The following is a 130,799-nucleotide window of genomic DNA, read 5'->3' on the forward strand; positions in this document are numbered from 1 at the left end:
TCAACGTAAGGCGACCTTAAGCGCGGTAAAAACTTAAATATTTACTCATGGTTCAACTTGATGCAAGGCTGGGAGCGTCAAAAGGTCGTGGTGGTTGCATGGTACTCAGGGGCTCGCGTAGGAGGGGGAGCCGCGTGCTCATTGAACGAGTCTGGAGACGGCAAAGATGCAAGTCTGCAATGTATCACGTAGCATGGAGGAGAAAACTGAGTGTCATTGAAGGGCACAGATAGAATTGGTATCAATATACTATCAAGGTCTGAAAGTCATAACAATCATGAAGTCCGGTGCCCCTCCCCATCCCATCCCATGTGTGCCTGGTCTATCGCCTTATTAATGATTCATCTTTTTGTGCGTTTTCCCGTCACAGAACCAGACCCAAGTAGCATGTTTGAAGGACAAGAAAATATCAAAAACACCGCCCATGTGAGTAGATGTACTCGTAGATAGCTAGATAGAAATGGTGATAGAAAAGAGGTATCAACAAAAAAAGTGGAAGACGCTTGCGAATCAAAACGCCTTGAAATGCCACGACAGACATCTCTAGTAGAAAGCAAGATTGGGTAGTAAAACTAGCAAAAAGGAACGTAGAAAGCTTCAGGCGAAGGGGGTTTACTCCTCATCCTCGCCCTCCGCGTCTTCATCGGAGCAGCCAGCAACGACAATCTCCTTGAGGGGGGAGGAAGACGACGACGGGGCAACGTAGCCAGTGCCACTGCCAGGCTTCCCGTTGCCTGAGGAGGGACCAACCTCGCCCTTGAGCGGGTTTATGAGCTCCCACCCCTCGGCGGTGTTTGTCCTGCGGACAACGTAGACTTGTGGGCTCGAAGCCCAGTTGGTAAGAGTGAAGTCGTCCTCGCCGCCAAAACGGACGACAGGCTCCTTGCCGTCGGCAGCGCGCTCGAGGTGGCGGGCGACGTGCTCCATGCGCTCGTCCCAGGCCTGGGGGCCGTTAAATTCGTGGTTGCAGCCGACGGCAGGGCAGCGCATGTGTCGTGGCAGGTCGCAGCGAGTCTGCTCGGCTTCGGCCTGGAGACCCTTGAGGTGCTCGTCCCATTCGGGGCAGGGCTTCTTCTGCTTCTGGGACTTGCGGACGTTTGGCGGAACATGCATGCGTCGAACGTGCTGGGTGTAGAGATCCTTGCGGTTGAAGATGGCGCCGTTGGGCAGGGCAGGGGGCGTCGGGGAGTCGGGGCAGCACGAAGAGGAAGAAGAAGAACGGCGAGTGTTTGGTGGGTTGGTGGTCTTGTCGCAGCCGTCTTGGGTGCAGAGCCAGTAGTTGAGGGCGAGGTGTTGGGAGCTCACGTGGCGCTTCCACTCGTTCTTGCTTGCAAAGGTGGATGGGCAGCCAGCGTAGTTGAAGACGCAGACGAAGGGACGCGTGTGGTGCTGCTTCATGTGCTTCTGGTAGGTACTCTCGTCCGAGAAAGGGGTCTTGCATTCAGTGCAGAGAATCTTGGACCCACGGGTGGAAGCAACCGCTGCGCTGACCCTGGATCCTTGGCTGTTGCTACTGGTCCTTGACCTCTTCCTCTCGGGCGAGCTGGAAAGAGCTTTGGCGCTGGGGTTGCGGTTGCGTTTCCTCGATGATGATTGCTTGGGCTTGAAGTCCAAGTCATTCTCATCGTCGTCGAAGGCGGGAATCTCGGCCTTGATTGTTGGCTCTGGGGACTCGTACTTGGTGGGCTCTGGGGACTCGTACTTGGTGGGCTCGGGGTCTGGATAGGAGGCAGGGAAGGGTTGTTCGACGTGCTGGATTTCCTTCTTAATAATGGGCTCAGGAGTGATCTGTCGCGAGGTGAAGGCGCTGTTCTGAGCAATGCTGAGTGAATCAGACTCAGTGTAGAAGCTGAATGTCCTGCTGGGCTTGAAGTCTGTTGGGACAACTTCCTCTTCGAACATGGCCTGGGTGCTGTTGACGTCGTGCGGGTTGACGTAGGCGTTTCCCTGGAATCCCATGCCGAGAAGTGCGTGAGCTTGGTATTGTTGCGTCTCCCATCCCACAGCAGCAAAGTGCTTGTGCTGGATGAAAGGAGAAGTTGCTGACTGGTCCGGAGGCGTTGCAGGGAGAACGTCGCTTTCCGTGGGAGGACTGTGGGAGTCGCTGCTGGACAGAGTCTGTTGGGAGCAAGGAGATCCGTGTCTCCTTTGCGACGCGGCAGGAAGAGGGTTCATGGTCTGGGTTGGGCGGTTGAGGTTCTGCATTGTTTGCATCTGGGAAGCCATGAAGAAAGATGTCCTGGGTCCTTCCATGTACTGCTGGATCTGGTGCGTTTGGCTGGGCCATGTCGACTGGAACTGTGGTTGAGAGTATTCGAGACTAGGGTCGACTGGTGGGCCAGAGTTTGGCGCCATTGATCCGTCCATATAAGTGAGAGGCAGCTGGGTGAAGCTCTGCTGGTCATAGTATACCTGCTCTTGGTGAGCATGTCCGTGATGGACATTCTGGTAGAGGTAGTCCATGGCGGAGGATTGTGCGGGGTCTGTAGTATAATCCAAGAAAACGGTTCTGAAAGTAGGCCAGTGGCGAGGCAACTGATGGTCTTATATGGCCTTGGGGTGGTGCAATGTTGAAAGATGTGTTTTGTCCAGAGGAGGCAGGAGGCGTGTTAGTGTCGGTGCAGTCCGAGGAGGTGTTCAGCCTGATGATGGAATGAACCCGTCCTTGACAAGGCTATAGGGCTGGTGGAGTGAGGATAGGGAGGACAAGTCCAACCTAAGACTTTGATGATGACGGGAGGGAACGATTATATGAACGAAAGTGCTTGACAGAATGCGAGACCACACAAGAAACCCGCTTCACACTTGGCACGAACAGCACAAGACTCGATGATGGCATCAAGGGGACCTACCTCCGGCGTCCAGTGGCGGAGCAGAGGGTATTATAAGTCGGCAAGGTGCACTTCACATACTGCATGGTGGATACACAATAGTCTGCCAGGGCACCCAGCCAGGCATTCCCTAGCCAGAGGCCGAAGAGAGAGATTGGGGAGACCAGAGAACCCCGAGACTGGCCGGGGAAGGAGGGATACGTACTCAAGCAGAGCCGCAAGTGTATGTACTCCTACTCCGTAGGAGTTGGGTGACGGAAGGGAAGAGCGAGTTAGAGAGAGGTGAGGGCCAGTGAAAGGACGGCAAGGATTTGCGGTTGAGCGGCCCATCATCATCAACACCATCTTCCCTGCCACCTACGCTACCCTACTTCTTGCCTGGGGCTCAGGGGTGTGCATATGCAACATCCGCCCTCCGCAGCGCGTGCTGGCAACCTAAGCACACCACAGGCTGCGGACGAGATAGCAAGCCCAAGCCTCTGTTGGCTTGCATGTGTATGTATGTACATAAAATTATACAGGATGGCATCGCGGCCGGTTGGTGCAGGGCACGGGGGTCCCCCCCTGGGGGGCGCGAACCATCATAGCAACGAATAATGGTGGTGATGGTTGTGGAGGGTGGGTAGAGAGACGCCAGGGCTGGCCGCTGCGCCTTGGGATGCCTGTCTCTGTCTCCACGAAGGAAGGGTAGGTACTGGAGGTGTTTCTGTTGAGTCGTCCTGAGTAGGTAAGGCATGCTGTATGAATGCCCTTGTCTCCAGATCCAGGCAGAAGGACGGCACGTCGGTTGCCTTTTTTCAGTTGCCTTACGGCTGGCGAATCAAGACGTCTGGCGTCATGGGCAGAAGGTCTCGTCTGCAGCAGAAGAATGCCAACTCAGCCCATCTCAACTCGATCAAGCCGATTCCACTCAAGCAAGGCGTCTTTTTCGTCATGATCCTGTCGGCCGTCGGAAGTGTCGGTCAGGTGCGGTGGTGAGGGTATTGGTAATTTGGGTTGATAAGTAGTATTGGCCACGGTGCGTTCCGCCCCAGATAGAGGTATTTGATCCATTTCAGCAGGGATTTCTTGTCGTTGGCTTTAAAATGCGTGAGCCTGCAGCGCGAGAAGCCGCGGACTGGGGCAGTCTAGAGAAGGTGTATCCGTACAGCATCCAGTTTCCAGACTCCATGGCTGGACCAAGACCCAGGTCCTGGGATGATGATGGGCCGTGGAGTGTCGATACGGGCCGGAGGGATGTCGTGTCTGCAGCCAATGACAGAAGGATCATCGTACTAGAGGGGAGAGATGGCGAGGAGCAAGGAACGGAGAAAGAAATAAAGAATACCAGGTCTCGGGAGAGATTGGCATGGGAGACTGGTCGAAGCGTCCACTTGTTCCGCGCCGCAACGTGTTTTGTAAGTAAGGGAACCCCTGGTATGATTTCAATACCGACGACGGGAGTCAAACTCTACTGCGTAAGGTAGTATACATTAGTAGGTGGTAACCCATTGCGGCGGCCGTCGAGGAAATGGAACAGCAGAAAGATGCAGGGTTCTAGTTAGGAGCTGAGCAAAAGCAAGCAAAGATCGCCGACGGGGGGGGGGGGGGCTCTGAGTGGGAAAAGGGAGAGTGACAAATGTGTCGGAGGGGCAGGCGGTCGAGACGACACAGAGAGAGCGAGAGAGCGAGAGAAAAAGAGAGTGCGAAAGAGAGCGCTGCATAACATGGCATGGCATGGCATGGCAGCGATGGTTGACATTGACAGGCGAGAAAAGGAGGGTGAGGGTAGAGATAGATTGGCTCCCCGCAAGGCGGACATGGCAAGGCAGCTACTTTAGCTCACTAGGTACGGACACCTAGCAAGCCCTAGCGCGCTGCGTCGTATCGGGGACCTCTCTCCTCCACTCGTCCAAGAGAGTGGAGGAGGTCGCTGGTTCTGGTTCGCATTCTGCTTCGCAGCGAAAGTGAATGGAAAGTGATGCCATGCCCATCGGCCCCCTAGTGTAGTGGTAGTGCCGTGGATGGGTGGTTACCGTTGTATTCGTGGAGTTGACGAAAAGACCGCGCATCGCAAGTCGCACCTCAATTTCGAATTTCAAATTTCACCTGCAAATGTACCCGGCATACATTTCACACGCCGTCAAAAGTGAAGAGGGAAAGATGAGTGTCAATCTATTGAACTCGTTAGACTCGGAGTGGAAGTAGAGATACCAACCCCTCGATCACTGTTCCGCGCAGTGTCTTCCATTGTCGTACTTACCTGCGGTAGGTGTGGTGTAGGTAGTAGTAGGTAGGTGGGTTGGTAGGTAAGGTCCAGGTAGGTAGGTAGAGTTCGGAGAATGTGCCCTAGGTACGAATAGGTAATGGGAGGTAGTACCTGCCTTACCTTACGTGCGGAACGGGTCCTCCCCCCGAAACAATCAACCCTCCACTCCCGTTCATCCCGTCTTCAATGGGCAGAATTCGCCTTCCTAGCCACGCCACTCGTCATTAACCTAAGTCACTGGGCAGTCAACTCAACCAAGCTAATAAGTCTTCAACTTCACTTCTCTTCCCTGCCGGTCGCCGCCCGCCCCCATCTTGCATATCGCTCGGGTACGGTACTCTGCTGTCCAGGCCATCCCATCCATCTGACGAATTATTTTCCAAAGTACATACGAGACAGCCATCACCGCCAACCCGCGCCATTGGACACCTTCACGATGCGCCGAGGCGTTGAGCTGTAGCCTGTCATTGTCAAAGGACATTCATTAAACCTCCTCCACCATCTGAGGTCCGTCCCGTCTGGCGCCCCGTGCAGTCCCGGTTCGGGCCCTGGCTACGACGCCCATTGAGGCAATCGATTCGGCCTCTTGGGCCATGTCCAACAGCCAGCCCCTGTCGCCCTTGTGCGACCTCAACCTCTTGTTCCCCTGCTAGGCCACGCGCCAACCGTCCAGCATCCATACCAGACGCTGTACTGTATTCGCTGCTCCCCGTTCTGGACGGACTGAAGATGAACGGAACCCACTGGTGCCCACGCGGACACGGACTCTGCGAGCGAGGAACAGGAGAAGCTGCGGTTCGAAACCCCGACAGCACCCCGACGAACCCTCAACAGTACCAAATGAGGTCTCAATCGCCCAAATGGTCTCCTTGAACGACGGATACCTCCGTAATGGAGATGACGGGCCTCTTTTCCATGCCTATCAATGCCTCAACGGGCGCGTCAACATGCAAAAGTCGTCGTGTCGAATCTCTCGACACGGTTAGGGCCTGGGTGGCATCAACGGCCTCGACCGCAACGGGGAGTCGGGGTCCCGTTCTGCGGCACCAAGCTCCCAAATTGTTACCTCCACCGCCGCTTCGTCACTTCTCTTGCAGCGCGCAGCGTCTTCACCCTTTCACTGCATTAATGGCGTGTGTCTCCATTTCCACTCCTGCAACCCGTGCCTTATTCAGAAGCTATAAACGCTTAGCACCACAATAAGCCCGTCAGTCCCGAAGAGCAAGATACGAAGTACGGATTCGTACGTACGAATATCACTACCTACAGACAGGCCAAGACAGGCCATTGATCCATCCGTTTTTACGACCTATCATGCCCTAAATCCTCCTCCCGACTTACTGGGTCCTCGTTGGCTGGGTACTGCTTCCGCCCCTGTTTAGTGGCTGAATCCTGTGCGAATAGAGGGGGCCGGCGACCATCAGAGGAACCGTCGACCCATGGGATCAGGCAGACAAGTCAGCAAATCAACCCTACCACTTGCAGCTCCGGGGATACGGTACCCTTGTCTTCTGTCGGACTTGCGAGAAGACCTGCGCATGCTTCGTCGTGGAGACTTGCAGAGCAGACGTTATCACCGATAATATCCTGTTGCACCGTTGACGTTGCACTTGGAGCCGAAGCCATTCTGAGCGCCCCAAGTCGACCGCCCGCACATTTGCGCGCGGAGCAAGAACCAGCGATTGATATTGATATGGACTCCATACTAATTGCCACGTGCAGACCTAGGCCTGCTCTCCCACCTGACTTATCATTTCCATCTGGCGAACCGATGCGACCGTGCTACCTACTTCCCCGGCAGGTACTTCTGAAGAACATTTTCGCTACTTTCCAAATCGCCGCCACATCTTTCCCGCGTCAAGCAGCCAAGGGGCTCGTCTGCGCTTCATCCACAATTGGGTGGGCAGACGGGACTAACACGAAGTAGGCTTGCCTGCCGGATTGCTGGTCACCCACGCGATCTAGGCGTCCAATGCTGGACTGTCTTACCTTTTTTTTTTCCTGGCAGCTTCATCTCTGCTGCGATAAAAGGCCCCTGGTTTTGGACCCCAACCTCTGGAGCTAGGCCAGTCAATCTCACTGCCATTGGCCGGTCGAGGCATAGCTGAACGCAAAGATCAAAAGAGGTGCGGCAGTCCTGGCAAGGCAGGCGGCTATTTTGACCTCTGCAGCACCCCCCTCACCCAAGCGTTGCCTCCGTCTGAGCCCTGGGCACTTGATCCATCCTGCGAACCAGGTCCATATTGCCAGGTTGTCAAAGGACCGCGCAGCGTAGGCGCAACCACGATGCGGGCGGAAGCCAGCCCATCCACTACCCATGGATCATCGGCTGCAAGGGCGATAGATGTCAGGATCTTGTGGAGTCTCGAAAGCCAAGCATGCTCGCTGGGCATGTTTGCAAATGTCTTCAACCGATCATCATGGGCATATGTCTCATATCAAGATCAAACGCGTCGTCGTCGCATGGTCTGGGGTGTGTGTGTCTTTACCCATGGTGCAAAGTGCGCGAACCTGGTCGAGACTGGTGCGCGCAAACTCGCGCGGAGTGCGCGGTAATTCCAACATTCAACGCACAAATGCGCGCTCACGACCCAACACCCCGACTTGGTTGTCGCCAATGGCGTCAAAGTCTCCTGTGTGGACTGTGTCGCTGGATACCTGCGTGTCTTGCTCTGAGACCAATCCTTCTGGCCCGTTAGCCCTGCCCTCAAAAGGTCGGCAGATCACTGGAAGACACAGATCTTGGATTTCCGGCCAGCTACCGCCCAGTAAGGCGGGGTGTGTTGTTGTCCGGGCCACCAAATGGCCTCGCTTCGTGGTTGAAACACAGGAGAGTTGCCAGGAAGAGAAAACACGCCCGTGTTGGATTCCAGCATCTCGGTAACGGCACTAGAACTCACCTTCCTCCAAAGGTGTCTTCTTTCCAACAATCCTTCTGGCCTGGAACATACGTGCCGCACGGAGTGGCCGATACATATGCAAGCCTTAGTTGGGCCTTCACGCTCTATCAACGGACCCAGCAGAAGCGCGTTGCATTCATCACACCAGGGCCCAACATACTGGCAGGGCTACTCCGCAACTACTCCGTACATAACCCATTACACGAAGCTGGTCTTTTGCGAACTAACGACAACAGATGACAAATGATGAGTACACACGGTGTAAGGATGTTTTCGCGCCTTAGAGATTAGGATTGAGATCCTAGCGCACCTTTGGCTTAACCACCCAACTCGTTCAATAACAGATCGATGGGATTCATGGCTTGGCTCTCACGCCCGCGATATGGCCGGGTTTGAAAAAGTGGTCTCTCCTGAGACCCGCCGACGAGATCAACAGGCTGACGCCAATTGATCCCTCTTCAAAGTGTCATCAAGGCACCTACATTTTGTCCCGGTGGTCGATTCTGGCCCTCAACTTGACACTCGCTTCCCCTTGCCGAGAGACCGAAACCCCAGGCTCTGTCCCAGCATTCAAGCTTACATGTCAGGTCCCGCCCGCATCGGCGGCCGCAGCATCGTTGTTGTCGAACCATGAATGGTTGACAACATCCTCTAGGCCCCGACGACCAACTCTCCGTACCAACACGGGAGTTGAACCGGAAATTGCGAGTCCACCTCCAACATGATACCATCACACCGGCTACCACCAATCTTCAACTGCCGTCAAACGTGATGAGGACATCCTCTTCAGCCGCACCACCAGGGCCTGCAGCAAATCCATTGATACCTGATAACCGCTCTCTGGCTCTCCCTCCTCCTCTTCCCCGGTCCCTGGCTCCCCCTCACCTCCCCGATGGACATCATCACCGACATCCGCAACACCCTGGCTGCTGCTGGGAAACCACCGCCGGGAGGGGTGGGGTGGCTGAGGAACAAAAACAAACTGCATAGCCTCATCGTTATCGAATGCGCCTTTTGATCTGAAGCATGTTTGCATGCGCACTGCTGACGGCTTGCCTGCCCTGCCCTGCCTACCAGTCGCATCTCTTCCCTGCCAGCCCTGCCAGCCCTGCCTCCTTACCACCCCTCTGTTTCTCCGGCCCCCAAATGTAGTAGTACGGCGTCGGCCACCTCATGCCATGCCACAAGAGAGAGGTGGTTCGACTTTCGGACATCCAGCCAATTAGTGACTGTGTCTTTCCGCCTGGCTTGACCTTGACCCGGCCCCCAAAATGACGACCCAGGGGCTGGGAAGGAATAATAGATGGTTGTGTTATAACCACTTTGTGTGTGAGTGGTTGGGTGTGTGTAAGTGGGTGTGGGTGCGAGAGAAAGAGAGAGAGAGCGTCTCCGCGACTCCAGCCTTTGGGCTCGCAAAACCATGGCTGGCACCCAGGGCCAAGGACGTTCTAGGCACCGGTCCGTGAACCAAGGAAACGCCCCCCTCCTAAGCCAAAAAAGAAACGAAATCCAGAACCCCAGGTCTCGGGACACTACCGTCAAAGACTTTTTGGGGATGGGATGGGATGGGATGGTGGCGCGGCTCGCGGTTGGTTGGGTCGTCGTGCTCCGGACCCTCCCTCGGTGCTTCTTTCCTGGAAATCGTACCCGCGCCTCCCGTCGACATATGTGCGATGGGATGTCAGGGCACCCAGGGGCTCTGCTTACGCTTCCTGATCTTCCTTCAATGTGGGAGACGAAGGGGCAAGGGCACGTGGGAAGTCGGATGGGGGGCGGCAGGGCCTGCGTGGTTGCGGTGACCGTAACCTGGCTCCGCGGCATCCTGCGGTCGGACGATTTTCTGACAGCTTGGTTGTCTCGCTTGCATATATTGTTTGTGACTACATCTTCTGAGGTAGGATCATGTTGTATTAATCATCTTCACAATACGAAATGCTGCAGAGGTTCATGTAACGTTGGCGGGCACTGCCAGCCAGAGTCTTGTCGGTGCTTTCTAAAGGCAACGAGGGATGCTCCTTGCGCAATGTGATTCTGTCCAAAAGGGGATATCATATCTGTATGTTTTGTTTGTTTGTGTCCTCGAGCTCCCGTCGATGCCGTTCTTGGCATTCCTTCCCTGCGTCTTCTTGACGTTCCCCGTAACTCCGTCCGAGGCGTAGCCTTATTATAGCAGAATCCTATAGTCGTTGATCATAAAGAGAAAGATGGAAAGAAAGAGGATATCGTAGAGTTGACAACTGCTCTGAGAAGAGACAATCCGTCCAACATGCCAGCATCCTACCGCACGAGAACTTGTTGTTCCTCACAGCGGGTGCACCGTTGGTGTGAGCATTCCATGCATGCAGGGGTCGTCTTAATGTCAAAATCGTGAGAGCAATTGCACTAGTCAATGGTCAGCATGGTTTGCGGCAGGTACATTGGGAGAGCACGTACGCAGTTCCACCTCTGTGTGATACGAGCGTCCTTCAAGCGTTTTGGCTCCCGTTCGTCGTTGTCGTCATCTGCACCTCTCTTCCTTGTCATGGTGCTTTTCATGACGAGTCCAGAGGGCTTATGTGAAGCAGTGGCTTCATCGCACGACTCGGCGTCACTCGAATCGTCCACTGAGCCCGCGAAGTCTATCTCGTGCAGCTCTGGGTCTACATTCTTCCACTCAGAGATGTCCTTCTTGGCCACGTTGTCGCGGCCGGCGTAGTGGTTATCAATGTGGTTGAAACGCTCAGTCCAAGCATTCGCACCCTTCTTGGTGATCTCGATAATCTTTACACAGAAGCCGCACCAGAAGCGAGACTCGCAGTTTCTACCGACGCGGCAATCTTCGAGGGCCTTGTCAACTTGTGAGGCATCGTCCATCTTGTGCTCCTTTTGCAAGTGGCTGCGGAAGGTCTCGCGACGGTGGCAAACCTTCCCGCAAGTAGTCTCTGTCTGCGTGTTGTCGTCGTCGGTGCGCTTCTCACTGCACTTCCAGACCTCAAGCTGGAAGTGTTGGCTGTTTTCGTGGCGCTTCCAATCGTTTTTGCTGCCAAATCTCTTCGAGCAGCCAGAAAAGGTGCATCCGTAAGGCTTATCGTGACGTTTCATGTGCTTCTTCAACTCACATCTGCGATTGAAGGCCTTGCTGCAGCCCAATTTAGTGCAACGATGGGCTTCGATGCTGGTTGTTGGCTCATGTGACGGCTTCTGATCGGACTGGCCCTTCAAGAACTTTGCAATAACCTCCTTGGGGAGCTTTTCCAGGATTCTGAGGGCGTCTTGTTCGTTGAGAACCTCGCCTGCAGATGACCAGGCCCCTGCAGCTGGTTTCTGTGAGCTGGCCCTTTCGTTTTCAGGCTCCGATTCAGGAGCTTTAGGGGCAAGATCGCAATCCATGGCATTGACGGAATCCATGGGGGACTCCTTCAGATCATCAGAGCAAGCGTCAAGGCTCTTGGGAAAATCCACAGTAATGTGGGCCTGACCATCACGCGTACGTCCGCCAGGAAGGAGGGGCTTGATTGTTGATGGTGGCCTAGAAATCTGCGTCGGCTGGACAAAAGCATGATGGTTCTGAACAAGCGGAATGTTGCTGGTCTCGTCAATGTTCGTCAAGGATGGGTCGACGAGAAGATCATCCATTTCCATCGGCTGCTCCGGAGAGGAAATTTCCCATCCCTGAGAATCACTGCCGAAGTTGAACAGCTCCGATCCTACGCCTTCAAGATCTTCTTGCACAGTGCGCGACGTTCCTTGGGGCTTTTGGGATGGGCTGCTAACGTGATCAGCCTACTTATCTCGACCACAGATTTCCGTGATTGTGAAGAAGACTCGTTGATTGGATGCGTACGGCAACGCACGTGAGTCAAGGGATGGAGGCATATGGGAACTTACTGCCAGAGATATTGATTGAGATCATCGTCTGCTGAGACAGGCTGATTGTGAACACGCTTCAGATGTTGTCGGAAATTGTCAGCTCTAGGCCATAACTTGTCTTTTGCTTGGCATTGAGCACTGATGTTGCAGCGCCAACGAGGACCCGAATCAAGCTCCGGGTGCACACTGCTCTTGTGTCTATCGAGATCGTTCGGAGTACCGAAACCTTCCTTACGAGTGCAGCCAGGAACCTCACACTTGAATGCCTTGCGATGTCGTTGGTTGTGTTTGCTGTCCCGAGTGTCAGTATATGAAAGGACAAACATCGACAACGACGGCGACGACCAGAACTGGATCGCAACTCACTTCAGCTCGGACTTTGTCTTACAAAGAGCTTGACAATCTGGGCATATCAACTTGTCCGTAGGGCCGGTCTGTACTGGTGCTGGCGGTGCTGGTGGCCACGCTTGGACGTGAGCGTCGCGAAACGTGGACGTTGAGAGTGGGAAAGGGTTGAATTCCATCATATGTCCGGCGAGGCTTTGGGTTTCCGTGTTTTCCTCGTAGACGGACCTGTCATCGACGATGCTGTGTTTCGCTCTACTTTCATAGCCAGAGTCGGAGGGCAGGTAGGCCTGGGGGATGGTGCCGCACTCTGATGGCTGTCCGTTGCTTCTCCAACTAGCAAACGCGGGGGCATTCCTACTAACATCCACGGGGTTCATGTGGTGACTAGGTTGAGCAGATGCGGACGCCGGCATATTGAATCCAACCCATGGCGAATCATCACCGGCATAGAAGTTCATCAAGCCATACGGCACGGGAGGAGTGTTCAGGCCACGGCTTGCAGCCATGGGGTCCGAAGACAGCCTGGGTTTGTTGAATTGATCCATTTCCATTGGCCTGGCCATGGCCTCGATGGGAGAGAGGTCGATAGAATCCGATGGAGATCGACTGGCGTTATCAGGGGTTGGCAGCGACTATTCCAAAAAGTCAGCATCGCGCCTGAGGATGGATGCATGTAAGAAGTAAGGCTTAGAGTTGCCTACCGAGCCTGCTTGTTGCCGGTGATACATGGCTATGTTTCTTCTAGTGATGAGACTTTGTGTTAGTCAATTGTTGATATGCTCCATGGTAGTGGGGCCATCGCAGCTCCGATGACCTGCTGGACCGCGGCATCGAGACTGTGGATACAAACTATGCGAGATCCACGGAAGAGACAGTTACCATTTCCTTCGATGAAAATTAGAGCCTATGGATGGGACACTGGTCCGAACCCTCTACAAGGCACATTTGCTAGGTGCCCGGGGGGAAAACAGAAAGGTAGACCAACTTGCAAATGTTGGCAGGGAGTACCCGATGCGTCGCTCTAGTTGACGGGTAGTTGACTCGGAATCGGACGTCGGTCGTCTCAACAGGCAGCAGTCCAAATAAATGCGGGAATCTTCAAGTCGGCGCAACCAGGATCGACAGAGTTTGCGAACGAGTAGGTCAGGCGAAACGAAGGCCGATGGACCGTGGTGAATAAGGGACCTTGATAGCGTTTGGACGCCGGTCGGTGGTGGGTCGTTCGGGGCCGGAAGAGCACGCGGCGAGTTAGGCTCTCCAGGTTGTAGACAAGGATTGCCAGACGAGAAAACAATGATGCAGTCGCGCGACGATAATCGCTGAAAGACAACGGGCGAAATGGAAGAAGAGCGATGAAATCAACGAGGCGACATGGACGAGGGAAGGAGAGAGATTCAAGTCATTCAGCAGGCGGGAAAAGGCAACGGGTGAGGAGGGATGAGGACGAGTAACCACGAGGCACGAGGGGCGCAGCATCCAAAGTAGGGCGGACGATTGTGAGAAGTCGACGGGACGTTAGGCAGACAGGCCCGGTTGCCTTGTTGGTTGCCTGCTTCTTGGCGGAAGGTCAGAAATATTCTCGGTGACGGTTGGGGAAAAACGGCGAAATTAAACCAAGCTAATCTATTTTCGGAAGCTGAGTCAGCGGTATAATGGCTAGACCGAGCGCAAGATGGGCACTTCCGACTCCACGTCTTCCCAATCCAGTTAGCTCAGATGGGAATTGTCGTGTCTGCCTTTCTTACCAAATAAACCAGCATGTGGTTCGCAATTCTCTATTCTTCTACTTGTTGGTCGGCACGTCACCAGTGTCTCAACACCATCAACTTCAAAGGACTGCCCAGTGGCTCTTGTCAACACCGCAACCCACTCCGATGCATTTGTGTCAATGTCGAATGAGGATCGGTAACAGAAAAGTTGGCGAAAGTCGCGATCATTCGACACTGCGACATTCTCAATCACAACGCCAGTAAATTGCCATCTTCGACCCTCGCCTCGGCCCACTGAGGCCTGTGGAAAACTCAGAGTCGGCCGTGAGAGAAGCGAAGAAGCCGAGACCTGAGAGGTGGCACTCGGCTTTGGACGCCATTCGCAGAAATGGAGCCATGAGTCTGGTGGTCTAGAACTTGTAAGAAGCCGTCCACTGTGTCAGCTGAAGTAGTGCTGAGGGCAATAGTTGCCTTCAATGCTCGCCGTGGTTTGTAGACTGGTTGAAGAATAAACTTGGGTCAGCCCTTCAAACTCTGGACATCGCCAGACCGTCTTACCGTTCTGATCTGTCACGACTGAGGAGAGCATGCTCTTTCTGCAACTTGGTTCCCAGTTCATCTGCATGGCGGCGCAATAACACGAGGTTGAGGCTATGTCGCTCCATCACTTTGCGCAAATGCGCACTTCCCAGCTCCACAAGTCCCGATTGCCTGCATGTGGACTCGACAGCGACACAGATCGAGGTGGACAAGACAAGACTCGCAAAAATGACTCCTTTCAGATTTCTTCCTTTGAGCGAAGTGAACAGCGCATCGTTCGATTTGCTTCTTCTCCTCCTTCTTCTTCATCACCCCTTTCCGCAGCATGGATTCTGTACAGTATCCTCATTCCTCATCTCTCAAGTGAGGAGACTCACCCGAGATTCAACGCACCTCAGGGCAAATCAGGGCCTAAACTGCAACTCACATTATGATATGTCACTTTTTTCCAGCGTTTGGAGACGTCGTTTCCCGACAGTGTTGCCCCCCACCTAACGGGAAAAACCCAACGGGTCCAGACCTCACTTCCGATGACTTGCCTCACCGTCAAATTTGCTTCACTAATGTACGCCGGTCTCCGGAGGATACCTGCAGCGTTTGAACGTCTTCGGGTCGTCCAGACGAGAGGGGGCATCACTTGTCCCCTGTTTCACTGGGTGACGAGTGCGACTTCCCTGCCATGATGCTTGCCCTACGATAAGTAGGCGCTCTAGTCCAGAGCAGTTGGGGCCATCGGCCCTCATCCTCCCCAATAGGATAGCATCCGCAACACCTCTCCCGCCCGCGCCGTTGGCAATGGAAAGCCGGGGACTCATCTGTCCGATTTTAGTGCGTGTTTGCTTCCTGCCAAGGGCCAGCTTTGCGGCTTTCTCGATAACCACCTATCGGGCCGCGCCGCAAGGATGCAAGTGGCTTGATTGAAAATGGTGGCCGTGAATGATTGGATCACGTATGTTACACGCTCCACAATCCGACAGGTTCTCGACGTCTCCTCGTGACACGCAGCCAATACGAAGAGAAATCTACAACCGGTGAGCCTACGGAGGTTTCCAAGACCTGGCCCGGACTATCCACGCTCAGACATCAGCCTCGGCCGCAAGCACCAAAAGCATTTTCCTCTTAAGGAACGACATGGGCAATCAAAAAGCAAAGACTCTAGGAAGAAAAGCCTTTTGGAAAGTCTGAAAAATTGCAGCAACCAATATCCGAGCAAGCATATGCGCGGGAAAACTTGTGGGCTTGACCTGCCTTCGTGGCGGGGGTCGTAGGGTTGGTACTCTGGAGAGAAAGTTCCCCGGACGAGACCTTCGAGGGTTGACCAGTGTGTAGGTATCGACTAACCAGTATTTCAAGTTTCAGTGCAAATTTACACACAATTTTGTGGTTCAAGTATAACGCTAATTAGAGCAGACCCGATGGACCAGCTCGAGACCCCGCGACTGAGCCCCAAGGTATTTGGTTCGACATGGTGCGGTAGCTCTTGCGTCCACCTCTCACACCTCCGGTCAAAAGGCAATGGCGCAACCTCCTTTACCCAGCTGCATGTTCAGCTATCCGAAAAACTAATCTACGTAGGGTAGCTGTTGGGTCTTGGACGTGAAATTGGTGATTAATTAGTGACATTGACCCCAACGTTGACCCAGCCTGCATGCGAGACTGACGACCGGACAGGTATTGCATGCCAGGTCACAAAGGATACTGTGTGCGTCTATTGGAGCTTCTTGACCTGCAGCTGGACGTAAACGGATTTCAACGCCCGTGATGATCGAGGTTGACGACGACGTCCGACGACTGGTGAAGGATATCAAGTATATAAGACCAGACATCTCTGATGTCAGGAATGAACAGTACAGAGGCATATCTCAACAACTCGATCATTCTCTACCTTGATATTTGTCGACTTGACTTCCGTCTAAATTCACGTATTGCGAGACATAGCTTTTGAGAGTCTTGAAAACCTCAAGTGCGCAAGCTTCCAAATCAACATTGACTGTGAGTCGTCCAAAGAGGGCTCAAGATCACAGCTAACATATCATAAAAGCCCGAGTACCTATCTAACCTTAACGTCATCTCTCCCGAGCCTTGTTCAAGATGTGCGACTTTGAGGAGTTCCTCTTCACCTGCAACCACTCCATCGTCCGTCTCAAGTCCTATTGCCACTTCGCCCGCAACGATCCCAACCACCAATGCTTTAGCGTCAAGGTCCTCCGCAATTCCTGGCAGCAAAGTACCCCTTGCGATGACTGCGTCTCGGCATGGCAGTCCCAGCAAGGGCACCAACATTTCGCCGCCGGTTTCGGCCGGGAAGAATGCGTGGGCGGCAAGCGCCATCGTCATTGAAGGGATCAGCAGCCACCGCCACCTCGGAACGGAGAGAAGATCAAGGAAAATCATTCTTTGAGTAGGATTGATTGATTGTAGATAGGGAACTTGTCCTACTAAATGGTTGGGTAATGAAGGATGACACGGCGACCAGAGGGCTAAGTGAGCCCTTCACATGTTCACATACAAGACGCACACCAAACTTTGGAGGAGGTTGATGACGTTCAAAAATGTTCGCGAGGGACTTTCGGGATTCATTTGCATCGAGACGGGATGGCTTGGTTTGATTCATGTCGTGTTCGCACTTGCATATATAGGCATCGGGTCTCAGCTACTTCTTCTCAAGGGTCGGGCTCGAGTGGCACCTCTTTATTCTTCGAGGGGGGGTGTGAAAATAGGTTGCGGGCTAGATAGCCAAGAATGTAGTGATACATGTATCTCGATTTCTGGTAGGAATCATCCAATTTACACGTATGCAATGCGCAGTGAATCTGACACGGAGTGAAGAGGGCCAGAACTGGCCTCAAGAGTCATCCAATCATGCGACGTGACAGTCTGAATATTTTGGTATTGTTCACTCTTCAAGTTCGAGATATGATCAGAGGCACAAATGTTACAAATGTTACTGGCTCTAAGACTTGATTTCTCAATCCTGGCATTTATCCATGGCCCGCTCCTTGTCCCACGTTAGGGCTCTTTCATAAGGCTCTCATAGTGTTTTCTTCAGCCCTTTCACTTTGTGCCAGCCACCCTTCCCAGAAGGCTTAAGCACAGCTTCCTCGATCAGAGATTGATTCAGATCATCGACGGGAGGCTTCCACGGGCTAATGAGTCGGCGCACATGTCTGGTTCCCTGACGAATACGAAGGACCTCCCATCATGACCGCCAATGCGTTCCACCCATAATTCTCACTTCGAAGATGCACATGGGCGTCTTGTTTTCAAAGTAGACCTGAAACTCAAGAAGTCCCTAGGCTTCAGAGGATGTGCGTGAGCTGTCTCCACTGAGACGCAAGGTTGCATTGGAACGGGCAGGCAGGCAGGCTTTCTCCTCCCGATCCTTCGAATCTGAGGCGTTCATGCAAAAGAGGAAGACAAGCTGTTGTCCTGAAGCTGGCGGGCGACCCGGGCCCATGCAGCTGCAAGTACACACTGTTGCACAACGAGTGGTTGGGTAGGCTCCACTGGAACGGTTTTTCTGGGGAGGGTAGAGCAAGCTGCAGGTGAGGAGAAGACGAAGAGAACAAAAAAGGGGATTTGAGAGCTGAGATGCAAGATGATGTTTCTAGGATATCCGGTGCATGAGCCTCGAGTCCGAGACACGTCACTTTTCACTTTATTCCAGACATGAGACTGTTCCGTCTCTTGACTCGCTGAGAGGTTTCTGTCCTCGTATTTACCTGCGTGGCAACGGACTAGACCCAACCGCTTGATGAGGAGCCAAAGTTAAGCGCAACGGAGGAGTAGATCAAAACAGTCGAGCCCCTGCTTGTCCCCCTCAGGTCTGAACGCGTGTATGAGTGGGGGGTTAGACAGCAACGGTGGCATCGCATCTGAACGACAGCTGCTGTGCGCGACCCGACGTGTTGAGGTATGACCTGCGCACAGGGGGTGTATCGTCGAATAAGCTTTGACATTGGGAGGTCTGCAGATGTACGACCACCCGTAAGAGGGGGTGACGTTCAACTGCATCGCTGTTAGGTGAGAGATTGGAATCGGTGCGCCATTCAACGTGGAGAAGGGGAAGAAACAAGTTGAAGAGGATGAAGAAGGAGTGGGAAAAGGGCATTGAAATCATACCAAGTTTAAACCGGTGTCATTGGAGCATGCTTGGGCTGAGAACTGACTAAAGTCTACACTTGCTCCCGATCATGCTCATACCATGATGAAGGATATCTCTGCCTTCCCCACCATGAACTCCTCATAGCTTTGACTCAATTCTCCTCTCTCCCCTCCCCAAGATTCATTCCGTGTTGGTAGCCCCAGCAACACGGCCGACGACATTGTAACGCTTGGAGAAGAAAGTGATCCAGTCGTTCAGAACGCCCTTCTCCTTGTCTGAAAGGTCTGACCAGTCGGCGCTAACATCCTCGGCCTTTGTTGAGGTCTTTCCCAGAGCACGAGAGGCGTCCTTTCCAGCGAACACTTTCAATGAGAGTCAGCATGCATCCATATACCGAGTGTGAGAATCCTTACCATTGTAGGATCCGCCGGCTTGGTATGCCTTGTTACCAGTGACGTCGTAGACAACACCCTAGAAACCGTGTGAGAAATGTGCGTCATTGCTGGAGAAATAGATGTCGGTTTACCTTAATCGCGACGTACGTCTTTCCGTTGGGGTCGGAACCTGGGAAACATGAGATTAGTACACTCCCGTACATGACGCAGAATACATGGGTTCCATATGCGAAGTCGTTGGTACGGAGTTTGCGAGGCTGTGGAGATATTAAAAAAACCAAACGAAGGCACATGTCCGCTGTAGGCAAACATCTGAGCTGTGCTGGGAAGAAGCGGTCTGCTGGCATTGGGTTACGGACTGCCCCTCAACGGGTGCGGTCAATGATCACTCAAGATGCGATGTTCTCTCTCGAAACATGGAGATACGAGATGTTCCTTGAAAACGAAAAACATAAGTCGGCCATTCTGCCACTTACCATCAGCCTTAGCCAGCTCCTCGAGAGTGATGGGATCGTCCTTGGGAGGGGCCAGTTCGACCGGGGTCTTGGGCTCAAACTTTCCAGACATTTTCTTGGTTGATTTTTGGATGAGAGAAACTGAATGTTTTCGCACTGATGGTAAGTAGCTGTATCGGTTTGATCGGAAGACGGCAACAACAAGCTGGTTTGACAGGTGAGGAAGATGGGCGGGGGATCAAGCTCGACATTTGCCCCTCTAATGCTGAAGGAGCTTCCCCACGATCCGGGTGGGGGGTTGCCTCGGAGTAAATGGTCGTCTCCCATTGGCTGCGCGTTTCTCTAACAGATCCACATGAGCAGGAGCACTGAGCTCTGGGTCCTTCTAATACGACGACCATTTGCCTCGTGAAGTTTTGATCCAATACGTCACATTCGGCACATTCTGCAACGTCAACTCCGCCAACCCAATCCCGCATCGACGCGCATGCTTTGGATTCAATCAACAACAATCGGTGAAGAAGCATATTTTCGAGATCCGCGACAATGGCGGCTGCCCGCATCACGGCGTTCCGCGCCATTGATCGCGTCTGCTTTGGTCAAGCCATTCGATTGTCTACGGTATCAACAGCCACAACTCGTGCCAGAGGTCCCTCGAGCACACTCTATGCTCTAAGGAACATTCAATCGAGACAAAACAGCACGGCGAAGACTCCACCAAGCAATGCGAACAAGAAGAACACGGATCCCAAATCCCCGCCTCCGCCCCCTCCAATACGATCCTTATGGCGATTAATGTCATTTCGCAATCTCATGAGCGCCTTGACACCGCGGGGAATGAAGAAACTGTTCAAGGAAAGCCCAGAAGAGCTGACACCAGCACTGGTAATGTAAGCTACGTCGTGTTCCCCGTGAGCAGTGACTTGAGGGATCATGGCTGACAACTTTCTAGCCTGGCAGGCTTGGCCGGTGTTGCCGTTTACATTGTCAAGTTGTACTTTGACTATTTCCAAGCCCGCCAGTTCACCAAATACCCTCCACCAATCGCAAAGGCCCTCAGACGAGCACTCTACTATACGAATATCAGCCCCGATGCAAACCTGGCGAAGAAATACTATAAGCAAGCCCTCGAGCTATGCAATGAGCTTCAGTTGGACCCGTTCTCTGATGATGTCCTGGGCATCAGGATCCAGACCGCTGCTTGGCTGGAGAAGATTGGCAACTACCAAGGAGCCATTCTTGTTCTCAACTCTGTTATGGATGATTGTACCAAGTGGGTGGAGTGGTTCGAGAAATCTGTTGCAGAGGGCACGGTAGATAAGTCCGGAAAACCGGCTGCGGTCAGGGTATTGTCCGAAGATCAACGCCCAACCGTTGTCGAGGACGAGGAAGAGATGGTCCCCGAGAACTTGTGGCACAAGCGCACAAGACTCCTCGCGAAAGCTGTGGGCACCAGCACCAAGCTCGGAGCTCTGTATTCCGACGAGCACGTCTTGGAGCCCGACAATGCGCAGACTCGTTTGACTTGGGCTGTAGAGACTGCACTGTCAGAAGCCCGACGACGCCATAAGGAGGGCGTCAAGAAGGAGGAGGGTGCCTGGATGAGTCCGGAGGAAATCGGTGGTGCCATGGAATGTGAGTCTCATCGCCCTCAACCTCATCTGGAATCATTGCTCGCAGACCACACTTTGCTAATTGCATTCCTAAGCCTTGGCCAATCACTACGAGACCAAATCCCAATTTCAACTCTCTGTGCCTCTCTTCTTCCACGCCCTGCGTCTGTGTGCCGACCCTTGTCATCGAGTTACGATAAGTGCGTCGTCCTTCGGATATGGCCCACCAGAATGCAATCGTGTTGCTGACTTTCCACTACAGTGAACAACCTGGCCGTGGCTTTTGCTCAACATCCCACGCAGGCATCTCTCGAAACTATTTCTGGAGCTCCTTCAACTTCTGATGTCCTTTTCAGTCCCGACATGCCAACAGATCGGGCAGGACTTTTGGAGGCGGCAAAGAATTGGGCCCGCAATGCTTACTCACACGCGAAAGACGTGAAGGGCGACGATCGTACAGAGGAGTGCGATGAAGCATGCGCAGTTGCCCTGACGAACATGGGTGACATTGCTGCAATGCTAGGCAACAAGATTGACGCTCGCAAACGCTTCCAACAGGCTATAGAGATGAGCAAGAAGATTGGCTTCGAACCTGGCGTAGCCCAAGCTGAGGCTGGACTACAGAAGCTCTGATGTGGTGTCGGGACGGTAGTCTTCCAATCCGACGATTCTGTTCGCGGCTTTTCGAGACCCCAAATTCTGAATCGGATGGGCTCAACCACAAAACCGCGCAACGGCGCAAAATCTCCCCGCTCACGCCCGCAAGGACCCTGCATAAGGCTACATTTAGAAGAACCCTGTGAGGGATCAGCTTTTACGCCATCACTCAACTCTACGGATTCATACTCAATACAAGGCACCTGCAATTGTGGGTCGAAAATAGTTGGTGGACTGTTCCTACCTTCCCACAGTTGGGAGCAAGCACATGGTTGGCGAGGATCTGTGACGACATGAGCGCTACTCAACTGAGACTCGCCGCGATCTAATCTCTGAAAAAGGTGTATGCAAGCTGGAAAAGAATTTGTTAGAGCCACCGCTCACCAGGTCATACCGTGGAGAGCACGCCGAGCCTGGGGACCAGTAGTGGAGTCAACTGGACGTAGATTCGTTTGCCTCAACGCAGAGTTACCACCTTTGCATGAATCTTGCAGAACAGGAGTTCTTACAACTGCAGTTCCTGACAATCAGGTGCCAATCTCGACATAGAGCGCGCAGAAGGCTGCTCCAAGTTGGCGGAACCCATGCCTGGTTCCCCTGCTCCACCTTCTCGACGACATTAGATCCAAGGAGTTGTGCCGTGTGTGAAGAGCAAAGGACCTATCCATGACTCTGTCAAAACCAAAGGCCGTTGCCGTCACGATTCATCGGATATTCATCGCTACGTGCCGTCATCACAACCCCACGCGGACTCCAAGTTGATTCTCGCCAATGACATGATGGGCCCTAGCGGCTCGGCATGCTAGCGGACGCAGAGACAGCATGGGTCCATTTCCCTGCATTATCATCCCAGCACCCCAGCAATGGCGCTCAGTAAAAATTACCCTTTTTAGAAAATAGTTGAGCTGTTGTGGGGATAAGTCTGGCCCGTCCAGAATGCAAGACAACCAGCCACCGCTAATATTGCTAGGCGTGTCGGCTGACGGGTGTCAATTGTGTCTGCCTGGAGGCGAATGGATCTTGACAAGCTGGGGCTTCTGAAAGTCGGAATCGCACGCAGCTGCTGGATCGGGACGGTAGTGCTTTCGGCCACCGTCATGTCTGACACGCCATCCGGAGATTACACGACTTGCATAGACTAAGGTTGTCTTGATAATCCCACAACTCAACTTGGTTCTTTGCAGGCACTGTTCCAGGCAGCAGTATTTTCTATCTTCGGAAAGAGCATCAAGATCAATTCCAGATTGCTCTACCTTGAAGCGGAAGGGTTTGGGAGTCGATGCAATCAAGCCCCCTCTCAAGTTTTCCGTGGAAAAGTCCCTTTGCTGGGGGCGCTTTCGAAACCACAGGGCTTGGGCAGCATTACAGACGGGCTCGATGTTGCCGACTATACAGTGCGACTCTGATCAGATTTTCGGATATGAGGGCCGGTCAAATTTAACATGACAACCAGAAGCGGGGTTTTTGGTTGATTGTGATGGGGAAGAGACTCACGCTGTTTCGTCACCACTGCTCAGCTTCGAGACGTTGCAAACACGACGGGCATTTCACGGCCTTTACGACTTGGCACAGCTGCAGTCGACGGGATGACGGGAGCTTTCCTACTGCGTCTGTCAAATACGAAAGCTGAGAAAATGAGACGTAGTATGTCTTGTCCAGTCAGTAATGGATATCCACGCAACATGCATGGCACGTCACTGTGGCTGACGACTGAGCAGAAGCTTAAATCCAACTGTCAACAGACCCACCGCAAGATGAACAACCTTGGACTCTATGGCGGTGTTCAATTTGTCCCCGCGCAACTCGTCGATTCAATGCAGAGCAAACAACGGCCTGAGCCTGACGGCAGGCTCGGCTCCGGCATTGCCAACGGAGTTCCACTCGACTGGCGGTGTCTAAGCTTGCCCGAGCACAATATCCCCTATACGGGTAGGACTTCAACAGAGATGCAGCTGCTTGCTGTTCAATATACGCTCCAATCATTGAATCTGCCGAAAGACAGTTGCTGCAGGTCGACTACACCTTGGCATAGCTAGGATTCGTTTCGATAGTTGGCAAGGCTCACGATGCCAGCCCGGCACCGAGAAGCGGATTCCATGATTGCGTCGCAGCCTAGTCCACTGCCCACTTCAAGGGGTAGAAGACATTAAAATAGAATCAAGCGGTTGGCTTCCAGCCTGAGTGTTCCCGCTCCGGTTGCATACCAGGTATTCGGACCAGGGCCTACCACCCATTACCAGAATGAAAGATCCGCGCTTGTTGAATGATTAGATCAGCGCCGGGCACGGGTACGGTCTACCTGATGATTTATCGACAGCGGTGTTGCATGCCGGGGGCTAGATCAACCCAGCTGTCTTCGTACAGCGGGGGCCAGCGCCCAGAATTTCGGCTGCAGGGGATATGGAGACGCTAGCAGCACTAGTATATGCAGCATGACAAAACCGACTCTACGATACCATTGGGACGTTCGTACGTTGTGCTCGAAGTAAGGTATGGTTTGGGTACGCTGATATCAGAATGTCCGGGAACGCTGCTCCGGACAACTCCGTTGACACGGGCTGTATGGCCCAAAGCAGGCAGAAGAGGCCGGATGGGTGAAGGGCAGACAGCATCTGGACGCCTTTCAAAGATCCGGCGCCTGATAAAGATGTTGCGGAGTCTGACGCTGGTTGTACACGCCGTTACTCCCGAAAGTCTAGAATGCGGCAAAAAAATAATACTTCGGGGCGGCTTCGGTGTGGAGTTCCATCATCGGAGCGCGGGCTCCAGCCAGGATCCGGATCCGAGACGGAGCGGAAACGATCATCGGCGTCCAACTGTCCGACGAGCTTAAGCATAGCAATTCAGGACCAGCTACCTAGGCACGGCGCGACCGCGGATCATTCAGTGATCGAGGACGTTAGTGCGCTGCTTAACGAACATAGACTCAGACTCGACTTTATCGCTTGGGGGCCAAATTGTCCCATATCACAGCAAGTCGGCACAGAGACAATGCCGCGAATGAGCACCTAGAGTTTCCGATTGGTGGGAAGCTCAACCCGCAGCCACCACCGCACGTTGCAACCCGACTTCTAGGGCCACTAGTGCGGCGGAATTCCACGGCATCGGGCCTGGGAACATTTGCCATTGCGCATGTAACCGCACTGCCCACAAGATCTAGGTCTTCACGTTTCCAACATATACGATTGCTGTTGGCAACACGGTCACTTAGTTGCTTGATAATACGATTGAATCGGTACCATATGCACATTTCTTCAGCGCACACCGACCCCGTGTCTCCTGTGCGTCCATCCTCAGATATGAGGGGTATTGATCCAGAGGGGCTTGGCCGAATTCGAGGCATATGACAATCCCATTTTTCCCCTCTCGTCAACCTCGACATAACTCCCGTGGGACCTGGCGAGCTGAAAAAGTGCTTCCGACGAGCACAGGCCCATTCAGCGTCGCAAGCAGCAAAAGACTTCCTGGACGAAAGACATTAGACTTTACCGTTTGGCGAATCACCATGTTTTGCCGGACCTAGACCTCTTGAAATTGAGTTGGGGCTCGCTTGCGGGATCCCACTCGAGCCCGCACCATCCCAGCTTCTCACCATAGCTCCGGCCTATAGCCGGACTGATGTATAGTCGGAAAACCTCCGACGACAGTTGACAGTGGCGGCGAAGCTTCGACAACAAGAGTCTTGACGTAAGGAACCGACTTTGCCTTCCTTCGAGCACTCGTGGAGGCTTCTATTGTTGGCAATGTGGAGTGCCTTAGGTCTGGTCTAGCCCAGGTCAGCCTGGCAAGGCAACGTTCCCCTGTAACGCCCGCAGTGGTGCAGAGCGCGCCGGTGCCCTGCATTCATCACGAGTGCAGTTCATAAGGCACTGCATACGAACCGGGCCTCAAGAGCCGAAGCTCTGCTGCCTCGTGTTAATAGCAAACATCGTGATTCAAGGCGTCAGAAAGCCTTGATGTCGCGAAGTCCACCAGATGCAATGGTCAGTGTCGTCATAGCTGGCCCATGTGGTTTCCCCAAGAATATTGATGTCAACCCACTGGATGGCTACTCGGCTTAACATGCCTACGCTCGGGGTGCGCGATGGACTGGGGGCAACAGGCGCGGGGAAAGTGTAACCGCAAACCGTCTTCTTCTAATCAGCAAAGCTTTCCCCCATCCAATCTCGCATCCTCCTCTTTTGATACGGTCTAGCGGACACTCCAATCAAGTATTTGACACGCTGGGCATCTCAACTTCAAATTGCCGAAAATGGAGACAGAGGACGACTTGCAGACGGGAGCTGACGGTTACGCAAACGCCCGGAGCGTGCAAGAGGTACCGCTAAGATCCCAATTGGGCTCCGCCATTCTTCTGCCAAAATACCATCAAAAATAAAGCTTGAGAGCTGGGAAACGAATCCAAAAAGGCGGGATTGCGACTGTCTCGCTCAGCGACAATACCCCCTTGGACAACGAACCCCTCCCCTAACTGCGAACGACATCTGACCAGCCAGTAGCTGCTTCCGGCACTGAAAGCTCTTGTCTTCGTTCCGTTATTTTCTATCAAGCTCCGAGAACCGTCTAAGTAGATCTGGCAGTCGACATCTGGCTGTGAGAAACGGCGTCACGGCCGGAGACCCCCGCGAGTCATCCCCACGGACACGATGTTTGGCCCCGAAGGAGCGAAGTTACTTGAAATGCCATTGGCGAAGCATTTCCATCATATCTGCCACGCCGAAAAGCCGAGACCGCAAAACTTGGCCGTCCAAAAATTTCCCCATGTCATGGACTGGGATGATCCAATGTTGGAGGACGGAAAGGCTATTACTCTTTGGCTGCGGCGGTGCTTTCGTAACCCTTCCATCTGAAGTTCTCAGTGGCTAAAAATCAAAATCAAACGACGGCTGGGCAAAGAGAATTATCTCATGTCGCCCGCCGGACGACGTGGGCGAGAGGGCTCAGCATCATGCACCAACAGCAGCTTCGAAGCTTAACGGGGCCGCGTCGGCTCATCAACCCCTCATCACCACCGTCTGTCTGTACCGTTCACCATCCCCACGACACTCCGTTTGCCGGGGGCCCTTGCAACATTGCAGCCCGTTTAAGGCGGGGACTTGGCGCAACATGCAGCAAAGACAGGTCTAATCGTTCCTTCTACCCTTGCCGCACCACCAATCCATGCTCGCTACAAGCTCTCGACCAGGCCCAAATTGGCGGGGAGGGCGACTTCTTCTTGTGCTTCCTGACCCCCCATCACGCAACCTTGAACATCAGGGACCAGCCAGGAACAAGGGGGTGGGGTGCCATGCACTCTAAGCAACATAGCGGTGCGCTATCTGGGGTCCAATGGGTCAACGGTCGACTGGATCGTTGCGTTGCCGCCATGTACAGTTGCGGCCCCTCGAGAATGTCTGCGAAGAGGCTGCTTACCTATGTGGTTACGAACCAGAAATCATAGCTTTCACATGGACATGCAGATGTGGATGTAGATGCGGTCCCCTACCAACCCTCCGAACATGTTCCCTGTCCCGGCCATGACTGTCGAGTGGGGCATCTTTCGCATGCGCCGCGCGCCTTATATAATTCCATCTGGCCCGTTGCAAATCACCGTGGCGTAGCTTAGATCGCCTTACACATCACGGCACCTTCCAGACGCACAGCCAGACACCTCGTCGCCCAAACCGACTTTTATATATATCTTCTTTCCAATCTTGCCCCAGAGTTGGAGCTTCCCAGACGTCGCACACGAAACCAATTCAGCCGGCCTGTTTACTCCTTCATCCGCCTACGAAAACAAGACACTCAGACATTCAATTGTTATAATGGAGCACCCACTTCCTCTCAACATGTTGGACGACATTGATGCGTTCTTGGAGATGGAGGCGCCTTACGGCTACGAAGAGGCAGAGCAATATCTGGACACTGCTAGCTCATCCGAGAGCACAAGTCCCATCATATCGAACGTAAGTTGGCCTGCCCCGCACCTACAAATCTCCATCGGCTTACACTGGTCAAGTTCGATATGACGTTCGTACCCGACTTCAGTACCACAGAAACCAGCATCTACCCCAGCCCAATGAGCTCACAGCGAGACACGGAATCACCGCAGCCCGCTTCAGATCCGAAAGCCGCTGCCACCACCGCCAAACCTCCAGCGAAGAGGAAGCGTGAGAACAGATACAAGAATGCCCCGCCTTCCGTGCTTTCGGTAAGCTTTTTTACACTTTCCCCAGCCCGAATCCCGCGGGCTCGCCGCCGAGCGAGCGAGCGAGCGGGAGAGCAACAAACTTCAGGCGCAGCCCGGCTAACACGTGCCCCCCTTCCCCGCGCAGCGCCGCCGAGCACAGAACAGAGCATCACAACGGGCATATCGCGAGCGCAAGGACCAGCGCATCAAGGACCTCGAGGTCATGCTCTCCGAGCAGAAGCAAAAGAACGACTCCCTCAGCCAGGCCTACTCGGCATTACACGACGAGTACCTCAAGCTCCGGGGCGTGCAGGCGAGGGCACACCAGATGCCGCGACATCACCCGACGACCGCCGCACCGCCACCAATGATGTTTGATCCGTCTGCCCACATGGGCATGCCGACTGCCCATCCCGGAGCGATGGATTACGCCGACAACATGTACATGTTTCAGGACATGCAGACTTACACCCTATGAGCTTCAACTGCCGCTGCCATGAGGAATAATTCATAATAGCGGCTGAGCGCAAACAAAACGATCAGAATCCCTCAAAACGAAATCCATGCCGCGCATTCCTTCTTTTTTTGCTTTTCTCGATCTTGGGACGGAGAACCACTGCTTTCTTTTACGGATACCATGAAAATTGGGCGCGGCGACCGGCAAACGTGTGAAGGTTTTTGCAGATCATGGGAAACGACCGATAGGCTCTTTAGTGGCTGGATGCTGGTGTTCACCTGATTTCGTCTCTCATTTGTCCTAGGAGGAGAAAGGGGTCCAGGTGTGTTCTGTTTGTTTTCTTTCCTCTACTCTATTATTAGATGGCGAAAACGGGAGTTGACAGGCCTGGGACACTTTATTGTCCTGATTTACCCTGGCGTTTATGGCATGAAGGGCTCGAAATGGGACTGGACTGAAGGGGGAAGGCAAACCGTCTACTTTTGTCGCAATCGGATACCAAGATGAGGGGAGGAGCTTGGGTGGGGGATCACTTGCACACTCGTTGGGGGCTCGGTGGACTGGGGAAAACTTTGGGTAGGCAGAAAATCAAGCACATGAGAGAATCCCATCTTTTTCCTACCAAAATGCTCATCTCCAAATTCCTCCATTCCTGAGAGCTCCCCCCCCAACTCTAGAAAGCTTTTACTCACCGAGGAGACCCCGCAACTCACCCATCCACTATCTTTCTTTGGGGTCTAGACGTTGCGAGCGGCACGGTTCATTCCTTCACAGGCGTTGGATAACCTTGTCTTTTTCATGATTTATAAATATCTTGTATCTCGTTGCCGTGACTGAGGTCCGTGGGAAATCTACCGAATGGGGGATAAGTAGAAAGATGAGGACGGATGGTTGGATTGGAAAGGATGGAAGATCTTTGCTACCATGGGGGTGTGGGTTGAGCGCACGCTTGTGCTTAAGCAGGTCGACCAGGACTGCCCCGGCTTGCCATACTGATCTATGGGTAGGGCACCCGGGATCTGGAGACTTGTCAATGTTAGAAAGCATGTCCTTTCGTCTCTGGTTTTGCGATGGGTGACTCAGCGCCTCACGTCAGCACCCTATCGAGGAAATGTTTCTTCAGGACCACCGCCATCTTGCCTCTTCAGGCTTCACCGAATATAGTTCTTCATGGTTGCGCCGGCCGGCTGTCAGGTATGGATGGGTGAAGTAGACGCCTGGCTCCCGGATCGTGGTCCCGACCTGTCAAGGCGAAAAAGGGATCCTAGCCCGGAACGCGTAAATGATGAGATATACCCGTCCCCGTTTTTGCCTTCCCTGGGGCGGGTTGTAGCTTGCAGCTCTTTGGGGGGGCAAAGCTTCAGAAGAAGCTTGAATGAGCTATTAATTCTCTAAGCCTCCCTCCAATGCATGCGCCTAGTAGAAGGAAACATCACAAGGATGGAAGCTCTTCGCGCAACGTTTACAGCTGACGGGCCGGATCTTGCGTGGCTGTGATAATGATGCTGTTTCACTATTAGACGGACTTGGCTCCGGTGTGCTTCATTCTCGCCACGAACTCGTGGCACATCACACCTCTGTCGGCCTTGGACCAAGAAGAAGCTTGATTCTTTTCTTGGAACACACATCTCCAGACGAGAAAAGAAGAAAAAACGCCTTGGGGTCACTTTTGCGTGCTTACGTTGACACCTTGCGACGGAGGCGAACCGCTCAAGGGTGGCAGTGCCCAGGGATGTCGTGACATGTTCAGCTGTGCGGCAAGATGGAAGTTTACCAAGACTTGACTTCTTACCTTTGTAGTGTTTTTGGTTTGGTCGCTTTACACTAGCAGAGGCAGGCTTGATAAGCCCACAGACGCGCGGGATCTCTTTGGGTACAGATCGATGCGTTGGAGGTGGAATCTTTGCTGGCGCGTCTGTGCCAGATGTGGAACTGATGAGAGAGACCCGGGCGTTTGTGCCTTCTAGTTCATCTTGGCGCTGCGCAACACACACTTTCGATCCAAGATGAATTGTCTGGCAGAAGGGTTTGGTTCGTTCGCGATATAGATCATGTCGAGCCTGTATGATGCTGCCACAGACTAGCCCGAGGCATTGAGAACTACCTTGCACCAGAATAGTGATGGGTGAGTAAGCTAGATTAGCCTCATCAATTGAGATGGTTATTTTCATATCAAGGATCATTCTCGGGTTCTCGGCAAGCAGTGGCTTGCCAGGTTTACAAGAGTTATTCCACAGCGAGATATGTCCGATAGTACACATGTTGACATCTTTCACTTGACAACTTCAAAGCACAGAGGCATGATAGAAATCCTTCCGGCTGTATCGGGGGCATGTGCACATTGAGAATCATGCACAACTGTTATGACGGCAATCCGTGCCTCCTGATTACCACCTTGTTGCTACATGGATCCCAACGACCATCGATGCCGTTTATGCAAGCTCAGATTCACGCATCCATCGCTGGGTTCCTCTTAGATACAACATATGTCATTAAAATTGTCTCGGTTCCAGACCCATAAAGGCCCGTGACGTTGTGATCATATACTCCTGATGCAATTCTGCTCAGTGACCTTCATCGAGGTTACGCCGAGATACACAACTGAGGTCGCGTGACCGATTGTGATGCGTTGATACTTGAGTTGGCATCTCAGAATTCTGAACACTGGCGCACGAGGCTTCTACGTGGAGGACGGTGCATTAACAGACGTCATGGACTGCATTTCCTCCACCAGCTTCTTCGGTATGTGCCTTTGCCAACATGCTCTAGCTAAAGATACAAAGCATTCGAATCGCTGTTCTGAAGGAGTTTTGCTAGCCAGGCAGTGTCCCCTATGAATCCTATAAGGGCGACAGTAGTAGAGAACTTAATAGGGGTAGCGACGACAACAATAACGATAACGACGATGGACGACGACGATGAACGACGACGATGAACGACGACGATAGCGACAATAGAAGTAATGGTAACGATAGAAAGAATAGCAACAACAGCGACAACGAAAGTAACTACACGAGCTAGAAAACCTGGGGGGTCTAGCAGGATACACGAATAACACACGTATGTATGGATACTGCCCGGAGAGCAAAACTCTTTCGAAAATATTACATGTACATCGAAATGCATATGCGGTCGTGAATGGTCCATTTCACTCGCATAGATCTGCCCCGCCTCGAAAAAGAGATTCAATGCCGAATTGCCGCTTGGAGATTCTTCAAGCCTACGGCAGAACTTCATCTGGGTTGGTTTCAGACCAGAGTCGACCCCATCTGTGTGTTCAAGACAAGATTTGTGGCGAAAGGCGCCGTGAAAGTGAATAGGGAGGAACTTTTGATATCCCAGTAAATGGCGCGGGAGCCAGATGCAGATGCGCCATGACGAGAACATAGCATAGGATGGATTCAGGCGAGACATATGGCTCGTGATCTCGATCTTCCTTTTGATATCCCTGGGGCGGAAGGAAGAACCTCGCGAAGAAAGCTACGAAACATACATGTTTGGCACCGAACAGCTGGCTTGTAACTTCCACGAGCCGTGTTTGTATAGGTCTCGGGAGTGGTCTATATTGAGAGTGAAGGATCAGCTAGGCATGCACCGCTGGCGAACTTGTGGCGAGTACTGCAGTTGCCATCGAAGTTACAGAGAAAGGATGGGAATATACCCGCATCGGGCTACTGCCTTTGCCATGTGTTCGAGCGAAGTATCCGCTCCTTCACGTCGTTGCGCCGGACGTCAGGTTTCTGCGCCTTTCGATATCTTCCAATAATCCAGCGCTCAGAGTTGTCTCTTTGTTCCCCTACTGGCGGAGATCATTTGTGCTCAGGCGTTCTCCCAGATTCGGGACAGAAGCTTTCAATTGCCGATGCCATCGTCATGGCTGTGCTCAACATGCTCGAGCGTACTTGTTACCGAATGGTTCATCTTTCCAACGGATTTTGGTCGGCTATGAGACCACAGTTCTTGGATCTACCATGTTCACCTCGAGTATGAATGTGGTCAGACGCAACCCCATAGAGTACACCATGTCTTCCTGGTTTGATCCTTTTGGCCACAAGAGCGGTGCTGCGCACTGAGCCAAATTCAGGCGTCAGAGACTTGTCGTTGGTGTTCAGATTTGGGTGAGCAGGTACGTGGAGGAGCGTTGTTGGTACGTTTCTGCGGTCGAGTGCGAGGGACGGACGATAATTCAAGGCGTGGAAAGTTCGAGAGCAAGCAGGGTTAGAAACCCGGCTCGACTCTTGAGATTCCGACGCACAGTTTTGTTGACCTGCTATGGATTCTACTTTGAGCAATTGGCAGGCCGAGTGACGTAAATGCCCCTTTCAATGTGCCACCGGAAGTTGACAGAGACTGAGGCCATGACGGCGACTTGCTATTTGCCTCTGTTTTCTCAAGCAGCGAGAGTGTGGAGGGCTTCTCACAGTGCCGGTTGACCTGAGACAGCGATGCGAAGCAGCACCGTCGATGCCTATGCAACACCGAACATTCTGGAATCTACCGACAGTAGAAAGCTAGTCAAGACGTACTCTACGAGTGAAGCTTTGGGGAAAGTTGCTAAAGGAGTACCGGAAGGCGGTACGAGCAACTGCGCAAGCTGTCTATTCACAATTTGAGGCTTTGTGAAGTCAGACCGAGCCACGGAAAAACTAAGAATTTCCAGACGCAGCGGTGCCGGGCGTAGTGGAATAAAGCACCGAGAGGTAAAGATGGCGCAATTTGAGCATGTCACCAGGTCAGGATATGGAGTCATCTGAGGCTTCGTATGTGGAACTGCGGCGAATGTTCTATGACTCAGTTGCGGCGTCGAAGATGCTACGTGGAAGCTTGATCACCACTTTCGGCACAATTGGTGCCCCGTGGCCAAAGAGCGTGATTCGGACAATTCGAGTCACAATAAGACGTCAAGAGGCGAGAAATCCAGACTGGTCGATAGATGAAAGGGGAGGAGGTGAAGTCGAAATGTGGTCACGGGACCCGTGGGGAAAACAGAGGCTCCGCTGTTCGCTCACTCCGCCGTCTATCGGTATTGGCGCCCCGCCATCATTGAGGCAGTTCATGACTGACAACAGTGGACACAAGCCCCTGAGAGACGTCTCCCAGCCTGCTTTTGGCATCCTTATCTGAGAAACGAAGATGCCGCCATTGCTGGCGTGACTGGGAGTCCACAATTGTTCATGGCTTATCCGTATCTTGGACCCAGATAACAAACAGATACCACCGTAGATCGAGACCAGATAGAGTGCGCATCTCCGAGACTAAGCTCTGCAAACGGATCCGGTCGACGCTGGAGGTCGACAATCGAGTCGAACACTCCATCGGCCGGCTTTCACCCGACGAATGGGATGACTGCGTCCAGAGGAATGCGGCAGGTAAATGGGAAACACGTCAAGCGCGTCAAACCACCAGACCCGGGATGCATAGTAGATCAGAGGGGTGCACAGACAGGCGGGGTCCCGATCTCGCGAGTCAGGGGGGCGGGCGTTTGACGAGAACAAGCTCTCGACGGTGGAGGTGACGAGGCCTCAATACTGGCTGTCCTCCGATCTCTACGCCGCATCGACGCAGCAAGAAGGTGGGCAATGGTGGTGGTGGCGAGCTGTCTGCGTGAGAAGCTGCGGCTGGAAGCATAAGCTGAGCTGGCGACGGGAGCTCAGGCGGTTGCGATTTCGGGAACCGAGGAGGGAGCGAGGCTAGCCAGCAAGCTCCAGAAAGCTCTCCGACTGTGAGCCGAGTGGAGCCATTGGTCAATTGATGTCCTCCGGTCCGGGGCCCGCTTCAGGGGTTCTCGTTCTTGGGGACCGGTACGCAGGACGCAGGACGCAGGACTCAGCATTGAAACGCGAAAGAGCAGTCATACGGGCATTTTCCGGCAGATGCACCAACATTCCAGATTCGTTGGGAGCCGGTGAATTGAGGAATGAGCAGATCCAGAAGTTGAATGCTGTACACAGTGTAGCAGGTAATGATGAGAGACCCATAGGAACCCCACCGACACCACATTTGCAACTGTCAGTGCTGGTGGTTACGGAGTTCTTCGTGTCCGAAGAGAATATGCCGTAGAGTAGGTAAAGAAATCGACGTGGAGCTGGCGTTGGCTGGACTGGACAGGCCAGGACCGGCAGTCGCCGAGCAGGAGCATGATCATGTGTGCCGATATGCAGGCTGCCGCGATGGAGTCATTGGCAAGGAGCCAGGCTCGAGGCCGGGCGAGAACAGCAAAGCTGCCACATGGCCAAACCGAATCAGCCACATCGAGCCGTTGGGGATGCTCCGACGTCGGAAAGCAGTCCATAGCAGACTAGACTCTCTGGGCTTTGATACGGTGAAGGGTTTCTGGGGCATCGACAAGGAGAATGGCCAACTGTTGAGTCAAAACAACAGTGATTGTGGCCTTGATGTAGGACGAAAAAAGGAACATGCCGGGATGAGACGACACTGACGATGGGCAGTTTTCGATCAGTTGCGGCCCCTAAATGGCTCGATAGCAGGGGTCAAGCAATACCAGTCGCGTGCTGCTCCGGTACTTGAGCAGGCGCAGCGGGTGGGCGGCTGTTGTGGCCGCTGACATGTAACGGCCTAGCGGTGCATAGTACACTGGTATCCACTACCCCGCAATCTGGCCACCCGTCCCAGCGCAGCTGGTACCTGAGACCCCGGATCCGAGTGGACCCTTTGCGTCACTGTGCTCCCGTGGTCAGGGGATTGCCGCAATGCAGCTCGGGACGGCGAGGAAAGAGGACGAAGGGCCTGCCTTTCATTGCATTTGAGGGAGAGAGACGAACGTATGGATCGATTGAAAGGTATTGGTTGAGGCAGGAGGTGGAAGATCAGCATCACGAAGCAGGTACCTACCACTTTGCGGTTGGGACGGATGACAGTGACATGACAGGAACAGCTCAAACAGATAAGGGAAGGGCCAACAAACAGATTCCTCCAAAGAAAGAAAGCCAAAAGCCCAGGCATTGGAGCAGCAGGAGGGGAAGGTTTGGTCTGGCGTCAGTCCACGCCCATCTCCACCACGGCCAGTCCACGCCGGCCGTCCCCCCGTCCCAGTACTCCCCCCCGCGCCGTGTCTGGACGGTGCAGTCCACCTCAGGTCGTGAAGGTGGCCCCTTCCCTTGCAAGCTGCAGCAGCTGTCCGCCCCCATCTGCATCGAAGTCACGCGATCCGCCTTTTCATCAAGGACCCAGCCAACCCGGTCAACCCAGCCTTTCCGGACCTCCTGCGAAGATACCTCCTTCCCCCCTTACCGTCCATCCCCCCATTGGACGAGCTGTCTGATGATCGCGTGATCTGATAGGCCGCCATTTCTCTCAAGCCTTCGTCCTTTAAAAGCATCCTGCTTAGCTCTCTCCGTCTACATAACTCCCCCTCCTCCTCCTCACACCTCACCTGAATCCCATCAAGATACAATTCGAATCCATCAACACCTCAATCGCAATCTCACCCAGCGAACATCGACGATCTGCTCTTTAACCGTCAACCCAATCCCGTCTACCTGATCTTCTCCTGTAACACACACACATCCGCAAACCGTATCTCACCAGCAATTCCTTCAAGAGTATGTTTGCACCTCCCCTCTGAAGCTCTCCCCTGCCCCGCACCATATCCCCCTCGCGTGACGTCTCCCCGTCACCTCCGTGCTGTCCAAGCATTCCATCTTCGATATGTCTCTACACATCGAGTACCATCCCCAATCATCATTGAATGGTTTTTTGGCGGCATGCCAATTGACCCTCCTGCGTGTAACTGTTCTGGCCACTGGCACTAACACCGTCTCCCGCAGTGACTCGTTCTCACAAGTACAACGACCGTGACCACGCCGCCCTGGCTGACGGCACTGCTTCTCCCCAAGAGCACCTGCCTCGCTATTTTGCGAAGCATGGTCACGAGGGTGTCGACCCCAAGAAGGTGAAGAAGAACGGTGGCGGCAGAAGTAACTGGTACGTTCGGACCTCTCTTTGCGTTGCCTACCCCACTTACACACGACCCCTTTCAATGCCACAGAGCACTGCCACCTCCCCCAATCCATCAATCTGTCACTCTTGACTGCCCATGAATTCATGTACTTACATTCACTGTTCACAGGGGCAATGCCGGCGAGGAAGTCGTCGATGAGGACTTCCGTTTCACCAACGCGCGGCGTCGCACCAACAGCAGCGGCTACGCTGACAACCTGTCGGCGTTCAAGACAAAGTTCGACGTCAACGAGCCTGAGCCCGTCTTCGAGGAGTCCATCCACGGCCCCAACGAGGACGATGGCGAGGACCTGACCAAGACGGAGACCTCGGAGAGCGGCGGTTCTTCCTACGGTGATGAGAAGATCACCAAGCACTAATATCGGGACACCGTCCCTAATGTTTCGTGCTGCAGCCCTCTCATACCACTGTAACACCAGGCAGTCGTGTTCTCATCATCCCTTTTTCAAGCTTGCGCTCTCGAGGAACTAGTTATCACCACAACAACACAAACACATTGTATTCAGCATGGGAGGACGGGGTTATTACTCAGGGTTTTATTTTCACGGTAACGGAATCGGCGATAAGTGGCTTTGCTTTGAGAGACTGGAAGAGAGCGAAGGGAGATGGGGCTTCCTCGTTCACGATTGACTGCCTCGGCGGCGGATGAAAGCTTGTATCACGAAGATTTATGACCTGGCGACGAACAGCGTTGCCCTTGTACTATTAAAACAAATGGCCAATGATCTGATGAATAGATCCATGCCCTGTACCAAACTCTGGCCCTAAAAATCTTTGTTGAAGCCCATCTCGCCAGCACTTCGAGACACGAGCCTAATAGCGTTCATCCAAAAGGAGCCGGCGTTCACAAGTAGACGTCAAACGTCTATGGCCATGACTGCGAAAAGAGCAACTAACCATAATTTGGACGGACGAGCTCTCAACCGCGGATCTTTTGTTTTTGAACTTCGAATGTCTCTGTGGAAACTGCCTAACCCGCACAAGCGACAAAGATAAGGGACCAATTTGAGCAATCGCACCTTCCATCATCTCCAGCCAAATTGCACCTTCGAAAGCTACGTCCTGTCCGTCTGACCCCTCATCGACGGCGCAGCACCTTACACCACCCTGACGAAACAAAGCTGCAACCCCCGCTTTTGGTTCCCCTACTGACAAACTTCACCACTCGACTCCAAGTACACACAGTCTCTCGACGAAAGGGGACCAGCCGAAGGTCAAGGTGAAACGGGCATACAACATTTGCTCCTCCAGCAGCCGCAGCCTGGCCGTGTCCATCTGCAAGATGTCCATCCACTTGGAAGAAGACGGGGGAGGGCGAGTGATGTCTGCCGGGCTGTCTGCTTCTCCAAGTACAGAAGCTGCGACCGCTGTACTCACATCGGCGGGGAAGAAGAGCTCGCCCCAAGCCTCCTCACTCCATACCAGCTTCCCTTGTGCGATGCACCCCGTTTCGTCCACCAGGATACCCATGACTCGGGGGTTGAGTACGAGCGTCTTCTCAGTCATGCAGTTCTTACACGTTGCGGACGAGTGATTGGCATATAGGGGAACTCCGCAGCTAAAAGGTCGCATTAGCAACTGCCCATGACGTGCAAGTTAGTGATGCTGCGCGTCGAATGCTACACACCATTCAATGCAGCAGAGCATCTTCCTTCGGTAGAGTCCAAGCAAATCCAATCCTAAGACCGTCAAGCACAGCTTGCCCGTGAAATCCATCGCCGGATCAGCACGAGCGAACTCGTCCACCTCTGAAAGAGTGAACAACGGTCGTATGGGCCCGTGAACAGCCACCTCGGCGTTCCAGACGTCCTTGGGGAAAGGAATGCAAATGCACTCCTTCTTGACCCTATTCTTCACCCATTGGTGAAGCCAGTTGCCATCGGGAAAATCAGGGTCTACGTCGATGAGGGTGTTGTAAGTGAGGCCGACACCTGCTGGCTTGGGAGGCCTCGTCTCGCGAAAGGGGTTAAACTTGGGACTCGTCAGAAGAAGAGTGGTATCGTTGGGCTTCCACAGCTTGGCAGAGTTCGCCTTGTCATCCTATAGCGTCAGCGCACAGCTTGCTGTGTCATCCCATACAGTGACCTCGACTAGCTCCGCTTCTCTGCGGTCATTTATCGTGACGCGCTTGCGAGATCCAATGCTCTTGACGCAGACGATCAGGCGAATCGCAGCAGCTGTGTCATGACCTGTTTTGAGGTATTGGCCGAGTGTCATCAGGTTGGGAAGCGGTCTGGCGTTTGGATCATCACGCTCGTAGTCCAGGGGCACCCGAGCAATGTTCTGTGTCGTGGGGGTGTCTGTGATGAATTGTATGAACTGCTTGGTACCAACGTCCGCTGGGTTGATGGGAGTATACATGGTGACGAAGGGGATGTTTCCCTGGTTCGAATTGGCTGAGGTTCCCGTCCAGCTTGCCCATACTGTGACAAGCTGTCCGAATAGGAGAAGAGAAACAGGGATACCAATGGGTACAAGTTTAACCTAGAAGAGACGGTCAGGCTAGACGTCAAACAATAGCAGAGAGTACTTGGGAACGAACTACGATGGCACCTGTGTCATCTTTGACAATGAGCTGGTGTGCTGGCCGAGTATACGTGTTCTTGGAGTCGAGGAATGCAGGCGTATAGTTGACGATGCGGCCAGTGAAGCGAATAAGCGCCGGCCCTGGCTGTATATTCGCAATGCATACTTGATGGTATTCGTCGGACGGATTCCAGCGCCTGTCGAGAGGATTGTTTCCTGCCTCGACCTCCGCTTGGGTGAAGCCGTGATCTTGAGGGTGTTGCTTGGTAGGCGCCACCACCGATGACGTGGGTACCTCCTTCTTGTAGAAGGCCTGTATGGAAAAGTCGGACATGGCGATGAACGCGGCTCACCAAGAACCAAAGTTGCCAATCATGGAATGGTGTCCTCGGCACTGAACCATACAGGTGACAGCAGAGAGAGATGCTGATTAGTGCGCTCCGGACCTGACCTTAGTTGGACAAAAAGACTTGGGCGGATTGAGGCGAGGCTTTGGTATAATTCTTAGACAGGACCCTGGAAAGCAAGAGCCGTGGTGGACATTAGTTCAAGACGGGGAAAGAGCCCCTCGACCACACCTTCCCATCTCATCTAGGCTGCACCTTCCCACTCTCCCAATTTGGAAGGCACGGCAAGATGCAATATCCCGCCTCTCTTAGCCACAGAAATCATCCTGGTTACCTAAGGATCTGCCTAAGGTGGGTAGAATCAGTGGTAGGCAGCCGTCTTGGTCTCCCGCGCGCTTAGTTCGGGTGTGTTAGTGCCTTGTCCCCCATTCTTGGACAATGAACCCAAAAATCGTGATAGTACCAAGATCCCACCCGGCCCCGATCCGGGGTTTTCGCGCTCCTATCCGCTTTACACGTAATCCATTACTCACTCGTATTCTACCGCTATAACTCGGTCTTCGTACTCCAGTCGATTGCTTGGACAAAGAAATGCATATCCCGGGAAGTGGGAAAGGTGACCGATACACACGATAGTCACAGTCCGATTTGATTTAACGACACAAGCTATGCCGTTAGAAGCAAGCAAGGCATTACCCCCACTCAAATAGCTTCCCAAAGGCTCGGATCCGATGGACACCGGTGGAATGATGATCGGCCATGGCGAAAATATCCAATCTTGGACGTGGCGTCCTCGGCACCGCATCGGGCATCTTGTCTCAAGCGGCGGCGGAAGCGAGGCGGAGAGACATCACCGCATGCACACGATTTTCGGAATGACAAAGAGCAAACGGTTAAACGGACATGATTTGGAACTTTGTGTCTCGTGTAATTTTCCGGATGTGTTATATGCTCTATCTTCTATTACACTGGTACTGGTGGCTGACTACCAGTGCACTTTTTAACGGCCGACAGGGTACGGCCACACCGGCGGCCGCCCTCCCCGTCAGGCCAAGGAACAATCGAATGCCTTCTCTGATCGTATGCTAGACCAACGACTCCATGATTCCCTCGGGTATGTCTAACAAAGGAAAACCCACCGGAACGAAAATAACTCCCAACGCCGAGGCCGTTTCTTCTATCAGTTCGCGGGAAATACTCATCGTACAGCATCTCATACCAGAGACAAGAGACAAAAGACAAGAGACAAGAAACCCTCATGTGCCCACAACATGTTGCTGCCCAAAGGCGGCTGCGTATCATGCGGAGTTGTAGTGTCGTATGTACAAACGCTGAATTTGTGTGTACATTTGTGAAGCGCAGCGTTGGAGCTTAATCCCTTGACGAAGGACCAGACTGCTTGCGTCCGGGACCACCGTAATCCGACATGGCGCTAGACGTGTGGGAGATTGACGTCGATCTGTGGCTTTGTGCCGCGATGCTGTTCTTGGCGCTCCCGGACTCGAGGTCCTGCATGGCGTATATGCTGTTTGAGTCGTGGGTCTCGAGAGCAAATGACTTGCTGCAGACGATGCCCTTGCCGTTGCGTATGGCGGCTTGTAGCTCAGTCGTCGACGAGGACTCCGTGTTAGGGCCCTGAGACATGCGGTTGCGACTGCGGCTTTTGCTCGGGTTATTTCCGCTAGAGGGGTCTTCCGAGTACTTGTGGGAGTCGTAGCGTTTCGTGAGCATGCCAAACAGTCTCGGGAAAGTCTTGATGAGAATGAGACGAATGGCGGGTAGACAGCAGCAGATGATGCCGGTGGGGACCTCAAGTGTTGTCCAGAACGCAATGTCGAATTGATCCCAGGTTGGGTTTTGAGACGTTGCGAACTGAACGAGCGAGCGCAGCCGCAAAATGCTCACAATGGTCACGCTGTAGGTTTTGTTAGCCTCAGACTTCTGAGACGGGGAGTTCACGAGAGGACTTACAAAGTACCAACGCAAAACATCATACCCACAGCCAGCTTCTTCCACCAGTGTAGGTTGAGAGTTCTGATTCTGGAAAGAGGAAGAACAAGCATCCATAGATCGAGGAGGATACTGATGACGGCGTTTGCCCAGGGAACGGCGTTGATGTTGATACACGTTCCCTGGTGTTCGCCGTCCCATCTCTGCCAATAGTAGTGGATGGGGGTGCATTGAAAAATGCCAACCATCAGAAACACGAACGTGTTGACAGCGTTAAAAGCAACGGTACCCCAAAGTAGACGCGCAAGGCCAGCTCGATCGAAGATACGCATGTAAAAGAACAGGATGGCCATTTTGACCAAGCCCATCTGGATGAAGTACATGGGCTCGAGTAGGTAGAACCAGAAACCAAATTTCTCGATTTGATCCGGTGTCAGGGTCCAGATGTCCTTGCCGAGACCCGCGGGGATGAGCCCCACAAGGTTGATGATGAAGGATGGGAGGACGGCGAGGAAGGCGAGCAGTGTGAATAAGTCATCCCAGCCTAATTGTGCCGACGAGAAGAACTTATATATCAACCGGGCAAAGACGACGATGATCGAAAGACCAAGCATAGTCCATGTCAACCGTGCATATTCGGGGCTGTGGTCCCTGACAGGCCTGTCACAGGTGACCTCGAAGACATTTTTGGCATCTGTGGACATGTAAGTATGTGCTCGTGTGCCTCTGGGTTGCGATGGCAGACTGACGAAGGGTGTCCTTGATGGGGCAGGCTCCCACAATGCAGGTCTCGGTTGTAGTCTCGAACTTTGAATCATTGCAGATACATGTTGCATTGGTTAGACCGCAAGGCGAGTCCTTGATTGCTGACAAGATACATGTAACCTAGAGACATATGAGTGAGTTACGATGGAGACAGGTAGGTATCGGGCAGACTTACCGCACATGTTGGGAGTTGAGCAACAGCATCGGTGATGCTACCAGCCTTCTGGGCCGAAGCGAAAGGTACTGTGATAGCCAGGAGTACTGACACCACAAAAGCGAAGGAGTGTGAAGACTTCATGGTATCGTCCGATCTGGGTTCAAATCGATCAATTCCCCAACCGTGTCGTGCGCCGTCGTGACAGGAGCCTCAAGAGTCCGAGGTCCTAGGGGGTATCTGCTTGGTTAAAAAAGAACAAGCATAAGCATCATCGAGACCGTTAAATCCCACGAGCTTTTCCGAACCGTTCGCGGGGATAAGAAACGTCAACATGTAGAAGAAAGGGGGTACGGATGTGGCCCAGCCCAGGCTACGGACCGGCGACATTTAAGTGGTCGCCATGTAGCAATGGCTCATCCTCCACGAGTCGCGGCGCGACCTCCTTTCAATCAACCCTGAGCAGGATGGAATTGTATATGCCGTTTGCGATAGTTCAGCCCAGGAGGACGCCACACGAGCGCCAAAGGCGCGGCCGGCCTCTAGCCCCCTCACGTGGTGGATTCGCGATGAGAGGGTCAAGATCAACGCTGAATCGCGAACAGAGCGCAGACGGGCCACTGCTTCCGGTATGGCCGATGGCAGCCCAAACTTGTCCATAGGCCGGCTGGGGCGAGGCACGGATGGAGCACCGGTCCTAATAGCTTGGGTTAGTTGAACCACTGACAGGCGGAAGACGTATTGCCGTCCTGGATCGCTCCAGGCCGTGGGGATCCCCCAGAGTTGCATTCCGGGAGGCCATCCGTCTGATCCGTCCATGCAACAAATACCAAGCGCCGGAATGGGAATGTTGCTCGGCTACGACGAGCTTTGAGCTCCCGGGTTGGATTGACGGATGCCATTGGCCTCGATCGGGTTCGACTGGAGAACCATCCTCCATCATCGCAGACCAAGGATGCGAGGTGTGGCAGGGAATACGACGGTGACTTGATAGTTTCCCACGCGGTGGAAATGCAGCCCATCCAGAAAATCTGGAAAACGGGCGCTGACGGACTTGCCTTCTAGAGATGGAAGCAGAAAGAAGTAAGGTATGCGAGAACAACTCCCGAGCTCTGGATTTCTGAAGATGGAAAGTGCCTAGAAGGAGTGAAGGCGCATGAAAACCGCCTCATGGGCCGACTCCCGAAGTGCCCTCATGATGGTCTCTCGGCGACTCCAAATCGTCAAAGCAATTCCAGGTTTCATCGCACAAGTGTGAGATTTAGCTCTTGCATCAAAAAGGAGTACGTCACCAGGAAGGAAAGGCGCCATTCTGAAGACATCAGAAAAAGAAAGACATGGTGGGGCCAGCCATCCACGAGCCCATCTTCAGCTAAACGACCCAAGCAGGTGTCCTGCATGCACGTCAGGTCCCGTCGTCCCATCATCGATCGCTGTCAAGGGTTGTTGTCGGTTGATTTCTGCGCGCACTTCATCTGTTGAGCACGGCGCACGCGCACATACACATGGCTGTCAGGGGATGTCTTCCCAAAGTCCGCTAGCTTTAGGTGCGGCGAAGGATGGTTTGCCTTCAAGCTTGAGCGTGTTTTGAAGTGCAGGAGGAGTGGACCAGGACCCCAGACCAGTGATCGACCGCGTGTGGCCCGTGCACAGGAGTTCCTCCAGCACGGGCCTGGTTTCTTGTAGCCGACTTATCTCCTTATCGGGCGGGCTCGTGCGTCCACGTCCCAAATTTCTGAACTACCACCAGATCGCGGTCGCTGCCAGGCGACACCGGGTCGACGTCGGCAACCTGGACTCGAAATACCACGCTTCACCTCCTTCCCCTCAACCAGTCTTTCGACGCCCAAAACTGTCAATTTGCCCAGAAAACCATCCCGAAGACCCCTTCTGACGGCTCACGTCATCCCGCAACACAATGAGCGCGCTAAACGCCTTCCACGAGTCCCTCCCGTGTACGTCTGCTGATCTCCCATCTGCCGTGCCTGCGCCATCCAGCTAACCTGTCAACGCCCGCAGACATTGATGACGAGCCCACGCCCGCTGAGCGCGAAGCTGCCGAGTCGTTGATCCGAGCCGAGCTGGCTACCTCTTCCCCAGCTCCGGCCCCAGCTTACAAAGAGCCTACCTTCTCCCCCCTTATCGAAGCCGAACTCGAGCGCGTCGCGTCAAAACAGCCCCTCAAAGTCATCGACCTCGAAAGGTACCAGACACAAGAGCCCTTTCCAGACTCTGGGCAGCCAAAGACAGCAGAGGATCGCGAGCGCCTCGCCGACTCGCTGCGCAAGGCATACACCTCCTACGCTTACCTCGATGGTCGCGCTCAGAACCTGGGTCTGCTGGACAAATATGGCAAAAATGCCTGGCTGATCGGCAATTGGGGCCTTGAGAACGAGCTCAAGGCTATGGAACGGGATCTTTCCGAGACCAAGCGTCAAATCGATATTTTGACTGTTGCCAGGAGGAGGCAACAAGAAGAGGTTGCGGCTGAGATGAAGGGACTGGAGGAGACCTGGAAGAAGGGTGTCGGAAGGACACTGGAGACAGAAATTGCTGTCGAACAGCTGAGAAGGGAGGTTTTGGAGGAAATGAGAACAAGGGGCTGAGGTTGAATTGCCTTGGCGGGTGTCCTCCTGCTTGCCTCACGATTGATGTCATTCACGCTTATCTGTAATAACAAGGTCCATCTAGATCAATGATACCACCGGAACTCCGTCCTTCAAAACCAATTAAACAATGCCATGAATAAAATACTCTTGACTAACAGGTATCTGGACTTCACTACTAGCCATGTTCTTAGGAAGCGAAGGTAGGTGTTCCACTAACGCCGTTGTGAACCTTCACATTTACCGTCAACCTTTCCAAAGCCGCCATCCAATCTTCAACGAAACGCACAACCACTCCATTTAAGCCGCTTGCAGCGGATCCATCTCTTCGACACCCGTCTTCACGCTCTCGTACTTTGTTCGCCTCATGATGCCTTCGACGGGGCCAAGAAGTCTCTGGAAGGCAGACTTGCCGAGGCTAGCGACCTTGACATCCGTCGTCGCGACGATACTAGCGGCGCGGGGGGCGTCATTCAAGAGTGCAAGCTCACCAAAGAAATCTCCCTTGCTGTAGTGCTTGACAGCTTCCTTGCTGTCGCCAATGTAAGCATCGGCCTCACCACTCTCCAGCAGGTAGAACGAGTGGCCCGGGTCGCCTTCCTTGATGATAGTTTCACCAGGAGTGTATTTTTGGGTTTCCAACGCGTCGGCAATCTTGGATCGCTCATACGGTGTGAGGGATTGCAGCAACGGCACTTCCTCGAGGAAACTCTCATACATGCGACGGCGCGCAAACGTCGACTCCATAAGAATGCGGCGGAATGTGAGTCGGTCGAGCGCCCACAGGGTGCATCCAGACTCGGCGGAAGTAACCGTTGCAGCTCGAGGAGCGTTGTACATAAGAGCCAGTTCACCAAACGAGCCTCCGGCCTGGATCGTTCCGACTTTTTGGCCCATGCCCTCGGGGCCAGGTTGCAGAGTTCCACTGCTGTTGACGTACACGTCGAAAGATCCCTTCTCCACAACGTAGAAGAAGTCACCAGCGTCACCTTGGCTAATTACCTGTTGTACTACGTTAGGCACCGTACATGTGCAACAAAGTGATGTGGTGGAAGTGATCTTCTTACCTTGATACCTTTGGCCGGGATAGGTTTCTCGATCAATGCTCCCAGAATCTGAGAACTCTGCTCATCGTCCAGATGGCTGAACAAGAAGTTGCCTGCGATGGCAGTTGTGAGACGATCCAGTTGCTCCTTGTTCTTCTCGTGGACGGGAGGAGACCAGTTATCGTATGAATCGGCACTGGGTTTCAGAGACTCGGCGGAAACCGAGGTACGGCGGCCAAAGTTGTACTGGGCAGGGTAGCTTTCGGGATTCGGCGGGCTTCTAAGCGCAGAAGGCGGAGCATCGTCCGTGGCGTCGCCGCCAAAGGGACCGCTGAATGTGGTGCCAGCGTTCATGCCGAAGTTCGGTGATGTGGGAGACGTGACCGTATCATTCTCTTCCTCCTCGATAACACGGTGGATAGCGTTGCCACCGGTAGGGCCGTCACTGGCGCCGCCAAATGGATTGGCATTTGCACCAAAAGGACTCTTGAACATGTTGGGCGACTTGTGAGTAATGACAATCGATGGGAACTTCGTCTCGCTTCGGTGCCTTTAACGTCTCGGTGCAATCTGGCGCAAGTAGGTAGGCAAGTCGGCGCAGCGGGTGTGGATATTGAGGGGGGGAATCGGTGATAGTGTGTTGATGGGAAGCTCTGATGTATGGTTAGCTACTTTGGACACCAGCAGATGGAATGGTAACCGGTTGCCCTGCTCTCTGAGGTCATCAGGCAGATGGACAAAGAATGTTGCAAGATTGGTGGGGTTGTGAGCACGACGGAATTGGTGCGTTCGGTGCCTCGTCTGCTGGGTCTCAGGCTCCAGCACCCGAGCAGATTCCAACTCCCTGGCCAACTAGGTCATGAGGTTCGAGATGCACTGACGCAAATCGGTAGGGACAATTGGCTGTGCAGGGGTGACGCAGGGCAGTGGCAACAGTCCAAATGCGATGCCTTTCAATCGGCAGCAACAGTGACGAACTGCAGGTCGGGAGCAGGGAAAACAGGGGGCGGTGACATGGGAGCACAGCAATCTTGGGATGTATGCGGCTGTTGAAGAAGACACATGGGAAACATGAGAGGAGATGATGCTGGAACTATCGAATCTGGGCTAAAGTCGGCCTGATGGTCGAAGGGAGCTTCCACTTACCAAAGGTGTAGCCAACGAAGCTAGCTAGCGGGAGACGGTGGATTGAGGCGCAAGCTCAACAGCAGCAATGTTGATATAACCCACAGATGTTGAGGCGTGCAGCTGTCGTCGTCGACCGGACCGGGGATGGAGAAGTATAGACAAGGACGAGCAAGACGAGCTTCCGGTAGGCAAAAGGGATGGATGGCTGTTTAAAGATTGAAGAGAGAGGGGAGGGGAGCAGTAATAGAGAGAAGAAGAAGACAGGAGGAGGTCACGTCGTGGGTCCGCAACAGCAGGATGCGGCTAGTAGGTAAGGTATGTCAAGGTAGGTAGGTAGGTACCGAAGTCGAGGAGGGGGAGGGGAGGGGCGTGGCAAGTGGGCGCCGCTTTCTGTTCTCCTGGGTTTCCAGTTCTGGTGCTGTTGTCCGGGTGCGAGACGGTACGAATTGATGAGGCCACAAGAATGCCTCACAAGCGTGTCTTGTCTGGATCGAGGGCAGTTGGCAGAGGAAAGAAAAAGGCGACGGTGACGAGCAGGCGGATGGGAGCACGAAATGGGGGAGTGTAGGAAACGGAAGGCCAAGGGAAGGGAAGCTTTTTGGGTTCGGTTTAGGGATTGCACTGGGACGGGGGTGAGGTGGGGTGGCCACGCTTGTTACCACTGCCAGCAGAGGCACGGAGGCAGACAGACAGTGGAGGAGCCAGGAGACACTACGAATACAGAATGAGGAGGGCGCATCCACGTTGGCTGCTTCCAGTCAAATCTCAATCTCAGCACCAAAGCACGGAGCACAGGTAACATTTGGGAACCTGGCTACCTTTCAGGAGACAGGGTAGGGATGGGGAAGGGCACAAAAAAAAAAGAGAGAAAGAGCGGAAGGCGCTCCTATCCTCCCCTCCTCCGCCTTCTCGCATTTCTTCGTCCCCTTCCCCCCCCTCCACTTTCCCGCCTTCGCTGTCTTCACATTAAGGTACCTAGCTGTGGCATCCAATCCGCAGGAGCAGGAGAACCAGCATGCAGCGGGCATGCAGCAACTGGACATTACAAAACAGCCAGCATCAGCAACAGCATCAGGCTTGATGTGATGGATGGGCCCCAGGTGGTGTTGGGTCCTAGCTTTTGAGGGGCCTTGCTGCCCCGGCCGGCCATTCACGGCCGTCGAAGAGTTCTAGAAGGCGCACAGATCATCTTGTGGTCCGCTGCCGCTTCCCTTCCCTGCAGCCCGAAGTGTCCGGGCTTCAGCTTCCACCCTTCCAAGCCGCTTCGGTTGCGATTCTGTGCAGCTCCCAGCGTCTTCTCTGACTGGCCGCACTGGGCCACACACACCCTCACACAGTCCACCCTGGGTCCCTGGTTTCGGCCATGTCATCATGGGGACGCCCTCCCGCGGAATTTCAGGGCGCTTTCAGTGGGCCTTCCCCGTCCGCCCGCAACTGCCCCTCACTCAGTCTTTACTGAGGTAAGGTAGGTATGTACATTCGTCCACGCATCTTCGTTGAGCTCTTCTGTCAGTGGCTACCTTGGTTTCTAGGTGCTGATCAAGCTCGCTACAGCCACTGGCTTAGGCAGTGCCCAAGACCTGACCGATCCCTTTACCAGCATCTGTCTCGCCTGTACCTTATGACCGCCGGGCTGCTTTCACTGCGATTCCATTTCAGACAGCCCGGGCCCTGTGTAACCAGAATGAAAGTCACAAGCCTGGCTCAAGCTCAAGCTGCCTTTGACGTCCCCATTTTTTGCTTCCAGACCTGCCGTTTCAAGCCGTATGTGCGGCCTCTCAGATGTCGATTCCCCATCGTTGACTCCGCGTCTGGTATTCTTTCGACCATACGCTTAGCAGTAGCCCCTTTATTACGCCTCCCACTCTCCTATTACGCGGTACTTGACAGGCCATGACATGCTTTCATTCAAGTGGCTGGAGGCGCTGCGCATGCATCTTGTCGTCACTGACCTTGACGGTTCTCTGACGAGAAAGATCATCTTGTCCATTTTACACCCCTTGGCTCTTACTGTCATATTACCCACCCAAGAAAGGAACGAAAGATGAAGAAATATCCAGCAAACGAAATGAGGCGTGTCAAATACCAACGCCATTCTCTGGTGAGCTTTGCTGTACCTTGACCTAGAGCTTCCAGAGTGGTCACAATCCACCGCGGGTATTGCCGAAGCCCATCGTAATGTCGGCGATTCCATCATTGAACATGTTGCGTGCATGGGCTTATCTCAACATCCGCAATTTGGAAATCCAGTTAAGTATTACATCAGAATTTTTGGTACGTGATTGCATTTCTTATTTGTCTTTGGCGTCGTGCTATTGCCTTCTCCAGGGAGGCGGGTCGGTAGTGTTGCGTTCGGCCCGGTCCCGCTTGATATACAATCTTTTGGGCTGAGTTTGTCAATCCGATATGGTGTAGTGGCCAACATGATGCCCTCTCATTAAATTGCGAGGTTAGGCATAGCCCCGAGTTCGATTCTCGGTTTCGGAACATTTTGCCGTTTGTTTTTTGGTGACTTTTCGGACCACAATTTGATGGGTCTCCTTTCTTTCACTGCAAATTCATCTTCCTAAGATTTCATCATTTAACCACGGAGTGGAATCTGGACGTGGTGGTGGAGAAGTATGGAAACGCGTCTGGGAGAATATTAATAGCATTGACAGGGGTCATCACTCTGCAGGAGGATAGATAGTCTTTGAGAGATCGTCAATCATATCCTGCATGTGCGCTGAATAGCTATTTTCTAGGCTTGGAACTTTGAAGGTCTTATACTTACCACACGTTGCAAAACCACCCATACGTCTGGTTGTTCCGATGCTAGCGATCCGCAATAGCCGCCATAGCACAAATATGCTCTGAGCCAGAGAGCCTGCCTGTGCTCACAGCGTCCATACTGGTGCTGACTGCACTGCTCTGTGTTGACGAGGAGTGGATCGCTCAGCCACGCCGCTAAACCCAAACCGTGCATCAATGCCAAGCCACACGGGCTGACTTCAACTCCTGGGAGTCACTCCTGCGCATCCCGGGACGTCTCCCAAGACATCAACCTACCACCAATCCCCCATCCGACGCCAGAATTAATCGCGCGCAGCGAGTGCACGATTGTCCAAGATGCCCGAACCATCACCAGGCGTCAATCACGCCGATTCTATCGATTCGCAGCATGACAAAGGAAAGAAGGAGGAGAAGAAGAAGAGCCGCCGACCCGCAAGTACGTGGAAGCCCCGGAACACCTCCTAAAACCACCCTCGGTCGACGCGGAACTGGTGGAATCTCCAACGCGACGAACTTTGCGCTGATGCGGACATTTCAACAGATACGGCGTTTCGCCAGCAGCGTTTGAAGGCATGGCAGTAAGTCTTCTGACAGATTCGCGACGACAGACATGTGGCGATGATAGCTGACGATCCAAGGCCGATCCTGACGCCCAAGACGGTTCTCCCTCTCTTCTTCACCATTGGAATCATCTTCGCACCCATCGGCGGACTCCTCTTGTATGCTAGCGCGAAGGTAGGTGCCGCTTGCGCCTTCCCAAGGCGAGCAACTACTGATGGAGAAACAATGCATAGGTGCAAGAGATCAAGCTGGAATATACCGACTGCGCGAAGGAGGCGACGGAGACACTGAGCGTCATGGACTCGAAGTATATTTCCACCGCATTTAAGAGTAGCGACCAGACCAAGAATGCCCTTTGGGCCTCGGAAAAGGTCAATATCACCACGACGGGTGGCATCACATACGAGACGACACAGTGCAGGATTCAATTCAACATCCCCGAGGACATCAACCCCCCGGTCCTCTTCTACTACCACCTCACGAACTTCTACCAGAACCACAGACGATACGTCGCTTCGTTCTCGGATAAGCAGCTCAAGGGAGATGCCCTTTCCGTGGATAAGGTCTCGAGCTCCAACTGTGACCCCCTTAGGACGGAAGAGGTTAACGGCACGAATATGCCAATCTATCCTTGTGGTAAGTTCCGGGTTTCAAATTTCATTGCAGAGGCGTTTTCTGATTGTTCCAAAGGCTTGATCGCGAATTCCATGTTCAACGATACGTTCAGTTCCCCTCGCTGGTTGCAAGACGACACCCTGTACGAGATGAAAAACAACTCCGGTATCGCCTGGGACTCCGACGCCTCATTGTACGGGAAAACGAACTACAAATACAACGAGGTCATCCCACCTCCGAACTGGAGAGTCCAGTACCCCGAATATACGGAGCAGAACCCACCACCCAACCTGGCGGAATGGCAAGCTTTCCAGGTCTGGATGAGAACCGCCGGTCTCCCATCGTTCAGCAAGCTGTACCAGAGGAACGACAATGACGTGATGAAGGAGGGCACCTACGAAGTCAACATTACTGACAGTAAGTACTTAGCATACACTATCGTCATGCGGATCTAACACGGTGTAGACTTCCCTACTTTGGAATACAAGGGCACCAAGTCTATCGTGATTTCGACGCGCACTATTATGGGCGGCCGCAACCCCTTCCTTGGCATCGCATACATTGTGGTCGGTGGTATCTGCATTCTTCTTGGTGCGGTCTTCACTGTCACCCATCTCATCAGGCCGCGGTAGGTTCTCTCCTTGTACAATAACAAGAAGCCCCCTAACTGACACCCCCAGAAAACTGGGTGACCACACCTACCTCTCCTGGAACAACGCTCCGGGGTCCAAGGCTGGTCCTACTGGTGCGACGGCTACCGGCCGTGAAATGCGTCCCGGCGAAGCCTAGAAGGCTGCCGATGAGTCGCAGCGCCCTCTTCGTTCCGTTTCCAATGCCACCTCGCCCTCTGAGCCGGCATCAGTGGCGCCGAGTGTTACCGCATCGTCAGTTGGACGGCAACGCATGGTTTCTCCACTGTCGTATCTAGAGGGTCGACGATCACATTGATTCACGGGACTGCAGAGCTGGCATGCTGCATTTGTATGGATTGACATGAAATTGTATGAGTAAAAGGGGGCCTGGGCATTTCTTCTGACACACCGGACAAAGCCCTCCTTCAGATGCCTTCATTTGCCCAAGAGAGGCTTGGCATTGTTTTTTTCGACGTTTTCGCGCTCCATGGCTTGCTGTTCTTAATGCCTCATTTGGGTTTATGCCTGCGTTTCGGGCTGGGTTATTCGGAAGGGGGCCATGCTTTGTTCTGCACTGAAGGCGAGGTAGACAACCCTAAAACCGACCGTCTTTAGCCTACCATAGGGATTTTGGAGTTTGGAAGGAATTGAGCTTAGATTAGCAATTCGATCATATTTAAACCATTGCTTTGGGCGTCAGTTTGATCGAGTGAGAGAGCTTGCTTGTTGTATGACAGCCGAAAATCACGCGGCTGGCAGGTTCACATGGCCCGCCCATAAACAGGTCCAGGCCACTATTTTCACATCAATCATCTCAGCCCCGGGGGGCAAACAGTAGAACGGAAAAATGTTTCACGAATCCTAGATTAATAAGAAAGCTATCTGCCCCGACGCCCTGAAGCTCTCAGGCGGCGGACCCGTCCTCACCAAAAGCCCTCTCTTCGCGACCCAATACGCCGACACAATTTTGATACACTGATGGATAATAAAAACACTGCTGAGATGGAAAGACCACTATCGTCTGTATCTGCGGTCTGCCATCGGTGATATCACGCCGCATGATCAAGATACTACGCTTAGTGCTTCCTCTTCTTGCGGCCGCGACTCTCGTCGTCGTCGAGGTTGCTCTCGCGATCGCGCTTCTTGGCCTTGGCCTCAAGCTCATCCCAGTCCTCGCCTTCGTCTTCATCGCTCATGTCGCCCTCGTCATCCTCATCCGACACGTTAGAGCCGAAATCGGAGTCCTCTTCACTAGACTCGGACGCCTCATCGAGCTCATCGTCGTCGATTTCGAAGTTGCTCTCCTCCTCTTCTTCTTCGCCGCCCTCGTCGTCAGACTCAGCCTGCAGGAAAGACCATCCGCCATCAATGAAGAACTGGTGAGTGTCGGCTGTGACCGTCTTCATGATGGTCGGCCAGTTCAGGTTGAGAGGACCCTCCGAGTAAGCAATGTCTGACGAATCCAAGAATTCCTTAACGTGGTCCAGGAACTCGACTGGAATTGTGTTGACATGGTATGGCGCGCGGGTGAAGTCCTTGAAGACAAATACAAGATCAAAGTTCTTGAGGCCGAATTGGACACGTTCCAAGTGGGCGACTTCAATATCATCCAGAGTGACGACCATGAATGGCGGCTCGACGACTTGGATCAAGCACTCGGTCGTGGGTTGGATGAAGACGTTGCTTCGGAATGGCACACCGTGGAAACCAAGTTCTCTGATGGGCACATCAACCTCGATACCTTCGTTCTTGCCAGCCTCGGCGATCTTTTGGGCGAAGCCTTGGAACAGACGATCAAGTTCAGCGCGGCGGCGACGCTCTTCTTGTTCTTGTTCGAATTCATCCTCGTCACCGTATCTGTACTTCCTCTTGCGGTTGCCCGTCTCGTCGAATTGAATATCCGTTGCCTCGCGGTAAAACTGGACATCCTTTGTCTTCTTCTTGTTGGCGACCATGATAGGGTCCTTCAAGTGAATGTGAATAATGACGATCAACTCATGTTGGCATGGCTGGAAGAAGAGGTGGCGGACGTTGGAGAAGAGAATGTCGACTCGCTGTTGTGTGCTCAATGGCGATTGGTAGCGGATACCATTCTGGTGTATCTCTACCTTGCCAGGAACTCTCTTGCCCTCCATCGCCGGGCGAATGAAGACGTTATCAAGCACGGCCGGGCGACGGTCTTGCGCAACACGTTAGCATGCTCTTGTAAGGCAGTATCGACTTCAACTTACTTCTTATTTCGACGAGCTTGTCCTGCTCGACAACGTCCTCTAGTTCCTTCTTCTCCTGCTCCTTCTTGTTCACGTCTCGCTTCATGTTGGAGATTTGAGTCGCGATTTCTTGGTAGCGGTCGCCATCCGTTGACCTAAACGTCAAGCTTCTAACGAAGTGCGCAGAGGCGTCCTCGAAGGGCTGGTCGTCCTTGCGTCCGACTCCCTGGCCTGGAGACAAGAAGTTGACACGCAAAAATGACCATTCGCCTTCGTCGCTCTTGCTGGCGTTCTTGATCGTGTTAATGTGGAAAGGCACAGGTCTGCCCATGACAGGCAGAACGACGGTGTCATTTCTCGCATCAACCACAATCTGCAGTTCGCGGACCTTGGGAGGGAATTGGTTGTCGCGTTTGTACGAATCGAAGCGCTTGAACTTCTTGACTTCCGTACCGTTCTTGTCGCTGGTTGACTCTGAGAACCGAGCAAGACCCTCCTTCTGCTTCTTGGAAGCTAACTCCTTCTGATGCTCGCGACGCTTCTTCTCGGCATCCTCGTCGACCTGGGTGGATCTCTCGGATCTCAACCTTGTAGAAGTGATGTTTTTAGTAGCAACAGCACCAACACGGGAGTCCTTCTTTTCCTTCTTCGGCGTCGGTTGAGCCTCTTCCTCATCCTTGAAGAAAAAGGAATTCGAGTCGGCGTCGATCGGGGTCTCGCCGGTGAAGACAACGGCATCGCTGGACGTAACACGGATCGTGTCGGTGATAACAAGCGAATAGATCTTGCTGTTCTTGTCCTGCGGTTGAGGGTTCTCGATGTCGCTGAATCCGGTTGTGATGACGAGCGTCATACCGTCCTTCAGGGCTCGGGAGTTCTTGGCATTAAGGATCAGAGTAGGGTCGCGATTCTCCAAGCCGACGCCCCAACCAACGTTCTTCAGGAAGTGCTTCTCCAGGTCTGGCTTCTTGGCCTTGATCATGCTCATGGCCTTGCTGTAGACGTCCTTGATGACAACGCCGTCGCGGACCTCCTTCAGAATCATGTTGTGAATGTTGTAGAGGAGTTTGTAGTTGCTTTCCTGCGACTTGTTCGGATCCACAAGGTATGTGCGAGCAATAGCAGAACAGTACGACTTGTAGCGCAAGCCCATAGCTGCGACGATGGTTCCCGGGTGCAGGACGTCGTCGTTGCTCTCCGAGTTCATCTTGAGATCGTACTTGCCACCGCTCTGGACCAGAGGGCCCAGAACCCAGTCCAGCTGAGCAGGATCCAGATCTGTGGGAAGCTTGCTCTTGTTGGGCAGCTCGACGGTCTTCCAAAATTTGGTATCGTCCAGCTTCTTATCAACCTTATCAGCCAGCGCGCTGTGCTTGACCTTCTTTTCCTTATCGAGAATGTCCGACATTTCCTCAAGGAAAAAGGGGGTCATCAAGGCAACGCATGCCTTGGACGCGGTTCGCATGGCTCGCAGTTCGGTCTCGTCCTTGATCGAAAAGGCGTGCTGAGAGAGGGCTTGGGAGATGTCAACTTCCTCGACATCCTTGCATTGGTCGGCGAAGACCTTTTTCCACTCCTCGACGAAAGGCCCTTTGGAGGTATCTCTGGCGATGGTGCCAACCTTGTTCTGTGGGGAGATTGTCAGCGGAAACCAATGCAACACGCATATGAAGAATGACTCACGCCTGCCGACTTGATGGCGTCTGCGAGCTTGACGAACAATTTCTCGTTCTCGGCTGCGTCCTTGCCTCGTACAAGGACTTCGAGGGGAAACCGGCCGCCCTTCAGCTGGTCAAGGTGCTTCGCTAAACAAGAGGTTAGTCGTAGCTCATCGCAAGCGCATAAGTTCGATGAAGCGCATCCTCACCTTTCTTGGCCGTAGTCAGGATGTAGATCGAGTCGACCGTCAACAGCATCATCGTCGTGGGGAATTCGTAGCCAAGCAACCAGAACTGTCGCGAACGAAAAAAAAGTCAGCCAACTGTCTCATTTTCGCAATGTGAGCGCAACTCTGCGAATTCCATCGCGATCGCGGTTGCCGCTTTTGATGGCAGGAAGGGAGGCAGGCAACTCACATGCATGGCGTTGTTCTTGTGCAGCTCAGGGACTTCCTCCACCTTGCCCATCATGACAATGATGGACGAGGCGCCATTGAAGACGCCATCCTTGGTGCGCAGGTCATTCTTCCAAGCGCCGGTGAAGCGCGAGAGGCGATCGTGGAATGCCTTGCTGTCGATTTTGATGTCCCCCATCGTCGCTGCCTGGTCGAGTGACGGATGTTGAAGCAGAGAGAAGGGGGTTGAAATCGGAGAGGTTCGCTGCCGGGTCGACGCGAGTAAAAATCCACGCGTAAATGGGAGCCAGGTCCAAGAACTAAAGTGGGTCGCTAGCAGATGCCCACACGTGACGTGACCGTGTCGCAGCAGGCTCCAGGTGCCATGAATTGCTGGGGTAGGTAAGGTAGGTAGAGTTCGATGGGCGGTGCTGCTTGCTCGGGGATAAGGTAGCTCGCCCCAAACGTGCTAAAGAGCTAGGGTAAGGTGCCTGGTTAAGAAGCAGGTGCAGCAGGTTGACCACGGGCCGGCAGCTCCAGCAACGCTTACTAAGTAGCTATTGTTGCTTAGACAGTTGTAGTTACGAAGTTAAAAACCACCCTTTGCATCAAATGATGTCCACAGGACTAAACAGGACAGCGGGCTCTTTCTCATTTACCTCCCGAGTACCAAGATTTAGGCAGATAACTACAATCAGACGATTTGCCTCTCGCACCGCTAGTTAGTTACTTCCGCTTAGGTAGAATACCATACCGTTTTAAACCAATCCCAGTCAATCGTAACATTTTGGGGTCCTTGCCGATCGAATCGCCAGTTGGAGAGCGTACAGTGTATCCATAGGCGGCAAAATTTCCAGTGTTCGACGAACAACACAACACTTCGGCATGGTGATGACATTTGGCATTCGCAAACATGCCCGTCCGACGAAATATTCAATCGCGTGCTCTCCACAAACTCTTGAACACTCCACCGGCACCGGCACCGGCACCAACCGACACCGCCCGGGACAGCATTCAACCGGAGTGTGAGGGGAAGAAAGCTCGTCGGCCCGCCCGATTTTCGGGATGTGGAGACGGGACTTACACCCAGACTACAACCCCGCCTCCGAACATTTAAGCTCATGAACTTCAACTCTCAAGTCTTTTTGTGCAGCTTCATCCGTCCTTTCAATAGAGAGACGATTTCATGCAATCGACAAGATTCTGGCGAATCACAAACATATCACGTCCGCGGATAACCGGTAGTCTCACAGCCAAAGCCCCATTCAAAACCCAAGCACCCCTCAAAATGCGTCTCCCTTACGTTCCCAACCCTCCCCCTACCACCACCCCCGAGGACGCGGCCATCGTATCCCGCATCGAAGCCCGCCGCGCCCCCCGGCCCCTCCAAGCCCTCGACCTCACCCTCCTGCACGCCCCTCCCGTCGCCGACGGCTGGAACTCCTTCCTTGGCGCCGTTCGCACCCAGACCACCATCGGCGCCGACGTGCGCGAGCTCGCCATCTCCCGCGTCGCCGTCGTCAACAAGGCCTGGTACGAATGGGGCCACCACGCGCCCCTCGCCGTCAAGGCCGGCGTTCCTACTGCCGGCATGGACGCCATCAAGACCGAGGCGCCCTTGGAGCTGAGCGCGAGGCCCGAGGTCCTGAGTGAGCAGCAGTGGGCCGTGTTGGTCTACGCCGATGAGATGACGAGAAACGTGAGGGTCAAGGACGAGACCTTTGCGGTGCTCAAGGGCCTGTTCAATGAGAGGGAGGTTGTCGAGATTACTACGACGGTGAGTTTGCTTCGGGACAGGGGCCTGGACGGATGCTGATGAGAATCACAGGTTGCGTGCTACAACTGCGTGAGCCGCTTCTTGGTGGCTCTCGATGGTGAGTGCTCTTTTATCCTTTACTGATTACTCTGAGTCTGGCTAACGCAGGGGACAGTTGGCGAGAGGAACAGCACAGGCCCCGATGATGTCGAGCTGCCTAGTCACTAATTCATCGACTTTCACCGGTCTGGTTGAAAATGAGGTACGTCTAAGGTCAAGAAAGTTCTTTGATGGATTGACCTGAAGAGAATGCTAAGCTGATTGCAGTGAACCGTAGTCCACGGGTGAAAACAGGGGGCTGGTAGTGCTGTGGAAAGGGGTATCTCATCTAAGTGAAGTGAAGTAAAACTCTCCATGGCAACATGACCAAAAAACCACAACGTCTTCTCACTGCTTGATCCTATTCATAAAACCTTAGCGCCGGTACCGCCACATGATTGTCATTCAAATTTTATGTGAGTCTTGAACAAAACGCGAAAGCCAAATAGGCGCCGCGCAAAACATGCCGCTACGCTTCATGCTGATGCCGCAAAAGATGCTGCTCTTAGCGTAGTACTAAGGCCATGCAAGGTTCTGCTTGCTGTGAATGCATTTGCGTCGTCATAGGTCGTGATAGTATCCTGTAGTCGTAAGTCGATAATCGTATCTTCATGATAGCCCATGTCTGCATCGATGATCCGAGGTCGATGACAAACCCTCCCCGGCCGATCAGAGACTCAGCCTGGAGTTGGCCAGCTCTTGCTCGATCGATCGCTCAATGGAGGTGCGCCGCTTGTGTAGCTTGGGGCTCCTTTGCAACTCTTGGACAACGCCTGCCCATCCCATCTTGTGGCCCGGCTGCGTGTCTGCGTGATGGCCGAGAGCCTGGGTAGTCAGCCTCCTCAGCGGCGGCTTCTGGCGAATCTCCTCGGTCAGGGCGCGCGTCAGGCTCGCCTTCATGGGATGCATCATCGGGGGTGTGAAGGGCAGCAGCGACTTCTCCGGATCTGTCGGCGGCGGCGTCACCGGCGTTGCCGCATGTCTTTCCGCCGTCGCGCTGGCCCTCTCTGCCACAACGCCCATGTACACAACGAGAAACCGCATCCTCACGAGATCGAGCCTGCGCACGCGCTCTTCGAGATCGCGGCGTTTGTTTGCCCACAGAAGGCGGGCAGGTGTGCGCAAAGTGGTTGTGTCGTCGGAGAGAAGCATGGAATTGATCTGCTCGCGTAAATCGTCGCCTCCTCTCTGTATCTCACGGAGCAGTCGGCCGAGGCGCAGCTTGTCGTCAAGGCGCTGTACCTTTGCGATATCGCGATCGTAGCTCTCGTTCTCCTCGACTGAAAAGTCGACAGCGTCAATAAAAGAGCTGATTTCGCTGGGTGCGTCACGGTAGGCGGTTATGTATGTGGTCATGATCTGGGATAGGGCGATGAAGGAAAGCAGGAGAGCGGTAAGGACAAGGACGATCGTCCACTGGCGCGCCTCTGACTCGGCCATGTTGGAGCGTGTGTGGAAATTGCAACAGGTGATACTACAACAGCATGATGCGACGGAATATGCGACAGCCAGAAGAATGGTGTGAGTATGTTGATGACTGCAGTCTATGGTGGTTTCAACAGAGCCAACGGGGCGAGATGTTATGGATTGGAAGAAGGAGGGGAAAGACACGGAAAGTGATGGACGTGAGGAGGCAACATTTGATGACGATGCAAGTGTGTAAACGGAATCGGGGGAGGGAGGGCTTCAAGGGCTCGCCGGTGGTAGGGTGGTGGATGAAGACGTCCCGTCTCCGAAGTGTGCTGTGTGCGCAAGTGCTAGGGTCTGTAAACGGATCCTCGGTGACTACTAATACGACTTTGCACTTGCGCAAGGTATTGGAAGCGTGACATACTCTCAGGTAGGCCCAGATGCTGCATGGTTTGATGATGCCTCCTCTTTCGTGCTGCTCATTGCCCCTCTTCGGTGCGGGCTCCCTTGCATCTCTTCTCGCGACATGCAGCCACTGGGCGGCATGAGCCAATGACTGACGCCGAGGTCGCTCCAAGACGGGTGCCGTTCGTAGGCTCTCTCACGGTTGCCGCGCTCCCCTGCGCTTGCAGGAGGGAGCGTCAGCTGTCACTGGACAGACGGTGGCCGACTTCTGTATCCAGCATGGCTTCACGGTGGGCCGAACGTGGCTCGAGACCGATCCGATGGGGCCGACCCTCCTGCTGGGACGAGGGGATAAGGGTTGGATGCGTGTGACCAGCAGTAGCCCGTGGTGACGGGCATTTTTTTTGCGCTGCTTGTCGTTTCGTTCTGTGGGCAACGAACCGTAAGCATCCACCAAGATGCATGCGAAGTGTCGAAATGCTTTGAGTGGCGGGGCGGAAGTTGAAAGAACGCAGGAACTTGTGTCTGGAACGCAGCATTTGGTTTGGCGGTGGAAGACGTTGCCAGGGATGAGGGGTTGTAGAAGAGGGGGAGATTATTTGGCAGATGTAGGCGGTCAAACGGCGCGTCGATGGCGGGGTGAACAGGCGATCTGTTGGTCAAAAACGCCATGAAGACAGAGAATTCTCAGCAAAAGTGAATCATCTGGGCCGCGCTGTCAGGACAGCCCATTCGCCTGGTTGTGTTCTGCCCAGTCAGTCCATGCCCTGCCCTGTCTTCGGTTCCAGGTACCTTACAGCGTGTATGCACCAACGTCTGCCATCCGAAGACTCCAGCTGCACTGCGATGTCAGAGGCGCGGGCTTAGGTGCATATTCTGGGCCATTCCACACTTGCGCTGCAACCCGAGGTCACTGGGACTGTTAGCTTGCCTGGATCACCGCTAGCTGCAGAACATTGGCCAAACCTTGCTAGTAACTAATCAGATTCCCGTCGACTTCTCCCGCAATTATGATCGGTTCGGAGGCAGTTTCAACACACGGTCGAGAGTCGTCAATAATGGATTACTTTATCTACAGACTGATTTTCCAACGTAAACCATCAAAAATGCCCTGCAGGGCATAGCATGCGGGGGCTAATGACATCCAGTGTCTCTTGCAGGGATATTGCCGAGGGTCATTGTAGCCCACTTTCCTAATGCGGACGGCAACAGACTGGTGTCTGGCAGGAGAGTCTTTCAATCCTGCGGAATGAAAACATAATATATCACGAGCAAATGCATTTTATGAACTAAGAGCTTGAAGCAGACGATTTATTTCATCAACTACTTGCAGGGCTAACTAAGATATTCATTCTCTCGTGTTTTGGGGGGTATCAATTCCATCGCATCCCGAACTCGCAAACCGTCACTTATAATAATCGCGGCGCAAATCATCTCCCTCACTGCTTGGCTTCCGCCTGCTTCTGAATGTCGTGCTCAGCACCGCGCTGCTGAGTCTTGCCAGCGTCGTGCATGTCCTGGTAGTGTTGCTGGCCAGTCTTGTCACCAGTCAAGCCGGCAACAGCACCGCCAACGGTACCCTGGACGCGGTTCCCAATGCCGGAGGTGTAGTCGTTCAGCTGGCCCTTGGCCTCTTGTTGCTGTCCTTCGAGGTTCTGCTGGCGGCCCTGCTGCTTAAGGTTCTGCAGTGTGTTAGTGAGGTGTCAAATGGAGCAGCAAATAATGATCGGATATCATCGTACCTCAGAGCCGACGAGGCCACCGACAGTCTCCTTAGCGGAGCCGACAGTCTGGTTCCAGGAACCGCTGGCACGGTCGGGATCGTCCTTGGTCACGCCAGAGGCAGTAGCAGTGAAGCCGGGAACTTTCGCAGTGGCGTGAGAAGCATCGTGCTCAACCTCAGCCTTGTTCTGCTTAGCCTCGCCCTTGTTCTGGTCGGCGGTGCTGCCAGTGAGGGAGCCAATCAGGTTCTGGGCGGCGCCGGTGGCAGAGTCGACGTAGGACTTGAGGGTAGAGGTGTTGTCGTTGTTGGCAGACATGTTGGGTTGTTTGGATGGATGGAAGGGATTGGTAGAAGTGGTTTGTTTGGAGGTTGAGTGTGGTTAGATCTTGTCAAGATGTGTTGATGTGTTGAGCTGGAGATCAAGGATCCATCAGAGTCTGGGGAGAAAAATGGTATTTATCTACAAGGAAAGGTCATAGCTTCTTCAGCTCTGGGGCAGGCAGCATGTGAACATCGTGATTTTGGAAGTCGCGATGGCGTTTGCCTGGCCAAACTGATCGAAAAGTGATGTCATATTGGAGAAGGTCCTACCAGAAGCAGGTGTGTAGGAAGGGGCCAGTGTGGAGGGGGAACGTAAGGAGGGGCGCTGCTGCATCTTTCGCGCCTCCCCATGATGTCATTTCGCGACCTCAACCTTCAGTCGCACCTCACCACCACACACTAACGCACGCGTACTAACGCCATTTTGCCCCCATCCCGACCCCTTTTCGTACTTGTCTTCCGGCACACTGAGACGTGTCGCAGTGGCCATGTGAGCCCACCGTAGACGTAATAAGGACCAGCCTGGACTTTCCCTTGCAAGACTTGCGTCCATTTGAAGGAAAGCTCGATGATGCACTCCTGCTCACGCCTTGGCAACGAGATCCTAGGCTATCAGACAATCGGGTAATCGCATGGCGCGACCGCGTGCCTGACTTCTGAGCATTGGGCCCTGCGGCCCATGCTTGGACTGTCCCGGATTACGGCGAGCTCGTGGCATTCTTGAATTTGAACAGAGATCTGGACGGAACCAGCGGCATGCATCTTGCCAGGTTGGTTAGCTCGCGGCTGTGTGCATTCTTCAAACACACAATCCATGTCATTCGCCAGGCACTGCACGCTAGGTTCGACTGCAAAATACATCTGGCCGTCGCTCGGAGAGCATTCTCATTTGCCATTCGTGCCGTAAAGTAGGTATGGTAGTGTACACGCCAGATCATCAACGGCCCAAATATCCTCATGTTGAAATCAACCGGCCCGTAGACGCCAGCCAAACTCTGACTTTCCTCGTTCGCCCCGATTCCAACTCCATTATCCCTGAGCACAAGAACAAAAGGCCGGCTGTTAAGGTAGGTATCTCAAATATGTGTTTTAATACAGGCAACCCAGGTAGGAGGGATGCGGCGTGGGCAATGCGCCTGCGCCATTTTTCTGCAGGTCTGTTTAACCCAGACTGTGGAGGATGATAGGATTAGTTGCGTAATGTTCGTTGAAGCATAAGTCATTCCTCAGTGCTGACTCCATTGAATAGTGTTGAGGTCAACACCCTCCTGAACCAGCTCCCACAGAGGGCTGAGCTCACGAAGGAAGTCCACCCTCTCCTTCACGGCCTTCAGCACGTAATCGATCTCTTGCTCGGTCGTAAAGCGACCAATACCGAACCTGATACTGCTGTGGGCACTCTCGTCGCTGTTGCCCAATGCACGAAGAACGTAACTGGGCTCGAGGGAGGCAGACGTGCAAGCACTGCCGGAAGAAAGAGCGATGTCCTTCAGGGCCATGAGCAGAGACTCGCCCTCAACATACGCAAAGGAGACATTGACACATCCAGGGTAGAAGTGCTCAGGGTCACCATTCTGGGACGTATGCTCCAAAGCCAGGAGGCCGTTGAGAAGTCGGTCGGAGAGGTACTTGATGCGCTTCGAATCGTACTGTTGAAATTGTCAGCCAATGCTACTCCCAAATCTTCGACAGACAAAATGGTGTTAAATGGGTGAGGGGTCAGACAGGTTGCTATTAATCAACACGGACGTCCTTGTCACGGGACATTCAGAAAGCCATGCATGTGTAAAGCGAATCATCATCCAAGCTGTTGGAGAAACGTAGGGGAATTGAGAGAGGAAATTTCCAACATACCTCCATCTCCTCGTATGCGATGCGGCACGCCTCGCCGAAACCGGCAATCAAAGGCGGGGCGAGAGTGCCGCTTCGCAGGCCTCTCTCCTGGCCGCCACCGCTAATGATAGGGTCGAGCCTCACTCTGGGGCGACGTCGAACATAACAAGCTCCAATACCCTTGGGACCATATATCTTGTGAGATGAGATGGACATCAAGTCAATGTTCATGGCATTGACATCCAGCGGGATTTTGCCGACGGCTTGCGCTGCGTCGGTGTGGAAAAATGTCTTCCTCTCCCGGCAAAGTTTTCCAATCTGCTCGAGAGGTTGGATAACACCAATCTCGTTGTTGACCGCCATGATACTGACAACGGCAGTGTCGGGGCGGATGGCTGCCTTGAGCTCTTCCATGTCAATCAAGCCGGAGCTCTTGACAGGCAGATATGTGACCTCGAAACCTTCGTCCTGGAGATGCCTGCAGCTGTCGAGGACGCACTTGTGCTCGGTCTGGGTCGTAACGATATGCTTCTTCTTTCCAGACCTGCCAAAGAACCTAGCGACACCCTTGATGCTCATGTTGTTGCTCTCGGTTGCGCCGCTGGTGAAAATGATCTCCTTCGAGTCAGCGCCGATGAGCTTGGCAATGTGCGACCGAGCAGTCTCGACAGCCTCCTCACTCTCCCAGCCGTACGCATGTGTCCTCGAGTGGGGGTTTCCGTAGATGCCGGTGTAGTAGGGGAGCATTGCGTCGAGGACGCGGGGGTCGACGGGGGTCGTCGCCTGCATGTCGAGGTAGATGGGCCGCTGGCCCTCCTCCATGGTGGTGACCTGCTTCAGAACCTCCGCCATGGGGCTAACCATGACGTTTGAGGCATCTGGTGACTGAGGGACGACATCGATGAAGTCCTTCTTGTCGAGTTTGATGGCGGTTTCGACGTTAACCTGCGCATTATCACGCTTCGTTTCCGAAACATATCTGCGCTGCTGAGATAATCTCTGAGCTGGGACTGTCGCCACCCTTGATAATGAGGAAAGGCCTCGCGAAGGAGTCGCGGAAAATGTTGAGTGCCTGCAGAGGCGACCTGCCTGCCTCAAGGCGTTTGTTGTGATACTAGCCATGATGTGTTTGGATGGAGATGGCGTACGGAAGAGGGGAGTAGCGACCTTCGAGGAAGAGGAGGGAGAAGAAAAAAAGTCAAGTAGCGGATCGAGAAGCGGAGGAGGTGGTGAATTTCGGCTCGGTGATAAGGTCAAAATCGGTGCCGTGATTGGCCGGGCCCCACCAAATCATGACGCACAGCCTTTCTTCTCGCCCCCATTCGTGGTTTCAATTACTACGCAGTGCGCTACCGGCTGTAGTGGTCGGTGTCGGCCGAAGGGCCCCCTTCTCGTAAGCTGAGATGATGGAGGGGTTTTTTGCACAACTCCGGACGGCAAGACGGCCGGCGAAGTACCCGCACACTGCCCTACGAGATGAGCACGATTACCTAAACCTAATGTGCAGTGACAGGCCTCCCAGGACGAGCTGAGCCGAACAAACTGTGCTGGTGCTGGGGACCGGGGTCCTGGGGTCTCTTTGGACGTGGAAACGGGTTCTCGGGGTCGCTTTTCTTTCCCCGTCCACCGCTTTCGCTGCGACCAACCCGACCGCGAGAGAGCACTTCCTTACCTCAAGTACCCAGTGATGATGCGGCGGTAAGGTACCCAGCCCCCATCCCGTCCGGTAAGGCGCCCACGGTAATAGCAGTAAAGTACTGGGCTGCGTCAACCACTTACTCGAGTCCCGGTGTATCCCACTTGGCTTTTTCACTTCGCATTGCACAATTTCCTGCTTTGTATGCTTCGGATAGGTGTACCTTAATTCTCAAATTCTCTTTCTTTCTTCTGCTTCGCTCCCTCCCTCCTACCTTGGGATCTACAAGCGTTTTCCTAGCGTCATCACCACCAAACTTCACCACGACCGTCTTGCGCCCGAAACCTGTCCTAAGGTACCTGCTCCAGTCAAGGCACCCGCCAAAGCTGTCCCCCCCAGCGCTCCAGCGCTCCAGTCAGCGTCTTAGCTCCTGGCAATCGGCATCAGGGCACCCTATGCGCCACAGCCAAGCGCGGTAGCTGACTGACACAGCCACGCCTACGTCGTCACCAGCGACAATCAGGTTGCGAAAGCCCACTCCTCATAAGGTTGGACGTGGAATACCCTCAGACAGCGAACACCCTCGTCATAACCTTATCCCACGATTCCTCCGCTGTTGCTCCTCATTGGCACAACTTTCCTCCTTCCTAATCCCATACATCACCACCACAATTCCACCCCGCCATGAGCTTCCGGGGCTTCCAGAAAAGCGTCATTCGGGTACGTGTGTTTCGTTTCCACCAAATGAGGGGTCTTTCCGTCTCTTCCGCTACGTTACGCGACGAGCCACCCGTCTCCTCTACTCTATCCACGCTGACTGTTGACCTTGCTGGGTCTTTCGCGATAGGCGCCGCAACAATTCAAGGCCCGCTTCAATATTGGCGAACACACAAAGGATGCCGTCTACATCGACTCCGAGCGCCGCTTCCAGGAGCTCGAAACCGAAACCAAGCGATTACACGATGAATCCAAGAAATACTTCGAGGCCATCAACGGCATGCTCAGCCACCAGATCGAGTTCAGCAAGGCTATGAGCGAGCTCTACAAGCCCATATCGGGTCGCATGTCCGATCCCATGAGTATCGAGGTCCAGGGTAACCCCGACGGCATCCGCGCCTGCGAGGAGTACGAGGCCATTGTCAAAGACCTACAGGAGACCCTTGCGCCCGAGCTCGAGATGATTGAGAGCAGAGTAATCCGTCCCGCGAACGAACTGCTCGATGTTGTCAAGGTTATTCGTAAGACGGCATTGAAGCGCGAACACAAGAAGCTCGATTACGACCGCCACCGCCAGACGCTGAAAAAGCTGCAGGACAAGAAAGATCGGACCGCCAAGGACGAGAAGGCGCTGTGGAAGGCCGAGAACGACGTTGAGCAGGCCACCCAAGAGTTCAACTACTTCAACGACCTCCTCAAGGAAGAACTGCCTCGCCTCTTTGAGCTTGAGCAAGAGTTCATCCGTCCTCTCTTCCAGTCCTTCTATTACATGCAACTCAACATTTTCTATACACTGCACGAGAAGATGCAGCACTGCGACATTGGTTACTTCGACCTTACCCTCGACGTATTAGAAGCATTCCACAAGAAGCGCGGCGACATCCAAGAGCAAGCCGAGAAGCTGTCCATCGTAAAGTTCAAGACAACCGGCCAGAAGCGTCCTCCGGTAAAGTACGGTACCCGTCCTACGCTCGAAGGCGGCAAGCCTCAAGCGCTCCTTACCGCCGGGCCCTCGTCATCTGCTGCGTCTACTACAACAACATCCAAGTATGGCGGATACAGCAAGCAGGCAGAAGCCAGCGAAGCCAACCCACCTCCTCCCTACTCGCCTCCTGCGACCAACGGAGGAACTGTTAGCCCTGGACTCGCCGCCATCGCCGCCGCAAAGTCGAAGGCGAAGCCTCCACCACCCAAGCCTAAGCCTAGCCGACTCAGCGGTGCTCCTACCGCCGAAACTGTCACCGCCCTCTACGACTATGCCGCACAAGCAGAAGGTGACCTGAGCTTCCGGGCTGGCGACATCATCGAGATTGTCAGCCGCACGAAGAATGAGAACGAATGGTGGACTGGAAAACTAAATGGCAAGAGCGGCCAGTTCCCTGGTAGGTTTCTTCTACTTACACAAATCTTAATGGTGGCGCAACCGTTGGCTAATAGCGGATTTGCAGGCAACTATGTGAAGTTGAATAGTTAATCAGACTTTCGCCATCACTCACAATGAACGAGATTCTTTGATTTTTCGCCCGAATACATGCGCCAGAAAAGGCGCCTAATGAACGACTGCGAGGACATTAAAGGGAGCGCGAAACAACTTGCATTTGGGGTCTTTGGCGTACGCAGAAGGGACTGCTTGTCATTTCGAGCCGGAAAACACAGAGCAGGACAACAGGGGAGGAGAAATGTGAAGTAGGGGAGTCAAGCAAAGCTTTCCCTCGGGCAAAGTTCCGGGTGGAGTCTTGCGAAGGGCGTGTGACACAAAGACAAGAGCCTCATCTGCATGAGGCTGTTGGGTGTAAGGAGGCACAGCAACAGGCAGACAAAAGGACATTGCTGCAAGAGTGGGCATGGGCTTCTGATCACACCTACTTTTTTTACACTTCGTTTATTGATCACCGATCTCGCTTTTTGTTTCCCAAAAATCATGACTAAATGTTTCTATTCCAGGGACAAATTGGCTGATTGGTGTTGTGAGCTGTCTTCGTGGCTACCGGACTGTCTTTCCGGTGCCCGGTGTGGGAGACTATGAGGTGGGGGATACAGTTGCACGACCGAAGAACAAGCTTCAATCCCAGACTCTGCAGTGTTTCCAAGTTCCAATGCTCCCATCTGCAGATCGTCTTATCAATGGCAAACATTTGTCTGTAAATGCATGCAGCCTCAAGTTCAAAATCTAACCCCCCGCCAGTCCCCTTGTCCGACTTGCGACGACTTCTCGACATGTAACATGCATGTCTCTGCAGCCCCGGCTTCTTTTGGTCACATCTTGTGTGTGATAAATCACCTGCCTTCGCTCAACATCAAACGATGTTCCACGGCAAGCAGGCTACGGGGAGGCATGTCTCTACTGCAAGCCCCTCCGTATCAAGGCAGGCTGGCGCTCGTGGCCATGAAGTGCATCTCTCTGGAACAATCCAGAGACAGGGCCGCCCTGGTTTGATAGGCAGGCAAGCTTGGCTTCCATCTATCCAATCGAGAGGGACTCAAAACATGGCCCCTTTGCTGCTAAGGCAGCCTATGCGTACCTATTAGCCCGATGCTGAAGATCAGCTTGATTACATGTGTACACCACGCGGCTTATTGCAACTGGGGATGTCAAGGAATAATAAGGCAAAGCTTGATATAATAGGTACCTATGCTGCCATGCTGGGCCCCTTCACTCGGTTGCTCGCTTAATGTAACCAGCCCCTTCCTCTGGCCGGGGTAGGACAGTAGCTCACAGACTAAGGTGAGGCGAACAGCAGCTATCGTGCGAACCATGGGCTCCCAGGCGAGGACGAGCCGCACAGCTTGAAAAACAAGGCAACTGAACCCCCTGTCGCGAAACTAAAGTGCAAAGCGACGTGCCCAGGTCACGCTGAGCTGGGCTACCTGCAGCAGTTGAGGAGATTCTGCAGAAGCCCAAGCCTAAGTCCAATCCCAACCCATGTCCATCGATGGCACCTTCGTCTGTGCCCTGTGTCTGTAGGACGTAGATAAAGTACCTCGCAGCGGTCAATGATCACCGCCTTGGTAGCCGTTTCGATGTCGATATGGTGAGATTCAACCACGTGAAAACAACGTTGAAGTGTCTAGACCGGTCAGTCGAGATGCAAGTATCGGCTGTCTGTGCAGCAGCGCCGGTAAGGATGTCAATGATCGCCGCAGTATGCAAAATTGAAGCCAGTAGGTGTTCCGATGTTTCGCAAGCTGTCCGAGTACATGGCCGGGGTTATGCTACCCCACGCGGCCTCTGTCTTGTCTGACATGCATCCTTCGCTAAAAGATGCATTTCGAGATGCCATCGCAGAAGCTGGCATCGACTGCGGGGTTGGATAGCATTCCATTGAGCTGGTCTCACAAGACCGTGGCTTTTGCAGAGCCAGGGGCGCTCCCGTTGGACCACCAGGCCAGGAAGTGAGCCCGCGAAGCTTAATAGAGGGGTCGAAAGAGATGAAGACGAGGGGCCGTGTGCTGTGATGACTGGGTTGGCCGACAGCGTAGACAATGGACCGATCGTCCATCGCCCCTGAAATCGGTCCGTGAAATTGTTTGCCCCTCGGGTTGAGGATATTTTCAAGAGCTTCGAGGGATGGAACCCGCTTCTCTGCATCCGTGCTTTGCGGCCAGCAGGAGACCTGGCTGAGCTTGCCGGGGCTCTGCTGACGGCCGGCCGGACTAGAGCGGGATATCGAACGTAACTGTGGTCTTTGGACCATGGCCTCGCTGGCAGCAGGATCGTTGATGAGATCCATAAACGTTTCGCAAGATTGGTGATAAGAACGTATAAAGCAGTGTGTAAAAGTAGCTGCTGGGATAGTTGACCCATCATCGCCTCGGTGAACTGTCGATGGGTCTCGACTTGGTGTTGTCGTGGCGGCTGCAGACGTAGAACCAGATGGATGGTCCGCCTCATCCTCGTCATACTCGGAGTCAGAGTGATCATTGTCAGAGTCGTCGCTGGCGCAAAAATTGAGTTCCGTCCGATAACTGCTTCGGGTGCTCGAACAGTCGCCAACAAGATATTCCCGTCGGCATTCGACGGCCATGAGTTTTCCTCCGGCTGGATCCTTCTCGAGACTCAGAGTGCTCCATCTGTCGTCGATTGGTCCCTCTTGATGCTGACGGCGCCACATTTTCTTCTTTGATGTCAGCTGCATGTCTCGCGGGTGTGAACTACCAACCGGAAAGCGGAACCCATAGTAATATGAGGTCCAATCCGTTTCATAGACATCGAAACTGGATAGGCTTGACAGTCCATAAAAGTGATCATCTATGATCTCGAAGCACACCGTAGCTCCAATGTCTGAGCCAACGATGTCCTCCAAGTCCAAGTGACCAGAGCCCCACTGTTTATCCCTGATGCTGAAATGCTTCAACACCCATCGCTTGAAGCCATCATCCCCAGTAAAAGAATGTGTTCCGTAGTATAAATAATTCTGGGTGTTGCGCACGAATAGCTTTTGGTGCGATTCGAGACGATGACACGTAAGGAGCTTCCGCTCATGCAAGTTCAGCACGAGAAGACGGCTGCGACCTTCGATTTTGGGTGGAGTATAGAGGCATGACACTATACCCTCGGCGTAATGTATGGGGCGAAACTTGTAGCTATTGTTTCCGAGGTTCTCATCTGGAACGGATTGAAGCAGTGCGGCAGTATCGATTACAACTTCCTCAAATCCAGACTTATGGAGATCGAGAATACGGAGCCGTTCGGGGCCGAGAGTATAGCATAGCATGCCGTTGCAATAGATGAAGTCATTGGCGCAGGCCACGACGGCTACTGAGTATGGCGAGGCTGTGGCGATGGCATCTCGGATTTTGACCAGTCGACGAAAGCCGCGGGCATATTGTCTAGATGAGCGGATATCCCGGAGCTCATCTGAATACGAAGCGTGCGTCTAAGCCACCAAGTCAGCAAGGCACCTCAAAAGGTTTCAGACAGAGATTTTTTTTGCGCTACCTCAAGTGCGGTCTTACAGATATCGTCATTATTGATCAAGTAGCTGAATTGTCGGCAAGTAAGAGCGAGGTTGAATATGTCATGCAAACCTAAAGGATTGGTGATGTAGGTCATTATTTCGATAGGCAGCCGTTGCATACTCGCAAATTCGACGGCTGCCGTAAACCCGTCCAGAGACCATCCGAGCAAAATGAAAGATGTTGTCGGGTGGTTCGCACAGCAACATAAGGCGGAGTAATAATACGTGCCACAGGCCAAAGAGAAAGCCTAGGTAAGGTATCAGGCGACTTGGTGCATGATGGGGTAATGCAACCAAGTGCATAATGCTTGAAGCACCATTGTGCCTTTATAAGGTACGTTCCGCAGAGCCTCAACCGCACCTTTCAATAATTTGCCGCATACAATCCCCGGAAATGAGACATTTGTACAGCCTCATCCTTGGGCAGCGTTCTCTGTAATCGTGCGGCTCCGTTCAGGGATGGCTAACCACGGCGTGGATCGGCCAAATTCAGGATATGGGAACGAGAGGGCGTGCAAGTAATCGTGTTGAACTTCGACAGGGAGGAAACACAGCAGAGCCGCACTTGGATTGGATTTTTGAATCATGTGTTAGTTTTAGTCGAGACCGGCAAAGGGGTGGAGTGCATGCATCCCAGGCAGGGCAGGCTCTAGACTGCTGAACAGCTCTGTTAGTCGTTCTCAGCGAGGGCCGTCCGATGCCTCCCAGAAAAATGCGGCTCTGCCCTTCTGACAGCCTGATTGCACGGTAGATCGACCATGCAATTCCTGAGCCTCTTGCAGCTGTTGTTGGTTAGCCTGATCCTAGAAAATTGGCAGGTTGGGTGAGGCTTCGTTCGTGTAGAGGATTCCAGCGATGGTGCTACGCCAGTCCCCAATCTCTCTGGGATCAACCCTGCAGAGACAAAAGCATGGAGCTGCAGGGCAGGGGGCGAATAGCCAATCATATCCATACAAGCAAGAAAATCCGCTTCTTTTCATTGCTCGGCGAATTCCACCCTTTGAATTGAGCCTCATTCAAATCGCAATCCGTCGCTCCCTGGCGACGCCAGCTCCGCGTTTCTCTCAGAACACCATCAAAGTGGACCGCCTTACCACTTCCAGCTTTATCGTCACGCGCCCGCCCTTCACGCCTAACACGCATCTCAGTTCGTATGGCTGTGGAAAGATTTGCAGGATTTCTCATAGGTGGCGCCCCCCTTTGTCTTACCTCAGTTGATGACATCCCCTTGGGTTTGTCCCTCGCCGAGCAGGCTGAGATTCTTCATCTGGGCTCCCCGGCGGTATGAATGTCAGCTATACCCGAAATTCCAAAACTCTGCGCCCGCTGTCAATGCCAGTCTGACAAAAGGACCTCGCAATACTCGCAATAGGCTTTATCAAGTTTTGGGCCAGGGCAATGAATGTCGCCGATCCTATAATCTCGGCGTGACTGTAAGGCTCAGCTGAACAGTGGTGGCAAGTTCGAATAATTTTCAGTCCGGCCCACGGTTGGATGGACTTGCTCAAGACTGATTCCGTCCTCCACAGTGAACCACCATGTGGCATGACCCTATTCGCTGATCCGCGCCAACAATACTCAGCACTGAAGAATATGTAAAGTGACGTTTTCATGGCGCATCCGACAGAGCACAAAAGTGGGCTGCTGTTACTATCGTTATGGCCCTCGGCTCTTCTAGCAAGTCATCATCGTCTCTAGCAGCTTACTCGGGCCGAGCTACACGCCCTTCCCAGACGCACCGAACCGACCATTCAAAGTGCACAACTTCAAAATGAAGTGAGGGGCGTGACACGCAGCTCACCTGCCACAGGTAGGATGTGTTACTTTGGGCTTGGATCCCCTGCGGTTGGGCGCAAAATCGTGCTCTCGAGATAACGTCTCCTATGATAGACCTCGACTTTGAGGCCATAGGCGATGTAAGGTAGGATAAGTCCGGCAGCTTCACTATAGACTTGTATTCAAAGCTTGAACGAGAAAGATTGCCTCAATTTCTTTTTTCCATAGGAGTTAACCAACGGGCCGTTTCGCCCTGTATTTTGCAGCCGCAGTAACATATGATTCCCGCCCGCCCGCTTCCAATTATAACCTAGGTCCTGAAAGTCATTCTTCGAAAGTGCGGACAAATGGCCGCTGCCATTTAGATGCGCACGGCTTTTGATCATTCATATCAAAGCTGTGTAATTCGATGATCGAAATGGAAGTGTTGCTCCCAGCCTTGCATTTGAATGTCGTCTGGGAAACCTCACGAAGGCATCCCCGTTGTGTAACCCCGAGCCGGGGGCTCCCCACACCTGCCGATCGACTACCTTCGGTACATAAGTCCGGACTTGTGGGGCTGCTTTCGGCAGGATGCCTGTTAAGCGTCACCCACCTACCTTGGTAGGTAAGGTACCTTAGGTAATAGTCTGTCGCTTATGTATTCTACAAGTCCGACAAGTATGTTATTCCAAAGGCCTTCCTTCATGCCAGATAAACACTCGGTGATTGCTGATTACAAATGATGGAGAAGGCATGTCCTAAAGGTTCCCAAGCCCCAGCGCCTGTTCAATTCATTGCATATGCCTGACACACACAGTTACCCCTCACTCATGTCGCCCACAAGACACAGCTCAGATCTCACGAACATAAGTATGTTTTCGAGGCCTGCCAAAGGGCGCCCTTGACATCAAGAAGAACCGCGCCATCTGTCTCCATTCCCCGGGCCGTAGGGACGTTTACACGATCGAGATTGACAGAAGCTTGATTTCGTGCTCTAGCGCCGCGTCAACCGCTGTTTACAAACGGAATTTCAACAGCAATCCCCGACTCTACGTTACAAAAGAACCCTGCCACCATTTGACGACGATGCTTCAGTCTTGCATACCCCGCCGCGTCTCACGGTGTGTGGTACCGTGTGTAAGTCGTCTTTAACACGGCCCGCGGGTTAGCCGTCATCGACCCTTCCGGTAAGATCCAATCTTGGATTTCTTTCCCACAACTTCTCTCAGTTCCTCTCCGCGCATTCCTACACCTCAATTGGAATTCATGCTCATTTGGCATTGAAAGTAGTAGCTCAATTGCAGCCATGGGTGCCTCAGAGCAAGTCGACCTCAGAGCGCCTTTCGTCAGCGACACTCTTTTAGAGGTCCGCACGAGCACCATGAAGAAAATGCCGGGCTTAGAAATCGAATCGGGAATAGACAAGAACCTGCGCAACGGACCCGTTCGGGTCTCTTTCCTCGGCCTCGAGGATGACGAGCACGACCCGACATTTCACGGAGGTGTCGATAAGGCGATCCACGGATGTAAGTGGCTTACCGTCTCCCACGGCGATAGCATGTCCAACTCAAAACCAATCGCCAGATTGTTCGTCGCACTACCCCGGATGGCAGAACGAATTCCCTGCGGCTGCAGATCGTTTCCAGCCGGGCGGCTTTGGCGAAAACTTCGTCACTAAGCACATGAACGAGCGCAATGTTTGCATTGGCGATGTCATTGCCGTCGGCGACGAGGTTCTGCTCCAAGTAAGCTTGCCTCGACAGCCCTGCTTCAAGCTCAATCATCGCTTCCAACTTAAAAACTTCGCCCCGAACACGTACAAGACGAGCAGGACTGGCTGGTATTACCGTGTTCTAAAGGAGGGCACTGTCAAGGCCGGCGACGAGATTAAGCTTGTCGAGCGCAAGTGGCCAGCATGGACTATTGAGAGGGTGCAGGAGTTCCTGCATAGAGACCAGAGCAACTTGCAGATGAACGAAGAGCTGGCGCAAATTGAAGAGATGGGGAAGGAGAGTCGTGGCGCGTTCCAGCGGCGAGTGGCCAAGGCGAAGGCCCAGGCGAAAAAGACGAAGGACAAGGGTGAAGAATGGCGCGACTACAAAATTGTCGAGAAGAAGAGGGAAACATCTCGGGTTTCTTCATTCACTTTGGAATCTGTCAGTGGCGATGCTCAACCCGAGGGCGACATGGAAGGCGCCCATACGAAGATCAAGCTTCCCAACGGACTGCTACGATCCTACTCCATTGTCTCTGGCGAACCCAAAAGATTCGAACTGGGCATCGCGCTCGAAGACAATAGCCGCGGAGGCTCTCGTTGGTTTCACAAATCTGCCAACATTGGCGACATCGTCCAGGTCGGTCGGATCACTACAGATGTGAAGGTTGCCAGTGCGTCTAGCAACCACGTCTTCATCGTCGGCGGGATCGGCATTACCGCCTTCATGGCGCTCATGGAGGCCTACCATTCAGTCCACTACAATTTTGAGTTACATTACGGCATCCGCTCGGCCGATGATGTGCCGTTCCGCTCGCGCCTTGAGTCTTTTGGCAAGAGTGCCCGCATCTATGATGGTTCCAAAGGAGAAAGAATGGATATCGGCGAGATCATGCGGACTCTCAAGTGGAACAGCCACGTCTATGTTTGCGGACCGACACGTATGATGGAGGCGGCGAAGAAGGCGGCGGAAGAAAGTGGCCTTGATGCCACTGACGTCCACTACGAGGCTTTTGCTGCTGATACGACTGGCGATCCATTCGAGGTGGAGGTGTCAAATCGAGACGGCAAGGTTCTCAAAGTCAGCGAAGAGGAAACGCTTCTGGAGGTCATAAAGCGTGATATTGGCGACTTGGAAAGTAGCTGTGAGGTCGGAAATTGCGGAACGTGCAAGGTAGTGTTGAAGTCTGGTCGGGTCGACCATAGGGGCACAGCATTATCTCCTGAAGAGAAGGCGGGATCGATGCTGAGCTGCGTGAGCCGTGGTATCGGAAGAATAGCGATCGAAATATGATGTAGAACGAATCAATTTATTTCAGAAACTATTGAGGCAGTCAGTGTTACTTCCGGTGAGTTCACAGATTGCATCGGTGCCGTCGATGCAGCGAAGTCACCGAACTTGACCGAACTTGACCGAGAAAGACGCACAGACCAGTAAGTCGCAATCGATAAGCAGGACTCGGCCCCACCTAAACTTTTTCCCAGTGGATTGAGATTTTTGGAAGCTGCTATGCTTGCATTCTCCGTTGAGAACACGACAAGACTTTTTTGACGTTGCTCGGCCCGCCCGCTGTCGCCAAAATGCCATCAACCGAGTCTCAAGGAGACGGCTTCGTCCTCCTCCCCGTCAAGATCCCCGCTCTTCCGTCTTGTCCCGTCAACGCCGTACACGAAATCCGCGTTCGACGAAACGCGCCCAAGATCCCTACCGAGATCGACGATCGAAGCCTGTTCTTGAAGAATGTACCAGTAGACAGCACCGAGGCCCATTTTCGCCAAGTGTTTGCCGCTCTCGTCGGACCCGGCCGCTTCGAGGGCATCGCATTCGAAGATGAGCGAAAAGCCGCGACCGCCATTGACCCAGCCCAGGCCGTGAAAGTCTCGAACTTTGGCAAGAAGCGCAAGCGCGGCGAGCAGGAAGCGGAGGAAAGAGCGAAGGAGGAAGAAGTGGCACGGCTGCCGGATATTTGGACGAGGAGGCTTCGAAAGAGCGGCAGCAGCGCCATCGTTCTTCTGGCCGATGACAAGAGTGTCGAGCTCGTGTTGAAGGCGATCAAGAAGGCGAACAAGTCGAAGAAGTACCCCGTCTGGGGTGAGGGCGTGTCGAAAGACCTACCTGAACTCGGATCGCAATGGATCTCGACCCACCTGCAACTCTCTCGCTGCGACAAGGTGGCGACGCAGAAGTCAGTTCACGCATTCTTCAACGTCTTCAACCGCAAGGAGAAGGAGGCACAGGAAATGGCCAAGAGGTTACGCAACGAGCCGGACGAAGACGGCTTCGTTACTGTTACGCGCGGTGGTCGTGCTGCTCCGGCGAGCAAGAACGAGGCCGAGGAGGCTCGCCAGAAGATGGTGGACAAGGCAGCCAAGAAGAAATCAGAGACAACCGACTTCTACCGCTTCCAAATGCGCGAGCGTCGCAAGGCGGAGCAGGCTGCCTTGATGCAGAGATTCGACGAGGACCGAAAGAAGGTTGACGCTATGAGGGAGAAGCGCGGCAAGTTCAGGCCCGAGACATGACGCTGCGGAAGGCCTTTCTTGCAACCAACTACACAAAGATACCCCTGCTTCTAAGCACCTGTATAATGTAAGTTACGTGCGATTTCTTTTGACTTTGTCTTGACCATGATGACGCACGCGGGGCCAGCGAAGCACCTAGAAGTGAAAGACATGCTCTGGATCTGTTGGTGCAGTGCCGACAAACACCGCGTTATCATATCTTCTCAAATTTGTCTGAATTCAAGAAGGATTTGCCCATAGTCTTTTCCGCCTAACACTTGCTTGGATGAGGCTGACTGAAACCAGATTGCGATGGCTTGATCAAACCAACAAGACGGTCACAATTGCATCACCCTAAGCAGGTTCGCATGCACCCACCGTACGAATCTCAACCGCCATCAGGCCAATCATCAAACACTCTGCGGAGATGTTACCAAAAGCAGCCGACACGAATAGGAGTAAAAGAAGAAGACGGCCCTGTATTCAGTCCAGTCGAAAAAGAGGATCAACAGGCTCAGATAGTCATGGAAGGAGGCCGGTTTGGCGGCCGCCACGCCGTCTAATGCCCTTCGGCAGAAACATCTCAAAGCCACGTGCTTGCCGGCAAATCGAAAATTTCGTCCAGACGTTTCCAATAATTGGGCTTTTGTTCAAGCAGACCCAGGAGTATGGTTTAGCTCCCATTAGCTTATCCCAGGCCCTAGGCGGTCAATCAAACCTCCTGGATAGTACGTGGTGCAGTTTTTTCTCGATCCCATTCCAATGCAAGTGCGTCGTCTATTTTGCTCCGAACACCCTCATTCGGCAGACAAGTCTTGTCTTAGCGCCGGGCGGTGGTATCATGCTTGGTTCTAGTCAACAGTCTACCGGACGCGATGGCGCTCCCATGCCATCGGCTTCTCGCACGACTCGACGTGGGAGGGGGCCAAGTGCAAATTCTGTTTCGTGCGAGACAGGATCGAAAACCAGATTCCCTTGGCTGCTGCTGCCTGCTTTGCTGCAGGTTCAGTGACCAAAGTCCCTTCGCATAAGGTACACGACTTTCGCATACTTTGCCGCATGACCACAGCTTGGTAATTTAACAACCCCGGCACGATGCCATTGCTTTTGGGTTATCGTGGTTGAACTGTGGTCTAAAGGCTTAAAGCAGCTTTTTGGCTCGGCGTTGGCTCTATTTGGGCATAGCTCAAAACTGGTGGCCGACCTGAGATTTTCACTTGGCATCAACGGAGTAAACCCCTCACTATCCCACCAAGACGTTCACAACTCGCCCATATTCTTCCCTCTCTGAGCGCTGTGACGGTGCCAAGTGATAGCCGCATTGACGCTCCGTACTCCTTCAGCTCTCCCAGAATAGCCACCAGGCGGAAGGCTTCATCGACGTCCATCTCTCACCTGAAGCCTCATGTCTCAAATCTCTATTGACTGTTCAAGAGTCCTGTTGCTCAATGACCTTGGCATTGCACGTGTATGTCGAAAAGAACTGTCGAAGCAAGTGGAAATTGATCGCAGGAAAGCACCTCGAACGACTCATGTTTTTCTACGCCGCGGGGGAGAATATTGAATTATGTGGCACAGCCCAGAACAGCAACTATGTCTGACGAACACCTGCCTCTGCTGGCCGTTATCACGTACCTGCATTAGACATCACGCCAACTTGACAAGTGCATCCGGCGACCCAGACAACGTGTCGTAGGAAAGGGGAGGGTGGTTCTGAGTCACGGTTACGAACCAGATAGCCGCAACGCCACTAGGTGCGGCTGTCGCTGAAGGCTTGCGTTCTGTACCACGTTCGAATAGTCACGACGCTAGGGTCACTTCAAGTTAGCACATCGGGCGACACACTCGCGACCCTGGCAACATATCGCGGCGCCCCGTGGCAGCCATCGCGGGATCCCTCCAATCGCTGTCAATCATTGCCTTTTTCGCAATTTCCCGGGCCCCTTTCCCGCAGACCTGACCCGCAGGAAAGGAACCTCCACCGAACTTGTGCCCGGACCTTACGGCGCTTGGCTCCGAAGCCGCCATTATTGGACTCTCGCGTGCTTCCCAGCTGCTATCGTGAGGCCTTATTCAACATAGGCTTTTCCTTTCTGGGCCCCAGTTGCTCGACCAAGCGACCCCTACCCGATTTTGGAAAGCTTGCCAGGCCATCGAGAGCTACCCCTTCCAGGAGAAGCCCAGCCCTCACTAGGCTGGCTTGCCGCGATGCCGCTGTGCCCCCTGCCCGCGTGTAAGTGCCCGACTTGCTAGCAGAGAGAGTCTTTCAACCACACACTCGCGATGTGCAACCAAGGGCTTCATAAGAGGGCACCTTGTCCACTCGACAAGGGTTTCCTTTTCCCTCCCCTCTTCACGCAGCACCTCGACAACTCCTGTGCCGTCCAGCAACCTCCAGAGCCGCCTTGCTCGTCCAACGACGTATCTTTCGTCAAGTCACTCGTTTTTACAGACACCTAATACCTAGTCTCTCGTTTCAATAATCTTAATACCGCTCAAAATGGCCCCTTCGCTCGTTACCATCGGCACTGCTGCCTTGGCCTTGGCTGGTGATGTTGCTGCCAAGAAGTTTTCTCTGACCGATACGTACGACTCGACCAACTTCTTCAGCAAGTTCACCTTCTTCGAGAGCAACTACAACACCTCGAACTACAACGACGTCGACCCAACTTCGGGCTACATCAACTACCGCTCCCAGGCGGATGCCCAAGCCCTGGGTCTCGCGTCCACCGCCGGTGGCGAGATCTACCTGGGCCTCGACGCCAAGAGTATCACCCAGTTCCCTGGTGTTGGTCGCTCCAGTGTGAGACTTGAGAGCAAGGAAGTCTACAACAAGGCTCTGATTGTCGCTCGCTTCTCTCACTTGCCCAAGCCCGTCTGTGGTGCTTGGCCTGCCTTGTAAGTCTGTTAGTTACACTGTTGTCAACATTGGTACTAACATTGGCAAAGCTGGTCGTACGGTTCGCCTTGGCCCACGAAGGGAGAGCTCGATTGGTTCGAAGGCTGGAACCTTAACAAGGTCAACAAGCCCGCCGCTCACACCTACAAGTCCTCGGAACAAGGCCAGTGCCTCATCAGCTCGACTGGACAGACTGCCCAGGTGGACACGCCCAACTGTGATCAGGAGGCGCCCAATCAGTATTCCAACCAAGGTTGCACAAGCTCGACCACCTCCTCTGACCCCTACGGCTCCTCCGATGGCGGTGTCTACGCTGTTGAGTGGACCGATGATTACATCAAGTTCTTCTCCTGGCGATGGGGCTCGGTTCCGGACAACGTCAACTCCGACTCCCCTGACACCGCCACCTGGGGCACTCCCAGCATGCTGATCGCCAACGATGCCTGCAACATCAACAGCCACTTCAAGGACCAGAGACTCGTCATTAACATCGGCATGTGTGGTGTGCTTGCCGGAAATGATGGCGTCTGGGGTAGCGAATGCAAGGCCGCCACAGGCCATGCTGTTTGCTCTACCTACGCCGCTACGAACCCATCGGCTTTCAGCGACACATACTTCAAGGTCAAGGACATCCGCATCTTCAAGGAGGGCGGTCGGACTTCCTCCACTATCTCTTCCTCTGCCTCTTCCACGGCGTCCTCGTCCGCTTCTTCCTCCGTCTCCGCCTCCGCATCTGCCAGTCAGTCTTCTTCCGCCAGCGCATCGGCTTCTAGCCTCTCTGCCACCGATTCTGCTAGTGCCAGTGCCACTGCGTCTGCTTCGGTCAGCGGCTCCGCCTCTGCTCAGGCCTCAGCCTCTGGCTCTGCCACAGCCTCTGGCTCTGCCGCTGCTTCCGGATCTGCTGTTGCCTCTGGCTCTGCTGTTGCCTCTGGCTCTGCTGTTGCCTCTGGCTCTGCTGTTGCCTCTGGCTCTGCTTCCTCCGACATTGCTTCCGCTTCCGCGTCCGCTTCTGCTTCTTCCCAAGCATCCGGCCCCGGGTCCAGCGCAGCTTCCGTCTCTTCTGCTGCTGCCTCTGCTTCCGGCTCTGTCACCGACGCCGGGACTGGTCCCGTCTCTGGAACCGCCAGCGCGTTCTCGACCATCACCAACAACTGGAACCAGACTTCCGTCATCCCCGCTCCCACCCCTGTTGTCTCTTCGTCCTCCGTCGTCCAGTTGACTACCTCAACAGTCTTCACCACCCAGGTTTCCACTGTGACCTCTTGCGCCCCAACCGTCACAAACTGCCCAGTCGGCGCCGTCGTGACCAAGACCATTGCCCTTTACACTACCGTTTGCCCCGTCACCGCCGCGGTCAAGACTACCTCCGCCAAGGGCAATGGCAAGGCTTCGACCAAGGTGAACAAGAGCAACACCACGAAGGCCACCACAAAGGTCAACAAAAACACCACCAAACCCACCACCAAGACGACCCCCCCTGGCGTCAGGACCACCGTCCTCACCAAGACCTACACCATCACTAAGTGCCCGTCTTCCGTCCCCAACTGCCCTATCGGCAGCGTGACTACGAAGGTCACCACCAAGGTCATCACTCCCACGCCCAAGACGACCCCCAAGACAACCACTAAGCCCGCCAACGGAGGCAGCAACGACAAGGTCTCTACAAAGGTCTACACCACGACTTACACCATCACCAAGTGTCCTGCCTCCGTTCCCAACTGCCCCATCGGCAGCGTCACGACCAAGACCGTCACAAAGGTTACGACCCCTGGTGTTCCGGCCACCCCCAAGACCACCCCCGCGACCAAGGTCACCAAGGTTATCACTGTCAGCACCACTCCTGCTAAGACCACGGGCGGCAGCAATACGAACAAGAGCAACAACAGCAACAACGGCGGTGGCAGCAACACAAACAAGAGCAACAACGGCAACACTTACAGCAACTCCACCACCACGGTCACCAAGTCATCCACCGTGTCCAGCGCCAAGGCCTCTGGCACCGCCCCCGGCGCTTCCACTACGGTTTGCTCCGGCGCCAGCTGCCCGGCGACGACGAAGCCCGTCATCACCAACAACGCCGTCCAGGCTGGCGTCAGCTTTGCCCTCATGGCGGTCGGCGCTTTTGCCGTCTTCGTTCTGTAAAGGTGTCATGATATGATTCCTGGATAAATGATCCGGGGAATGGATATGCCATTGTCTCGTTTGGAGGCACATTACGTTCCTTTTGTCACAAATCTGCTTCACATAGAATCTAAATTTTAGACGTTGTGTACATAGAATTTCGCTTCTGGTGAAGACAGCTTTTCTATTCAATAATACGATTGGAGCTTGCCACTAATGTTCCCTCTCTCCGTTTGCCTAGTGGATTACATTGCCCTTGCTTTGCCTAAACAGTTACTTACCGTGGTTCTCTAAACACTTGTCATTTCTATCATCGGCATGTTCGTGAGGATCGCTGCATGGGGAGGGCTCTCGCAGATATTCCACAATCTCGACCCTTTCTTTGAGAGGCAGGAACCAGACAAAGACCCGAAAAAAAACCAGGCGAAGAAAGAGATAAAAAGGGATTCGAGACCAAAGGCTCTGACGCTGGATAAGCATGATCTCTGTGTTTCAGCTGGTATAACTGCTGTACCAATACAGGGCATATTCACGGTCGTTTGTTCCAGGCGCTGTTGCTGAGGCTCGAACGTAACCTCCTCATATGCCTACCTACGCTGTTCTACGACCACAGGCACGGGATATACATGTTGGACCCCAAGGCATTCGGCACATGCGAACTTTCTACAGCGAGCGAGATCACCTCGAGTACTTCACGCCAGATCATAGACGGATGTTCATCAATAGACGCCAATATTTTTTTTATCTATGGCCCTGAGCCTTCTGAGCTTTTAGGTAATACTTTTACATGAATGCTGATTGATCTTGATCTTCCGCTCTTCGCCCCCTTCCCATCTCGTCCAATGTTTCCGGAATTGCCCTGGAAAATACTAAAATAAACAAATAGCCGCCACCGTCGGCTCGGGCGCAGGCGACGACTCATTCCCCGACTGCAGTAATTTTCTCGTCACCGAGTGCCTCGCCCATCATCATCAGTCTCAGTAGTAGCTGCCGATGTTCGCAACGCCTCTTCTGTAATCCCTCGACTCGGAGGGGGGAACCTATCTACCGCCCTTCTGCATCTTGGTGATCTCAGTCTGGTACCGAATCTTGAAGCCGTTGCAGAGCGCTCTCATGTCGGGGTAGGCCTGTTTCAGCAGCTCGAAGCCACCGGGAATGACGCGGACAGGCCAGGAGTTGACTCGCGACGAACGGCTGGCCTTGAAGCAGAGCCAGAAGTAGCCAGGGTGCTTGGTGTCGATGCAGAAGGCGTAGGCGGATCGGTTGGGGTTGGCGTCAATGTACGTTGTAAGCCATTTCTCTGCAAACATTGTTAGCTTTGATCGACAACTTGTCAAAAGAATTACAGGTCAACTTACCGAGGTCTGGCTTGGAGCGCTTCTCGAACTTTTCGTGCTGCATCATCTCGTCCACCTTTCTAGACATGGCCTCGATGTGCTCGTGGATCAGTTCGTCAAGATCCTTGTAGGTGAACTTTCCGCCCACCTTGAGCAGCTTGCCGACCGAGAACTCATTATCTTTTTGCAATTCCAAGACATCAACATGCTGGAAGACACCGTCGGCGACCTTCCAGGTAATAGCAAGATGATCGTTGCCCTTGGAAGAGGGACGGATGATGACTTCTCCGGCTGGCTGAGTACCAAGCCATTGCTCTGCCTCCAAACCATTGAAAGGCTTGAACATGGGGTGCTTGATGACTCTCTGAGTGCGACCCGTGGTCTTATCCTTCTCGCGCAGCTCTTCCTTATCGGCTGCCTCGAGTCTGTCATCCCACTGCCCATGACCGTGGTAGAGCTGCCGCTTGTACGGGCGCTTGACTTCGGCATCGCGGGCGGAGAGCTTGGCAATAAAGTCCTTGTAATTCACATCCAGAACCTTGGCTTGTACCGTTTGCCCCGTCGAGAGAATGCCTCGTACCCGTACGCCGTCGGGGCCATCGTGCGACTCGATACGACCCTCAATACCGCAGTCGAGTTTCACAATCGCAAAGTCGTCCTTCACAACCCGAACGTTCACCGGAATGATCATGCCCTGAGCAAGAGTGTCCTTCGTCTCGCCAGTAAACATTGTGAAAATCTCGTTCGCGCCAAGTGCGGCAAAGTTGCGTCGAAGTTCTTCGTACGGCGCTTGCAATTCGGCTCGGATGGTTTCGAGGGTCGCGCGCTTCCTTTGACTGTAGTTTCGCTCCAGCTGCTCGGCATACTCCTCCAAAATGAGCTCATTGACCTTCTCCTGTTCGTCCTCCTTGAAAAGCTTGCGGACAATGGCCCCGGGGCCGTTATGATCTGTCTCGGCCTTGACGTCTTCCTCATCGAGTTCCAAAGCATCAGCCGCCATCTTGCGACCAAGTTCGTAGTCCTCGGGGTGGACACGAGTATTGTCCAGGGGATCGGAGGTTGGATTTGTCGCATCGTAGTCGATGAACAGGAAACTGGCGCAGTTGTTCCATACTCTAGGGCCCACGACTGGCAGTTTTCCGCTGTCCGGATCACCGACCAGCTCGTCTCTGCTGCTGACAGATCCGCCATTCGCGTTGATAGCCTTGATGACACTGGTAGCCTTGCGCGGGCCAAGGCCAGCAACATAAGGCAGCAAATTAGCCGTGTATGAATCCCCGATAGCCTCGTTAATGTTCACGCCACACAGGTTCACCATGTCGACCATCGCTGACTCCAGATGTTTGAGTAGCTTTTCTTGGGGCAGAAGGTTCTGGCAAGGGTGGAAAGCCAACGACGCAATGTCCTTGCCTAGAGCAGCGTATTCCTTCAGCGGGTTCTGCATATAGTGCGCCAGAGCGATGCAGTATCTCGTGAGAGGGCTAAGGGTCGGGTGTTCAGCCACTGCTCGCGGACTGTCCTTGTACAGACGGGCAACTTCATCGTTGACGATGATAACTTCGAGGGGCTCGGTCCTGTATTCGCCAAGCTCAGGATCGTCGAATTCAGGGCCCATCAGGCCCTTTTCGTTGATCAACGACTCCAAATCTCTAACAAGCTTCTGGGTGTCTGCGGAAAAGCCACTGACACCGATGGCATCGGGGCGGCGTCTGTTGACGATGTCAACAAATTCCGCACGGGCGGCTTCGTCACGCGCGAGATTGCCAAGCTTGCCCTGTTCAATGACGCGACCATCCTCCTCGACTGAGACCCATGAAGTGGCATCTCGGGCGGGATCTCCCATACCGTTGGACAACGTGATGATTCGAGGCACGGTACCGAGAATCATGCCCTTGGGCTTGTACGGTGCTTGATCGAGTCTCTTGGCGTACTCTTCGCGGCAAGACTTGAGCACCTCCTCCTGACACGCTGTACGAAGTGACTCCTTGACACCCTTGGCGATGATCTTTGAAAGGCGGGGAACAACAATATCAAGCACCTTTTGACGTTCCTCATTCCACCGATCAGCAATTTCGCTGTAGTTGTCCGAGATAAATTCTTGGCGTAATTGGCGCTTAAAGCCGTCCTCATTCTCCAAAGTCAACTTGACCTCAATGAGGCCCTCTTCCTCAGCCTTCATCATCTTGAGGTAGAGTTCAGGCTGTCGAGCAACATCGGCAATTGTCTGGTTGATGAGATACTTGACTTCGTAGAACGGATGCGACTCGTCGATCTTCTTCAGACCCTTTTCCGTTCGACGACAGTTTATCTCGCCCATCTGGTAGAAGTTGATCCTGAAGTGTTTCCGCATGCGGGGGTTGGCGAATAACTCTTCCGCATACATCTGGCGAGCAGCGTTTACAACGGAATCACCAGTCTGGAAGTCCTCATCGGTGAGCGAGTCAGCGAGGTCATCGGGGAGTTGGCTGGGATCATCAGCAAAGACTTTGTTGCCCTCTCGAAGAGTGTTTTGCGCGAAACGGTCAGGGGTGATGCCATAAGCGCGGACAAAGCCGGCTGCTTTGCTTCTGCGAATGCGGTCAAACAAGTTCGATTTTGAGCCCGGACGCTTCATCTGATTGCCATTGCCGTTGATTGAAGACAGGTCCTTCAGCTCGGCCGTGTACTGGAAGTGGAGGTAGTCCTGGAGGTCCTGCAGCTCCTCCATGGTGGCAGCCTGGGAAATCATGTCTGTCAGGACATCATCGTTAACGCTGGCCGACTCTTTTAGGCTCTCAAATGCCTTCTCCAACGAGTTCCGCTTCTCAATAAGAGAGCGAAACTTGATGTCAAGCTCGAGAATGCGCCACAAGTCGTCCTGAGTAAGCAGCTTGTCGGCGCTGACGATGTACTCAGGGGCGTCGGGATCATCGCGATGGTCGGGGTTCTTCGTTTTCTTGGCGTGAATCAAGTAGTCCTTGCGGTGTTGGAAGACGTACGGCACTTCAACGTCGTCGACGACGAAGAACTCAAGAACTTTGCCGATAGCCTTGGTGAAGGGCGAATGAAGTTCAGACTGGAGAAGTTTTTTGGGCCACATCAAAGCTGCGATCCACCTGGCTTCTTCCTTGAATTGCTCTGCAGTTATTTGCAGATGCTTGAATGGCTTTCGGTCCAGCTGGAATCTTTCGGGCTCGTCGGTAAATCGGATTTGGTTGTCCTCGTCGGTGAGCAACTTCTCCTTCAGCTGAGACGGCTCGAAGACGTCCTTAAGCTCGATGGTTTGCTCTTCACGCTCGCGATCCTCTTCTTCGTCTTCCATCTGCAGAGCCCAGTCGTAGTCCTCGCCGTTACCGAAAATGGCTTCCATGTCCTCCAAAGCATCCTTATCAAGGCCAGTGGTGTCCACGACACCGCCCACGCCCTTGTCGCGCGGCCGTGCCACTTCTGCATCTTCGAGTTGACGCGCTCGCTCGTCCTCGTCCTCGGGGAAGTCCTCTTCAATAAAGTCATCGAATTCGTCAGCTTGGGAGCGGTAATTCGCTCGGCCGTAGTGTCTTTGTTCGTTGGCCTCCTCGTCCTCGTCCGAAAACATGTCTTCCAAGCCGCGTCGCTCGGGGCCTCTATCATCTTCGTCTCGATGTCCTCGTTTCAAACGTTTGAATTTTGGCTAGGTAGCTGTCAGTAAGGAGTAAGGCGGCGCATGTTGATAGGCGCCTGCCTACTTGTGTGGGTGCTCGACGTTCGATCTGTTCTCCAATGAGTTCCAAATCGTCCTCGTCAAGCTGCTCCTCTTCTTCCCGATCGCGGTGCTCGCGCTTCCTCTTCACGATCCGTTCTTGGGCATCTGAGTCCTCGCCTTCTTCCTCTTCATCCTCGTCGACGATGAAACCTTCGCGAATCTTTGGAGAAACTTGGATTAGTGACCGGTTCTACAGCACGGCGCTGGGTCCTCCCTACCTTACGCGCCTCCTCCTCGTCATCGTCGTCTTCTTCTTCCTCGGAAGAATCCTCAGGGGCAACGTTCCTCCTGCGAGAAACGGGCTCGGCATCTTCATCCATGGACTCGTCATCCTCATCATCGAGCTCGGCCTCGCCGTCAACGAAGTCACGCATCGACTTGCTCATCTTGAACTCGCCAAAAAGGGCAGTCGCAGTACGCGGTTGATGTCACGTCGTGATTGCTGGCGGGTTCGGCGCGATGAAAGGTTCGAAGACAGAGTTGCCGGCGAGACTTTGCGGCAGTCAGATTTTTTCAGCTGAATCCGTATTCGCGAGGTCTCGAGTCGAAGGATTGGGATGGTTGCTGGAAGAAAATGATTAAAAACTGAAGAAATGCGCCCGTCGCCAGACAAATTTCGGTCGCCGCTGCACTGGGAATAATTGAAAGCTTGGACCTTTTGCGCGCCTCGTTCGCTGGACCTCAGCCTCGCGCAGGCAGGTTCAATTGGCTACAATTATCCGACATCCGATACTCCTTATCTTATCAGTTAGTCCGAGATACCTTAGCCAGCGCAGTCCAACTTACCTAAGCTTGTCCCCAGGCGAGACCCCTACCTTCCCTGTTGGGTGTGGTCAATCCCAGGAAAACTAGCTACCCCAGTCTGCTAATCCACAACCCGCCATTCAATGGTCGTAGCTCATGACTCTCCACGCTGAATTTCAATGTCTTCCCAAGGAACAGGGTTACTACAGAGGTCGATAACCATTGATCACGTTGACGAGCTTACTCAACACAGTGGCTCCAGGTCGGCGATTCGCCAGCAAACAAGCTGCCGTGAGCGGTGAGAGTTCCAGAAAATGCAGTGTTTGGGACGGCATGCTTGGTTACCAAACGGACTAGTTTCCTATCCCGCCTTATCCCGTACTCGAAAGGACATATCGGATGCCAACCTGCTTGTTGCGAGTGGACATGGGTAGGTGAAGACGTGGGCTACTTTGCGTGGGGATTCGTCGAAAAATATGTTTTTGAGTTCATGATTGGGAGAAACTGAGTCAAAAGGAGTCGAATAGGTCGGTTGAGCCCTTAGGGACCCCGTTCTTTGTCTATCAACATGACACAAGACAGCGCCGTCACAGGGAAGCGCATTGCAGCCAACAGCGACAAGCGAGCCACGGATCCATCGTGCAGCCCGCGATAGCACGTTTTTTCGCGCTTGGGCAACCAGATGGAGCCCGTCGGGAAGCAGGTCATACACACAGACGCACGGGTTAGTTGGGGGTGAGGGGCCAATAAGGACGGGCGGCGAGACACTGAGACACCAGCCCGTTTGGCGATTCAAGGCCCCGGTGCGGGAGAAGTGGAATTTCTCTGCCATCGTTGGCTCGAAGCGATTCATCGCATCAGTCCAAGTCCCAGCTTTCAACGTACAGACGACCAGGCCCCTGTCTGAAGCCAGGAGGTTGGTGTGATGGGTTGAGAGGGTGATGGAGAAGTCCACAGGATTGGATTGGACTGAGCTATCTGAAATGTGAAAGAAGACAGTGAGGGGCGATCATTGATGTACATCTGCTTTCAACGTCTGGACGAGGTGGGTGGTATTCTTAGACGAGAGACGGTAGAAGTCTCTGTTGGCGCTCCACACAAGATCTTCTATCTTTCTGTCGCCTTCTCTGCCTCACTTCGTTTGCCGTCTGTCGCCGGGAAGCATTCAACTGGATGTCAGGCACACAGGCAAATGACGAGGTCGTACGTCGTTGGAAGGAAAGAGTTGGGTTGATGCGGCTGGGCGTGTTTCTCGGGTGTCGTAGCCCAATCCGAAGCCTGCTACTGGCGCCGACAAGCTGACAGGCTGGCTAGGTGTGGCCACAGGAGTGACGGTCGTTGGCAGACTTACAAAGATTGGCCAAAGGGCAGCCGTACGGAAGACAGGGCGCGAGTGGTGAGGTACTATGCAGTAAGGTACTTCAAGCGGGCATCTCGAAAACGTGCCGTCGATGTCGGAATTTAGATAGAAGGTACTTCCCTGGGCACTGCAAAATAGTAGAGGATGCATGTCCACCTTTGTCCGTCGCGAATGTTCACTAGTGGCCCCACGATTCTACAGGGCCCCCTAGAGATTCAAGCGTTTGGCTGCCACTGTGGCCCTAAAACGTGCGTCAAGTTACCTCTATCCCGTACTCCGGGGCTGGGTCTTGACGCCTTTAAAACACTGGCCCGGTCTAGTGCTGGGCTGTGGCCCGTCAAGACTGGTGCTAAGATGCTGTGGGAGGAAGGAGGTCGGGTACCCAAGGCAACCTCGGAGGTAAGGTAATAGAAGGTATTCATCGCATCCGCCATCGGCGCAGACCTTGGAAAGTTGGGAGTTTGGGGCTTGGGTTCTGAAGACACAACAACAGCAGGCTTCGTGTGATCCGAAACCGTCCCTGGGCGCTGATTTGTCGGCCAGACATGCTGGAGACCGGTGTAAGACGATGGATAGGCGCAGAGTACATGGCAATGCCTACTTTAGGTGGTATCTAAAGCAGACTAAGTGGACGGGACCGGACTGGACCGTGGCTCTTTGGTGGGCTGCATCCGCACACTGAACCTGGACCTGGATTTACCTGCACCTGCTCGCCTTCACGGCAGCAGCCTGAGCACCAACCAGCGCCCGAGTCTGCACTTCTGCACTCCTGCATCTCTGCATCTCTGCCCCTCTGCACCAGCTCCCCTCCCCCCATTCACTGCTGCACTTTGCACTTCGCATTAGGCACTGAGAGGCACATCTCACTGCTGGTCACTGACTGGATGTTTGTAAACCAAGCCTGGAACCTTTGACCGGGCCAGTCTTCTCCCATTCTACTCCCACCAGTCCAGTCCAGTCCAATCTGAATCCTGAACGCTCCAGTGTTTTTTCTTCCCTTTCACTTCTGCATCTGTTTCCGTCGTCTGGTTCTGCTGTGTACCCTTTCCATCTTTTTTTCCCCATCCCTTCCCCTCCTCCCCTCCCCGTCTCCTCCTTCACCAACCAGACCCGACCCACGTACCGCCTATTTTCCTATCGAGAGCAACCTCATTTGCGTCTACGAGGTCTCATTAACTCCTTTCCCAAGACCACGGAGCACGTTGCCTATTTCTCGCTCGCCACCCCTCCCCCCTCGCTCTTCCTCGGAGTCGCCTCCCTACCACGCCGTCCAACCCCACCTTGGCCGAAACGGGACGGGACACCATCGACGACAACCACACCGACAAATTTCGAGCCATCTACGCCCCTCTTTCCCCCTTTCTGCAGGCAGTCATCGACCTCGGAATCTATCCATCGCTCCGGTCCACCGCGAGATACTAAAACCCACCACTCGGCCACTGCGACTCTGCGATAGCAACGTTCTCCCGTTGCCAAACGCCCATCCGCCGCCTCTCTCTCTCGTTCCCGATCCTCACCCGACGACCCCGATTACCCCGTCGCCGGAACCTTACCTTGCCGCCGTCTTATTCTACGAGCGCGCCCCAACATATGGTCGCGACTCTTCAATCCTACGGCGGATTCTCAGGGTAGCTCTTCGCTCGGTCCATATCCATACCATCACGGAAGGGCATGTCAACGGCCTTTTCGTTGTAACTTGAGCTGGTTCTGTTCAGCTTCAAACTTGGTCATTCGCCGCACGAATCACACAGCGAAAGCTTCACTCCCAAAATGGCCGACCCCTTCGCGCCCCGGTCTATGAAGCGCAAGAACGTCAAGGGCCTCGCCCTGACGCCTGCTGCACCGAAACCCCCACCGACTGCCGAAACCAGCAGACATGGCTATGATCCCCGCGATAAAGATAGCGGGGAGCAGTCAGCGCAGTTGGAGATTGGCATCGAGTACAAGCTGGACTTGCGGCCGGAGGACTTGGAGATCTTGAAGGAGCTTGGGTCCGGAAATGGAGGCACTGTCAGTAAGGTCAAGCACGTGTTGACTGGGACTGTCATGGCTCGCAAGGTAAGTCATCACTTGGAGAGGAATGCAGCAACCGGTATTGATCGACGCCTCTAGGTCATCCACGTGGAAGCCAAGAAGGAGATGCGCAAGCGCATTGTCCGCGAACTTCAGATTATGCACGGCTGCTCATCCGAGTACATCGTAAATTTCTACGGCGCGTTTCTGAACCCTCACAACGATGTCATTATGTGCATGGAGTATATGGATGTCGGGTATGTTGTAGTCCTTGGTAGGGCGGAGGATGCATGCTAACTCAGCACAGCGCGCTAGACCGGGTATCCAAGGTCTTCGGCCCAGTCCGAGTAGACGTTCTTGGCAAGATTGCTGTGGCCACCCTCGGCGGCTTGACCTACCTGTACTCCAAGCATCACATCATGCACCGAGACATCAAGCCGTCAAACATCCTGGTGAACTCGAGAGGAAGTATCAAGCTGTGCGACTTCGGTGTGTCTGGAGAACTTATCAACTCCGTTGCAGACACATTCGTTGGAACATCGACATACATGGCTCCTGAGCGAATTCAAGGCGAGAAGTACACTGTCAAATCCGATGTGTGGAGTTTTGGTCTGAGTATCATGGAGCTTGCCATCGGCAAGTTCCCATTCAACGCGAGCGAGCAGCTTTCCGACGGCGAGTGCGCCCCAGCTGGCATTCTGGATCTGTTACAGCAGATTGTACACGAACCCGCGCCCAAGCTACCCAAAAGCGATGCTTTCCCCTCCATTCTGGAGGATATGATTCAGAAGTGTCTTTTCAAGAACCCCGACGAGCGACCTACCCCTCAGGAACTTTTTGTAAGTCCAGCCCTTGGCTGACGTGGGCTTCTCCAGCTAATCGCATATGTGCTAGGACCGGGATCCTTTTGTTCAAGCTGCCAAGAGAACCCCCGTAGACTTGAGGGAATGGGCTGTTGGTTTAATGGAGAGGGACAACAGAAAATCTCACCTTGCGCCCCAGCTTTCTCCCGCGACTCGAGACCTCCTGAATTCCAGTGACTCCCCGACATATCAGGGCGGATCTACAAACGACCGCTCGCTTGACACGCCGACGTCAGGGGAAATTCCCATCGCGGGAGCTGGTATCATCTCTCCGCGCGAACCTGCCACCCACTCCAACCGCTCCCCCACCAGAAACGGCATCAACGCCATCAGCAGCCGACAACAGGCGGCTGGTCACCCCGGGATGGGACAGCGGATTGTTACGACCAATTCGATCCCCAAGGTCGGCGAATATCCCAACAGTGCTGGCCCTGTGAGCGCCAATGCTGCATCTTTTAGCCTTCCTGTTCGTCCTGCGCCTGGTGGTCCGCTGCCGCCAGCCCCTCCTCGGAAGGGCACCCCAGATGAGACCAGGAGAGAGAGCAGAAGACAAGCCACATTCGGCATGCCGCCAGCACCCCGAAGCTACGCGAGCGATGTGTATAACGGCACTTCCAACTAGGCACAGGGAGGCTTCAACTACACTCGCGGCGCTCGGCCACGGGTACCCCAAGCGAAAGCACAGCATAGCAGAGCGCCAAACCGTGTTGTTTCGCTACAACAACTAGAAGCGTCTGTTGACCAAGGTCCGAAGTCCTGCAGCATGCCCATGCAAACAGCCTTCCGACCAGCATCTGAAGATCAGGTAGAACGACCCCTCGCCTCAGCTCCAATCTACCCTTCTCAACGCTTCCCGCAGAATGGTGTCAGAGGTCGCAGGACGTCGCGTGTAGACAACGTCATCGGCCTGGAGGATCCATTTATCTAAGGTCCCGACATACCTCAGCGGTCCAGCAGTCGGTCTGGGCGAAACCAAAAGGATTTTCCGGTCTTTCTCTGCATCACTTGGCGCATGTATTGATATCAACCTCTTGCAAACTCGGTCGTCTGTTGTAAGACGCCCGACGATTCAGCCTTTTTAGAAAGCTTGGACAGAGCGGCGTCGACCAACCGTGACCAGGACGGGAGGGGTTTTGTCAAAGTCCCACGTAGGGGATCATGTATGTAGCAAGCTTGGAGGAAGGGTTTTCATTGTGGGCGTACATGCTATCTAGACAAAGTCACAAATGCTTGAGCAGTCCTGTGCCTAGATTACATTGATGTGATATCACCGCGCCCTTGGTAGCCCTCACCAACAACAGGCTTCATGATGCGGCCGACATCTGTCCTGTGAACGACTAGCTCACTATGCAGCTCCAGTCTCTCTACTGTGAAATCCGTCCTCCAGAATAGGAATCAGTTCATCCAGGCGCCGTATTACGAGGTCGGTATGCTCGTGGTCCACCAGATGCACGTTCACGTCGTTTGCGAGGAGCACTGTCGCCGCGCCCGCTCTTCGGCCAGCCGTCATGTCGTCGATCGAGTCTCCTACCATGATGAGCTCAGTCGCATCGCCCTGCGCTTCTTGACCATCAGCCCCGATCGGTGCTTCTTTGACCAGCCCCCAGCTTTTGGCGATGTGCAGGATACCGGCAGGGTCAGGCTTTGGCGGACGAAAATCGCGAGTGATGATTGGCTCAAAGAGGGAGCCTTCCAGGAACTTGCCGAGGAGGTGGGCAACGGGCGTATCGAAGTTGCGGGTGCAGATGCCCTTCCGGACACCACGGCTGTCGAGGTAAGACATCAGCTCGACGAGGCCAGGCTGGGCGACCTGCGACGCCATGGCAGTCCACTCGATCTGTCGGATGGACTCCATTGCCGTTTCTTGGGCCTCTGGGGTCGGGAGAGCGTAAATGTGGTCGAGGATGTCGACGGACTTTGTAATCTTGAGAGCATCGCGCATTTCTTTGAACATGTATGTTTGGGGTTCACTAATGTTGTCAGTAAAGCTCATGTCTAGCATGATGGATGATGATCTCATTGGCCACTGAAGTCACGGTTGAATCCATTGCTTATCAAGTGAGAAGGCCAAGATTGACGTCCCGTCTCGTGACACGCCGATAAAAGGATGAGATGAGTTTGCGAGGCAAATGAATAACTGAAGGAGAACACAAGCAATGAGAGTTTCCCAAGTTACGTACCATAGCGTTCCGTCAACGTCAAAGACGATGCCTTTCAACCGCGGGGCGTTTGAGTTGGCCGCGGCTCCATCCTTCAACGGGGCGAACCGGCGGGGTGCAACAGTAGCCATTCTGGAGATGAACCTCTTCATAGGAAATTCATGTAACACCGATGGCTTGAGAGCTTCATGAGAAGGCCGCGGCGGCAAAAAATCGTTAACGTTGTCTGCCGGCAACGTAAGGATGTCTTGACAATGAGTGAGTTGTTTAATAGTCGATCTGGAATAGCCAGCAACTTAGACATGGATGTTGGAGTCATTGTACCGCAGCTAAGATACCTACCTAGGCCAGGAAGCTTAGCTTGAAGAAGAGAGGCACCCGGGCTTGCCTTATGTCACGACTCGTCGACGTACCACACCCACTCCCCACACACAAGAGTGGGAACACAGTGCCGCATGATTGAGATGTCCGCGTATTCTTCAGACATCTGCACTGGGCAGGTGACATGGGTCGTTGGGCTTCTGAGTGGTCGACGCGACATGCTCCAGCCTTTAAGGTCACGGCGGGTAAGAAGAGCTGCAGCTAAGGGACCGCCTGCCTTAGCTGTTGCTTTCCTTCAGGTTCCAGACCAGACCCTACCAGACCTGACCAGTGTCGCGGATGCTCGGCCGTCGAGTTGTTTAATAGTCGCCTTTGCAGTTGGCCGTAGGCTGGAAGCTGACGGCGAATCTGGCGGAATCTGCTGTCTTGTCTTAGTGAGCCGTGTGCGCGTCTCTGCCTATTCCTCTCACATTTTGCGTGCCAATATACCTACCGGCTAGGAACGCCACCCTTCCAGCTTGTTTACGCTCCTACCATTCCAGAGCCAAGGGAAAGGATTATTTACCGAGCGACATCTTGCGCAGCTCCCGCGAAGCTCGTCTGGGCGCAACAAAACTCCACGACTGCTCCAACACGGCTGGGCATTTGGGTGGTGCGCCAACACCCAACCGTGATGAGCTCGTCGGCCACAAACCAATGGCCTCCTAGGCGGCCTTCCAAGCGGAGCGTGAGTACATCTTCTGTCACTGGCCCTTGACCGGGTCCTCGAGGTCTGCAGCTGACGATGCGCCACCGTTACAGAAGCTTCGAAACGGCACCTTCATTGTTCCCGGCACCGGCGAACGCAGTCGCCGCCAATTCTCCCTCCGTGGCTCGAGCATCGAAATCCCTTCTCCTGAAGTCGACGGCTACCGATCTCTCCTGACCGCCGAGACGACCGGCGAATCTTTCAATGTCGTCAAACACAATATCAAGACCAGCGCCTCCCGCTTCTGGGACTGGCTGCTTTCACCGGCGGGCAAGGGAGTGGTGAAATGCTCCGTCGCATATCTCCTCGCCAGTCTGGCAACCTTCCTTGCACCGATATCGACGTTTCTAGGCAAGCCTGATGGAAAGCACGTTGTCGCGACTCTGACGGTCTATTTCCACGCCAGTCGGACGTGGGGTTCCATGGTCGAGGCCGCAGCCATCGCCACTATTGCTGTCTTGTACGCCGAGGTCGTCTCGGTCATCTCCATGCTCTTCTCTGTTCTCGTCGGAGGGAAGCTCGGTCTCATCCCGTTGTCACATGTTCTCATTCTCACATTCTGCATCGGCGGCGGTCTTGGCTTCGTTGGTTGGGTCAAGCAGAGGCTCAATAACCCGCTAGTCAATGTCGGCTGTACTCTTGCATCTATCGCCATTATTGCCGTTATTACCAGAGAAGAGGCGATTCATGAGGGGCACTTCTCTGAGGCCAAGATAGTCCAGGTCCTTAAGATGTTGGTCATGGGCATCACCATCGCCGTGGCGGTCAACCTATTGCTTTGGAGAGTCTCAGCGAGAGCATTGTTGCGCACCTCCTTGAACGCCGGTGCCGTATCCCTCTCAGACATGCTCGCCATGATCACTCGCGGCTTCTTGAATGGCTCAGAGAACGAGATCATGTCGGGGGACTTCGCCTTCGTCGTGAGGCAGTACAAGGCTACTCATGCTAAGATGACGAAGAGCCTTAGGGAGTCCAAGTTCGAGCATTGGGTTTTGGGCCGCGAGAAGGTATACGACCTGGAGAAGGCTTTAGTCAAGTCGCTCGAGTCACTGTCGCAGGCTATCGGGGGCTTAAGGAGTGCTGCTGACACGCAGTTCAGTCTTCTAAAGGAGCTGCCTCAAGATCCCATGGCTGGACAGCTCTCTCCTGGCAGCACTGTCTTCTCCCCCACACTTTCTCGTGCGATGTCACAGTATCTGAAGGGTTCCCGAGACAGATTTGCTACCTTGGCATCTATTGATGAGGATGAGGAATTTGAGGACGAAATTGACGACCACCCCAGCCCTGAAGCGACACCAGATGGGCCGCCACCACCCCTCCCTCCATTCAAATCACCAAGCGAGATCTTCGAACTCTTCATAGCGCTGTTGGGTCCTTCTATGAAGTCGCTTGCATACACGCTTTCGGAGATCCTCAGAGAGCAGGCTTTCGGTGCTGGTGCGGACTCTAAGATCACTGTTAACCCGCACTTTAAGCACAGTTTGCAGGACGCCATGACATTGTACAACCATGCGAGGACCAACGCGCTCCAAGAACTGTACACTAGCATTGAGCTCGGGCGGTCGAGATCGGAGAAGATCCAGGCAGATATTGAAGAGGTCGCGGCTGCTTGCGGACACTTCAGTTTCAGCTTGCAACACGTTGCCGAGGATATCGATGCCTACTTGACAGCACTCGAGGAGCTGAAGTACCACAGGGAGTTAGGCTCTCGCAGCTGGAACTGGCTCAAGCCATGGAAGTATTGGAACACCCCCTCGCCACCAAGAGAACCGGACCCGAACAACCTTGATGCTGAGCGCCTGCTGCATCAGCCAATGGATGCGACTGAGCAGCCTGTCCGGCCTCTCAGAAAATCCGCCGTGCCTAGAGGCATTCCGGATACCATGATCAAACGAAGAGACACGTTCAGCTGGGACGCTGCTCCGAATGCGAGTACGATCCTACGTCTGCTTTCGCAAGTGATTCTCAAATTCCTCAGGGTCTTGTCCCGTGATGACAGTAAGTCAACGAAATAATACACGGAAGGCAGGCCGTTGCTAACATGTCTTTAAGTTCGCTTTGGTGTCAAGGTTGGCTTCGGTGCCGCCCTCTGGGCAGCTTGTGCTTTCCTTCCGGCAACCAAAGATGTATATCGACACTGGCGAGGCGAGTGGGGTCTGTTGTCTTTCATGATTGTTGCGTCAATGACGGTAGGCGCTGCCAACACTACCGGTACTGCCAGGTTCATCGGCACTATCGCTGGAGTAGTATTCGCGATGACGGCCTGGGCAATTAGTCAAGGTAACGGTGTTATTCTTGCATTCTTCGGCTGGATGGTGAGCTTTTTCTGCTTCTACATGATGTTGGTGAAGAACAACGCCCCCTTCGGTAGAATCACGATTTTGGCCTGGAACGTCACAGTCCTTTACGCATACTCGCTCTCACAGAAGGTGGAGGACGATGATGACGATGAAGGTGGCGCCAACCCTTTGATGTTTGAGATTTGCTACCACAGATTTGTCGCCGTCACGCTTGGTATCTTGTGGGGTATCATTGTGTGTCGTGCGATCTGGCCTATCTCAGGCAGAAAGAAATTCAAGGAGGGTCTCTCTGTGCTCTACCTGCAGTTGGGACTTATCTGGAAGAGAGGGCCGCTAGCCATCTTGCTCCGAAGCGACAACACAAGGTCTTACATGAGGGCTGGAGAAGAGCAGGCTCTGCAACGTTACGGTAAGAAATTTGCACTCACAACGGTCGACTACCGCTGACGAAATCACAGCGTCGAAACTTGAGGCTTTGCGTAACGCAGCAAAGAGTGAATTTGAGCTTCGAGGCCCGTTTCCCGATGCGGCATATGCCCGCATCATGTCGTCTACCAGCAAGATTCTCGATGGCTTCCATGCCATGAGACTCGTCACTTCAAGACGCGGCCAACTGTCGGATGGCGAGAAAGCGTTGCTCGAATACACGGCCCCAGAGCGCGCACAACTTTGCGACCGTATCTGCCACGTTTTCCAGGTGCTCGCCAGCTCAATCATGTTGGAGTATCCGCTCACTGACGCCATTCCGTCGGTGGTTGGCAACAAGGACCGGCTGCTGGGCAAAATCTACCAGTTCAGAAAAGAGCACCATCCATCCACGCAGCCGTCCACTCCAGGGGCGGAACCGAATGGCAATGGAAACAGTAACGGGAGCAGCAACGGCAACAGTAAGGACGACATCGTTGTTGAAGAGAAGGACTATGCGTTGTTGTACGCGTACACCTTGGTCACGGCTCAGGTCGCCCAGGAGTTGGAATACGTACAAAGAGAAGTTGAGAACCTTTTTGGTGTACTGAACACCGAGGCACTTTTGCTGCAGTAAGCAAGGGGCAAAGGATAGAGATACATCGGCCAAACGAACACATACGAGGTCGGGATTTGGAACGTGGGAAACAAAAAAGGGGTGACTGATTAAGTAGCATTGCTTGGTTGGCGTTGGGTCTTCACAATCATCACATCGAATACCTCAGATCGGCTCACGACTCTCACTTTGGGTAACAGCATCAAGAGCACGGGATACAGATATTATATACAAGTAGTCATTGAACAGCATTATACCCTTCTTTGATAAATGCGGTCACATTGAGATTAACAAAGGCGTAGTGACAACCAACCCGTTCGACATGTTACAGGCAAACACAGCGGTAAAGCTGGAATGTGTGGCCGTTGCTTTCTGCGGTGTGAGCTGAAGCAAAGTCATCAAGTCGGGATCTACAAGCTGTTATTGGAATACAAGGCTCTACAGCCATGCCCATCCTCAGCGAGATTGGCTCACTCCCTCTCATTAAGAGGTCCTTGCCATATGCATATTCTGGTCCTCTCCCGTGATAAGCTGTCCTCATCAAATGAAAGGTTGGGAATTAATGGTGAGTAGTGAAGCTTTTTCGAATACAATGGGCTATTACACTTGAAGTTCTCTTCTTTTCTAGGGCCATATGATGGTTTGCTGGTATTTATGTTCAGATTTGGTCCTGTAATTCGTTGTTTTCGCACGTGGAATTGGCTTATCGAACTGCAGCGCTAAGGAAATGGCTACTGATGTCTCCTAAACTGATCAAATTATTTACACATTGATTCCCTTGTCTTGGACGATCATGAGAGCTCATTAACTGACATGAGAGCTCATTAACTGACATGAGACTCACTTAATAGGTGGCCATCATATTACGGGCAAGTTGATGAAAACACTGGACAATCATTTCATGAAGCATGCCACACTCATCATAAAGCAGAGCCATACTCTTCGTTTGCAATTTAACTGCCGCCGCAGCTGCACTCTATTCCATAGTGAATATTCAGTAAACCTCCACAAATTGGATTTGGCTGGGCGCAAAAGGTAGAAGAAGCAATCATTAATTTGAGTTGCCGTGATATTGTGTAAACCCAGTCTTGCTCGCATACACCGCCTGTCGAAGGTTTTTGCCTTCAGAACCATTATGAAGAAATTCCTCTAGATCGGGCGCTTGCTCGCATCCGACTCGTCAACGTCCGCGATAGCGAGCCCTGGGCGCAAGAGATACTCAAAGCAGCCAACAATTCTTATGTGAGGCTCTTGGCGGCGTTCTAACGATACGGTCAGTCTCAGTCAAGGGTCTGTGAGAGCATGTAGCATCCCACCGGCGGCGTATCAGATCTTTGAAGATACAGGCCATCGTCGGATGCGGGTAGCGTACCCAGCACAAGCTGAAAAGCTCGCTATAATTCATCAAGGTGAATGAAATTAATGAGGATCTCCCTTAGGACCTCATCTATCTGTGTCTTTGGATCACAACTCTATCCTTTTGACAGCAATCTGCCATTCCGATATGGGTTAGTTGATGGGCAACCACGGGGGTTTTCGAGATGATAGATGGTCTAGCCAAACTTCAAAACTTCAAAGCGCTGGCCAAGCGAAATCCAGAGACTCGGTATTTTCTGCCCACGACCCCTACTCAGCCTTTCTCAGCTTTCACGGCCTCATGTAGTGCATACCCCTCAGCGTTACGTGGCACTCGCCCAAATTCTCGTCATTCAATTCGAGCCAACGCTCGTTCCCGTACAACACAATACCTTCGGCTTGCGGGCGGTTGTTGATGAGCCCCCTAGAATGGGCATGCGATGCTTCTCTTGGAGTTTCGAGAGGCGGCATCCGCCGGTAAGATCACTAAACCTCCACTCGTCCGACGCAACTTAAGCTTCGCGAGATTGCTCGGTCTTGGGTCTTGGCCAGACTGGGCTTTTTTTCGGATAGGATTTCGGGAAGGGGTGTCGTATTGTTTTTTTTTCATTTGCCGTATATCGCAATTGCCGCGCAACGCCAGGCCACCTGCAGCACCGGCGTTTTCAAAACACCACATCGCCGAACAAACGCAAACGCCGCAGGAGATCTCGTCCGCTGACATATTCGCCGACGTGTCCGAGAGGCCGGCAGGCGGCGTCCGGCGCTTACTCTGGCTCGAGGGTTTCTTGGAATAGCATACGATATAGGTCCAACTAATCTCCACCCCGGCGTAAGTTTTTGCTGTGGGCAGTCACCTTCGTGAATGCAATTTCGAATTACGCTTTCACGAAGTCGATGTCTAAACGCCAACTGCATCGCCCGTCTTCTTGGCAACAAAGGGCTTGTCCGAGATGTTCGCATTCGGGGTCTCAAGTTATTCTTGACCGCTGTGGATTCCGCGCAATGCAGTCAACCACAAGAGAGATCCACAGCTATCCATGGTAACGGAAAGCATCCAACTCTGTTCATCCAACGTTCGCGCGCGCTAACAATGTTCTGCCCATCAGAGCCAAGCTGGACACGTTGTTGCATTGGATGACAGGGGCGTGGCGAAATCACGAAGAAAAAAGTCTGCTTTCAACCTTCAACATCTCCCATGCTCGTTCGGGATGCCGAATCAAATAATCGGAACGACCGAGTCGCTTTCCGAGAGCAACTGAAGGAGCAAAGAGACTGTTCCGACGTAACATACGTCAGTTCAAAACCTGGCGTCATATGTCATCTCTGTTTATAACTTTTAACGCTCCGTTCAACGTCATCCTACCCGCTTCACGTCATATTCAGACCATGATTACGCACAAAGAGGAGATCTACCTGAGTCGGGAACTCGCCGGTTTCCACGGTGGATCTGTGTCTCTATCTCGCAGGACGCAAAGACGCTATCACCAACTTAAAAACGTGGGCACGTTGCTTTTGCATGCTGCAGTGAACACCCTCGAATAGCAAGGTTGACTGACTTGTTAGCACTCCTACAGAACATGACTAAGGTGTCGATGCCAGGTGCTCCCTGATTCCTCACAGCTTCCAGAAGCCCAACTTTGCCTGCCGCACACAACTCTGCTCGTCCTTTTTCTCGGCGGAACCATGACGCAAACCCTTGGCAGCGAAAGGACCAATCTCTCACCGCGGCACGGCAGGGACATCGTCTGCTTCCGACTCAGTCGACCGGCTGCTGCAACTGCCTTGCTACGGCTGTTGTTGCTGCTACTGCGTCCGTTTTCCCGGCGGTGTCCCTGTCCCCGCATCCGATGATGCTTCTACGGAACGTTTCCCGACCTTCTCGAAGCCCACAAGTCTTCGCACCCGACCCGTGCCAAGACCGGGAACCCTCCGTCCCGCCCAGCGTCTTTTCTGTGACGAACCTCTTGCACCACGGCGGCTCGCTGCTCGTCATGGCACGATGACTGGTTTCCCACTTTCTCTCCCACGCGCTTTCCCACTCCCTGAGCACTGGGCGCCCGCTGCGCTACCTCATGCTTGATCTCCAGTATGACAACCCCCTTCCGAAGCTAGGGCCCTGAATGGAAGCTCCAATGGAAGAACCTTCACAACCATTGCTACCCTCGTTGTTGTTCGACTTACTCGTTCTAGGGGCGTGAACGAAAACTCTCACGAACTGGCTAGCTCCCAGGTTCGACGACAGCAGCATATCCCTTCTGATGAATGATTACCCAGGGCCGTCTGTCAGAAGAGCTTGGAGGTAGGTATAGACCTTTAGGTCACCCAACGATGACCTGGCTCCCTGACCGCTGATCGACATCGACGTCACAGCTCGGACGGCGGCTGTCTATATCGTGACGTTAGAGAGAATCTACGATACGAATATGTAGCAGGATTAAGCGCAGAGCATGGGCAGCTATCTGTAAGCGCTCGATGGCCATAGTAGATCTGTAGTTGGACCGAGGCTATTGTCTACCTTTCGCATCAACGAACCAAGTTTCCCTTCTTTGCGGAGCTATGGTGATGTTTTTTCTCTCATCTTGTTAAGGTGGCGCAGCAGAGCTTACTTCTTTGTAACTCTGAATCTCTGTGCAAGTTGGCTATGCAACCTTCGGTCAGGGCTCATCGCAAGTGCGTACTGCGTATGCGGAGAGAGTTAGTAGGGTGGAAACTGGAATTTGCGGAGAGTTCATGGATAATTGGGAAAACTGAAATTCCTCCGTCGTAACTATTGTCGCACTCGGAAGGAATTGTAGTGGAAAGTGGCATCATGACCAATATTTTAAGCTTTTCGGCCTTTGAAGACGCTTTCGCGGGCTTTGATCGAAAGTGACACATGACGATGTTTGGTCTGGTATGTGCACACAATCTTACCACACACACACAACCACACCACCACACACCCTCTTTAACCTTTGGCAGCTGCACGCAATCCCGTTCCGGGTTCCGCGTGAGTTCCTGGAGCCCAGCCCGGCCGGCAAAACTTGGACAACGGATCCCGTCCGGAAGCTGGAGGCCCCTTCCATAGAAGTTCCAGCTCCGAGCGGCGTGGAGCTCCGAGGAAGAACGGGAGGAACAACAAGCGTGTCCCCCCACGTCCCGATACCAAACCACGACGATAGCTCCAGGCGAACCTACCCAAAGAGGTAATGGTTTCGTCATAATCATGTAGGTGTCTGTCAAGTCATGGGAAAAGGTTGGCAGGCGACATTTTAACTGCCATCATGGAGTTTTGTGGAACTGTAACTCCAAGTCCATCTTCCTCGAGACCAGGGAAATTCGAGGCGCGGGACGAGACATTTCTCCATCACCAGATGATTCAATAAAACCAGGCAAAGGGTCAACTCAATCGAAAGCAAAGTATTCCAATGATATTCATTAAAGATCTTGGCAAGGGGGGGGTGAGAGGAGAATGAACGAAAAAAAAAAAAAAAAAAAGGCAGAAAGTTACTGTACTGGGGCAAAAAAGCGCTGATTTGATTAAATCGAAAGCTTGTTCACCTTGCGGACTGGGAGCAAGGCTCTTCGAATTTAGGGGACCTCTTGCCAGCCGTAGCAGAAAGGGACGGTATCGTCACCACCCGATACGCGAACCGCAATTTTGAGTTTGCGTGAGGGGTGCAACGTAGCTAGAAGGGTAGATGCCACTCTCACGACGTGTCATGAGGTCGGTCTATCTACATGTCATGACCCTACCTGCATACGTCAGTTAGGATATGTCGCTGCACGTGGTAGCACACGGGTGAGCAACGGCCGGGCAGACAGACAGACACACTCTCTCTGCTCTCGTGGTGGTGGTGGCTTGAGTTGCCTGTCTCCGTCCACACATCTTCTCTTCGCACACCACCACCAACTTACACGGAGTGGTGGGGATCGATCCCGGGATTCGTCCCGCCCGGTCCGCCAGCGGCCACCTGCGAATCGTGGATTCGCGGGCAGCAGACAACATCCCATCATCGCTGTCATTGACGCCACATCTGGGCAGAAAAACATGAGTCCAAGTATGTGAGTGACATGAAACAAACTGTCTTCGCTCACCGCAAATGCCATTCTTGCCTTGCCGTGGTACGATTACGGAAAGGCAGAAAAACTTTAAAGACGAAAAAAGCAAAACCATCCAGACATCGGACTGCCTATCTGGGACCTCCGCCGCTCCACTCACCAAGGGATCCCCTTTCCACGGAGCCGCCTCTTTGTTCGCGATTTCGAGTCTCGGTCTTCGCCTCTTTGTCAGCGAGAATTACCTGAAACAACCCGCCACGCTTCTAGAAGCCTACCAGATTGAGCCGTTCCCGTGAAACGAGTCAGATGTCAAAAGGCAAAGTAAGTTCGAGTCGCCTGCCCGTAGAGACAGACAGATAGACAGCACTTTGGTAAACATCATGCCTTTCAGGAGCAGGTCTTCCTTGAGCAACAACGTGCTCGGGATTCCCTCGGCAATGTGGCTTGCTGTGGTATGGGGGTGATGGGGGGGCCATGTCTGAACTGGTCCCATGTTGCTGATTCAACTCTTGACGTCGGGTTGCCCAGTATTAGTAGAAATTGGGACTTTCAATAGTGGACCGTTTCGACACGTAACAAACGGCGGGTCTTTTCTTTTGTTGCTTGGAACTTGGGGAGCTTGGCGGTTATTACTGGCCCCCATTCTCACGGCGGAATGAGCCGCTAGAGCGCTTGACGAAAAAAACCCCATGCGAACCGCTCTCCCTGACTCAAGAACGAGGCTCAAGACCGCGCTGCTTATGTCAATACGCTTTATTAACAGTGACGATATTTCGCCAACGTTACCATCATCCAGCGGGGCAATCTCTTGCCCAGGGGACCCAACCGCGCTCCAACCGCGCCAGGGCTTTGCAGTCCAACCCCGACTGGAAGCGCTATCCGGCCGGCATCTTTCGCAGCCCATGTGGAATCATGGATCGAGAACGAGCGGGGAGGCAGTGTACTTATCCCAAAAGTATCGAATACGATGCACGATACCCGCCACCAAGTGGACCGCTACAACGATGTTGCGCATGGGGAAGAGACGAGAAATATCCAGCATGTTGTTGCGTTAGGTTGAAAAAGGGCAATAATTCGCAAAACGTGCCGCTGGTGGGCTCATGACAGTTTATGCCAAGGCATTGTGTCCGGCAACAGTTAAACTTCGAGAGCCTCGGTGAAGGCGATGGCTGTTGGAGGCCTTCGAACACGGAGACGAAGATGGAAAGATTCGAGAAAAAGCCTATTAGGAACCTGATCCCGCATTAGCCGCGATGGCCACGCGAAGAATTCGAAGCGGTGGCTAAGGAAGCTCACAAGAATTAAAACCATCCGAACTACTGTGAGAGTTGTGTGTGCCTGTGTCATCAGCAGCAACATCCCGCAACCTGCAAGTCACTGCAGACACAGACAACGTCCATTCTCTGCAGCGATGTGTGTGTGGGTGGAGAGGCAGACAGGCTTAGAGACACACTCTCTCCAACAGCACGCGCACACCCCCCCACACCGATCTACGATAGAATCACCCCCCTATCTGCACTTCAACCAGTCAACGACCACCAGGATACCTGTATCCGATCCAGGTTTGGCGCCAAGCAAATTATCCGTAGTGGGGTGGCATTGCATCAGGGGACCCAGATATCCAGACTCCAGAGAGCGGCGAACCGCGAGCCGGACCCGAAGTGCACGCTTCCGCTTCGGAGGAGCTCGGTGGAGGGGCCCAGAGCCAAGGGCCAGAGTCGTGCAAGGCGTGGCCTTAATTTACTACCAACCAACAACACGTTGTCCTGCGCGGCGAATGGCCGAAAAGTAAGCAGTGAGTAATGTAGAAATCACGAGAGCATACCAACCTTTCAGCCCGGCGGAGTCGTTGGTGGGATTTTGACTTTTGCATCCCTGACGACACCGCACTCGTACTTGTATCGCAAACCTTGTCGTCATAAGTCCCTTCCCATTGCCTGCCGGGCCCCCGCACGGTCGTCGCAAGCGCTCTACCGGGACCTGGACGGGGTTGAAGGGTCCCTGAGAGAGAGTTTGCGCTATTGATATCCTCCAATTACCCTGCCTAGGCGGAGAGATCACCGTGATCACCTGTCGCCTGCAAACTTTGGTTGTACTCGAAGCGGTCAACAAGGCTGAACTGAAACGTTTAACCTTCCAAACTCGATTCAATTGACAGAGTTCGCCATGGTGATATAAGAGACTTCTGAAGGCCAAGATGACCCTGAGCCGGCATGGCCGGTAGGACTCCACTCGTCGTGTCGTCCGGCCGGCTCTCGAGGACGGGAATGCGGCCGGTCGGGCGGCTGGAGGATCTGGGCACTGAGAACTGCAGCCTGTAGCTGGAGTAGGAGCTAGGGAGAGGCTGGAGCTTGAACCTGGAGCCCAATGACACAGTCATGTTTGAACTCCACGGAGAAGCTGGGGTGCCATTGGCAATGCTGATCGGACCTAAATCCGACGAATGTCCACCTGGAAAATCCTCGGACTACCTCCGACATTCTTGTTTGCCGGACAACCGTGACACTGCATCGCGATTTTGTTTCCTAAAGTTTGGCCCAAAACCTGAAAGTTGACAGTAGTGATGGCATTGACTTCGACAGAGTTTGCCTCGTCGTTCTGTTGGGTTGCCTCCTGGAGTAATACCATCAACACCTAAGCAGGCTCACCGAATACCACATCGTGGCAATGGACGGGATGAATGGTGGTAGACCGAAGCTTACATGACCACAAAGGTCCTGCTTCAAGCAACGCATGGGAAGCTTTGGACGGAGGGCAGTGCAACCGACCAGGTGAAGCTCCGAGGTGTCACGGAGCTTAAGCCATCGAGGAGCTTCCCAAGTGGGAGCCCCTGCTCGTAGCCCTGGGCCCTGGGTCTTTCCAACACAAACCCTCAACCCGGAGGAGATCGTGGGGCACCGGAGAGATCCTGAGGGAAATAGGTGACCAAATTAGTTTTCCACGCAGACTCAGACTCAGACTCAGACTCTGGGCAATAAACGGAAACCCAACTCACAGCGCCGTGGCACATTAACTCAGTGGGTGCTCGCATATTGATGCGAATCCGAGACCAAAACCAAAGCGCGGCGCTTGTCAACACCTTAATAATTTGATTGCGAATTAGTGATTCACTGCTATTGCAGAAAGGCTGGGCGCAGCAAGTCTGATGGACGGACTGGTCCGTGTGAAACAATGAAGCATCTAGTTGGTGGGAAAGTTGTCTGGTGTCAGGTAGCTCGAAGACGTCGTAGTGGTGCGTAATGGGCGTAAAGTTGCTGTGGGGGTGGAAAGTGTATGCGTATGTGGCACGAGCACCAACACGGGAGGTGAACATCGGACAGGGGTGTAAGCACCAGCTGCGCAGGACCCCACATTATGTCAGCAGCTACCCCTCGCGGCTGAGGTAATATCCGACCCAGGACAACAGCTGGGGTCAGATGGACCCCGCCTACATTTCAGTGTCGTAGCTTTTCGTACGGATGGCTGACCTAATGAAATGGAAGGAATGTAGTCGGCATCGGCGGCTTCCTCTTCCGTGATGGACGTATCACGTGGCCATGAGGTCACAGCAGACACGGCATGTTCCGTGAGATTCCGTCCTATCCTCACCAGCAAGAGGTACCCACGACGCCGCCGGAGCTAGGAGTTCGTCGGAAGAGCTCCATTCTCGACAGAATTTTTTCCCAAATCGACGGTCAAAGAAGCGAGGCGAATAAACGTGGCTTCCACGGGACGCACGCCACTCAACCAACACTGGGCACTCATCAATCCGAATCACCCGGCCTGTGGGCAGATTGAATTCATCGCTCCAGCCCCGCGAGGAACCTTCGGAAGCATCCGGTGCAATACGGTTTTGCGCATCAGTACTCGCAATCAATCCCGTTCCGGAGTTTACGGCGATTCGGACCTCAAGCTCTCAGCAGGCCACCACAAGCTCCCAACACTAATTCCACAAACTCTGCAACGCAATCGAGCTCGGCGCCTCACCATCGATATTCCGGAGTCTCGACCACCGCCCTCACCCTTGACTCGAGCCTGTCCGCCCGCGCCTCCTACATACCAGGAGCAACAAATCTTGTGCTAAGCATCAGGTGGCGTCACCATCACCACTACTCAACACCATGATGCGACCAGCCTTCCAGCAGGTCGCGGCCATACCGCGCCGCGCCATGCCGACAGCAAGACAAAATGCTTGGGAGGCAGTATGGAGGAGGCAGTTCACGTCGCCTAGACGCCCGCTCACGACAACGCCCTCGCGCGCTGGAGGAACGAGGACGGGCGCATCACAGTCCACGACTCGTCGCGCCCAAATAAACAGCTGGAGTTGGATTGCAGCTCGTTTGCAGACCGTGTCCCGAGCCTCGCGCCGGACATTTCGTTTTTCCGCCAGACAGAGGAATACTGCGGACGGGAAACCCGCCCAGGAATCGCTGTCACTAAGTCAGAGGCTGAAGAAACTTTCCAAGGAGTACGGTTGGTCGGCGGTGGGAGTGTATCTGGCCTTGAGCGTCCTTGACTTTCCCTTCTGCTTTTTGCTCGTCCGGGTTGTTGGCACAGACAGAATTGGTGAGCGAAAAAGCAACTGCAGTTGTGTTGGATCCGCTATACTGACAACATTAACCATAGGCCAGCTCGAGCATTGGGTAACATCCCATATCAAGCAAATCATACCTGAGTCGGTCAAGACTTGGTGGCATGAGTACAGAGCGGCGCTTACCAAGGCCGAGACTCAGCAGCTTGGCAGCAACGATGTCAGCGAGGCTGTCGAAATGGCAGGCTGGGGAGTGGAAGAAGCCCAGGAGCGCAACCGGGCAGAAGCCAGTAAGTTCATGCACCTCGTCCCCTTGATGCTTTGAGACCCTCTTTTGGCAGACGAGACGGAACAACTCACCAATTTGCGTCGTTGCAGGCCTGGGAACTCAACTTGCGTTGGCGTACGCAATCCACAAAAGTTTCATTTTCCTCCGAGTCCCTCTGACTGCAGCGGTAACACCAAAGGTTGTCAAAGTGCTCAGATCATGGGGATGGCAGATCGGCAAACGGCGGAGCAAATAAACCGGCCGTAAAATGGGACCGTAACTCCGTCACCACACCTCCACTCTTGCCCGGCGGGTCGGAAGGGCCCTGGGATGCCGTGCTCCTCCAGCTCCTCCTTTAATCATGTATTACCTATCAATGGGCGACACACTCGCTCGTGTTTTTCTCGGGATTGACGGCCAGATCGGCCCTACTTTGATATTGACGGCTTATAGATCCACTCAACCATAGACCAGCATCCAGCATTGTCATCCCGCAACCAAGAGACTCGCAAACTCTGTGCGGTTTTGTGTGTATAATACATGTACTTGGCTTGGCCTGATAGAATTTTACTCTCGATTCAAAAGTGCTACCGGAACTGCGCGGCAATTTGACCAACGGATGGACTTATTTGTGTTTGCTGGCGGTATGCATTGCGGACTTGGCTGGGGCAGCCAAGGAGCCGTAACTCCCGAGCGTGTGGGAGGTCGAAGGTTTTGCCCATCTTTTGTTCCCAAACGTCATGCCCGAAAGCCAGCGGCCCGATGAGGGCCCTGGGCCGTGGAGACCGGAACGGATGAAGGGTGCTCGTGTTCAGGCCGGAACAGAGGCACTGGGCAGACGAGAGACAGCGCTGTCCAAGCGCAGTGTTGCAAACCGCGCTAGCGATGTTCTTCCGGCCTTCGAGAATCATGCTCAACTCAGGGTTCCCAAGAGATCGCGATCTAGTGGTGGAGCGAGCTTTGTGCTCCTGCCGTGCTACTGTCGGCTTTTGCGCTCAGGTCCGTGACAAACAGATGGAGAATGTTAGAACTACGGCCTGGCTGCGGCGCGAGGCCACCGAGCTGACGCGGTGAGGGGATTCCCGGCCGGCCGTGATGTCCAGATCGATACAGGTGACGCAGCTCCGGTGTGCGCCCACCACATGAACCGAAGGTGGTGGTGGTGGTAGGAGTGGGCAACGGAATGTGGCCGACCAAAGGGGGCTCACGATAGTAGACGGGGCTGGTAATAGCCACGCGACAAAACGAGTCCGTGTCGAGGCAGAGGGGAACGACGATGTGCCTTCCCCCGTCCAGGCTGACCCGCCCACAATCTCCCGAAGTGCATGGGGGCAGTCCAGACCCTCGAGGGCCTCTGGACTCTGGAGTCTGAGAGTGCGGAACGATGCCACGGGAGGGCGATGGTGTGCCGTCCTCTCGCTTTGCCCTTCCTTTCCGCGACTCGCCTCCCCACTCGGAGGCCCCGTGGGTCTCGGGACGAGGACGAGGGAGAGGAGTGCGGTACGGTAGGAGCTGGCCGACGTCGACGACGACGACAACAACGGACGGTCATGTCCACTCTCACTAAACAAAGTGGACGTGAAGGTTTGGTATTACACCGTGTATGACGGAACAATGGAGTTGGGAGGTGGGTTCTGGCGACCGCTTCACCGCGGGCTGACCGGGCCCTGACCGTGTACCTCAAACGGGAAGCATCCACAGCTTCCCTTGAGTGTGTAGGACTCTCGTGCCGCCATATGCATACGCATACGCAGTATCCGTACGCAGATGGAGCTGTCACTGTTGGTGTGTCCCGTTTGTCAGGCGTCTGCATGATCAGCGAGACCCTCACGGCTCGTTCTCAACCCACACAAGCACATTTTACCCCTGTCATTACCCATTGTTTAAAGTTCTCGGTCTTCTAGAATGAGAACCAGGGCAGCACGTCCAATCTGTGGAACTGGTGGGAACCGGTGGACCGTCGAATCCTGACTCGACCCGATTTTCCACGGAGCAGAACCCTTCTTTCTGACTTTTTCGTCAGACGTTGTCAGCTATGAGTGAGATGGGGTTTCCAAAAATGATAACCATGTGGAAGCCACACAAGCTGTCTAAGTTTTGGACCAAAACTCTGTTTTCCTTCCATCCGCAGTCCCTAGGGACCCCCCAGCATCTTCGGGATCTGAACTTGGCCCCTGTGCCGCCCATTTTCTTCACTGTCCCCTTGGAAGCTATCTGTCTCTTACTCTCTCATGACTAGGTACTGCCCAGTGCTCAGTCTTTTTGCCTGGGTACGTTAATTACTCCGAAGTACCACAGACCCAGCTCTAGCGCGGACTTTCCGCCAACCTGGCATCGGAGAGTACACCGGTCGCTCGGCCGGGTGAAGGCCTCGTATGTTGTTGGCGGACCCCAGCTCGGCTTGCCTCACCAGCCCCATCCCTCTTCCCCATATCACCGTGAGTCGCCAAGACGTCTTCCGTTCCGTGCCTGACAGTCCCGGAGCTCGAATGGCAAGGCAAGGCGAGCGCCGTGAGGCACAGGTCCTGGGAAAACCGCCAACAAGAACAGGATGGTGACCGATCCACTACCGGGTCCGGAGAACCCACTCATTCAGAAACAAACTCTGAAAGACGGACGTTCCGCGGCGGCAGACGAAGTGTGTTGTATTATCACATCGCATCCATCACACACACGCCTATGCATACACATACGCACACACACACACACACATCTTGCCCTGGCCACACGGGACAGCTCGTCCTTGGCCCGGCCCGACCTGCCAGCCCATTAATCGTCGTCCATCCCTTCCAACCCGCTAGCCAGGCACCAACTTGTGATTGTCGTTGATGCCGCTCCTTCAAAGCCGTGATGCCCGTTTTACCTTTCGGAGGAGCGACTAGCATTTTCCCAACTGGGACACATCTCCGTTGATGAGCGACCGACGCTCAGTTGTAAGACCGTCACGACTTGTTTCACGACGGCCAATCTCGACCGCCCCGGTGTTCATTTCTGGCTATTGCTTGCAATTCCCGTCTCTTTCCCATGGCCTCTCATTATTTCAGCAGAAAGCAACGGGATTCGCATCTGCCGTCTGAACGGTAGCGTGGCGTTGGCGTGGCGCCGGCGCGAAGCCATCGCCCCCTTCTCCCCCTTCTAGCCCGGGAATAGAGTATGGCGCCATGGAACTATGGCTTGATGGCGTGGCGGACTTACGGACGTAACGCACGGCTGAGCTATAATTTAGATCTTCCATGTAGACTTCCATTTTCTTCAGCCCTGGGATTGTTCAGCCTCTCCGCAAGCTGGGCCTTATCCGGGCAACGTTGTCAGGCACTTGACAGCTTATGGCTTTACGAGAGGCTGACTTTTGACGGGCTCACTACTAGACAAAACTCAACGGATGTGGCTTGAATGTTAAAGCATGGCTGGAGGAAATTCTACCGAGCCGAATCTTCGGCTGGATTTTCCCACAAAATCTCCCCGTGAGGCGCGTGCGCGTCTCTTGTCATCTAAGGAGAGCGCGGGCCTATGGTACTTTGCGGGGCCCGAGACGTCGGCTAGATCAGAGATCGTGAGCCGCTCCGGGAAGGGAAGGGAAGGGGGGATCAGGCGGGCTCGACGCGATGTACGTACCCCCTTCCTCGCCAGTGTAATAAGTCCGATGTGCTCGCAAGGCCTCGTAGCTCGCTCGTAGCGTATTATCTCTGCTACCGCGGCGTGGGCTCTTGGCGAAATCGTCCCAAACCTTACTCTGCCTTAGCTTGGCAGACCACGGAGATGTCGACTAGTGTAGTAAGGGTTTCGATGTTTCGTAATAGAAAGCCAAGACTTTCTGATTGCCCATTCTCCGCTGGCCGCTTCTTGACCTCTGACTACTCATGGCCCTGGGCATATTGTGCAAAAGTGGGATTTTCGCTAGCAGTGGGCGGGGGTCTGTACAAGCCTTGGACGGGTCTCGGTTTGATTTTGAGAGGCAGGCGGAGGGACGAGGCGACGGGGGTCAGTGACAGGGCTAGACAGGACGAGCTCCGTCGATCCTACAACTCCAGGTTACGACCGAGGGCCAATCCTCCAACGCAAAAGAGAGCTCCAAGTGCGTAGACTTTGCGTAATGGCCAGAGTCACGAGAGCAGCTGCCAGGGAAGTTTCTCAGGGTCCGGGTGAACGCAAATAGAGATGGGCAAATGTCAAAAGTGACGGGCCGGACACTAGAATCCCATGGGTGATGATCCCATAATGGAACAAAGAGAGTTTCTGCTACCCTAGCTTTCTGCCTCGCTCGCTGGCTTTCTTGCCATTGTTCTCGCTGTGGATGCGGGAAGTACGTAAGTTGGGTATGGAAAAGGTAACAGAAAATATTGGGGTAGCTTCAGAAGTTCAAGTTTCTTTCTTCCAACAGAGTTTACACTTGCTGTGGTAGTGGACATACAAAAACCCGCAATGTCGGGGTTCCTTGCCCGGTGTTGCTTCGTTGTAACGCCACAGATGATGGGGCCTGGGTTACTCTGGGGTATGAGGCGCTGATGATCGCAAAATGGGGCTCCTCGGTCAACGACCGAAAGCAAGTTGTGGCGGTAAATGGGGAGTAGATTGCTTTGCTGGGCTTTTGCCAATTACCCAGCCGCATTGCATTGCCGTGACCCGGCCGGCAATGTGAACTGAATAATGTCCAACCCAGCAAGTTGACGATACATGGCCATGGGGGCAGCAGCAGCAGCGGAAGCAGTCGCAGCACGGTTCGGATGCCATGCCCACACAAAGAGGAACAGGAAACAAGTTACAACAAGTTTCGGCGACGGACAAGCAGGCTGTCGGCGAATGCTGCGCAACGCAGAAAGGCAAAACATTCAAGCATCGCGAGATTCACATAATCAAAAGAGAGTTTGTATCAAGGCTGGGCCTCGTTTGACTCTTCGGTCAAATGCAAGATTGAAAACCGCCCATCCATCCATCCATCCATCTAACAACGGACGTGTTGTCCTATTCGGGCGGTCCCTGGGACACACGGAGCGACGGGCTGCTTAGTACTTCGGGACGTGGTCATAACGTTTTCTTCGGGAGGCAAATGAGCGGCCACGGCGTGTTCGGGCGGCGCAAATCTCGGAAGTCGCGAGGGAAAAGACGAAGAAAAAAGCATTGACGGGTAATTGTGTCGCAGCCCTTTCCGAGCCGCCACGGGGTCACCATCTCGGTGTCTCTGCGGTGGACACACAGGGCAAGCTGAGAGCATAGCAGAGAGGGCAAGCAAAATGGCAGCATAGTATCAAGGTTGGTCGGTGTCTGTGTGCGTGCGTGTAAGTGTGGGCAACGGCGGGAAGGGCGAAAAGTGAAGGGATGGGAGCTGGAGGGTTTCCTCGGTCGTTCCTGATGTTCAATCGTAGGAGCACTCCCTCCTGGATATGGATATGTGGCATCGTCATTGGACTCCAGTATGATTCCAAAGCAAATGCCTGCTGGTTTGTGGTTCTGTACGTAACGCGGGATGTGTCGCTACAGCGGAGGTATGTCACTGCCAACACCAACACCCAAACAATCCCGTCCCGCGACTCGTCCAACCCGGGTCGGAAGTCGGCTCGCTGCCACCCAGCAACTCGGAAAGATAGAGTTTGTGGTAAAACAAGGCACCTCGCTGTCCCATGCAGGCTGCAAATTTCCACATTCCTTCACCTGCGCAACTGGTCCCCCCCTCACCAAGTTCAGCTCGAAGAGACCGTTATGCCAGGTCCCCAGTCTGACCCTACGCCCTCCAAGGATCCTGAAAAGGAGGGTAGAGATGGTTCAGGGTGTGCCCGGGCAACATAAGTCTTGGCATTGACCGGGGGGAGCTATTGAAGGGGCGTTGGAACTGGACGTTGAACAACTCGAACAATACGTTAGATGACACAGCAGTGTGAATGAGCAAGAGACACACAAACACGGACGTTTTGAGCTACAGAACGCCTCCAACGCACGAAGGTCGCGGGCTAACCTGGTCCGATAGACTGATCCGGAGGACTGGAAACCTGTCAAGTAAATTGGTCTCGCCGGGCAACTGTACGTACCGGTACTGGTACGGTACGGTACGGGGTACAGGACGGAAGGACGGGGATGGCAGAGGCCTGGCCTAGTGAGAAAGAGCTGCTGCACGAGGGGGCCAAAACGGACAGCATTCCCGTAGCTAGGTACGGATAGAGCAGTGAGGTAACGCTGCAAGCTTCTGTAAGATTGGTGGAATACGTACTTTCTGTATGTACAATCTGACCAAAAGCTGCTGCTGCTGGCTGCTATTCGTAGCCACAAAAGGGTTTTGCACAACGACGGACTACCACACCTCCCGGCTGGCAATCAAGCAGTCAAGCCCTCAACCGCGACGCGGGCGGCCCCCAACCTCCAACAGATAGCCAGGCTATGGTGTCATAGGTCAGGGATGGGACGGACGGATGGTGGCAGATCCTTTTCTCTCTTCCATGTAAGCGGATGTTTTCTCCTTCTTTCTTACGCCTGCGTATTATGATGTTCGCCAAATGATTCATGGTCTGTCGTCAGTGATGAACCAACTCCTGCTGGGCATGTATGTAGCTCTTCTCTCGATAGACACCGGCGCGGTTACATACGCGGGTCAACCGTCAAAGGGATTGGGCTGTCAGATTGTAAGACACGGACACGGGGCGAAGGGGAACAGGGAAACGGAAACTGAATCCCGGGTGCTGCCAGAGATAATTTCGAGGGGGGGCCAGCCAATTACGCATTGCGCAGCGTTTTTTTTTGGTTATTGATTTTTTTGGTGTTGCTCCGAAGTTAGTTCACGATCGACTGATGTGATGAGGCAGGGCAAGGCAGGCGGAGTATGGATACACCACGAACACTGGTCTGAAGGATTCGTCCGGGTCGGGATATGTGCGGCAAGTGTGACGGTATGATTTATTTCAACCGTGTACCTTTACGAGTGAGTATGCATGCTGTTCCGCTGTTGGTTCGTTTTGTTCCGCTATGGACAGGGCAGAATAGATGAGGAGACAGCATGGACATGGCATGAAAGGATAGCTTGCAGATGGTTGTAGATGGATCCAACCCCTTGCTCGAGGTATCCGCACTTTAGACTCGTCGCCATGCGCACTTACGTATGTTGCGGAGCCCAGGGGGAAACATGGGAGGATCACACTAGGAGCGAGTTTGAATGGCGTGTCGTCGTGAGGTGCTGGCTGTATTTCCGTAAGCTGCTTTTTTTGGGCGTTCTCTGGTAGGCTGGCCGGCTCGCTGGCTGTGTTGCGCGAAATGTTCGTGGGGATCATGGACTTGACGAGGGGGCAAGCAAGCTACCTAGCTATGCGAGCCCGGCTCGAACAGGCCCATGGAGTTTGATTGTTTGATTGTTCAGCATGCTCCGTGGCACCTCGGCACCAACCTAGCGTAAAGAAGGGGTTTTCCGCAGCTATCTCGTTGCTCCCCTTGCCTTGGAAGGGGGAAAAACCCCCAAGCCAGACGAAGTGAGTTCCCGGTTCGTGGGTCAGTGGGCGTCGCCGCATGAGGCCGAAGACGCGAGAGTAGCGCGAGGATGGGAAGGGAGGAGACTAGACGAGCGGCCGCCCGGTGGCTTAACTGCCTTCAGCCTTCGCGTAACCGTAGCTGTTGAAGCTTTCGCATTGTGTCAAGGGGGGCGCACAAATGGCAGAGTGGGATGGATAATAGCTTCGAGTTTATGTTGGTAGCCCCGGTGGTGGTAGACTCCGTGGGCAAGCAATACGTAAGTTGCATTCTGTTCGCTCCCAAGCGCCCATTCCAATCTCCATGCTTGTGATAAGTCCTCGCCACCTCCTTCTCTTCGAGGCCAAAGCTGAGGTCAAAGGGCCAGCGCGAGGCACGAATAGAGAGGCACAGCACAGCTCAGCCAGAGTCAGAGCCGAACGGGATGGTTATCGCATTCGCAATAATGGCAGGGCTAAGAATAAGGTTGCAATAGCAGGGACAAGTCGCAATTAACCGCCCAGCGCCATGTCGGTGTCGAATCAAAGAGGGCAGCAGTGTGCTTGGCTAAGGTAGCAGAGCACCTTAATCCGGAAAATGCGAAATGTCTATGCACAGGATTGGATAGAATTGGAGTTCGGGGGGGGCAAGCACAAGATGTGATTTCGGAGCAAGTTGCCGCGGCACAGGGCAAGCAAGCAAGAGTGAGGTTGGAGATGCCCCATAGAGACAGGTATCCGTAGACAGACAGACACAGGGAGCGAGCAAGCAGGAGCACGTTTCGTTCTTCCGGCCAGAGTCCTGCCTGTCCTGACTACAACATGTCTGGCGATGGAGACGTGCCTGACTAAGGACATGTGGAAAATGCCTGCAAAAGCATCTCGGTGTTGAAGAGACATGCTCCACCGGCGGGCCCTCTTTTTGCCTGCCCTGGCCATTCATGGCTCAAGGCCCGTTCTGGTTGGCTGCTTGAGTCTTTTGGCGACGGATGCCACGACTTTGGTTCTCTTTCTCTCTAACACTGGCCTGGTTCCTTGTCATTGTCCTTGCCTCACTGCAACATGGTAGGAGGACTAGCAATATCTGGTGCTCGCGGCAGGCGAGAGACATTGGCCAATCAACAAGGCACAGGCTAAAGAAGATTAGCCACAATCAATTTACGGATATTCGTACCTTAGCTACCATGAAGCACCTGCCAGTTGTGGTTGTTCAAGAACTCTACTGCATAGTACGCATACATTGCCGGACAAGCCTGGCAAGAAACAATCAATTGCACCCTACGGATACGCATACAAAAGTTCTTGCGGTAAGACAAGGCAAGGAATCTGGCGAGTAATACCTACCTGACGAGACACACACAGCACATGCGCAATAATACGCAGTACAGTAGACCTGGGCTGCATCCCATCATCCATCCCATGGTCCCTGCTCTCAAACATTCAAGCACCCACCACATTCCTTTCTCGTCGCAGCCACTGGGCAGTCATTCTGCTCGCTCAACCCCCGAACCTGGCACCGAGCCACACATACAGCGTACCCGTAACGACTGGCGGCTGGCTATTGCCGCTGTAACGAGTGGACGTGGTGGTTGGTGGCATCATGTACATGCGCTAGCCTCCTTTTGCCTGCCCTCTCCCGAGTTTCCCCCTTTCTTTTCTGCTCACATCCATACACTACATACGTACGTGCTTGCCAGGACAGGTGCTGCAGGCTCAGGAGCATGCTTCTAGACCTTTTCCTCGGGGCTGCTGCTAACTGCAGTTGAGGGATGACACATGGAGGGGGAGGAGGGGGAGGTGGAGGAGGGACGGTAGAGGGAGTGAGGGGCTCTTCTCTTGCCGCTTGCCTCTTTGGTGAACCGTACCGTCCACGACCGGTGTTGGTGTTGGTATCATCCTTCACCGATATGCCGGTAGACCGTGGCACCGTGGCACCGTGGCACCATGGCCCCGTGTCTCGCCCCTTTACTATTACGGCAGGGCAGAAGTATGGCCTCGGAATATCCGTAGAGGCCTGTCCTCCTCTCTACTATGTACTATGGCTCGAATACCTCACCTATCCGTACTACGAGGTCGAAAGCTGCACGCCACAGCGCGCCGTCACCGTGAAGTGCATCTGAACTGAACCTCTTCCCTGCCGTCCGCTCTCCTCTCCGCCGCACCCCGTTTTCCACCACGCTCGTTCGCCACTCCGTCTTGACTCTCCTCTCCTCCCCTCTGTTCCACGGCGCAGCCGAGGCCATGATTTTGCTTTCCCTCTTTTGCTGCACACACATTGACGTTGTGCATCACACACATTCGCACTCATCTCAAGTCTGTGCATGTCTCCCCGTCTCAACTATCGGCTTTACGCACACTTTTGTATTGTTCCGATCCACGCTTGCGCTCTGCCTGTCTCTCTCATACACAAGCGCACATGCGCACACACAATACGAATGACCCTCAGTAAACTTTGAATTTCTATGTCTTCACATACTGGCCGATCGCATTCCCAAACAGCTTGGACCAAAACGGAAAAACCTCCGTTCTGGTTGTGTGTCAAAGAGACTTTCGGCCATGTGGAGTCACACGCGCCTTGTCCCTACTTGCTACTCCTGTCCCAATCCCGATCTAGGTCATGATGGGTGATTAGCATTCGCGTCCCATCCTTCGTCTAGCCGTACCATACCGTATTGTGTCTTTTGCGCAGCGCTGCCATTTCACTTTACATCGCACTTTATCTTGCTTCAGGCAGCAGTAGGCATGTCTGAGGGACAGACATGGGCAGCAACGCACATCACAGCATTCGTGTCAGCCCCTAGCAAAAGGTTAGGTTAGGTTAGACAGGGCAGAGCGCCAGCTCAACAGGCAGGACTGGACTGGACTGGAACTGGACAGGCCACAGAAAGCAAGACAAGACAGGCAAGACAGAGTATCTTCCCATGGTGACAACCTAACCGTATCGCCAACCAGTCATTTTGCAGGTTGCACCAGCCTCAGCCGGGCTGGCCCTCCTGACTGTCTAAGGTACTGCTGCGTATGGCACGGTACGGTACGGGGTTGACGGCTGATTGATGGATGGATGGATGCGAGTCTATGGAACTCTGGTGCGAATTGCTGCCAACTCGTGACTTGAATGGAGGCACTGAGTTTCTTGTACGAGACAGAGAGAGAGTGAGCCAAGGCCTCGCTTTGGCTTAGAGTTCTCGTCGTCTTCGTCCCGTCCGTTGGCCGCAGTCAAGTCAATCCCGTAGGTCCATGTCGTCTTGTCGCTGCTTCTGTGTCGACGACGTCGTCGTCGTCCTTGTCGCCGCCGCTGACTGGGTTCATTACACTTTCTCTGTTGCTGAACCACATTCTCACATTCAATCTGCACTCATTCTGCTCTGCCACACGCCCATAGACAACACCCCTCTACCCCCCCTAACCGCGCACCTTGCCCTGCGTCCTTTCACGCCTCCTAGAAACCCCACCCTTCACCACACGCCCTCCCTTCTCCATGTTCATGATCCATCCACCTCATCACATCCCTCCACTCCCTGTGGGTTGGGATCTCTCCTCCGTCCACGCTACCTCCCCACGACGTACTCGGTCCCCCGTTCAAACCCATGCAAACTGTTTTGCTATTTTTTTTTTCTTTTTTCTGTACTGCTGCATAGTATCCCGCCTCCCCTTTAGACCCAGCCTGGGCTTCTTTCCGCCCGTCTACCTGGCATATCCTTTCGTCGCCAAGATGCTGTACGAGGCTAATGACTGCCGCCACGCTACATGGTAGTGTACATATTCACTCTGCATGGCGGTTGGATGCTTGCCAACGATGGATATGGAGAGGGCAATCCCCCTCCCGTCAGTTCCCAGTCCCAGCACCAGTCCCAGTTGGTGACGGGATGCAGGTCGCATTACTGTTGCGAGTCCAGGTCGACTGTCGACCGTCAATGGAGGACCCGCCCATCTGTTTCCTCGTCTCGTTTTGCTGATGCCACGGCCCATGACTTGGATTGGACTGGGCTGGAACTAGAACTGACAACCTTCCCTCCCCTACGGAAACTCACTAACACTGACTGATGACTTACACGCATACCCACGCACACCTCCCGCGCCGCACCACACACACCACGGCTTCTCTCTCACACACGGTCTCTCCATCTCTCTTGCTCTTGCTCTGTCTCTGGCTCTCCTTCTCACACTCCCAACTCCAATTATTCCAACTCCCACCCCCCAGGAGACCCAGCTCCATCCCCAACTGCAGCTCCTCCTCCTCCTACCCATACTTTTTTTCTGCTCTGCTCTGATCCCACGCCTTTCCCACCTGCCACACGCCTACCTGGCCCTACCGCGCACGCCTGCAGACACACTTTGCACTTGTCACTCTCTCGCCTCACTCCCATCCTCTTGTCTCCCACACTCCCCCCCAAAACTAACTCTTGAGATCCCACACTCCCTGCCCAGGCTACGTACCGCCAATACGGACGATTACACTTTACAACCCATGCTTGACTATCCGTACCCGTACCTGAGCCGACCTGACCTGGGCATCCGCTCCCTCATCCGCCGCAGCAAGGCCAGTTCCTATAAGAGAACAGTCTAATCCGGGGTTGACATTGACCTGCTTTTGGATCGAAGCATCTTGTACCACTTTACAATCCCGACAATCAAAGGTCAGCTCCAGCTATACCCTGCAAAAGGCAACGCAAGCCAAGGCACAACGTCAAACAACTGTGCGCCTCTTTTTGGAGCCTCCCAGCATCCGTCATTCTAGCTCCTGTATCTACCTCGTTGCTGGACCCAGCTACTACTTATTAAACGTCGTTGCCCCCCTCCACCGACTGCCTAGTCCAGATCGGATCAGACCATCATATTATATATCATCTCTCATCCCCCAGCCTTCTCTCCAGAGTCTGCCGTGTCACACTCGCCTCCTTCTCCAAAGATCAACATTACATCTTCGCCTTCTATATATACATACATATATCACTCCCGCCTCCTCAACCTACAATGCTGTCCATCACACCCCAGGCAGACCACCACAGCCAGTCCCTCCTCTACCTCCCCTACAGACCGCTGTCTTCGTCGAACAACCGGGCCTCCGACCTGCCCTACCTCACCACCATCGTCAGCACCATGGGTCACAGCCTCCACCACGCCGGCAACACGGCCACGGCAATCTCTGTCAAGGATTCCGCCAGCGTCGCCCAGGCGCTTGAGATTGCGCGCGAGAGCCCTGACGGCGCATCAGACCCGACTGTTAGCAGCATCCTGGAGAGCGCTATCAGCTCGATCTGGGCCAAGGTCGCCGCGCAGCCCGAGACTTACGTCCTGACCCGCGACGAGTTCGCCGTCTTCAACTACTTCCAACACCGCTTCACCGGCAACAAGATCGCCATGGCCGCCCGCAAGCGCTACTGGGACAACGCCCGCGCGTGAAGTATGAGCATCGGGATACACTGAGCAACTTGCTCAGTTTTCTCTTTGAATCTACGGTTCCGCGCGCTCTATCAGCGCGCACTCTCACAGTTACTTTGGCATGAGTCTACGAGGTGTTTGGGAGGGGCGTTTTGGGGATAACAACGGGTGGCAAGGCTGTCACCCGGAGGCAACATCTTTCGTATTCCCACAGAGAGTCGCCTCTCCCATCCTCTTCTCACCTCGGAAAGTGCCGCATATACCATCATCCACTATACCCAAGGATTCACCTCACCAGCAAGGGACTCGGGATCTGGTAGCCTTGTCACGCCAAGCACGGTGCCGCGGAGGATTTCTGCCAGTTCCGAGGCGGGATGATGGGCCAGTAGGGGCAACAGCAGCCGCAGAGACGCTCGCATTCGTACCCCTGGGAAAGAGAGGAACCGGATCTGCAAACTTGGTTGGACGAAATGACAAGCTATACAGCGTGCAGCTAGTCGCAGTTACGGTTGCTGCTCGCTGTGCGGTATTCGCCATGCTGCAAGCATTCGATCCTCCAGAGCTCTAGACCCCTGGTTAATCGCAGCATTCCGCCATCCGCCCGCCTGGCAGCGTTACCCGACTATCCAGGAGCCGGTCTTGGCTCTCTCGCGCCTCGGTCCCCTTATCCGTCCCATAATCTTATCAGCCCACCTGCATACCCACCAGACGCATATATCCGTTCTAATACCCGGTCAGCACCCACTTATCAGACCAAAAACCCCTTGTCCGGGGCGTCACCAGCCAGAAAAGTGGGGAATCCGGGTCCGAGCATCAGACTCCAAAAAAGAGTCCCCAGAAAACCCCCTCAGTACCTACCGCAGGAAGATGTACCCTTCCCCGACCAAGTCCGAGATACTTGCTCTCTCTCAGTGTCTCCCTCTCCCTCTCATGTCATGGCTGTCCGCCGGCCCAGCGCGGCGGACGTCACAGCGCAGCCCGCGGACGCAGGGAGTGGAGGGGAAAAGTCTCCGGCAGGCAACGAGCAAGCATCCTCAGCATAGGTAGACGACGTGGACTCACCGGTCTGCAGAGTGCTGCGGCGCACAGCAGTCCGTCACTGGATGAACATGGTTCGACGAGCCTCCTGGTTCCGCCTATGCATGCTGGCGCTTGGAGATGTCGCATATGTATGCAGCATGCAACTCGATACATTCGGTCGGTAACTCGTCAGCACAGGGTGTCTCAACGGTGGACTGGGAACACTGCGAGGTTTTGGGGGATACGACATGGAGCCATCTGCAACTGCAACAGTTGCGGGCATAGGCATACAAACGGCCGCAGCGGTGCACGTCAAGTTGGACGAGAGTCTGCACTTTTGCGTGTGCCACGATGATACTCGACCGCACGTTTGGCGTGGCACAGGCACTAGCCATCGGCTCCCATGTTTGGACGACGACCAGGCGGTGTCTTGTCTGTCGTTGGTTTCGGACTGGTTGGTAACCGATCAGCCTTCAAGCCACCAGTGGTACGGGTCACACCCCTCCTCCCTCCTTTCTACCTGTGGCTTGGCGAGCGCTCGAGGCGCCTACGCGAAAGCCGCTAAGACATTGTCGTGACACAGCAAATTGTGCCATGGCTCGTCACATAGGAGGATCATGGGCAGACTAATTATTACACTTCATGTATTGGGTCTTGGGAACGGAATGCGTGGCCTTTGGGGGTCATGGTGAATGGGTTAGCCGTGTGTTAGTTTAAACTTTTTGGATTATTTGTTGAATGCAAAATGCTATTTACAGAGTCATTGTTTCTGAATGTCCGGAAATGTGAATGTCGATGCGTAAAATGGTGAATGGGTGCTACGATCTCACCGCAACGTTTTCGTGTGGCTTTCTTGGCCAGAAGAAGGTTGCTGTTATTACCCCTTCATGTTGCGGCTGCCTACGCCAATGGCACGGCAGCAGGCAGGCAGCTGGCTGGTTTGCAGACTCATGACATTTGCACACATGGACACGGACACCCTCATCTGCATGTAGCTTCACACTAGATGGCAGAAATCATTGGAGAACCATTGAATCATGACTCTTATGCCTACCATCTTAAGAGCGTCCGGTATAAGTGGGATGGCCCTTCCGGAGGTGTTGACTATTCATTCTGAAATCGGGTTTGGCAGCCCGTCGGGCCATCCATCTTCCTGCCCTCGCTGCTTGCAAAGATGAGGCGAGGTGGGAGAGGCCAGGCAAAGGCGGCCTCAGCTTGGATCTCTGGCTGGCAGGGTCGGGTCGTTTAAGGTTATTGGGTGTTTTGTTTGCTGTGCATGGCATTGCACGGCATGGCAGGTGCGCGACCGCGCCTCGCCCTCTCTCCTCTCGTTTTGGAGGTGAGGTACAGAGGTGCGGTACCCAAGCAAGGGAAACACTTGTAAGAGGTGCCGTCCTGCCGCAGAGAGCAGCCACCACATTGTTTGAGAGTTGCTGCTTCCTGTCTGCGCACACAGTTCTCTCTCTCCTCGGAGAAGGAGCAGGGCGGGCATGATACTGATACATGATACATGATACGAGCGCAGCGCCGCACCCGGGGGAAAATCAAAGGTTAGGAGCGCAGAGAGAGAAGGAAGGGCCAAGAAAAACAGAGACACAAGACCATCTACCCTGAGGCGGCCAGCAATTGGGTCGCGGCTTTTGGATTTGACTTTTTCACCTTCCACTTCAACCTCTCGCGAGAAAATTGTTTTCATTCTCCCCCATTCGAGTCATCTCCTAACCCAGCCCGCCGCCCCTCGCGAAACAGCCTCGTCCAAACCATAACTCAATATCTAAGTCCACCTATTCTTTAGTCCGTCTTTTTAGTGCTCCTCTTCCGGATACGGCGGAGATCTTCTTGCCTTTACTTCAACCGGTCCCGCCCATCCTCCCGCATCCCAGGTGGCTAACACGACAACGTTGACTTGCGCCGAAAGGGACCTCGTAACCGCCTACCTTCTCTCGCATCCATCAGGACCACAACACACCACTTTTTTTTTTTTTGTTCTTTTTTTTGTCTCGTCGCGCGCCGCCCGCATATCTGGCCTTACCTTTGGACGATACTTTCAGGCCGAGTACTATCGTCCATCTTACCGGATTACTTACAGCGTCAACGACAGCCGCCGCGCGAGGTTAGGTAACTGCCCCTCGCGGTTTCCACGAGGAGGTATCAAATCGAACGAACGCACCTTTACACCTGGTCACCGCGCTATATCATATCCCAATAATCAGGTAAGGCACACCGAACCAGACCTGTTGTGGTTCGGTCTTCCGCCTCCCCGCTCCCTTGCCCGCCGCCGCCGCCGCCTCAAACCGTTATACTTCCAATAGATGCAGATCCACGTCTTGTACTCCGTCCTACTCTTTAGTGAACCAACCCAGCCCGACTGCCCGCGCGCCCCTCACCTCCCCTCCGCTGCCGCATGGCGCCGTCTAAGCAGCCACGGGCTAGCTTTGCCCTTTCTGCGTCCTCGCTCAGCTGCTTGCACTGGCGCTTGCTTGAAGTTTGCTTTGGTGGCGCACGCCGGGTTGTGAATCCTTCATCTCCGTTCCTTCCTGACCGACCGCCTGGGATCCCGTGGCTTTGCACCATGTGCGCCCGCCCTTGCTGCCCACCACTTTTGTTGCTTCTCCTCACAGGGGCCGTGGGTTTTTCTTCGTCACGCGGTTCTGACACCATCCACTAGACACCCAAGCGAGACATAGGGCAGACAGAGACAGGCCTTAAGGCTGCAGACCGAGGGGCGTTTACGCCGCCCCCAGAGCCCAACGATGGTGGTCCTTTGGCCGCTCTCTCGGGCGCTTGCCTTGTCTCTCTTCTTTGTCCTTGGCTTGAATACGGGCTACGTGTCGTCACGTAATCTGATCTCGGAGACGAGATTGACAGACGATGGCTCCCGTCCGCAGGGAGTGCTTGCCGATACTCCGGCGCCAATGAGCCCTTTGCTTCAAGCAGACGAGGCTGCACGGGGCCAGCGGGCTCTGGACTGCTTCCAGGTGGCCCAGCCAGTGCTGGGCCCCAAGGGCCCCGTCTACCAAGAGGTACGGCGTGGCAACGATGACAAGGGGAAAGACTCGGCGGGTGCCTGCACGGTGCAATTGATGGATCACTCGTTTGGAAATAGCTTTGGCAAGCCCTTCGTCGGTAAGTCGCCGGCATTGCAGCAGCCTTTGTGGTGGATTAAAGCGGAAATAGGTATCCTGACTTGACTTGACTTGGGGTCTGATAGGCGACTACACACCTCCTGGGTGCGACTTCAACCGCGTCATTGTGAACTTTACTGCCACTTCTGCAGGCCGTCAACTGGACCGGCTGGCCTTGCTGTATCTCGGCGACACGGAGGTATGGAGAACCTCCACTGCGGAGCCCAGGCTGGCGCCCGGAATCATCTGGACCTATTGGAAGGACATGACGCCGTATCTGAGCATGTGGAAAACCAAGCAGAAGGTGATATTCGACCTCCCCAACCTCATCGGTAAGTGTCGAGCGCCCCGTCCCCGTCCCCCGTCCCCCGGTTGCCCCCCGTGCGTGTCCCGATGTACGTGCTTATTATTAGTTCACCACACCCTCCCTACAGCACTACGACAAACGTATGATTACTTTGCTGCTACTACTACATGCACTGCTCTGTCTGTATGCTGCTGCTTTCTGTTTTGCTCCCTGGTCGGTTTCGGAGATCTCGGGGTGGGGGCCAAAACGGCTAACGCTGCCAAGACGACAGATATACGGGGCCCTTCAATTGCACTCTAACAGCGACCTTCTTCAAGAGCGACGTGGTCACTGGCCTCGCACCACCGGCCGATCTCATCGTGCCCATCTCGTCCCGCAACGCATCATCCAATACAGGCAGTGCCTGGCAGGTGCCCGAGCGTGAGGCCGTGAGCACCGTCAAATTTCCGCGTAATGCCAATCGAGCAGTCTTCTCCGTCTCGGCCAACGGCCAAGGGACCGAGGAATTCTGGTGGAGCAACGTCCTACAGAGCGATGCCGCGGCTTTCAATGCTACTGTCGGCATGGCCCCAGCCGGAAGCCCCTGGCGTGAGGTCCAGGTCCTCATCGACGACAAGCTGGCCGGCGTGCAGTGGCCCTTCCCCGTTATTTTCACCGGCGGAGTCGTGCCCAGCTTCCATCGCCCGGTTGTCGGTCTCGACGCCTTCGACCTCCGGGAACACGAGATTGACATCTCGCCCTGGCTGCCCGTCTTGAGCGACGGCAACGAGCACACCTTCAAGATCAAGGTTGCCGGCCTCGCCGATCAAGGCGACAAGACCTCTGTGAACACGACCGTCGGCAACTTCTGGGTCATCTCGGGCAAGGTTTTTTTGTGGCTTGACGAAGAAGGATCCGTCACCACCGGACGACTGCCTACCGTTGACATTTCCGAGCCGGACGTTAAGCTGACGGGTCGAATGCTGAAACAAAATTCGACCGGCGCAAATGAGTCCCTCGCCTTTAACCTCGAGGTGACGCGTTCCATCTCGGTCAAGGGTGAGGTCGTCTCAAAGAAGGGCACCATGAACCCCGTGTGGAGCCAGAAGCTGTCTTACAGCAACCAGGCGACAATCAGCGAGTTCGGGCGCAACGGCTTCAACAACTTCATAATCACCGGCACGGATGAGCTCAGCGGCCAGGGGTCTTACAAGTCGACGTACTCGTTCCCGCTGATTGTCGACCAAATCTCAAACATGACAGCCGCCGGCGACCTCAGCCTCTCGGCGACGCTATTCCAGGAACTGAAGTTGGAGGTCGAAGGCGTCGGCGTGTACCCAACCGGGCTTGAAGTGTACAACAACCCAAACCGCACCGAACGCCAGGGCAAGCCCGGTGACTACAGGATAGCAAAGCTCTCGACCTTCCGCAACGGCACCGCCAAATTCAATATGCCGGCAGATATGAAGAGCAGCACAGCCTCTGGCACAATCCGCCAGGTACTTCGGTTCAGTGGCGGTCGAGAAGGAGGAGCACGTGACGTGGAGCTATATTCGCGCCAGGTTCGAGCCACCAACAACACCGTCTTGTCTGATGAAGAAAAGTCTGCCGATAGCCAGCCGAGAGTGCTGCTATCGGAGGAAGTCAATTAAGATCGCCAGGGCGGACCGACCACAGGTTGTCGCAGGTGGGAGTCGTGTGGTTTCGGCAGGCTACAGTGACAGCAGACAACCGCGGAGAACAGGACAAACAGACGTCTACGGAGTCCGAGTTGGACCGACCAGCTGGAATTTCCAGGTTCTGAAGCAAAGTCTACTGAACGGCCCAAGTGCCCGTAGTGTCCTAGGCTAGAGGGAAACCCTTAGCCTGTCATGGCCAAGGTGAGAAGCAAGCGAGCGAGAGAGCAGCGCTGTGTGCTTGTGTGTGTGTGTGTGTGTGTCTCACGTTGGACTGCCGTTGGCAAGGTAGTCGAGATCGGGATTTGCTTTTTAAACTTTCGGGGTTAGAAAGCAAACGGCGAAATAGCCGTCAATCTCCCCCCATCAAAAAATCGAACCGATCAGCCATGTTTCGTTCGTGCTGGGGTGTTGGAACTGGACACCAGCCCAGGCCTGGTGCCAGGTGGTGTCAGGTTCATAGAGACCAGCCTCAATGAGAGGACGGAGGACGGATGACGGGAGCAGGGCGGAATTAGGTTAGCACAGCCTACCATGCAAATTCCTCGGAATATTAAGCTTTACGGCGCGCCTGCCAAACCTCACCTGTCCTTCCTCTGCTGGGAGCGATCGACCGCTCATCAATCACACCAGTTCCGTCGTGTTGCAACTCTTGGCCCGACGGGATATTGCTGAGACGAAAGGAGAGACAGAGAGACAGAGAGGCAGGCAGAGAGAGAAGGGCACACAAGACGGGAGCTGTGGACCAATGGGGAGAGGGCGAAACGAGCAGCGTCTCTTTGTGTGTTTGGTTGGTTGGCAGCATCAGCATCCATGGCGTATATCAGCAAAGCACAGCTCAGCTGGCAGCCATGGCACGACATTTGTGCCCGTGGTGCCCCTTCTCGTACGGTCGATCCCAAGTGGCCCTGTGCGGCGCCTCCACGCATATGCTTGAGGGTGCGGCATGCAGTGCCAAACTCTAATTCCACCACGGCAAATCACAAATCCCATCCTTTTGATGGGAAGAACAGCCCTTACCTTCCCTTCCCGGACGCGATGCTCCACCTGCCACTCCCAAACCCAGCATCTGGCGTCCGCTACCGTCCCATCATTCTGCCTCCTCTAGGTCCTCTGTGACGGTCGTCCCGTGGTTGGTGAAATCCAGCCAAGGCACAAGGCACCACCACCACCACCAACGACAACCGCATTGTCCCTGTGGGCAGCAATCCGCGGCGCTTCCCAGCAGTCAGGGCGACTAGCGGCGCACCGGCATCGATTTCAGCAACGAAGGGGGGGGAGCTTAAAGGCATGCCCCAATGTGCGACTGCCTCAAGTTCAAGCCTCATACATCACATGAAGCCCGGCAGTCTGGGCACTACACCAAACAGCCCTCCGGCATACAGACAACGCTCAACAGATGGGTGGACGTGTTGAAGGGACGGGAATGTGGACGGGAGTCACCACACGGGAGAGGGAGATTCTCTCTTTCCCTTTCCCTTTCTTCCGTGCGTGCCCTCCCTTCCCTTCCCTTCCCGCCCGTCCTTTCTCCATCTCACTCTGGTAAAAATAGGGGCAAACCTACCCATAAGGCACCCACTCACACGTCGATCGTCAGATACACCCATCGCACGTATCCGTACGTACTATATAAAACAAAAGAGGGTACTTGCGTATAGTACTGCCAACACTGCGTAGCACTGGTGCAAAGCAAGCAAAACCTTAAGATCCATGCTGGAGGGGGGCGATTTACGCGGTAGCCCTGGTCCAATGGACAGCTCCGTCCTCCTTCTCACACCAAACCTTGCCCGTCGTCAGATGTCCAACCCGTCGCAGATAAGCTTTGCGCGTGCTATTTTGTCATCCCTCTTTCTGCCCATCATCGAGGACGTGGGATACACACCGACGATCGATCCCCATCCCCTCCTCCCCAGCCAACGAACCATGCTACTGTAACCTGGGTGCTATGCAGTAGTTTGTTAGTACGGAGTACGGAGCGGCCGCCCCTTGTCCTGCAACGTCCAAGATACTTGGTGGAGGAAAGAAAAGTCTTTGGCGCCTACCTGAACCTAGCTGTCTCTCTACTCACAACTCGCCTCCTGCCACTGCCGTGTTCCATGGTTTCTTCTATAAAACTATGTGTCGTTCGTTCTTGATATTGGGGGCGTTTCCCGCTCACCAGCTCGTCTTGGCGGCGCCGTTCCAAACCCCCTCAAACCCCTTTTCCGGTTTTCTTTGTGTGTATTATTACCAACGCTATATATCAAAGGTACGGAATACGGGTATACCAAGAAGGCCAAGCTTTCTCTTCACTTGGTACGCCGCGAGTAAGTGCAGCCTGCAGCAGCAGCAGCAGGCGGGACCGATTCTCTCGGACTTTTCGCATCGCGTACTGCGCGTCGTATCTCGTTCCTGCTTCGCGGGGGTAAGGGGAAGAAGGGAGGGGGCGGATAAAAGGATGGATGAATGGGGCGGCGCACAAATGACCCGCGTCGCCCAGTCTGCCGAATCTGGCAGAAGTTCAGGTGAACCGGGGATAATCATTGGAGGACTAGGCGGGTTTGGTGATCCTCTCAATACCGCTCCTGCTGCTGCTGCTGCGCTGCTGATGCGGTGCGCTGCGGTGTGGTTCGGTGCTGCCCCATCCGCCCAATCCCTCGATCCTCTCCCGCGCCCCCCCTGCCGCGCTGTTGGAAGTTCATCAGGGCGGGCATCGGGGGTCGCAGCAGCCAGCAGCCAGCAGCAGGCAACGCTTCCCACGGGGCCGTGGAAAGAAGGTTTAGAGCCGCCGTGGGTGGTGCAGATGCGGGCCTTGGAGATATGCACGGCACGCACACCACACGCACACCAGCAACACGGGAAACGCGAAGCGCGGAGCTCTGCGGAGTCAAGGGGGTAAGCAAGCAAGAATGGGATATGTATGTTCGTTGGAACAAGCCGGGGGGTTCACAGTTCGATTCGATGAGATGTGGAGGAGGACGAGGGGGGGCGGGGAGGGGGGGAGGGGAGGAAAGGGAAGATCATCACGTAGTCAAGTACATGGCGGCCGTCTACTTACACATGTACACCTACCTACCGACCTGCCAGACACGCAGATGGGCAGCAGGAAGCACACGAGGCAGACACACACACACACACACATACACACACCAGACACGCAGCATACATGCACATGGTGCGGGATGCAGGCCCGGTAAGGTGAAGGAAGGGAACAGGGTGGGTGTACGCCGTCAGCAAGTCAGCAGGCGGATGAGGCGAGGCGGGCAGGGCTACAGGGCGATGGGTAAGGCAAGGCCAAAGGTAATAAGCGAAGGTGTGGTGTGGTGTTGTCGTTGATGCCGTTGGAGGTGGGTGTTTGTTCCCTTCCTCGGTGGCGGCGTCGGTGGTGCCGTCGTCGTTGGGTGGGTACAGGCACCGGGGCATGCAAGCGCCGGGCCTGGCAGGGCCTGTCTTGCCGCACTTTCTCACGATGTCCGCCTTTTCCACAGGTGTCTGTTCTAGAAGGTTTCTTTCCGAGACGGACCTGAAGAGCCCGGGGCGGGTTCTGGAGGCTGGGGTAGGCCGGCTCGCCGACCATGTGCCTTTTTTTCTGCTCCCCCCCCCCCTTCTTTTGTGCTGCGTTCGCGTGCCCGTTGCAAGCAAGCGCCATATCTCTCCCAGTTTGAGGAT

At 54.0% G+C, this 130,799-nt stretch overlaps 29 protein-coding genes across 29 annotated transcripts; 16 read left to right on the forward strand and 13 right to left on the reverse strand.

Annotated features, from left to right (window-relative positions):
- Positions 1-612: 612 nt before the first annotated feature.
- On the reverse strand, positions 613-2,463 carry CGCS363_v013262 (uncharacterized protein; the record flags this gene model as incomplete). Its single annotated transcript, XM_036645111.1, has 1 exon — positions 613-2,463. The coding sequence occupies one exon, from the start codon at positions 2,461-2,463 to the stop codon at positions 613-615; it is 1,851 nt and encodes a 616-aa protein (XP_036489616.1).
- Positions 2,464-10,256: 7,793 nt separating this feature from the next.
- On the reverse strand, positions 10,257-12,904 carry GLI2 (Zinc finger protein GLI2; the record flags this gene model as incomplete). The annotated part of the gene is made up of 5 exons (XM_036645112.1): positions 10,257-10,361; positions 10,413-11,724; positions 11,847-12,119; positions 12,195-12,808; positions 12,878-12,904. The coding sequence occupies 5 exons, from the start codon at positions 12,902-12,904 to the stop codon at positions 10,257-10,259; spliced, it is 2,331 nt and encodes a 776-aa protein (XP_036489150.1).
- A 5,806-nt stretch (positions 12,905-18,710) lies between these two features.
- Positions 18,711-19,492, reverse strand: MP3 (putative steroid-binding protein 3; the record flags this gene model as incomplete). The annotated part of the gene is made up of 4 exons (XM_036645113.1): positions 18,711-18,892; positions 18,944-19,001; positions 19,057-19,094; positions 19,402-19,492. 4 exons carry the CDS (start codon positions 19,490-19,492, stop codon positions 18,711-18,713), a joined length of 369 nt encoding a protein of 122 aa, XP_036489621.1.
- Positions 19,493-19,926: 434 nt separating this feature from the next.
- On the forward strand, positions 19,927-21,626 carry CGCS363_v013265 (uncharacterized protein; the record flags this gene model as incomplete). Its single annotated transcript, XM_036645114.1, has 4 exons — positions 19,927-20,270; positions 20,333-21,015; positions 21,089-21,193; positions 21,256-21,626. 4 exons carry the CDS (start codon positions 19,927-19,929, stop codon positions 21,624-21,626), a joined length of 1,503 nt encoding a protein of 500 aa, XP_036489622.1.
- Positions 21,627-23,284: 1,658 nt separating this feature from the next.
- On the forward strand, positions 23,285-23,686 carry CGCS363_v013266 (uncharacterized protein; the record flags this gene model as incomplete). Its single annotated transcript, XM_036645115.1, has 2 exons — positions 23,285-23,308; positions 23,369-23,686. The coding sequence occupies 2 exons, from the start codon at positions 23,285-23,287 to the stop codon at positions 23,684-23,686; spliced, it is 342 nt and encodes a 113-aa protein (XP_036489619.1).
- Positions 23,687-27,478: 3,792 nt separating this feature from the next.
- On the forward strand, positions 27,479-28,297 carry napA-1 (AP-1-like transcription factor napA; the record flags this gene model as incomplete). Its single annotated transcript, XM_036645116.1, has 3 exons — positions 27,479-27,595; positions 27,649-27,840; positions 27,965-28,297. 3 exons carry the CDS (start codon positions 27,479-27,481, stop codon positions 28,295-28,297), a joined length of 642 nt encoding a protein of 213 aa, XP_036489620.1.
- A 7,647-nt stretch (positions 28,298-35,944) lies between these two features.
- Positions 35,945-36,615, forward strand: CGCS363_v013268 (uncharacterized protein; the record flags this gene model as incomplete). Its single annotated transcript, XM_036645117.1, has 3 exons — positions 35,945-35,987; positions 36,064-36,220; positions 36,366-36,615. 3 exons carry the CDS (start codon positions 35,945-35,947, stop codon positions 36,613-36,615), a joined length of 450 nt encoding a protein of 149 aa, XP_036489623.1.
- A 799-nt stretch (positions 36,616-37,414) lies between these two features.
- Positions 37,415-39,116, reverse strand: MEIOB (Meiosis-specific with OB domain-containing protein; the record flags this gene model as incomplete). Its single annotated transcript, XM_036645118.1, has 4 exons — positions 37,415-37,814; positions 37,884-38,296; positions 38,336-38,740; positions 38,799-39,116. 4 exons carry the CDS (start codon positions 39,114-39,116, stop codon positions 37,415-37,417), a joined length of 1,536 nt encoding a protein of 511 aa, XP_036489624.1.
- Positions 39,117-40,500: 1,384 nt separating this feature from the next.
- SAT4-9 (Satratoxin biosynthesis SC1 cluster protein 4) lies at positions 40,501-42,142 on the reverse strand (the record flags this gene model as incomplete). Its single annotated transcript, XM_036645119.1, has 4 exons — positions 40,501-41,044; positions 41,101-41,773; positions 41,829-41,964; positions 42,020-42,142. The coding sequence occupies 4 exons, from the start codon at positions 42,140-42,142 to the stop codon at positions 40,501-40,503; spliced, it is 1,476 nt and encodes a 491-aa protein (XP_036490143.1).
- Positions 42,143-43,916: 1,774 nt separating this feature from the next.
- Positions 43,917-44,604, forward strand: bcas2 (Pre-mRNA-splicing factor SPF27; the record flags this gene model as incomplete). The annotated part of the gene is made up of 2 exons (XM_036645120.1): positions 43,917-43,953; positions 44,018-44,604. 2 exons carry the CDS (start codon positions 43,917-43,919, stop codon positions 44,602-44,604), a joined length of 624 nt encoding a protein of 207 aa, XP_036490142.1.
- A 300-nt stretch (positions 44,605-44,904) lies between these two features.
- On the reverse strand, positions 44,905-46,145 carry PKAR (cAMP-dependent protein kinase regulatory subunit; the record flags this gene model as incomplete). The annotated part of the gene is made up of 2 exons (XM_036645121.1): positions 44,905-45,606; positions 45,672-46,145. The coding sequence occupies 2 exons, from the start codon at positions 46,143-46,145 to the stop codon at positions 44,905-44,907; spliced, it is 1,176 nt and encodes a 391-aa protein (XP_036490144.1).
- A 3,741-nt stretch (positions 46,146-49,886) lies between these two features.
- On the forward strand, positions 49,887-51,515 carry mug89 (Meiotically up-regulated gene 89 protein; the record flags this gene model as incomplete). The annotated part of the gene is made up of 7 exons (XM_036645122.1): positions 49,887-49,986; positions 50,092-50,128; positions 50,189-50,285; positions 50,345-50,747; positions 50,802-51,143; positions 51,192-51,354; positions 51,407-51,515. 7 exons carry the CDS (start codon positions 49,887-49,889, stop codon positions 51,513-51,515), a joined length of 1,251 nt encoding a protein of 416 aa, XP_036490101.1.
- Positions 51,516-52,434: 919 nt separating this feature from the next.
- On the reverse strand, positions 52,435-55,820 carry SPT16 (FACT complex subunit SPT16; the record flags this gene model as incomplete). Its single annotated transcript, XM_036645123.1, has 5 exons — positions 52,435-53,537; positions 53,590-55,195; positions 55,252-55,373; positions 55,436-55,520; positions 55,644-55,820. 5 exons carry the CDS (start codon positions 55,818-55,820, stop codon positions 52,435-52,437), a joined length of 3,093 nt encoding a protein of 1,030 aa, XP_036490139.1.
- Positions 55,821-56,909: 1,089 nt separating this feature from the next.
- CGCS363_v013275 (uncharacterized protein) lies at positions 56,910-57,605 on the forward strand (the record flags this gene model as incomplete). The annotated part of the gene is made up of 3 exons (XM_036645124.1): positions 56,910-57,398; positions 57,450-57,495; positions 57,553-57,605. The coding sequence occupies 3 exons, from the start codon at positions 56,910-56,912 to the stop codon at positions 57,603-57,605; spliced, it is 588 nt and encodes a 195-aa protein (XP_036490138.1).
- Positions 57,606-58,145: 540 nt separating this feature from the next.
- Positions 58,146-58,916, reverse strand: CGCS363_v013276 (uncharacterized protein; the record flags this gene model as incomplete). Its single annotated transcript, XM_036645125.1, has 1 exon — positions 58,146-58,916. One exon carries the CDS (start codon positions 58,914-58,916, stop codon positions 58,146-58,148), a length of 771 nt encoding a protein of 256 aa, XP_036490141.1.
- Positions 58,917-60,730: 1,814 nt separating this feature from the next.
- On the reverse strand, positions 60,731-61,330 carry CGCS363_v013277 (uncharacterized protein; the record flags this gene model as incomplete). The annotated part of the gene is made up of 2 exons (XM_036645126.1): positions 60,731-60,973; positions 61,034-61,330. 2 exons carry the CDS (start codon positions 61,328-61,330, stop codon positions 60,731-60,733), a joined length of 540 nt encoding a protein of 179 aa, XP_036490140.1.
- Positions 61,331-62,561: 1,231 nt separating this feature from the next.
- On the reverse strand, positions 62,562-64,290 carry CGCS363_v013278 (Cysteine desulfurase; the record flags this gene model as incomplete). Its single annotated transcript, XM_036645127.1, has 2 exons — positions 62,562-62,984; positions 63,190-64,290. The coding sequence occupies 2 exons, from the start codon at positions 64,288-64,290 to the stop codon at positions 62,562-62,564; spliced, it is 1,524 nt and encodes a 507-aa protein (XP_036490146.1).
- Positions 64,291-65,488: 1,198 nt separating this feature from the next.
- Positions 65,489-66,995, forward strand: CGCS363_v013279 (Regulator of cytoskeleton and endocytosis; the record flags this gene model as incomplete). Its single annotated transcript, XM_036645128.1, has 3 exons — positions 65,489-65,524; positions 65,652-66,903; positions 66,970-66,995. The coding sequence occupies 3 exons, from the start codon at positions 65,489-65,491 to the stop codon at positions 66,993-66,995; spliced, it is 1,314 nt and encodes a 437-aa protein (XP_036490145.1).
- Positions 66,996-68,649: 1,654 nt separating this feature from the next.
- CGCS363_v013280 (uncharacterized protein) lies at positions 68,650-70,489 on the reverse strand (the record flags this gene model as incomplete). The annotated part of the gene is made up of 2 exons (XM_036645129.1): positions 68,650-70,398; positions 70,478-70,489. The coding sequence occupies 2 exons, from the start codon at positions 70,487-70,489 to the stop codon at positions 68,650-68,652; spliced, it is 1,761 nt and encodes a 586-aa protein (XP_036489291.1).
- Positions 70,490-73,543: 3,054 nt separating this feature from the next.
- yeaX-0 (Carnitine monooxygenase reductase subunit) lies at positions 73,544-75,245 on the forward strand (the record flags this gene model as incomplete). Its single annotated transcript, XM_036645130.1, has 2 exons — positions 73,544-73,763; positions 73,822-75,245. The coding sequence occupies 2 exons, from the start codon at positions 73,544-73,546 to the stop codon at positions 75,243-75,245; spliced, it is 1,644 nt and encodes a 547-aa protein (XP_036489292.1).
- A 287-nt stretch (positions 75,246-75,532) lies between these two features.
- On the forward strand, positions 75,533-76,474 carry RRP7 (Ribosomal RNA-processing protein 7; the record flags this gene model as incomplete). Its single annotated transcript, XM_036645131.1, has 1 exon — positions 75,533-76,474. One exon carries the CDS (start codon positions 75,533-75,535, stop codon positions 76,472-76,474), a length of 942 nt encoding a protein of 313 aa, XP_036489293.1.
- Positions 76,475-78,953: 2,479 nt separating this feature from the next.
- On the forward strand, positions 78,954-81,494 carry CGCS363_v013283 (Endo-1,3(4)-beta-glucanase; the record flags this gene model as incomplete). Its single annotated transcript, XM_036645132.1, has 2 exons — positions 78,954-79,351; positions 79,403-81,494. The coding sequence occupies 2 exons, from the start codon at positions 78,954-78,956 to the stop codon at positions 81,492-81,494; spliced, it is 2,490 nt and encodes an 829-aa protein (XP_036489294.1).
- A 1,019-nt stretch (positions 81,495-82,513) lies between these two features.
- On the reverse strand, positions 82,514-86,917 carry SPT6 (Transcription elongation factor SPT6; the record flags this gene model as incomplete). The annotated part of the gene is made up of 4 exons (XM_036645133.1): positions 82,514-82,773; positions 82,832-86,459; positions 86,515-86,691; positions 86,750-86,917. 4 exons carry the CDS (start codon positions 86,915-86,917, stop codon positions 82,514-82,516), a joined length of 4,233 nt encoding a protein of 1,410 aa, XP_036489288.1.
- A 3,488-nt stretch (positions 86,918-90,405) lies between these two features.
- On the forward strand, positions 90,406-92,133 carry FUZ7 (Dual specificity protein kinase FUZ7; the record flags this gene model as incomplete). Its single annotated transcript, XM_036645134.1, has 4 exons — positions 90,406-90,693; positions 90,748-90,905; positions 90,956-91,487; positions 91,543-92,133. The coding sequence occupies 4 exons, from the start codon at positions 90,406-90,408 to the stop codon at positions 92,131-92,133; spliced, it is 1,569 nt and encodes a 522-aa protein (XP_036489289.1).
- A 742-nt stretch (positions 92,134-92,875) lies between these two features.
- On the reverse strand, positions 92,876-93,801 carry CGCS363_v013286 (putative uncharacterized hydrolase; the record flags this gene model as incomplete). The annotated part of the gene is made up of 3 exons (XM_036645135.1): positions 92,876-92,878; positions 92,932-93,481; positions 93,692-93,801. The coding sequence occupies 3 exons, from the start codon at positions 93,799-93,801 to the stop codon at positions 92,876-92,878; spliced, it is 663 nt and encodes a 220-aa protein (XP_036489290.1).
- Positions 93,802-94,664: 863 nt separating this feature from the next.
- On the forward strand, positions 94,665-98,081 carry CGCS363_v013287 (Uncharacterized protein; the record flags this gene model as incomplete). Its single annotated transcript, XM_036645136.1, has 4 exons — positions 94,665-94,718; positions 94,793-96,737; positions 96,792-97,448; positions 97,498-98,081. The coding sequence occupies 4 exons, from the start codon at positions 94,665-94,667 to the stop codon at positions 98,079-98,081; spliced, it is 3,240 nt and encodes a 1,079-aa protein (XP_036490091.1).
- A 9,479-nt stretch (positions 98,082-107,560) lies between these two features.
- CGCS363_v013288 (Uncharacterized protein) lies at positions 107,561-108,295 on the forward strand (the record flags this gene model as incomplete). Its single annotated transcript, XM_036645137.1, has 2 exons — positions 107,561-108,005; positions 108,066-108,295. The coding sequence occupies 2 exons, from the start codon at positions 107,561-107,563 to the stop codon at positions 108,293-108,295; spliced, it is 675 nt and encodes a 224-aa protein (XP_036489286.1).
- Positions 108,296-120,636: 12,341 nt separating this feature from the next.
- On the forward strand, positions 120,637-121,065 carry CGCS363_v013289 (uncharacterized protein; the record flags this gene model as incomplete). Its single annotated transcript, XM_036645138.1, has 1 exon — positions 120,637-121,065. One exon carries the CDS (start codon positions 120,637-120,639, stop codon positions 121,063-121,065), a length of 429 nt encoding a protein of 142 aa, XP_036489287.1.
- A 3,914-nt stretch (positions 121,066-124,979) lies between these two features.
- On the forward strand, positions 124,980-127,127 carry PNAA-1 (Peptide-N4-(N-acetyl-beta-glucosaminyl)asparagine amidase A; the record flags this gene model as incomplete). Its single annotated transcript, XM_036645139.1, has 3 exons — positions 124,980-125,190; positions 125,276-125,521; positions 125,761-127,127. 3 exons carry the CDS (start codon positions 124,980-124,982, stop codon positions 127,125-127,127), a joined length of 1,824 nt encoding a protein of 607 aa, XP_036489851.1.
- Between the last annotated feature and the right edge of the window lie 3,672 nt (positions 127,128-130,799).

Source organism: Colletotrichum siamense (assembly GCF_013390195.1).
Source record: "Colletotrichum siamense strain Cg363 chromosome Unknown KSG_Cg363_contig09, whole genome shotgun sequence".
Taxonomy (NCBI): domain Eukaryota; kingdom Fungi; phylum Ascomycota; class Sordariomycetes; order Glomerellales; family Glomerellaceae; genus Colletotrichum; species Colletotrichum siamense.